This window comes from Trachurus trachurus, assembly GCF_905171665.1.
Source record: "Trachurus trachurus genome assembly, chromosome: 4".
NCBI lineage: Eukaryota > Metazoa > Chordata > Actinopteri > Carangiformes > Carangidae > Trachurus > Trachurus trachurus.
The window spans coordinates 12558920-12703098 of NC_139898.1; the positions used below are offsets into that span (position 1 = coordinate 12558920).

Sequence of the window (144179 nt, forward strand, 5' to 3'; positions counted from 1 at the left end):
CAGAACTCAAACTTCAGTCAAACAACTAAACCACTGAACAGAAGTTTATCTCTCTGCAAGTAACACACAACTGAGTGTGACATTTTATATAGCTAATAGAAGGGACCTGGAAAAAAAATGTAAACCAACTCTTAAATGCACAATTATAATGGCTTTCATGTAACAATAATTGCTTTTGCTCTCAGTTGTCGATAGGAAAGGAAACATAGTGGCTGAAACATTTTGTCTTACCTGTATTTTCAGTGAATTTCTTGAAGTGAAAGCTATTCTTGCTGATGGTGATAACATACAAACAGAAATAGTAGTGCCCCTAGGTGGCAGAGTACACCAACATCCAGTTGTCTTCACAGGAATTAGATCAGGTACATTTGTGTAATGTTGTGGAAAAAACATAGACTGTTAAACAAACAAAGCTCTACATCCTCATCTCTAATATAAAATGAAGTGTTTGTGGAGGTGTACAGAAGAGTCATTAAGTCAGAACAAACTGGTGGGAGAAACTGACACAGACCTTTAAAGAAGAATGTGAGCTATTGTTCATTGACACGACCCACTTACATGTATGAGCTTCATTCCTTGGCAGCTGCACGTCCTCCCTGAGATACCATGAGACATATTGTCTCTGTGCCTTCTATGTGTGTGTTTTACTGCAGGTTTGTGTGTTAATATTGATATTTTTATGATAGCAAGTGTTTCCCCCACTGCTCTAAATCCATATCATTATTCTACATAGCTACTGTTGGTGTCATTTACAGACTCTTTCATATCAAACATGATATGTGTTTGAGCTGTAAATTGTTGCTATGAGCTCACTCAGCTACTACAGTTTTTAAAAAATATATATATTATGTCACTTTAGACACTGAGCCTCACCCACTATCATATAGAAAAGGTGCTGATATTTGTGATTTCACCGAGCAGCCAAGTGTTTCCTCGCTGTGATGCTTGCTCTAGATTCTACATCAAGGGATCCTTCTGCCACTAAGGAGTAGCTATGCGTGAACTTGCGAGTGTGTGTTTGTGTGAATTTGAAGGGAGGGAGGATGGAGGATGCACCCCGTATGACTGAACGGCTATGATTGCGACAGCCTGAGCCAATCAGCCGCCGAGCACCATGCCTCCTGGTTCTTAATTGGCTGGCTTTCCCGGTGAGCGCAGCTGATCCACACAGCCAGCTGGGTTTTATCAGAGAATGAGCCGGGGCCACGGTGGGAGAGAAGAGACAGAGAGACAGAGATACCGAGGCAAGATTCAGCGTAGAGTGTGTGTAGCAGTCAGTAATTATCCTCCAGTGTCTGAGCCAATCAAAAGCCACAGACCATTTAGATTCCCAGTGTGCTCTCAGGAAAAGCAGTAGGCAGTGTGTTTATTGAATCAGAGAGAGAGGGAGAGAGACAGAGAGAGAGAAAGAGAGAGAGAAGGAACGGAGGTGTTCTCCCCGGAACGAGACAGTTCCTCTTTTCTCACAGTCGCCAAAAACGTGCTTGGTAAAAATAAACAGATGGACAAGATGAACCACAGCTCAGCTGAGGCAGAGGCTGAAACCATAGAACCACTGCGTTACCTCAGGTAGGCACCTGCTCATCTCTCTCACAGACCCTCACTTACTATTCTATTCTGTTGCTTTTCTGCTCTGCCATTCTGTTTGTTTTCCATCCAAACACTTCACAGGACTGTTTTAAACCTATGCACAGTGTGAAAAAAAAAGAAATGAATAGTAACGGGTAGAATTAGAGAGGAGAGACAGCATCTGGATCTCCCTGTAGGACCCAAGAGAAGTCTTCAGACGGGGAGGCTGTTTGAATCAGGGCAAGCTTTTAAAAGATAATGAGATGGGAGGGAATAATAAGAGATCAATTATTTATGTCACCAATACTGGTGATGAGGATGAAGCTAATGATAACGATGCCTGCAGAAATATCTTCATCCCAAGGAACTCTTACTCCGCTCTGGCAACCTTGAATTTCCTTCATTGCTCTCCTTCCACTCTGCTGAAGCCTCAAATTGAATTACATTTATGAGCTATTATTCAATTAGGAGGCTCATGTTTAATTTGGCATCGCATATTAGCAAGCAAGCCAAGCATCTGATCATTCAGTATATTTGTGGACTAGATGAATGAGGATTTTGTTATTCATTTGAAGTTTAGTGTGTGTTTTCTGCCAGTTTTATTTATCAGATAGACAGGATGAAAGGGACTTTTGAACATAAAAAACAAACAGATAATGCTTTAATCTAATATTCTGTATGTGTTTACTGAAACGCAGGTGTAGGGCTGTTCGTTTTCCAACCTTTGGTACAGACACATAAAGCCACAAACTGCACAAGCACATATTGATTACTCTGTTGGGTTCCACTTTAGCTTCCAAGTGGCTGTCTGTATAGGCCATCTGGGGTGCACGCTAGCTAAACAGCCTTTAGTCATCGCCACAATCATTTAGATGCAAAAAATTCATCTCAAATAAGCTGACATGTTGGCGTGACAAACAAGGGAGGCTGTTGAGACTAAAAAGACAAAAACAAGGCCTAATAATAGAAAACAGATCATTAGGTTTTAACAGCTTTAAATAGGTTGTCGATTTAAGGCTGGTGGGTCTCAGTTTTTACCACAGAATTACATTTAGATTTGTGTGTGTGGTGAAGTAATGACCGTTACTGTTATGGCTGACAAAAATATGAAAATGTGCAGTAAATTACAAACAAATAAGAATTTGCATAATTGCTAGAAGCTAAATGTAAATTTGGGCACCAAGGTTAAAGGGCTACTGCAATGGTTTTACACAAAGTCTGTTTATAAGTTTGATAAATTGCCTCAAGTGATGTTAACTGAGTCAGAAGCAAAAAAAAACTATATATACGTGGGTGCGGAGTTAGACAGAAGAGAGGTTGCAAAAATCTTCATCTTTAGGCAACTAACATAACACAACTCAATCTGAATAAAACTGCTGGCACTGTCAGTAATGTAGGCACCAGGCACCAGAGAGGGAAGAAGTGGAATAGAAAAGATGATATCTCTGGCTGTGCTTTGTTAACCTAACACAAAATAAAAAAAGAAAGAAAGAAAACTGTCCATCTTGGGCCCAAGAATGTGTAATGTGCAGTTCCCATATAGGCAATATAAATGGTATGATAAGCTATGTAAAGGCACACATGCATACACACCCAAACCCCTTTAAAAAGGCAGAGTTTGGTTATTCTGTAGAGTGAAGACAAGATTAGAGTGCGAATGGATGAATGCTTTCAGTCTTTGTCTCTGGTTAATCTCCTGTAAATCAAGTGTGTTGTCTCTCAGGAGGAAACATTACTCTTCTCTTTCTTCCTTCAACAGATTTCAAATAGGATGATGCGTTTAATATAACCAAGACAGGGGCTTTCCTATTCTGTTGATTTAAATATGAATCTCTCAGCGAGCTCCGGATTGATTTTGCAGAATGTGTGGACATGCGATGCCTAAAGACACCTATATATGGAGTACAGTGTCTCTCTAATATGCCTAATGTAAGCCTTAGAGTCACTGTCATCGGTTTTACTACTTTAAACTCCCACGACAAGTATGCGTCACGTTCTCTTTGCTATGGCCATGTCAATCAGTGCATATTAAATCCATTCAATAATGCATGTAATTTCACAGTTTGCGCTGTCTGCATTTACATTCTTCTCCATGTGTGTTGCAATCAGATGAGGCAGGCAGATTTAACCATCACCCAAGAGGTTTCATCCCAGTCCGAGGACTCTCAGATCTGTGCAGCTTCATTGGGGCTGGCTGACAGTCAGTTGAGGCAGTCAATTAAAGGCCCCATATGATACTGCAGGGCTAACTGATTATCACCAGTGTCTATGTATGTGCTTGTGCACATGTGTGTGTGCATGTCAACATATTTTTTTATAATAGTATGTATGAATTTGTGTTGCGATCCTGTGATAATTTATTCTAAAATGATATATGTATCCATGGATGTTGCATATAGCTGACAAGCAGCTGGTATAGCAACCTGTTTAAGCAAAAGCTTGTTGCTGGGTTTGTGAACCAAAAAAAAATTAAGGATCTAATTGCTGTCTGGAACGACAAGATCTATGATTTATGTGGAAAAACAGGAGATAATATTAGCCCTGAGAAACTCTGGTGATAAAGCCGCTCCATCATCTGATATAATTATATAGAAAATCATAAGTAATGTATTTGCCAGCGGCGAGCAGAGACCTATTAAGTTATGCATGAAAATTTAAATACATGATGATCCTGCTGTTTTAGTGCGATAATGGTTGCGACTGTAGAAAGATCTAAATTCATTCAGAGCACGACATATCTTGTGCTCTGCTGTTTTTTTCCCTTAAACTTAAAACACATTATATACACACATGATGAAACATGATGTGAAAAAACGAGCTGAATTCTAAACCCGTACACACTGAAAGAAAGTAGTAGTCCTACATTAAAGTAAAGGTATTGCAGACTCCGGCAGTGGTTCTCATGAATGTTGAGATCTGGACCTGCGTGATTTATTCAGACAAATTAAGTGGCTCTACCTCTGTTTCCAAAAAGTCGATGCTCCTCAACATCGCACCACTGCAAGCTGATCGATTGTATCTGTTCTTTACCGTCAAATACCAGCAAATGATGTCCTAGCAGCAGGGGAGACCTGAAAATATCTGAGTACAAAAGCCTGAATATTTTCCAAACCACTCTCAATTTAGAGATTGTTGTGAGCATTTTTCCCCCATTCAGTAGTGACTCAACAAACATCTACCAGCACAATGTGCCACATTTGTTTAATACAAAGCACTGCACTGTGTATTTCTCTGATGCTCTTTTTGAATGTAATGAGACACTTTTCTCCCTCTGGATCTTTATTTTTTTCTCTTCCTACTCCTCTCTTCATTCTGTCAGTGATGAATGTTCTGGTTCCCCGGTCAACATTTCCCCTTTTGCTCACATCACCTTGGTTTCTGGGACACATACATATTAGGCTGGTCTGAGATATTTTCATCTATCTTTCCATTTGCCGGTCTGCCTGACTGTCTGTCAGGTCTGCTGCTAGTATGTCAAGCTGTCTGACTTCACCTGTTTTGACTTTTTTGTCTTTTTTTTTTAAACCTCAGAAACAATGCATATTGGGCTTATTGTTATTCCTTTGGCTTGCCTCCCTGCTTGAAATCTCTGCCACCAATTCCCATGTTGGCAGTTTCATTTGCCTGTGTGGCAGCTCCAGCATTTATTTATAGGCCAAATGTAATGATCAGGGCAGAAAGGTGGAGATGCAGGAAGGAAGAAGGGAGGATTGAGATAAACTGCTACTGGTGCAGTATTTGGCCATAATTTTTCCACCTCCATTAAAGTCAGATTAACCATAAGAGTTCTCCATTACCATGCTTGAGAGAGGAACATGTTGGGGAGACCGGGGTCTAGGGGAAGCAGGATGAGGACTGACGTCTGGTTTAAAGTGAATTATAGGATCTACAATAGCTCTGCTATTTGCTAATCTTTGCCTCAGAAGTAGCATTGAATGGCAGTAAAGTGTGAGGTAACATAATCAGAGATATAACTAGACAGCTCTAAGTGCTTTCACACAAAGTTATTAAGTTACTTTGAGAACTTGGCTGGAGGTAAGATTAGTTTGATTATGGTATTTTCAAAGTGTCTGATAGGGTAAGCGCTCCCAGTGACTGTGCTCACATGCTGGTAGGTAGGGCAAAAAAAGTTTGACGGAGGCATGCTGTCAGTTCAAACTAGATCAAATAGAATGAAATGGAATAGAAATGGATAACCAATCATTGATTGGATGTGATATCTCTCATCACATCTGATCTCAGAACAGCAAAGACCTGTTGCCTGTTTGGCTATATCATGTAATTCACTGCCCACATGCTAGCTTGATGTATTGCTGCTGCATCTTTTGTTTCTGTTGATTCTGGTGTGACCATAGACGTATACTTTAGCTGTCCGTGACTCAGCCTCTACCACTCTGAGATCAGCTGTGTGTGGGAAATTAACTTGTCACCAAATCGCAGTAGCAAGTAAACAAGCAAATTACAATAATTCATCATCTGTGCAGGATCTGCCATAGGTTCGAGACAGGGTATTAGGTAGCTTGTTAGTTGGCTGTGCAGTGTGATGTCGGCTTTATATGCTCTGTTATAGATAAATGCTAAATAGATGCTACTACAACTTACTTTACGTTCCCCTGTGCTTCCTAACTATAGTTCAGATGATATGTTAGGAAAGGGTACTGGCTTCTTGGCTTGTCTATCTGTAAAAGACTCTTCCCACCCCTGATGTTTGATTGATTATTTCTATTATTAACATTAAGTAGCACCAAGGCCTAGCCACTACAGCCATATTGCTACCATTGCTATTAAATAACACACATTTCAGTCTGCACCAAAGTAGGCTACTGGCTGATGGACCAACACCTACAGGGATGACTGCTTGGTTTTACATTCTTTACCACAGGAGCAATGTGGCAGGATGCACAGAAACCTAGTGGGAAATAGTCATTTGAGTGAAAACGCAAGAACCCTTTTCATCTTGATGAATGCACAATATCCCTTTTTTGGATTGACAGCTCTTATTTTCTTTGGTTTGGCCACCTCAAAGCACAAAGCCCCGATGATTCAGGTTTAAATTAGTCTCCAGGCAGCAACCTTTGTTACAGAACACAAGAGAGCCATTTGAGGAAGGCTGAGCCAAGACTATGTCCCCCTCATTATGTTGATAGTGAATCATTTTAGTCATTTCAATATAGGGAGTATATGCTCAGTGCCTCAGTTTGATTATAGAACACACATGGTGACTGACAGATTTGGAGAAAAAACAAACTTTTTAATCTTGCTTGTTTTTGAGAAGAGATCAGAGAGGAGTGAAAAGGTCAAACACTTAGTGCAGATTGAAACAACACAGTGAGTTTGGTTGGTTTATCATCACTTTGGGTTGGCCCTGACAAGCTATATAAAACAAGTTGTCCCTCAAGTAGCAGTACTCCCACATGGATTGTGTTGGTATGTGTGTCATATTAGCAAACATTAGAGACAGAGTGAGCGAGATAGCCACAAAGAGAGAGAGAGCACCTCCGATTCCTTCTTTGCCGAGGCCATTTGTGCTTTAAATTGGCAACATGTAATAGGGTCAGAATGTGTCAATTATTTAAGTGCTTTCATGTCACCTGTACGGCCTTTAGTGTGTGTGTGTGTGTGTGTGTGTGTGTGTGTGTGTGTGTGTGTGTGTGTGTGTGTGTGTGTGTGTGTGTGTGTGTGTGTGTGTGTGTGTGTGTGTGTGTGTGTGTGTGTGTGTGTGTGTGTGTGTGTGTGTGTGTGTGTGTGTGTGTGTGTGTGTGTGTGTGTGTGTGTGTGTGTGTGTGTGTGTGTGTGTGTGTGTGTGTGTGTGTGTGTGTGTGTGTGTGTGTGTGTCACAGTGGGGGGGATGTGCTTAAAGGGACATGGCACACTTTGATGTGTGTGTTTCTCCTCCAGAGTTCCAACAACTGTTGGGTTTATATTGGCCTAAATAATGATGACAGAACCCAAGCACAGACCGTGCAAATTAGTGGTTATAGTTTCTCTCGCTCTCACACTCCTTTCCCTCCTTATCCCTCTTCTTCATGATCTTTCTCCCACAGTTGGTGCCTCTCAATCCTCCTTACCTCCCCCCACCTGGACAAACAAAAATTGAGGAATGCTCTGCAACATTTATTGATGTGTTTTTACTGAAACAGAGATCACGTAATTCTTCTTTTACTATCATGATTCAGCACATTCAGCAGGCTAATTGAAATGAAGGCCTGAAGAAGCCACATCATAACCACAACAATTTATGTCAAAATGCAGAAAAAACTGAATGTGCAGTATATGCTAATGAACACTTGTGAAAGCTTAGTGTATGGGCATCTACCTCTTTGGTGGCAGTGCAACAAGTGCCTCCAGGCCACTGCTAAATTCTAATAATAGCCTACTCACACTGACAAACAGAGATGCTAATGCAAATATGACTGGTGCTGCCTGAAAGGGATGAAAACATACACTGCCCATCCCAAAAAAAGTCACCACCTGGATTTAAAGGGCCCTTATTATGCAAAATCCCCTTTCTACTGATTTTGTAGCAGCTGCGGTCCTATGTGTTCCGGTGGCCTTTTTATGACGCCTGGAGGTGAAAAAAGTCTGTTCACTCCCTTAAAGCAGAAGTAAGCGATCCGGTCGTTTTGGCTAACTTCCTGTCAGCAGATGGAGTTAGCAGTCCCCGCCCTCGTCCCTACGTCACCACATTCACACACATGAGGACCGCCCCTTTATGCTGTTCTCTCTCCTCATTGGATAAAGGTTGTAGGATACAACGAAAGTTTTCTCCTCGGCTTACAGCAGAGCAGAGTGACTGACAGACCCGTGTTTCGGACCAAACACTCTATGAAAGTGATTGCTGTCGGAAGATATAACTATTTAAGACTTATATTAACACAAACATTCCGCTTAATTCTGCTTTAATTGATTGCTACTCTTTTTTGAGATTGTGCCTCCAAATGGGCGAATTGGAAGTGCTGGGAAACTTGACGTTACGAAGCACCAAACTCAAGTGACTATACTCCCCCTGGGCCAGTCTGGAAAAACGTGAGCCTTGGGGCGGTGTTAAAGGGATAGTTCACTCAAAATTGAAATTGCACTCATTATCTACTCACCCTCATGTCGACTAAGGGCTGGGAGAAGTTTCAGAGTCCTCCGTGGCTTCTCTGAGTTACAGGGGGTCTTGGCGTAGCATCTTATTTCCTTAGATAGTTTTAAAAACTTATCGAATGTTTTTCAACCTGTATGTAATTGTGAATCATGACCTTGTATACTGTATAATTGTGTTTTGTAATCAGGGCGTCATTGAAAAAGAGAGCTCACTCTCAATTGACCTTCCCTGAATAAATAAAGGAGAAATGTAGCAGTGCATGTCCATATAACGGTTGCAAATGGATACCACTTTTCTTCGTAACAAAAAGACACACCAAAAAACATCCAAATACCTCCATGTGGCTCGTATGTAATGTCCGTCTTGTATTGAAGCCCCGAAATGCGAAATTGTCCCGAAAAAAATTAAATAAGTCTATATTTCAAGCATGTTTGCAGCGGGAGCTCCTCTTCCTGATCCATCCATCCAACATTTGGATGTTTTTTGGTGTGTCTTTTTGTTACGAAGAAAAGTGGTATCCATTTGCAACCGTCATATGGACATGCAGTGCTGCACGGAGCCCTGCTGTAACTCAGAGAAGCCACGGAGGACTCTGAAACTTCTCCCAGCCCTTAGTCGACATGAGGGTGAGTAGATAATGAGTGAAATTTCAATTTTGAGTGAACTATCCCTTTAACACCGCCCCAAGGAAACAACTTATTTAACCCTAACTGATGCAGTCTCATTTCTTAAATGTCAGAAGACACATTCTGTGGTCGTGGAAAAAATGTTAATCTGTTTCAGAAGGGTCATATTATTGGCATGCATCAAGCAAAACACCTAAGGAGATTGCTGAGACTGCTACAATTGGGTTAAGAACTGTCCATTGCATTATTAAAAACTGGAAGAATAGTGGGGAACCATCATCTTCCAGGAAGAAATATGGTCCAATGTGACCACAGAGTTCATATCTTAACTCCATTCAGAATCTTTGAAAAATGAATGCAATTGGACGGAAATAATGTTGTGACATTGCAGAAGCTTATCGAAACGATGCCATAACATGTAATCAAAGCTAAAGGCAGTTCAATGAAATATTAGAGTGTGTGACTTTTTTTTGTATTTTTTGTATTTGCCAGTGTAAAAATCTACAGTAAGACTATAATATGAACAAACTGGCTATTTTTTTTTATAGCTAATGTTAGCATTAAAGCAGAAGTAAGTGATCCGGTCGTTTTGGCTAACTTCGTTAGTTAGCAGCCCCCGCCCTCGACATGGATCTATTGGTCCTCGTCCCTACGTCACCACATTCACGCGCATCCCTTGGCTGCACACACAGCCCTTCATGCTGTTCTCTCTCCTCATTGGATAAAGCTTGTAGGATACAAGGAAGTATACAAGAAGTTTTCTCCTCGGCTTACAGCAGAGCAGAGTGACTGACAGACCCGTGTTTCGGACCAAACACTTTATGTAAGTGATTGCCGTCAGAAGATATAACTATTTATGACTTATATTAACACAAATATTCCGCTTACTTCTGCTTTAATTGATTGCTACTCTTTTTTGAGATTGTGCCTCCAAACGGGCGAATTGGAAGTGCTGTGAAACTTGACGTTACGAAGCACCAAACTCAAGTGACTCCACCTCCCGGTACTTCCTTATACTCCCCCTGGGCCAGTCTGGAAAAACGTGAGCCTTGGGGCGGTGTTAAAGGGATAGTTCACTCAAAATTGAAATTGCACTCATTATCTACTCACCCTCACTCTTTTGCTTTAACTGTTTACCTACCAAGAAAAAAAAATGGAACAGTTGTCAGAGGGCCTGTCGTAACCTCTTGTCTTGTAAATACAAGTATGGCTGAAGCTCCTGTCAAGAACTTATGTCCTCAGGCAGATAAAACTTACAAGAGCCCTTTTTATGTGTTTCACCATGAGCTGATCAGCTGGCAAACCTACTGTTTACTCTAGCATAAAATGTACTCTGGTGTGTTTATTAAGCACTAAATTATATATATATATATATATATATATATATATATATATATATATATATATATATATATATATATATATATATATATATATATATATATATATATATATATATATATATATATATTATTAATATATTATTATTATTAAGCACTAAATTATGTTATTATGCATTACATTTGTAATGTACATTGTACATTATGCAAAAAGACAATGTTAACAGTGAGACGAGCACAGTTTTAGTCTCAAAATTCAGCATTCTAGCTATGTGGTGCAGGGATTAGATTTAGCAGAGTTAGCTGACTGGTCCTTTGTACTCAGATGTGGCAGGTGATTTGACCTCTACTTTCAGATCACTTTTCCTATTCAAAGGTATAAAAGTAGTCAAAATTTGCAGTCATAACAAAGGCTTTCATTTTGCTCAGTGAGACAGAACATGGCGCTATTATTAGAGACACCCCATTATTTCATTTGGCAGTCCAAACTGTGCTTCAATTAACATCAGTTAATTAAACTATTCTGCTGCTTTAATCTTTTGACATTTCAGTAATTTAGCTTTTTTCACCCAACTTTCACCTGAAAAGACAAGGAACATTAAAAGTAGGCCTATTTTCTAATTCCATTTCTAATGTTCTTAATGTTGTTCGCTGTGAAGACATTAGCAATAAAAAATTACGTACAATGGAGATCTTGGTCATAACTATGAAAATTAGATCTATATTAAAAGACACAAGTTTTTTCTTGAGCAGCCCTCTGGATGTCTGATGTTGATTTAGACTATTTAAGTTCTGTCTGTCTGTTAAGTCCATCATCAGTTACACAATTTTATAGTTTTTATTTTTTATTTTAGACGGATAGATTCAGGCTACCCAGAAAGGTGTGTGTGTGTGTGTGTGTATTTGTATAGGCTAATGTGTGGAGACAGGATGCATTGCCATGATATGTGAGTTCTTTTTGTCAGATATTTTGTTTACCATTCTTCAGTCAGAAAGCACAAACTAAAGAGAGAGCAAATGAAAGAAAGACGGATTGTATGAGTTTGTATCACAATGTGTCTATAGGCTAGTTGCTGGAGTTGACGTTTGTGGTAGGTTGTAGAGGGTTAAAAAAAGAAGGTGTTCTCTGCAGCTCTGTTAAAAATAATAGAGATTGGACCAGAATGCCTGAGCTCCGCTGTTATTTCTCCAAACTCTCTGAATGTTCAGGCCTCCTCACAGTTTAAACTACGGGCTCCTGTCCAGGCTGAATGTGTGAATAGTAGTAGAGGATTGCTGTAATTAGAACAAACATACAGTACGTGGTTATTGGGCACTCAAGAGAAAATAATCCTTGTTGTTACACCACTGAAAAAGTCATTAGTTTCCTATATCCAGCATGAGCTCCAGTCTTGTTTTACATTATTGATTTCAAGTGTGGGTTGATGTGAGGAATTGATTATTATAATTGCCTACTTGCTTTGTTCTCAAACCCTGGCTGAGCTATATGGACATGTGCACATTTATTTTTGACTGGCATTAGCACTCAGGGACGATCAATCAAATTTTGTTTGGAGCATGCTGGACAGAATAGTCAATTGCAAAGATTTATGTGACATAAACCTTCATTTATTTGGAGATTCCTGCAGTACCCATCAATAGAAAGTGGCACAGGAAAGCAATTTAAGTCATCTGATATTTCCTCAGTGATGATGTCCTCACATTGAATCATTGAAATAGGCCATTAGAGAATCGCTATATCTTTAGTTATGCCACCAGTCCATCACCACACACTGTCATGAGTCATGACTGGTTCTTTCACATTTCCTCCAGTCCATTTTACCTGTCAGCCGTTAACTCACCTGCCATCCCAGTGTCTGTCATTTCCAGTCACACCAGCTATTTCTCCCAGTGTACCCCTCTCATTCCAGTCACCTGATCCCCACATCAACCCCTGCACCTGCTACTTGGTCCCCAATTACCCCTCTAGTTTATATACAGTAAATGCCAGGCTGCAGACTCTCAATCGGCCACTAATCTGCAAAGCAAGGATTTAATGACCATCACTATGGCACCTTTTGACAACTGTGCTATTCTCTTTGTTTGTAAGGAAAGTAAATAGTGACAAAGCATGTTAAGTAAAGTAACAAAGAATCTGATGACTTTTGACATAAAAAAACAAATGACTTGTAGCAAACCAATGTTTAAAAATGTGGTAAATCCAAGTTGATAGGGTCATTTCACAAACATCTGAAGGCAAGAGTAAAACTATTTAAGAGGTACAGCAGGGTTTTTATGGAAACTAAAAAAAAAAAAAATCTAAATGTGAGGTGAAGAATTCTCTCAAGATGCAAGACCATATTTTTTAATTAAGATGTAGGAAAGAAACTTAATACTGTTGGTCTGGAGCCTCCCTAGACTATGGGCTCGCCAGGGTTCTTGCTTGGCTTGTCCAGTGTGTCCCATGACCAAGTTAAAGTGGTCCATGGAGACTGTCTAGTTGTCCAGGCTGTGGAATGCAAGTGCACTTTCCTGTTTTCCACCTACTGTCTTGACTCTTCTCTGCCTGGCTGGACTATTTTGTTGTGAGCTACTGAATCTTTAAGGTCCAAATCTTGTTTTACTGCATCATAGAGCACCTGACGTACTGGATGTACATATCAGATGTGGTAAAATTAAAATGTCATTGTGGCAAAAAACGCTTAGGTTTTTCTAGGACATACAAGCATGGCCCTGGGATCTCCTCTCTGTCCTCACCTCACCTCTCTGGACCGCATCTCAAGACTCCTGAACTATGTCAAGTCTTCTCTCACATGAGTAGCAACTTCAGATAATTATAAAAATCAGCCCTCAGTATCTCCAGTGGAGTCTGATTACCATTCATCAAGAAGATTCTTCAGTTGTTCATATGTTTTCAGGACTCAAGTAATGTGATGCAATCCACTGTATAGCAAGATACATCATTTTTCCTCAAAGGGCAGATACTGTATCTACTCTCGACTTTTAATTTCTTTTCCCTGCAGCGCCTTTTCTTCTGGACCTTGTGAGCGACTTGCTGACGGGGGTCAAAGCTGTTCTGGGGAATGTGACCAAAAAGAAAAGTGCTCTCATGGTGACAGAATGGGAGCAATGCCCACTAAAAACTGGCCTTTTGTCATCGCCACTGGAAAAATCAATGTGGGGAGACAGAGAAAAATATGCAGAAAGATATGCAGAAAGACTAACAGAGAGAAAGAGGAAAAGAGGGCAGAGGAGAGGAGGAATAAAGATGGAGGGGAAAGAAAAAAAAATAGTGGGCGAAGACCTGTAAATCTCATAATAAGATCAAAAAGTGGGTGGTGTCTCTCCTGCAAGCTATTACCACTTGTCACTCACAGTACCTTTGAGCCAGTTACCATAGAAACCAACCCAGCTACATCCCAGGGTGAGATGCTTACTGTGACATGCAAAGGTGATCTTTTTGTTGAGGACATTTGCAGGGCTCAAGTTAAATCTGAAGGCACCCTCAGTACTCTTTCTGCTTGGCATTTCCATTTGCTTGTGATTTGAAAATGAAATTGAATTGGCAGAGACGGAGTGAGGGAACCGCACAAGAAACTGACGGTGAAAGCACAGGCTGGACTTGTTACGTGAATACTGAATCGATTATGTAGTTTTTTTTAATCCCTGTAAATACATTTCTGTCCTTGTGACTTGAAGAAAGGAACAGTCTGTGTTTGTCCTCAGGTAATATTTGTCCTCAAGTATAGTGTCTGCAACTGTGTGAGCCTTTGTGTGTGTGTTTGTGTTTGTGAGCATTTCGTTGTCTTGCCTGTGTGTGATTGCTTGCAGCCAGGAAGGCTCTCCCACTTTTCAGTAATTGGGTTCACTGTCTCGCTCTGCTGAGTCCTGATGGTGGCTGTGTTTTGCTTCCCAATGGAGGAACACCGTCGCTGCATTCTGATTATGTAAATGCCTTGTCTTTATTGCTCTGGATATAGCTGTTGCTGTTTACCATCTCCTGTCTGTTCCCTGACGGATTATATAATTAGAAATTAAAGTTGGCTTTTGAAAGTCGAGGTAATAGTCCAATGGAAAAGAATAATAATTTAATTAGCTTCATGCTAGTTTTATGGGTGTGTAACAATTTCTTTATGCAAAATTGATGCTTTCAGTTTGTCAAGGCTGATGCTGATTATCTTTTAGAAGAGTTGTTAAGCACCCAATAACCTAATAATTTTGTTTAGTAGGTGTATACAAGCATTTTGTTTTCATTCTAGGCCTAAGCTCAGATATGTTTCTGTCCTTGTCCAGCAGTAATGAGACAGTCGGGGAAATTCATGCCTCTCAGATACGATGGACAGTTGCTACGATCAGACTCCCTGGTGGCGTGTGAGCCAGCAGGTTAATTGTGATGTTGCAAGTGGCATGCAGTGCAAAAGGCGGCAACCTGGAGAGCCAGGCAGAGGAATCAAGAGACAATCAACTAAATGTTTACTCAGAAAGCGCAGATCAAGACCCTGGAGAGAAGAGGAGTGGAGGGAGAGAAAATGAGAAAAGCACAGGCACTCGATGGACAGGGGCTGTTGTTAGCCTTTTATTTATTTATATATTTATTTTGCGATATAGTAGGCTACTTCTGTATATTGCTATTTATGAGCTCACATCGATCTGTGTCTACTTTGTCTTGCTCCCAGAGCTAAAAATCTAATTTCTGTGCGTGCATTATCTGATAATTGTTGTAATCATAACAAGTCAGTGAGAGGGGAAAGCACATCAGTTTCTCTGGTTTCTTTGATTTCTGTCAGCTCACTGTAATTACCACCGCCAAGGATGTCTTCAGCCGTGCCTGCTTGTGGGTTTGTTTGCTTTTTTGTTGGCAGGATTTTACAGACAAAAAAAGAAAAAGCCAATTTGCACCGAACCTGGTGGAGGGTTTGGGCAAAGTGCCAGAGAAAAGCCCATTAAATTCTGGAAAGGATCTGGTTCGTTTGCTATGAACCTGATTTATTTTTATGTCTGAAGTGAAGTCTGGTTTGTGTTGTTTGTCTTATAAGGTCTGTGCTCTCCTACCCTAGTAGTTAGTAAATAATAATAATAATGATAATACATTTTATTTGGAGGCGCCTTTCAGGTCACCCAAGGTCACCTTACAAAAAGAAATAAAAGCATAAAAGATCATAACATCGTTAAAAACAAAACAAGGCCATAGGTTTGCCATAGAGACAAATGGAGTGGATTGCAATAAAATTGTCAAGACAGCATTTGTCAATATAAATGCTTGTTATGCAAAACAACCAATATACAGTTATTCTTAGACCTAGAACTATGCGGAGGAGAATGTGTCAGACAAAGAAAAAAGAACTATGGTTCCGTCCTTTGTCCATATTATTTCTATGAGCAGGAAGTGCAGAGAGACAACAAATTTTCCACTTGGCTGTATTCAAGTTGAGGCTGTGTGTTGCGATCATACTCTGGCAGCAGTATAGCACATCTTTGTGGTGCAGGATTTGGAGGATTGTGCTTGTAGAGCTGCTGTTCTGTCATTACTGCTGTCATTTCGCATGTGAACAACCTAGTGCAACACTGAATCCAGGAGAAACTGTAACTGTGGAAGTTGCTGGGTGCTGGGAAAACTTCTGTCATCTTTCTGCTGATCTGGATTACCTGAACTGAGCACCGATGTGGTGATAGATCAAAACATCTCTGAAATGACCATAATGTCAAACTTTGAAAAAGGAGCTTCAGGTTCAGCTACTGAGTGTATCTCCTTTGTTGTTCTCTCACTTTAGTCCTACTCAGGAACAGGGGATCAGAACAAATTCGGCAGAAACGGCAACAATCCACCACATGAAGGATGCTGTGATGTTTCTGTACTCCTCCTGTAATCCACCCATCCTCCTACTGTAGCTATAACTCAAATCTAGAGTTGAGATTTTCGTATAACTTCACTGTTAGGGAACATTACAACCATAATAAAACATAGTGAGATATTAAGTCTGTCATAAAGAGAAAATAAGGCAGAATTAAACAAGTATATTTTAGCATCAATAGTAATTACAGCTGAATGCATGGAGGAATGGATACATGTGTGTGGCACAGTGATACAGTGGTTTGCACTGTTCTGGGTTCAAACCCCGCCCTGGGCCATTCCTGTATGGAGACTGCATGTTCTCTCCTGCATGGGTTCCCTCCAGGGTCGTTGGCCTCCTCCCACAGTCCAGAGATGTGCTCATTAGGCCAGTTGGCGAAGTACGCATGTGTGGTTGTTTGTCTGTATATGTCGGTCCTGTCAGAGACTGGCGACCTGTCCAAGGCGTACCCCGCCCTCACACAGTGTCAGCTGGGATTGACTCCATCACCCTGAGACCCTATAAGCATAAACAGTTTGGCTGATTATAACACAGTTAGAAAAGAGGTCAGTTTGAAGTGATAACTGTTAAATAAAGTTCTTCTGCCGATTTAATTACCCTCCACAGCTCACTCAAGGTCAAGGTAATGAGATTAGGCAGCGCTGAGGAGATTTAATAATGACCATCCATTTAGTTATGCAGAGGAATATTTTAAAATCTTGGGTCTTTGGTCAGTAACTTTTGACTGTGCATAATTACCTTGGCTTGAGATAAAGGTGTTGTTTATGTGGCTGGGATAGCCTGTCTTGCTTCTTTAAATTACCAAGTCCATGCCAGTTAAAGCAGTGGTTGTATTAATGAGTGGTGGATTTCCTTATCTGTGCAATTTGCAAGTGTTTTTTTTTTAATGATGTGAGTGAAAGCCTGTTAGTAAAATCAACTGACCAATCATCGATCTAATATCTGTTGGTTAGTTACACTGACACAAACCAATGGAAAAAAAACTGAGCTAATGAAGGTGTTTGTGTAGGCAGCAGTGTCAGAAGCAGGCTTTGCGTGACAGTTCCTCCCCCACATCACACCTCTGCAGCGTGCGGAAGAGACATCTGTACCTCCTTCTCCCCCTGCTGTTGCTGCACTTTCACCTCCTAATCATCTTAGAGGGAGGTGAGGAAGATTGACTAAACACACACACACACACACACACACACACACACACACACACACACACACACACACACACACACACACACACACACACACACACACACACACACACACACACACACACACACACACACACACACACACACAGAAATACTCCGATTTTCGTACAATACACCCTGCTAGGCTCCCCAGGCTGCACAGCTTGTGTGACATTCTGTTCCTATAATGTATGGGAAATGCCACATGTGCATACATTACAGCTAAGCCTGTCAGTGCAAAAGCCGTTGGTAGCCTGAGGTCACAGCTGCACATGGACCTTTAACAGACAAACTTTGTCTGTCACCAAATGATGACACCAAGGGCTGCTCTGGAGCTGGGAGAAACTTTGGGCAGCAGCTGCAGTTTAATATGCATTTCTGAAGTAGCAAGATGGTTACGTGAGTTTGTGTCCGTATAACGCAAAGCCACAGGTGCTGGCTAATTGCCTTTATGAAACACCATTCCACTGAGAAACCAGTTTCATCTTTGTGCGACTGACTCACATCACTGGATCCTCTGAAGCTGCAGTCAGTCTCTGTGTTGTTCAGGTCTGTTGTCACTGAGTTGTTCTGCGCTCATTAGAGATGTGAAAGCACAATTAGCAGCAGCCATATTATTTATTCACTTTGTTGTAGTTGTGTGCTTTCAGAACAACGTCTTTACCTACAGTAAACGTATTGAAACATTATGCTAATGCAATCCAGATGTTCTGTATTGAGGCGTCTGTTCCCCGGCAACTGTAACAAGACCTATCCCTTAATCCATAGTGACTGGGGTGTAATGGTACGCACAAATCACAGTATAGTACGTGTCTTGGTTTGGAGGTCACGGTTCGGTACAGGTTCGGTACAACAGGAAAAAAGCAACAAAATGTCCCAAAAAGAAAAAAACAGTCACCAGGTCCTGTTGTAAGATGTAATTTTGTGGTGTGTAGCCTTCTTTCAGCTCCCATCCCGGTGGTGTCAAATGGACTTGGGAACAAGTAAAAAACAAATACAGTATAAAACCAAACAGTGACAAATACAAATACCATTACATCCCTATTGACCCAGAGTTTGTGGCTTCTCTCCAATTGGCTATTTTATTTTTGGCCAAGTGGCCAATCATGGCCTTCGACTTTTTCTTAACAAGAGCTATGAAGTATAAAGTGGTCTTTTGTTTGATGAGATTCTCCAATTGGTTTCAAGGTTGCAGCCATCAACGTCTCTGTGTTTATTCTGTTGAGAGTATTTCCCTTCAGTTGCACACATTTCAAAACACTCACTGTAGGTACAGAGTCTAATATTAAACAGAGAATAAATTCTAAAGAAATTATTTATTTTACTTTTACTGAGGTAACTGCTTTCACTCCTCAGTGTTAGCTACTCATCGTTGATTTCATTCAATGTGACTCTGAGGAATACTCTCCTCATCAACACTGCCATCAGCTGTGGTCTCTTTACATCTCTCAGATATTTCTCCTTGCCACCTGCTCCCCAAGCATGGTACACACACACACACACACACACACACACACACACACACACACACACACACACACACACACACACATACATACGTGGCAGCATAGCCGTGAAAGGTCGGCCGAATGCCAGTTTCGATGTGATGGCTTTCTGGTCCCTCTCATGGTTCCCCCTGCTGCTGTGCTCATCAATTATGCACAGCCTGTACATTGTGTGTGTGTGTGTGTGTGTGTGCAGGTGCACTTGTGTTTGGCTAAAGTGGTGTCAGACACAAAACCCTGCTTGGTGTAATGGTTTCTGGCCAAACATAATGTCGAGACAGTGGCAGTGTGTGTTTGAGGCTGCTCTGCTCATTAAAGTGCACTCAACTGTTTATGTGCAGTGTGTGCTCTGTACCTAACTGCCTTTCAGCTGACCCAACCTGCCTTCGCCTTATGAAACGTTTCCATAGTTTTCCCAGTGAAAGAGAAAATACCCAGGAGAGATGGACGCATTCATATACACGGTGAGCTTGCGCACATGCACGCTCACAGGGTGATTAGGCAAGAAGAGTATGAAGAATTTATGTAAAGGGAATTCAAAGAAAGTGGAGATTTTTCAACAGCAGCAGAGGCCTCATTTTCTTTTTTGTCCCCGTCCTGGCTCTGTCTGGGGATTCTCTCATCTTGCCTTTTATTGGTGACAAAATAGAGGCATAAAAAAAAAAGAATGCGAGCAGCAGGGTGAAATCATTCTTTTGTACCCACAGAAATAAGTCCCTGGCCTGGCTTCAGAGTCTGCAATGGGGACACTTGCTAAAAAAAAGTGAACATCATTATGCTGCAAGTTTTTATTTTCAGTGTCACCCATGCTGCCCCCATGTGTACTGAAGCATTCATCTTCCTCACTGCTCACCCCACTTTTTGAGATGTTTGAAAACAGATGCGCTTTGTGCAAGTCAGGAGTAAAGAGGGCCCTCATTTCAGCACATGCACAGTATGTATTATCATCATGAATTATTTTGAGGTATGTTTCGGGTGTTTGTATTTTTTAGTTTGTCTGTGATCACTGACATAACTGAGAATAACAAAAGACTTGCAGACCTCTGTGAGTCCTCATTTAACAGCTGGCCCTGCCCCGTTGTTGGGAGGACCAACATGCAGAGGGGAAGAGATCAAAAGGTTGCACCATACATGCCCTGCAGGCTCATAACACCTCCACCTCTGCTTTTTGTTTTTGCCATGGTTCAAAACAACATGGCATGTACAGAGGGTGAAAACACCTCATTTGGAAAGCACAGTTGTCTACAGCAAATTCAACCTCTGTTTAAAAAAGTCAACAATTATCTTGTTGCAAGTGAACCTTCTGCAGAAACTGGCCCAGTAAAGGTCACACTAATGATCTCCTACGTGCTGCCGGTTCGAATAGCCGCACTGCTCACACAAATGGTTTATTTCAGATACTTCTAACAGACTTCCTGACTCTAAGGGCTCTTTCTTAAATCCAGTGCCACACAAGTGTCTCTGCTAGTTTCAGGCTGATGCAGTTGTCATTTTCTCCTCCAGCACCCAAGTTGTTTGAATTCCCTCTGCGCCCACGGGTCTGTCGGTCTTAAAATGAGTTGTTGTCAGGCACATTGTTGGTGCATTGCTGTCTTGAGGCAGTGGAAAGTGATTGCTTGATTGACCAGCAAAAGCCTGATCTTAAGTCAGTGGTGCATTTCAGTGAATTTCCCTGTGCTCTTAAGGTGCATTATTAAGTGTAATAATGATATGTACCAACATACAGAGCGCACACACGCCTCCTGTTACACACAAGCAGAGTGAGTTTACACTGCACTCAGATGTTGATCAGTCAGGTGGAGCAAGTACAGCCTCGGAGGATCAGAGCTTCTCTGTCACATGCATGTTGTACAGCGTCATCACATAGAATATTTGGTAACACTTTACTTGAAGGTCTCATCAGTCATAAGAGTGACATGTCATAAACATTATGTCAATGTCATAACGTTGTTATTAAGTGTCATTCAGTTAACCCTAAACCCTAACCCTACAAACCCGGGTGTTATGACATTGACATAATGTTTATGACATGTTCATGACAGTGTCATGTCACTCTTATGATGAGACCTTCAAGTAAGTGTTACCGAATATTTATTTATGTTACTTCAGTGTTGAGCTACAGCGTGTTGATTCACTCAGCTCGTCTTTGCCCCTCAGACTTTGAAAGCTGCTGCTGCTTGTGTCAGTACTGCTCTCATTGATCAGTCACAATATCCGATCAACTGACCACAAATAGAATCATAAATCCTGCACCATTATAAAGGCAATACACCAAGGTGAAATTGGTTCTGGCTTGTAAAAGGAAAGGGAGATGACTTAGTGGATGTTACGCCCCAAAAACACCCTCCCATTAATGATCAAAAGATTGAGTAGGCTTTAAGTCTTTTTCTACTTTGTTGCCAAAGGGAAGTGCTGTTTTCTGGATAAACTGCTGAAAATATTCTACATAGCGCAAACATTTAAATGGAGATTGGATTCTTCCAGTGTGTCTAAAACACATTTTCTGGTGGCCCCGTGCACAGCAACACAAAGAAGCTAGTAGTGAATATAACCACAAGTTGGTATCTTCAAGAAGTGATAAGAGGTCTGGTGAGCTGAGCTCACATCTGTCTGACTCCATGCCTCAATATGTTTTTTATTCATCCCCAAATAATGCTCCCTCAGGAGCCACAAAAGGCATTCTACATGGAGTTCCCATTTAACTCATTTGCATACAGATTTGAACTTCATCAGATACTGATTGTTGCACTGCATCACCCCTAGCTCCCTCATGTGCAGTCAATGATAAGAATTAATCAGAAAAAAATAATACAAAACCCTCTCATATGCAATACTGATAAAATTGCAATTGCTTCCACCACAAGGAAAAACAATATTAAAAATAAATGTCCCTCTCTTGAGAAGCCAAGTTTTAAGCCTGACCAGCAGAATATGAAACGTTAGAATTTAATCATTTTAGCAACATGGTACATTTAGTTTTTTTAAATAGCATTACTAAACATTGTACTTCTTTTGATGTTAATTAATTCAATTATGTATTCAGCTGTATGGGCAGGATTATGTAGCCCAATAAATTACTGACATGCATATTTGACAGTTATCTCCATATCTCTATATTTGTAGCAGTGTGCACAGATGTGTACATATGTGTAATGGTATTTTGCTGGTGTTTTTTGGTCCCTCTCTTTTATATCATTTCCTCCTCCACATTTATCCTCCTGTTATATTTCACCCTGACTCTGTTCGACTGTGTCCTGTAGCTAACCAGCCGTGACATCAAGGGCCAAATGGCTGTAAAAGCTTCAGACACAGGACTCCTGGGATTATAGACCAGCCTGAGAATCAGTAAACAAAATAGCCATTCACTTCCAGTTGATTTCAGTGGTTCTTTCAATTCTCAGTTAACATTAGCCATGTAATGATAGATTAGTGACACTGATTAGACACTGCTTCAAGCATTAAAACATTGTGCTCTTAGTTTGTAGCCTAGAAGAAAAGTATTCATTTAGCCACATCCATTAGAGTGGGCTGTAGGAGGACTGTCCTCTTCATGGCAGGGTTTTATTAGTCTGACTTGTTCCTTTGTTTCTCAATCTTGTTGGTGGCAGCGGTTCTAATTACACTGTGTCACTTTCTCCTCCTGCGTTCCCCTTCTCTGCTGCCACTCCACCTTCCTCATCTATCCTTCACTTATTTTCACGTTCATGTTGCCATAATAGTTTAGACCTTTCTTGTGAAGCTGCTTTTCTCATTTTTCACTTTTATTGCAATCTCATAGAACAATAAAGGAGATGTTTTTTCTCACAATATCAGCCAATGCTGTGCTTCAAACACACACTGTTCCACTGTTATCATGAATGCCTCAAGCAATTATTACATTATGAAAGGGCCATTCTCTGCTAGCAGTGCCTTCAGGTTGATTGTTAACAGGAAGTACTCATGATGAGTGCTGCATGTTTGAAGGCTGATGCTTCCACGCCACACACAGCTATGCAACTGTGGCTGGTACAACAACCATCACTTTGTGTGTTTGCTATTTTAATGTTTGTTAGCATTTGTGCAAGTTTATGGTACTGCATTCTTGCCTCCTAAAACTAGTGTTTGGTTGATTTGGGAATGTTACATGTTTCTTTTTCGCAGACTAGATATTTATAGCCTACATTTGTTTAAAATGAAACAAGCATACACAGAAAATGTAGGCCTATGTTTTAAATAGAGACAGTGCAGAATGTGTAGAGAAAAAGAGAAGCATACAGGGGTTACTTTTCTACAAGCTGCAACAAACGCAATTGGCAATTCTTGTGGGTGGGAAGCCACAGAGCGATTGCATCCCTGCCACTGTGTTATAGTATGAAGAACATTTACTGTGGAGCTTATCGCTATGAAAAGGAGGAAATGGTCTATTTCCCAGTTTAACAGTTAGCAGTGGAAATGGGATTTTGAAAACGCATCAATGCCAGTGTATCAATAGCTTTTCAGTTGTCATGACAAAGCTGCAGGTCACATGTGATGACAGTCTGTAAAGCAGAGAGAACAAAAGAGTTGGGAAAAATGTATCAGCTGTTTCACATCACAGGTAGCCTAATCATTTGATCTAGCCTACTGTTAATATAAACATGTTGATTACAGCAGCAACCGATAAGCATTGACAATCCAAACCACATCCAGTGGTGGTCTGGGCATATGACCACATTACTGTGGTAAATGCAACTCCTGATCTGACTTTGGTCTATTTTGGGTCAGCTATGGATGTAGCCTATTAATACCCATTGATATAAATGGGTGTTAAACTGTTTTCTTTTGAAATGGACTGTGGTCATATTATTCTGGTAACTTTGTTGCTATGGCACCAGTGAGCTAGATTACAGAGAGAAATGAGGTCACCTTTTTTCTTGCATAAACCAAACCATCATCATCTGATTTCACAAAAACTTTATGAAATGAATGCTCATTTCTACGTTGAGCATTTCTAGATTTTGATTTTATGTGTGAGTGCAGTCAGTCTCGGCTCTCGGGTATTCTCTCGATATATGTGGGTGTACAGTAGCCTGAATCAAGGATGTACGGTTGAGCCGAATCTCTCTCCAAAGGCAAGCTGCTCCTAAAGCACAGGGCCACTGATCCATTGTTGTTGTTAAACTTCAGGTCACTTAGTAACACAGATAGGTCATTGTCTGCTGTGTCCTCGCCAGCGGCCTTTGAAATTGTGTTAGCCAGTGAGCTCTGCCTTCAGAACCTGGAGGACAAGACCCTATACGACAGTGGAAAGGAATTGAATGTGACAACACACGCTTCATAATTTGTGATGCTGATGGCCCCTGGCCCCGTACAGAGGCAACCGGGTTTAAAGCCGAGTTGGAGGTTATACACGGATATTCTGGATCGTAGGTGAAAGGATTTAGGACTGTTGAGGGGGCACAGGATGATGTAACGTGTGGGCATGTGGGTGTTCCTGCTCTCGTGTTTGTCTTGTGCACTCGGTGTCTATTTGTGCTTCAGTGCGTCTATGTATATGTGGGTGCTCCCCTATCTAGTTAACAGTCCTCCTTTTGCAATCACATGTCATCTAAAATGAGGGATAAGTAGACCTGGGCTCATTGATAGACAATTTTGGCATCAACAGAAGAACACACACACACACAGGAAATATAACAGTGAAATGAGCTTGTCAACACCTGTAGCTTTGGATAAGGATGATCCATGGTCATTTTTTATCTGTCTACAGGTACATGGCCGCTTGAGGACAAAATGAATTATGAGGGCAAAACACAGGAGCCACTGATTGAGATTATTTAAAGAATGCCTGTCTCGTTGTTCCGGATATGAGGAACATGAGCAGACAGCTAAACTGATTAAGCTTGATCTGAAAGAATGATGCTGGTGCAGACAGTGGTATGGATGTGACTGTGTCTCTCTCTGCCTCTCATGCACACACTACATACAGTATAGCCAGTCCTAAATATTGCCTAAGGAGACTTGAAACAAAGTGAATCATGTCATCCTGATTTAATAAGAATTGAGCAGCATGAAGCGGCTCATACTGGGCCATTAGAATGGGACCATATGGAGGCGCCGGGCCAGGTCCTATCTGCCAGCTGAGGCTGTTTATGAGACACTCCCACTGCTGTGGCACCTGATCTCCTGCCCATCTTCAAATTATGCAAACTGTAATGTTTATCTTTCCGCTTCCAGCGATCTAAAAATGTGCTTTCGAATGCAGTCAGACGCCTTGAACACCTCGTAATGACTCATACTCATTTGTGTTGTTGGCTCGTTATGATGTGATCATACAAATTATTCCAAGATTGTAGTAACTTCAAATAGAAAATGTTGACACTTCTCATGTACAGTAGCGAGGTGCCTCAAGAAAACCTCAAAAACAAACAACAACAACAACTACAAAAAAACATCTCCCAAACTATACAATGTTCAGACTGGGACAGTCTGGGCAGATTCACATGCATAACCACCCACACACTCATGAATTCAGACATAATGTCTGTAGGGCTATGCTTTTTCAATCGAGACATGCTTATGTAACAACCTGCGTCTTGTTTGTGTTGTTGTTTGCGGTACTGCATTGTTATTCCTTTGAAGGGAAAACCAGCGCTTGCCTTCATGCAAGAGTTTCTTTTCAGAAAATCTTCCTGTGATGTGTCACTCACTGCGGGTATTCCCATTGATGCCTTAAAAAAAGAAAGAAAAAAAAACCCATTTTCTTTTCCATTCTTTTTTTTTTTTTTTTTTTTTTTTTTTACCAAGCTGCTCTCTAAACTATAAGCAATTTGGTTCTGAACCTTCCATCATTTTCCTGCTGTCCCCCACCCCCACTTGACTTTTCGCCGCCTTTATATCATCTCTTAGCTGGATGCTGCAGGACCTCCTGGGGGCGCCCTCCATGAGACTTGACTGACGATGAAAGGTGTCCTGAGATGACACATGTTAAATTAGATACACACACACACCTCAAAAACCCACTGATAATCTGGTTTTAATAGCAGGGGATCTATCCTTCAGCATCATGGTACACGCTATAGTGCTTAGCAGAACATGAGAATGACTGTCCATCAGCATGATGCCAAAATTATGACCAAAGCCTTTCAGTTGGAACAAGGCTGAGTGTCTATAATTAGATTATCTCCAGGGTAGTGATGAAAGTGAAGCTTAAAATGAGTAATGATAAATCCACAGGATCAACCTTTATCTTATATAGCGATATATAGGTGTATTTACCTCCTGCAGTTTTCCTTTAAAGTCATTCCTCAGGTCAACAACCTGTGTATTAAAAAGAAAAGAAAATACAGCAGATTTAATCAACCAGGGTGAGTCATCTCTCATGCTCCCTCTCCCTCTGCTCCTTCTCCCTCTGCTCTCTTTCTCTCTCTCTCCCTCTTGCTCTCTGTTTTCTCACTGTCATTTGTCCATCTGCCGTCACTCTGGTTCAGTGAAGTGTGAACCTTCATCAGCAGGGCGGCAGATAGAGAGACAAAGGGTGGCAAAATAGGAGGACAAGAGAGCAACACAGGAAAACAGAGAAAGAAAATGGAAAAGGGCAAAATGGGGTGAGTGATGAGGTGAGATGAGGTGAGCTGGGGATCAAAGCACAGAGCAGTGGAGGTGGGTGACTAAAAAAGAAAGTGGGGAATATTGCAGTGTCCTTTGATACACTTTTGTACATGGGAGTATGATGCACATCCAGGTCAAATCACTCGGTCAAGGTGTTTCAGAAGCAGCGCGGTGTGGAAGCTTCTTATGATATGTATCAAGGTTATATGAATGATTCAGCTATTTGGACATATTTGTTTTTAAATTCTCTTCATCCATTTTAACACTGTTCACATATACCGCAATTGTTTAGTTACACAAGTAGCTCACAGATAATTGTAGGGCAGAAAACCCAGAAAAACAATTGAAAAAGACAGCCCCCCCCCTATACAATTTATCCACCCACACAGTCCAGCCCACCCTTCATGCAGCCTCACAGTGTAACTTGAGTTATTAATACCTCAACAGCCACAGTCTGTCTTTCACATACATTCACAATCAGCAGCTGTCTTAATAGCAGCTGTTGCCTCTCCCTCAGAGCCTTTGGACACAATAAAGCCTAAGCTACTGTATATTAATAAAACAGACTGAGAATTACCATCATTAAATCACACGGCTAGAAAAATAAACTTCCATTGATGTGTTGATAGATGGATGAGTCAATTTAACCACACAGTGGTTGGCCATCCAGTGACATCTAATAATAAATTGGTCTACAGCAGGACACTAAAAATGCATGTGCATAATTATTACACAAGTGCCTGTAGAGTTTTGGTCACATACTGTAGGAGGCAAATTGGACTTGTAATCTTTGCCACTCTGTACAAGTTGATTAAAAAAATATCCATTAAACATTTCATCTAGTTGATGATGGTACAAAGTTGAAGAAATATTCTACCATTGTCAGTCCATTTATTTCATGTAGTGTACCTACCAAAAACATTTCTTCTGCTAGCACAAAGCCACGCAGTGTCAATAAATGTCATTAGTCCATTTTTAACATTCATTGTTCCCAGAAAGTCAGTGATTGCCTGAATTTTCATCTAGGATGTCAAAAATTCAACACTTACTTTCAAAACCACGCCTTTATGACTAAATGAATCCATAATTTTAACAGACCCAGCAGACTCAGCTGTAGGCTACTTTGTGTTTATTGCTAATTAACATTAACGCTTGCTGGCTAAACTAAGCTGAACACAGTATAAACATGATATATGCTCACAGCAGAATGTTGTTATGGCTAATGGGACAGTGTTAGCATGCCGACGGTAGCATTTGGCCAAACCCACAACCCCACAGTGCAGCTAGCGTGTCCCTATACAGAGGCCTCATTCACTAATGTAAGGTCAGTGATGTAGGCCTACTTCAGTTTGAATGGCATTGTGCAATCGAAAATATATGTTAAACATTTAAAAAATATATTTTTGTCTATATTCATGACATTGTCATTATCATTGAAAAATTATAGAGCACTGCATTAATGACGTTGGAGATAAACCTATCAACTTGTTACTTACAGCAATAAACAAAACCTTTCACTGTCTGTATTTAGTCTGACTCGCCACCCTTTTCTATTAACTGTGATAACTGCTACAAAATGCTAATTTACGTGGAAATGTCACAGTTTCCTACCTGTTATTTAATGTGGTACTTTATTTGCTTTTAAAAGGACTGAAGTATGATCAACAACATTAGAATATGAAACTGAGCAGGAGGTGCAGAAATAATAGGAGAGAGGACAGAGAGGTCTCTGTATTCTTTATGTCATCTCTACAACAGGGGTATGACTAATATAAAAATTATCTGCTTCTTAAGAGATTGGAACAATTCCCATCATGCATGTGACCTTTTACTAGTGGGTACATTTTAGTAGGTTACACAACAGTAAATCTGGAACCAGAAGCAACAGGGCTGTACTAGCATGTTTGTTCTTCTAGCATGTTCTGTTTAAAGCCTTGAGAAAGTGTTGCTGAGGTAATATTGCATTTAAATTTGGTTCACAGTAAAAATAGATGTGAAACATTTGTGAAACCAACTGGAGGAAAAATCTGGAGTCACTAACATCTCTACAAATTCTCTCTAGCTGTGTAGATCCTTCTTCTGTAGCCTACAAAGTTTTATGACAAACCATTGTTGTTGCAATGTTTAAGTCTTGGCCTAAACAGCAATGAGGTTTCCTATCAGGGTGTGGCAATGTTCGTGTGGCAAAAGCTGGAAAAGATCCATATTAGCAAAGCTAAGGTTTTGTTTATGTTCTCAATTTGTTATGTCAAGAGTCTTTGATGTGTTTGTGGAAACAAAACAGACATTATCCATCTTAGTTTGCTTCATGACGCAGAGCGCCCCTCGGCAAGTATTAAATGGGAGATTGTTGACTACTTTCTTTCACCATTGGTTATTTTAGTCATGCTCCTTATCTCACAAGCAGATCACGATGGAAAGGTGGAAATTAGGCAAACTGAGAGGGAGGGGGTGGTGAATGTGTCTATTTCAGTCTTTCAGTGTTAGAAAACTAGGGTTTTTATGTCTCATGATACATGGATGCTTCACAGCAGCAGAATAGTAACTATTATCCATGAGCATTTAATTGGACGGCATTACATGATAAATATAGTGTGCTTATGTTGTGCGTTTCCTCGAGCTGCTTTCATTATATCTGTGGCAGGGCTGATGCTTTAGTGTGCTTTATAGGTCACAACATTTTGTGTACGTACAAAATGCATGGCTGAACTCTACACGTACTATGTTATTTTTAACAACACATAATGCATGTATAGTGCAGAAACAATGGTGAGAGCTGGAACTGGTGATGAAGGATTAGTCTGTTTGTGATCTCCACATGTTTTTTTTTCATAATTAAAATTTCAATATGTCTAAACATCTTCATTATTATTATTTACTGCTGCAGTGTTGCAATATCCCCTAAGGGACCATTAAAGTTTCATTTTGCCTTATCTCATGTGTAAGGTAAACAGACTCATTAAGCACAGTGGGATCACAGTTGAGCAGCGCTACAATGAAGGTGACACATCGCAGAAGCACATCACACCCAGCATTGGGAAATCATCTCTACCTCCTCAGGGAGGTGGCTTGCTGCTACATTACTGTGGCTACAGATGCAACAGAAGCTACTCCTCATAAAACCCCTTTTTTCTCTGCTGCTGCACACACATGCTCACGCCTACACATGTTTTTTTCTTTGTAAATCAGGGACTGGGTTATATCTGCATACCTGCTTTCCACTATAGTCAATTTGATGTTGAATCTTTCAGCAGGTTCCTTGCACATTTAAATGCAAACATATCTGGTTGCACTGGGGTTTCCAGTATCCCTCAGGTAAATAAATGCTTGAATAAAAATTCTACAATGAACATGATCAGAGATGGTAATTAATTGGAAAGACATGCAGTATGTGGCATAAAACCACCATCTGTCTTTAGTCTGTCCAAAACACTGCTGCTCTCTTGTGGCAGAGCCTCTTGGCTAAACCTAGCAGCTGTTGAGCTGCACACCCACAACACTTTGCTACTTGTTAGTAATGTTAACTGTTACTGTGATGGCTCTCCACATCAAAGACAACAACACAGAGATCTGGGATTTTGTATTCAAATTGGGTTCCCCCTCTCAAATGAAAGATCCAGAATCTCCTCAGCTCAGTGAAAAGTGGAAGAAGCTGTGATGCAGAGAAACACAGAGCGAACCCTGTGGACTGAGGTGAACTTTCCAAAGATCAACTTGTCACAGTGACTCAGGAAACATCCCTGAGGTGAGCTGTGGGGGACAGCTGATGTTGCTCCACTGGCACAGGTAAATGCCAGAAGCCCCAGTTGGAAACATGGGATTTCTGACACACACACACACACACACACACACACACACACACACACACACACACACACACACACACACACACACACACACACACACATACACACACACACACACACACACACACACACACACACACACACACACACACACACACACACACACACACACACACACACACACACACACACACACACACACCTTAATGTCTTAAAAGAACACCAGCAAGCTTTTCACACTGATGCTTCAAAGAAGGTGACAAATGACATTGAATATCTATAGGTAAATACACAGATTACATTATACACACGCACGCACGCACGCACGCACGCACGCACGCACACAAATAAATTATTCACACACAAAAGGATGCAGAGAAGTTCAGATACTGTCCTTCACTGTAATTGATGACCATAAACAGCAGTAATAGTGGTACTTTGTGTTTTCCATCCAGGAAAATGGACGAAACTGTTGTGAGGCAGCACTATAATACAGTGTAATTACTGCCTAAAAGACTATAAACTCTTCTGCTGCAGTAACAATGATGATTGAGATTTTAAATATGCTAAAAACGCAGGTCTCTGTAGAGTTTTGCAAACCCAATTTACCAGAAATCTGTTGTGCACTTCATCTTTAGATCTTATCTGAGTGTTCATCTGTGTTTACATCTAAATGTTTTGTAGGCTAATCGTACGTGGTGGTGAATTATACAGTCCTCATTGTGTTACATTTGCTTCTTCCTTATGTGGATTTTATATGTTGACATATGATGGGATGAGAAGTGGCCTAAATTATGCAACACACTCACACACATGGAGGCCTTGATCTCAGAGTGGAACCACCCTGCTGAGTCACTGTTGATTAGAGCCACAATATTGATCCTTCTCTCATCTGCTGTTATTGGTCTCCAATAGTCCGATAAGTGATTTGAAGGTAAGACAGTAGTGCGCAGACACAAATATATTCTCACTTGAAAGAATCTTAAGTAGTAATACTGTACAGCGACCGCGTTATTCCCTCTCCTGTGGTGTTTTCTCTGGGGGGCTTTGAAACACAATGATTTGAAAAGACGACATCCAGTATTGTTTACAGTAAAGTGAAAGCGACTCTCTGGTCCTCTGGGCATTGAGCTGCAGTACTGAGCAGGTCCACCAGGTGTCTGTAGAGTAATAGGGATGTTATGGAACCAGATCTGAAATGAAGGCAGATTGATTTCCTCTGGCCTGTTACTGCTTTTCATACTCTGAATAATAGCTGACAGCAGTGTGGCTATATGGCCATGTCACCTGTCCACTGCTGTGCTGTCCTATTTGTCACGCTCACAATCACACGTACACACACACACACACACACACACACACACACACACACACACACACGCTTAAAGTGACAACAGCAGGCTTGAATACAGTGACATTAGTCATGCTGTCACTACACTGCCGACAACAGCCAGAGGAAGCACAATCAGTGAAGACCAAACATGTGTAAACATTAGATTACTGATATAATTCTACAGAAAACATGTGAACGTCATGTGTACATGTGCTGTAAAGGCTATAGTCCAGTTGTTCACGCAGTTGCTCTGTCTTGAGTTTCATGATCACACTTCCCAGAAGCTGTTAAGGTATGAGAAGACCTTGACTTTAATGAGTAACTCTTAAAAACCATCTGGCCACACTTGTTGATTTAACAGATACGTGACAACTACTTATGCGTGTTTGCATAAGCAGACAGATGTAGCCGTGTTCTGACAGTATACAACTGTGCATAAATCTGAATGTCCTCTTGTAAAATGCCTGCTGCAGTTTTGGCCTGAGCACCAATGTGGAGCCCAAAGAAAGTGATTTTGACTGTGCACTCTTCATTTCAAAATGATTTCCCTTTCAAGCGAATGGGGAGGTGTTCACATAGGTTTGAACCCCCACTGTATGTAAGAAATGGTAATAAACTTAAATACACAATGTAAAAATAATCATAATTGTATGACTGTTTGTGGGCATCAATTTGCATCCAGGCAGAAATAACACTTTGATTTACACTTCAGGGACTTTGAATTGGGTTCATTATTGGTGCTCTAGAATATGAATAATGTGCAAAGTCTTTGTGTGCAGGCTTGTAGTATTTAGACCAGTGACAACATGTTTAACACTGTCTACATTTCTCCCAGAGCAGCTCCACCTATAGTTAAGCTGCTGATGTTTTTATGGATGATAATGATTAACAAACACGATACCTCTCTTACTAACCATTTGTTGTTCTGTGTCTGACAGTAAAGGGGAGGCGGCAGCTATTGAGACAGAGCTACTGAGGGACTACAGGTTTGGACAACAGCAGCTGATAGAGATCTGGGGACAAGCATGCGCCCTCGCAATCACCAAGGTCTGTATAACCTCTCTCCTCTAGACCTCCTTTGTTGTCTGTCTGTCTGTCTGTCTGTCTTTATTTTCTCTTGGCTCCATATCCCTACTGTGCTGTAAGCATGAAGCAGAACACAGTGTGAGGTTTACTTTTTCACTCTCTCAAGTCATTCATAATCCCCCCTCACATCCCATCCACATGTGTGTGGTGGAATCCAGTTCTGTACTATCACTAGGCCTATATATCAAGGTTGAGGTAAATTACGTAATTCCAGAATCTTTAGTCGTTTTGTTTTATTGCTAAATGAGCCCCTGTCTGAATGTGCTTTTACGCTTCCAAATCTCTTTTCTTTGGGCCATTAAACCAGCGGCACCAGGCACTGAGCAGTGGTTTGCTATTTACTGTGGCGTGTGTGTGTGTGTGTGTGCCTTTGTATGCTTTTTAGTGTGTGCTATGTTGTGCTCTTGCTGTACAATAACACCACACCAGCAATTCCAATTTATCTTTCATATATTTCCTCATATGTTTTCCATGAGTTAATCAGTTTAATCGTAAACTGCTGTGTCTTTTGTTTTGCCAATGAAACACCACCACAAGTTCAACAGCATAAACATTTGGTAATTGTTTGAAAATGTCACACAGCTTTTTTAAATTGGTCTTTTCACCCAATCAATCAATCTGTTTGTTTGAGAGAGGTCACAGTTTTTCTGGATAAACAAAATGTTATTGAAAAAAATTAGCAAATCAAATAAAGTTATGCAAATTTTTCCGATGATGCTTCTTTTTATTCTGCATAAAACCAACCAATACAACTCCACTGTTATAAGCTTAAGTCAAATAAAATCAAACTGTGCCTTCAATCAACCCACTTTTGTGTAAATCTGTTTAGGTAATAGCCCACATTTTAAAAAAAGGTTTAAAAAGAAAGAAAGACTTTACCAGCAGCCACTGCACGGTCTGTGTCTGAGACTGTTCGATTTTAAAAGAGGCCAATAAGTCACAGCTGCTGCTACTTACACTTTCCTAATTTGCATTAACTCCCATACAAAATGCCTGATTATTATGTAGAGGAAATGTTCTAACTTTCTGTGACATTAACTTCCAAACAGAGAGTAACTCACCTCGGGGCAGAACACCTGAGCTCACTCTGTGCTCAGCTGTCCTTAACCACACCGGACCAGAACCACAGCTCCTCCTCTCTGGCGTGGTAGCAGTTTCATTCTGCTGTGATATGAAGTGTGTGTGTGTGTGTGTGTGTGTGTGTGTGTGTGTGTGTGTGTGTGTGTGTGTGTGTGTGTGTGTGTGTGTGTGTGTGTGTGTGTGTGTGTGTGTGTGTGTGTGTGTGTGTGTGTGTGTGTGTGTGTGTGTGTGTGTGTGCGCATGTGGAGGGCTGACAGAAACACATGTGGTTCCCTTTGACCAGACCACTGGTTTGGTTTAGTGCCACACTGGTTTCCTTAGTGTGCTCCTCAACAGGCTGTAATGAATAAGAGTCTGAGCTACAAGACACATGAAACCTTGTGTTGCTGTCAAGAAGAGGGATGAGGAGAATAAGAGGGAACGAGACACGGACGTGGAGAGACACACAGGAGCAGAAACACAAATGTGTTACAAAACCCATTGATAAAAGTGGTAAAGGCAATTTAATGATGGTTTTAAGGCTTCAGGGAAATGGCACGTTCTTTGGTCAACAAATCTAGTTGATTTTTTGCACAATAACAATGATGTTGTCTTTATATCTTCATTAATTGATATTTAACTTTACAATTCACCAAAATGATGTGAAGGTGACAAAACCCACAGTGAATTGTTACCTAACTCTGCTGTTCTTCTCAGCTTAAAGGGATATTTTAAAGTCTTTCAGCTCTTTGTTTTGGTTTCCTGATACACAACTTTGTTGTTTTGTTTCAGTCTCTCATCAACTCCATTTCAGATGTAGTGATTTTGTAGCTAATTAGAGGCAGTTATTCCAGATCTTTCTCCCAGAGATCGGAGAAGACCAAACTGGAGCTAAAAATAGAGGAAGACAATCCTTTGCTAAGATGTGTGTCAAATATATTTTTTTACAAGGTTTTATTTAGATCCTTTCAACCATCAGGCTTTTTTTTTTTAATTCTTCTGCAAATGGTAGATGAGCTGACAGACAAATTAATTTCCCTTTGGGGATTAATTAAAGCAGAAGTAAGCGATCCGGTCGTATTGGCTAATGCTGCGTTCCAGGCAGGCTTTTGAAACCGTAAATTACGGCTTCAAGTCACGACTTACGACTTTGTAACGTTCCAGGCAACCCACAACTCGCGTTTCTCCAACCTGTTGCCTGTGAAAGTGCACTATAACGGCCACTCGTAACTTCCGACCCGTGAACTCGTACCAGATCGAACTGGTACGACTTCACAGGCCGGAAAAACACGAGTTACGGGCTGCCTTGAACGCACCATAACTTCTTGTCAGCCGATGGAGTTAGCAGCCCCCGCCCTCGTCATGGATCTATTGGTCCTCGTCCCTACGTCACCATATTCAGGCGCATCTCTTGGCTGCACACACAGCCCTCCATGCCGTTCTCTCTCCTCATTGGATAAAACTTGTAGGATACAAGAAAAGTTTTCTCCTCGGCTTACAGCCGAGCAGAGTGACTGACAGACCCGTGTTTCAGACCAAACACTCTATGTAAGTGATTGCCGTTGGAAGATATAACTATTTAAGACTTATATTAACACAAAAATACCGCTTACTTCTGCTTTAAGTAATTCATGCTCTATATGAAATATGAATTGTCTTTACATCTTGTTGTACCATGGCAAAAACAAAAAACTAAGAAAAAACTTTGCTATTATGCTACAGTATGAGCTGATTTATAATCTTAACTGATTTGGTTTTATCGCAGTTCTTCTGAACAGTCGTACATTTTCAGTTTCATAAATGTTGACCCTAAGAAAGCAATGTTCGTGGGGGGGTGACAGACAGTCACAACAGCAACATTTTAAATGGAAAACAAGGAACATGCAAAAAAATAGAAATAAAACTTGAGACAGGCAGAGCGGCAGCATCACCCAGAAGTAGACTGTGTTCTCCCCTCACAGTGTGTGATTAAACCCACCACATCCACTTCCCCTCTATTATCATCAGCCACCGCTGGCCCCGTGCCTGGCCCTCTACCACCAGCGTAGCCTTACAAGACAAACATGGCCTGGACGGCTGGGACCACTGCTGCCCACAGCCGCCAGCAGTGCGCTACCGCTTACATGACATCACTGCTATTTAAGGGAAATTACAGTAGAAGGGGATGCAGACAGTCTGATTTCACCGATTTCACTGCAGGCCCATTGCTGCCTTCCACATACATCACACAAATAAGCATGTGTTCAGTCACACATACACACACACACACACACACACACACACAGTCTGGTCCCGGTGGCAGTGGCTGCTGGAACAGTAGACGAATTACTTACAGAAAACCTAAAACCAGGGATGTGCGGGTGTGTGTGTGTGTGTGTGTGTGTGCCTTTGTGTGTGTTTGTGTGTTTCTATATCAGTCTGAGACTTTTCATCACCTGAGAGGAGACAGGAGATGTTTTTATTACCACACAGCAATAAATTTAAGCCTATAGTTTACAGGAGCCCCTGGACTTCAGTTTGGTCTTCTCCTACAGTCTCAAGACAGTATTTTTCTGTGTATGTGAGTGTATTTGTGTTTTTAGGACCATGATCATGTTTTCTCAGGCTCAGTGTGTGTTTCAGATTGATTGGAGCTGAAGGCACATGTGTCTTTAACATTTATTTCAAAGGGGTATTCCCATAGAGACCTTATTATAATCAAGACAGATTTTTTTTTTTTTTTTTAGATGTGTGTGTGTTAGAGAGATTGTGTGTGAGGGGGGGTCCAAGCAATGTTTTGCTCTAGACCACTCTCACCTCCAACCTTTCCTGCTAATTGAAGCCCCTCCTATATGTTCCTCCTAATGTGAAAATACTGATTAAAAAAAAAAAAACAGTGTGTACAGCCTCCTCTACAATACAGGGTTAAGTGAGAACTAAGAACTCATGGAAAAAGATGTTTTATTTTCAAGACTTTATCTGTTCTCTTTGGGGCTTAAATGTCATACATCCTGTCAGGTGAACTACAGAGCACTAAGAGAAAATGCCTAAAGCTGTACAGGATAGCAGATGAAAGGAAACAACGAGATCACAGACCTGCTCAACAGCTGCAACAAACCATCTGTCTGCACTTGTTGAAGTCTCGCGCACATCAAAAACATCATAAATATCTCAAACACTGGAAAACATTTGAACAACTTTATTAGTTTATAGAGTTTTATTTACAAGCTTATAGAAGCTATCATCACTATTGGCTGTAAGTCCACAGGGCTTTAGTTTGTTTTGGCAATGATGTCTGTCTTTTTTCCTTTAAGTGTGAAACACATTTAAAAGCACGAAGAATTAGGTCATACTTATGAGTTGTTTTTAATATGGTGATTAAAATAGTCATGAAATTCAGTGTTTGCTTGAAGCTTGCCGCAGCAGTCCTTATTGTTTCCATTAAAAAAACAAAAAGAGGAGCACATACAACATCACAGCCAACAAAGACAGGGAGCCATTAGAAATGGTCCCTGCCTCCTCTTTTGCTAATTGCCAACGCCCACTCTCCTATCAGTACCAAAGCCCACTATCAGAAAAACATATATGGTGAGGTGTTAGAGTGTATTAAGCTCTTGTGGCAAGTGAGATGAAACAAATGCTTCAAAACATATCAGAGCTGTGCCTGAATTGATCCAGCTTGCTCCCTTTATAGCTGCTCACCTTCGACAGTGTGTGGCTCTAATGGTTTCTCCAGCAGCGTAAAATGGCTCCAGCACTGATATCACTGATCCTCCTCACTCCTCCTCACTGGCCCTCGGCACTTAGAGACCAGGTCATCGAACCTCCTCATGTGAACCTGCGTATGCTGAAAAAAACACACAAAGATACAAGGCAGACCTGGAGTTCATTCTGAGTCACGTTTCTGTCCATCAGATGGGTTTAAGTCCAACATTCGCTAGCTGCATTTCGATTTCCACCAACTCTTGAGGAAAACAACTTTTATTTGACTCTTTAACTTTTCCTATCTGACAGAGGACATGGTGGATTTTGGAGGCCTTTTTGCTGAAAATTGCTTCCTGCTGCACATGGAACAACGGTTGATCAGAGCAGATGCAGAGTTGGGGGCTTGAAAACCAAAACAATCCAAAATACATCAAACCGTTCTCCGTAGCTTTCTTAGCGACTGCAGAGTCAGATGATAATTTTCAGTAGGAACATGTGATGGTGCCGCTACCACCTCGCTGCTTCTTTTGTCCCTTGATGATTTAATTTAGTCGAGTGACGTCTGCTGAAAGTATATGGGTGAGTTCACAGCAGGGGGCAGCACTATCAAATACGGTTAGTCTTTAATAGATGTTGCAATAATGACAGTTGGCATTTCCCTCTTGGGAGCAGGTCAGCACAGAAAGCCTGACATTATAGCTGACCACACATATATTGAATACACATGTGTTCACAGAGAGTATCACTGTAAATGAACTCAGTGAGATGTATCATTAAGTGTCATTAAGATCAGGTTACATAGTGTGAAACCTACTCATTAGATATGAAAATAAAAGACACTGCCGTCCACTCATAGTTTTTATCTTCTGTCTCTCTTTTACTCTCAATCACTTCTCGCCCCTCTTTCCTAATATTACGGTCAGCTCTGTGGCCCTCAGCAGCCATAACGCTCTCTCCTCCATCTCACTGAGTCTTTGTGATGATTTCTCATCTGAGCTGTTATGATGTAGATAACAGCTTCTGTCTCTTCTTCTGGATTCATTGCTCTAGTTAATGCGCTCTGAGTCTTGTTATATCCAATTATCCAAAGTAGGAAATGGCCTATTTCTCTATATCAACTTTCTCTTGTCATGAATACATTGGTGGAAGTGGAAGTTAATGGGTTTTATGCACGGTGGAAATATTTTGGCCTATTTCAGGCTCATCGAGGATCAGCCACAGCAGATGAAGCGGCACCTGAAGTTTTAATTTATATTATGTAACATGTTATTTTACAGCCTGCAAATTATAGTGTAAGTATTTTGTAATTATGGCACACTTAATATAAAATAATAGTATACAATTATGGAAGGGGAAGCAACCTGTAAATTACTAGTTTTTGATGTACAGCACACTTACAAAATAGTGATGTTATGAGAAAAACACAAAAAGTATTCCCAAGTAATACTGGAGCTTTTAAACTCAATATACTTAGGAAAACAAAGCAAAAGTTGCTCCTATTAGACTGGGTAAGTGATGTGTGCATTATGTATTGATTCAAACGCACCATGTTTCAATCTTTTTTTCAATCTGAGCTATTTCTTTACATCTGCTAAATTACAAAAAAGTGACTTAAATATTCATTCAATCTCACAATAGATTAGACCTCGTGATTTGTGCTATTAATACATTATCCTGTAATTTATTTTATATGTGCCCCATAATTACAAATTGCCCACAGTGTAATTTGTTTGCAGTAATCTGAAGTGTTACTGTGAACTGCAGTTCCAGATTATTTATGACAGTGATAAAACCAGGCTAATTTGTCTTGCGGCCTGTGTGTCTGACACCCATTTATTTTCATAAGTCTGTGTGAACTGTCTCCCTCAGTACAAGTTCTAGTTTAGGAAATTATGCAGTGACCTTTGTGGTGATGAAGAATCCCTCTTGTTTAATGCAATAATGCTGCCTCTTAGTTGAATTAACAAAAGTCCCCGAAAGCATCAGCTGACAATTTGTAATGCGGCAATGAGTTTTGTGCTTTAAGGAAAATTGTGTAAAATGAAGCCAGACACCTTTGGGACCCTCAGCAATAATCATGGCTGGGTGCACACGCATGCACGGACGGACCAACACATGCATGCACGCACGCACACACATTACACTTCTCTTCTGTTTGGGTGTTGAAGATGGAAGATTAGCTACTCTGGTTGACAGCTCCACAGGCGTATACCTGTCTCGTTTAAAAAGGTGCAGGTTGATTTACAAGGCAATGTGTGGCTAGTAAACCAAGCAGATGCCAGCAGCAACACTGCAGCCAGGCCCGTGACGGAAAGTGTGTTATATATACGGAAGCATCCCATGGTGAGGACAGTGGTATTTTTTCCACTGCTGCCAGGGTTATTTTAATGAGATTGGACCTTTTCTCATAAACGGAAGAGACAATGGAGCCGGTACCATTTCCACCCTTGTCTGGCATGCCTGGCATGCTGCAGTCAGGCTCTCTGAATATGATGGAGAGGCCGGGGCACAGATCGGATGTCCTGCCCTGAATAGGAACCCTGATGTCCAAGGGATAATAGTGAATAGTGATGACTATTGAACTTCCTCTTGTTATTGTCTCGCCATTGTTCTCTCTCTTCAACCCTTTCTATTTTCTCCTTTGTACATCTCTATTATCCCTATCCCTTACATGTTTCCATTCACTCAATCGTCAGCTCATTTCTCACCCTATCTGCCTCTCTCTTTGTCTGTCCACCAGGCCTATCCTCTGAGCACCCTAGCGAAGAAGCAGCCAACAGTGCTGGTGATCTGTGGTCCGGATCAAAATGGCTCCATTGGCCTTGTGTGTGCCCGACACCTGCGCATGTTTGTAAGTAAATTACAAGAACAAAGTGCATCAGTGTTGCCAATAATAAAATGCATGAAAGTTACTCCACAGCACAGTAAGTCCCTACTGTATTCAAGACAACAATGATCCATTGTAAGCAGTCTGGTGCTGACATGATATCACAATTGAGGAAACAATCTTTGCTTAGGTCAGCACTAACAGGGGATCCCCTATACAGGCCTTCTGCGCTTTAAAGAATTTCATTTTAGCTGCTGTAAGTGGTTTAGAGCAGTTATCCTATTACCCTCTCTGCAAGGGCACTCAGACAGCCATGATATCATGCTATTGTTACTCTCATTAAAACTGGCTGTGTCTTACGCTCGGCAGCCACGATATGATGTCATGACCATGATGTCTGCCTCTCAGGCCACATACTGACCAACAATTCAAGACAAATAGATTTTAGTTTTACAGGCAGAACTTATCCTCTCCAAACACATGGCAGCTCATCTTTTTAACAGAGCAGTTTATTTAGTGTATGGTGTTATCATCTATGACAGCCCCAGTCTATAGCTTTATTGGAAGGGAAGTAATGAGTATGTGTTTTTTAGGACTCTTTGGTTTAGAGAAGAATCTGCTTTACCATATGTGTCTGACATGAGAGATTTACAGGAGGGCATTGGTAGTTCTGATTAAAACCATGTTGGGCAGGATGATGGTTTTCTGTAGAGTCTATCTATCCCCTCTGGCCTCTCTCTCTGTCTTTTTTTATTCTCAAGGCCAAGTACGTGGTCAGAGGTCAGCTCTGAGCGAGATATATTTTATCCTGGCATTCCAGAAATGAATAAGGAGCTTCTCTAAAGGTTGACCTGAAAAAACAAAAAAGAACAGTTGGACATTGATTCCCCTTTTCTTTTTTTATGTCTCTTTTATATGTTTTGTCTGGTATTTTATCTCTTTTGCTTTGTTTATAATGGTTTTACCTTCTGCCTCTGTCATTTCTTGTGTATTTCTGAAATGTACTATAAATAAAATTTTATTATCATGAAGTGGCTGAACACTACGCTGGGCCGATTGGGACCACACTTGTCTGAGTTTGCTCTAACTGAGAAACCTGAGTACTTACTTTGGACCATGGCTCGAGTGTAAGAGTGTATGTTTTTCATAGTGCGATGTGATCCCTGTCAGCAAGGAGACATGCACAGACTCAAACATTAACACACACACACACACGTGCACGCGCTTGCACACACGCACACACACACAGCCTTGAGCCCCTGATGTAGAGCTGTGAATGTGATTAGACAGAGCATTGAAATGAATGATCAGCTGCAGGCGAACAGGTCAACTTGCTTCTCACGTCACTCCAAGATGTCAGTGTTCCAGTGTTCACAAAACCAGGTTGTGTTTGAGTCTGTTGTGCATCTTTGATTAGTTCCACCGTTAGGCACGGAAAAACATAATGCTGCATACCAGAGGACACAGACATTCTTTAATCAAAGCTGATGTTGGATGAGTATTAAAAAAACAAGCCCACTGCGCATTAGTTCCAGTGTATCGTTCACATGATTGTAAAACATGCGGACATGATGTTGTGTTTGGCTCAGTACATGTGCTCCCTAGACAGTCACTGCACGGAAACTTCATATTTGTGATGCTAATGACGTTATAACTGGCATGAACCAACTGGCACCATTATTTACTATTCACTTTCACAGCTTTGTCACTGCATATGATTACAATCTCTCTTAAATACATAGATTTTAATGCATGTAAAAATGAACATTTTGACATCTTGACATTAGTCCTCCATTATGTCTTGTTGCCACTTTGGCTTTTTCATCAGTAAGGCTAAAGACTTCCTCTTCACTCCTAATGGGCCATGTATAAAAACACACAAAAACAAACTACAAGCCAAGGTGAGGAGGTGTAACCCTGTTAGACGTGAGCATGAACTGGAAAAAGCCTTGTCTGTACCTTCTGCCTGTTTATGTCTCATGGCTCATTTCTGTTCATGCTCTGTGACACTGACAGCCATTGTGAGTCCTAATTTCTCACTCTTCAATGGTGTAACAGCTCACGAGGTCAAGGACAAACACAGAGACACACACATACATACACACATGCACAGTAGATTGGGTTTGGCCCTCTGCTCTGTGGAGTTCATGATGGAAATGACGTCAGGTGATCGGTGGCTGTGGCGTTTTGAGTCATCCAGGATCCCCAAGGAGGCAGCTCTCTGTCTGACCTGACAGTTCACTTCCTTTGTAGGTCGGCTCTCAGCTCATCCACATCTGAAGGAACAGTCTCTATTTATTTATTTATTTCTGTACGTGATGTCTGTGAAAATGTCATTTGGCTTAAGCATCTACACTTTCATGTGTATTCACTGGCCAGATGTCTATAATCCATATTGAATCTGACGTTACTGCTTATGACATATTATCTCATGGGGTATTGAGCATTACAGAGAGAGTTTTCATTTTATTTGCTCTGGTTTTGAGATTTCAGTGTCCTCCTTATCTCAGCAAAGGTTGGATGAAACTCACAGAGCAGAAGTAAGTACAAGATAGTAAAAATACTCCATTACAGGTGAAAGTGAACTAAACTGAAATGTAATTAACACAGGGAGAGAATTATTATCGGCAGTGTGAGTTATATATTATTGCTATTTTAGATTGTTAAAACTGATGCAGGGATACACAACAGGCATTTTATTGTCATTTGGGGGATTTTAACTACTGTTATTGGTAATGTAATCTAATTAAATGCAAATGTAGCCTATTTTTTATTATTATTATTATTATGTGAAATTATCATGTGTGTCTCTGTAAAATATTTCATAGATTTAGCTGAGCACAATTTCAATAGAGGCACATTGATGATTTTCTAAAACGCTGTGACTGTGTAAAGTTCACAGATGCTTCCTGTTGAGCATCACGGGCCTTTCAGACTTCAGGAGTCTGGATTTCTACTTTTCTCAGATTCCACTTTCATTCAGGAAACTGACTGCAGAAAACTGCAGCTCCTGGTCACTGGATGACAGTATTTTCACTTGTTGTGAACTGCAGGACAAATGTGCATAGATGCATCATCCTGACTCAGTCCGGAAGTAACGCTCAAATCACTGACCTTCTCTCCTCCCTTGTGTCCCCCTCCTCTTATTCTCTGTTGCCTCATCTCATGTAGGAATATGAGCCGACCATCTACCACCCTAAACGCTCCTCTCACAGTCTACACCAGGATTTCACAGTTCAGTGTGAGAAGATGGACATCCCTTTTCTCTCCTATCTCCCCACAGAGGTCAGCAGCATTTTAACACGTGACACATGGACCCCACTAGTGTCTTATAACAATCTTAAAAAGTACAAATATGTGCTTTTGGTAATTTCTTATAGTGTGTGTTGTTTTGATGCTACTGTGTGTTCATTTGTGTCCATGTCCATACTATTACATTTAAACATTAACATACCTACATGAGCAATCATGCACACTGAGATTGTTTAAGCCGGTGGACTATTACACAACTGTAGAGTTTTCAAATGAAGACAGAGCCAGCAGCATTTCCAGAGGTTTCTAGTGCTTAAAAACACAGTAGGGAGGTGAAAATTGAGCAAAAGAAATGTGTTTTATACACACATACAGGGGAGCGTGTAGCAATAATGTCTTCAGTTTGTGGCCCCTGAAAATGAAGAAATGCATAGTTGACATTTGAGCTGTGCCTACAAATCTTGTTTGATTAGAGTATAGGCCTATGGAGGCCTGCAGAGTGTTTTACAAGACAAAAAGGACTGAAAGGCTGATCCTCTCTTCTTTCTTTCTGTTGGTCTTAAAACAATACTCACACACATATATGTACAACGACTGTTATTGGTCACTGTAAAGGCTCCTACTCTCCATCCTGGTTGTAAAAACAGATCAAATCCTAATGTATTACCAATAAAAGAAATGAGACAAAAACCCAATGCACAACCCTTTTCTCTGCAAAATTTGTCCTTTTACACGTCTTTGTGTAACTGACCCTCCATTGCGCCCCCGTAAGGAGAACACATAGAGGGGAAACCATGCACAGAACCGCAAATTTAGAAGACACATACTTGGCTTGGCTAAATGAGAGGACTGGAGCTTGGTCACAATGCAGTTTTGGACAGAATTTTGCTGTTCTGAGGATTCTGATCCCACGATGATCACTATACTGTGCATATGAGTATTGTTTAAGCTGCTTAAGATGTTTAATAATAGAGACAGATATACAAAGTATTTAAACTTTTCCTTCCTCTTGTGACCCCTCATATATATGTCTTGTCACTAGGGAGGGATTGCCATTACCAAGATTGAGGACCACTCATTTAACATTTATGAAATTTGATATGTGTTGTGTTCAGGTGCAGCTCATAAACGACGCCTACAACCTAGTGATTGATGCCATGATGGGTCCAGAGGCAGACTGTGCCAACATTAAGGAGCCCTACTCTGGTATTCTTGTTACCCTGAAGCAAGTTAAGACCCCTATTGCCAGTGTGGATGTGCCCTCAGGTAAGTGTTCATATACAAAGGGTAGATATAAGACTGCAGGCTCAGAAATACAACTTGATGAATGAGCCTCCAGGCAGCTCCTGAAGAGCTTTGGCTCCCAGGTAAAAAATTTCCAAGTTTGGAGGCACATGTAGAAGATAAATCTCATGCTACAGTCAGCTCAGTGTGAGCTCATCATACTCCAAATACACTGCCTGCTGAGTGTGAGCACAGCAGGCTGAAAATTATCACACTGCTCTTCCTGTTTCCCTCAGGTTGGGATGTAGAAGAACCAAGTCAGGATGGGATAAAGCCAGATGTTCTCATCTCACTTACAGCACCAAAGAAGTGCGCCATGAGTTTCTCAGGGAAGCATTTCTTGGCTGGACGCTTCCTGCCCTATGACATTCAGAAAAAATACGAGCTTAACCTCCCAGACTATCCTGGCACAGACTGTCTCATAGAATTGTAACACAGGGGAAACACGAGAGCCAAAGTGGCTGCTGCTCATTTCGGAAAAAACAAAACATACAGTTAATCAATTCTATTGTATTTTATAGATTGTTGATGTGATTTAATGTTACCATCTCAGTTGTGTAGAACAGGCAACACTTTTGCCAAACGTGTTGTCGAACTACAGTAGAAAGATAATCTTTAGAAAATGTGGTTTGAGTCATGTCTCTTTAGGGAATGGTATGAGAAGTTTTTTTTTTTTTTTTGGTCAGTCTACTTGTAAAAGTGAAGTATTACACTGTTCTGATTATTTTGCAAATTACATGATTTTTTCTTTCTTTCCACAGTTTGAAAATAATTTTCTATAATGCCAACCACTGGAATTTCATTTTCAACATTTTTTAAAATCCTCATGTTTTGATGCTTTTATGTTTCTTTGTTTAACTTTTTACTGAAGTATGCTACTGGGATGAGTTTTTGTGTTGTTATTATTATGATTATGATTATGATTATTGCATTTTTTTTGTTAAAGAAAGTCTTAACAGTTCTTGTTGTCCAACAATAAAAGTTCAATTTAAATAATGGAGTTTTGTTTTCTTTCATGTACTGTAAGCAGCAATGATCAATATGCTAGGATGATAACAACGTATACCAGAATGTTTAACCATCAATGATATGATACTTATGTTATCATCTTATGTTTTATGTTATGTTGTGTTCTGTTCATATGCACTTATTCAACAGACGCACACAACAGAGACAACACAACTGTAGGTTAAACTATTAGCAACATTCAACATAGCCACTAGGAAGTTAAGGTGTATAATACACTACACCACTCATCTTCTGCTGTCATGGTGAATCTACTACTGGAACATCATTGTATTCCAGGAAATAGTTACCAGCCCTTTCAGTGATGTACATGTAGAGTACATCTCTTGAATGCTTCAGCTGATACATTTATCCATCACAAGGAACACGTACAATTTGCATTTGTAGAAGAGCCCATAGGAACACTTGTTCTCTCTAATAAGACCTGTGAATGGCCAAAGTCTTCACACACAGTCTGAAAACAGAAAACAAGAGGAGGTGCAGACATCTAGTTTACAATATACTGAAAGGTGATTATGGAACATTGGTGACAAAATGTTACCGCGTACATCAGCGTCAATAAACTCAGACACAGTATGACAAATAATACTATTCCTTTGAATGATTTAATGATCTTCAAAACTGGAGTAGTGAAATGGTTGTGAAGCCACATCTTGCTCAAGGACTCCACACTAGTCCAGAACACAGCCTGTTCTGTTAATGATGGTCACTAATTGCAGGCCACCAAACTGTGTTACGGTATATGCACATCACATGCAATCAGTGTTGCACTTTTTAGATGAGCACACACTGTTGTTTCTGTTTATTGGTTCCCAACTGGAGTTGATTTGGTAATGAAAGCAATAAACAGATGTGATCAGACTATAATCAGCTGTAGAGACGGGGGCCTCTCATTATTGAGTTAAGCGCTGCAGGCTCCAATGAGAATGACTAAGTGAGACTGCTGTGCTGTTTATGAATGAGGTAATGTGTATTTATATGATGCACGGGAGCTTCTTCTGAATACTAATGCATTAATGCCCTGTGTGTCTGCACACGTGTGAGTGGGTGTAGTAAAGTCAGTGAAAAGGAATGTCAATCCTTTTGGCCTGTGTTGTTAAATCTTTAAGAAGAGAACTGACGAGAGCTGTAGAAATATGTCTGTGTGCTTAGTGGTCCTGTCTTTCATGCCTGTCCAGTCCCTGTCAGGAAACAACGACTTGTCACCACTCTGTCAGTTGTGCTTCTCATGAGAGCGGTTAGGTAATGAGCTTTGGAGTCACTGGTGGCCTGTAGAATTGAACAATCATGACTGACAGCAGCAGTTGTTGTAATATCCAGTGAGAGGTCCAGTCTTACCTGAGGAAGAATGTGGTCAAAAGAATTAGTGGAGGCAGCAGTGAGGCAGGGTTAATCCATTGTACAATACACAAAAGCTCAAATTTCAACAGTTTACAGGTTGTTTTTTAGTGTAACTTAAATTATTAATACTAAGTAAGCTAGTAATAACTTAGGTTATTTACTCTCCATGTTTCTATATGGTCCTCATTGGACCCAGTTTATTTGGGCGTTTGAGATATGATCAGTTGGTCTTTATTAGCAAATTTAATTAAATGATACATACACTGCTAATTGAGATCAGTGCAGATCTTAACAACCCCCCCATTATCCCCCAAAATAATTGAATGATTATGTAACATCTTAAGTGGTTTGTATAGTGAAGAAACTGTGATTGACCTTTATGACTGAGGGGGAAGAACAAACTCTCTTCACCTAGGCCTACACCAATATGATGACTACACTATGTTCTAAATATTACCGAAGTAAAAATACAGGTCTATTATTGGGCCTTCTCCTGCTTGTGTCCCAGGGTGGTGGATCGAATACAGAGGTCCCATCTCCTTTCTGTTTAGTGTGAATTGATGGCACTAAACTGGACTTTACCAGGGAGCTGTCTGATTGATTCTGGCCTGGCCATCTGAAAGCTCTTGGAGATCCTCGTGTAGCTGACTATGCCTCCTCCTCCTCTTGTCCTTCAGCCATTTCCTTGCATGCTTAGAGGGATTCTTGAAGAAATTAAATCCTGTCATCTTCTTGCCCTGATTTGCGACCTGGCTGTAGGTTTCACTTGTCTTGCTGTTGGCCTCCCTTTCCATATTTCCCTCTTGGATTCTTCCAGGCGGACGTGTAGCCCTCTGAAAGTGGTCACCTTCCGCCCACGCCAGTACCTCCTAAGGGTCTTAGATTCATTGTCTGCGTCTGTTCGACTCCTTACGGAAAAATCTATTTGTATTGGCCCCTCTTTCAGCCCACCTCTCGGAAAGCCATTCGGTTGTTTTTCTTTCGTCGTCTTTGTAGCCAGGCTGAGGAAGTTCCTTCACAGAACTTGTGGGTCAGGTAACCAGCTTCTCACATCTAATGCAGACTTTCTTGCAGTCATCATTTCTTTCCTGACTATCCTCCAGGACGCAAACCGATCTTTTACAACATTTGGTAAACCAGAACATTTTTCACACAGGTTGATGGACAACTGGTGGGGCATTGCTGTCTCGGACTGCAGTGCAGTGAGGCCTCCGCTCAGGGGAAGCCAGAATGTCTTCTGGTAATGGGCCTTAGGGGGTCATCAGCTGGGAATCACCAGTCATTGATGTTTCAGCCAGCTTTTTTTTTTCTTTTTAAAGCTTTCCGATGTCCTCCACCTGTGACACCCATATTAAAGTTCAGATGAGAGGTTGAGGATCTGATGAGGCTCCAGCACCCCACTGCTACAAGGTACTTTACAGCCCCCCAGTGAGACTTTGCAAACTGGACCAACTGCTTAGTGGCAGCAGAGGGATAAAATTAATATTTCAGTGCAGTGGCTATAAAACTTAAGGTCACTCATAAGTCACAAGTTAAAGCAAAAGGATGTAACACAAGCCAAAAAAGGTTAAGAACACTGGTGTAATCTTAAATAGTATGTTGGATTACGTAAATATAGGCCTCTTGTTTTATAATATGGAAAATCTTCAGCTGTCAGATAAATGTAAATATGATAAAATGGATATATTCAAGTAAAGTACCTCAAGATAGCAGTTGTCCTGTAGGCTGAATGTGTTCTGTTACAAATGTTTTTTAAGGAGGTGCATTTATTTTGAAAAAAGGTTTTGTTTTTGTTTTCAATCTAGAGGGATTTGTAAAAGAGTTGAATGTACATACTGTTTTTAATTTCCAAAGAAATTGTAAGTGTCTTTACGAAATAGCAACAAGTACAACGAGTACTTTGCACTTCATAAGCATGTCTCATGTCTGCGTTCAGAGGAGTTTTTCCTGAATGGCATGCCATATGACGCCACTTCCACTCTTTGGCAGTGCATCGGCCCGCAATCAGTGACTGTTAAAAGTTACAAAACTGAACCAGAAGTCAAACCAGAGGGAGAAGAGCATCTGGAACTGTCCTGTGTCTGCTGGAGAGACAGATAGAGAATCAGAGAGTGGGAGAAAGACGGAAGATGATTAGAAATGTCTTTCTTCATTTAGCACCGAAACAAAGCCTGGAGTTCCTATTGTGAATGACAAGAAGCTCTTATTTCAAACTACTTCCCTATATGTTGAACAGTAAAAAAGAACAGCAGACGAAACATGAAAATAAAAATAAAAGTACTGCTTAATAAAAAAAAGAAAGTGCAGCTATTATGAACTCACACTGAAGCAGAGACAGGTTTAATGATCAACACACACACCTGCTCTGTGGATATAAGGTAACTACACTGTAAAATAAGATTACAAAGCAAAGAAATATGAAAATATAATTGCAAATGAGACTGAACTCATGAGACCTTGGTTGGAAATGGAAGAAAACTCAGTTGTTTTGACAGCACCCATACACACACTCTCCCTCCCTCTGTGTGCGTCTCTCCCTCTCTGCCCCCACCATACCCTCACCTTTTTTTGGAAGATGAAATGGGGGACCCAGATGTTAAATTTCACTGGCCAATGGTGAGCAGAGAGGGGCTGGATTGGTGTGTTCTCCCGATGCCCCTTCTTTTAAAAACGCCTGAGCTCCTTTCTCCAACTCAGCAACTCAACTCACATGAGGAAGAGCAGTGGCTCTGCTCTGCTCAACCAGCAGCATCACTCATACCTGGTTACACTCCGCCGTATGTTAAAGCTAAAGAGTTTCATTTTCTTTCTTTTTGTCATAGGTTTTTATGTCAGTGCTGTAGAGAGACAAAAGTCATCTTTAACTGAAAGTGTGGCACCATGTTGGGATTGAATAAGGTGGCACTCCTGCTGTCTTTCCTGGCTTCAGTGGCTCTGGGCCAAGGTAAGTGAAGACCGGTCGTTTCTATTTTGATATGTCGAAGCCACAATCAAAGGACATTGCTGAAAAAGATGTTGAAGAGAGTTGGACAATTTTTTGTCTCTCTCGTCATTTTTTGGTAATCACATTCGGGAACAGAGGGTCAGTGTATGACTACTCACACATGTGCACTCCAAGTGACATAACTGTGGAGTTTTCAGAGTTGACAGCATTTCCGTGAGGATGTCAGGGATAGCAGGACTGGTGGAGAACTCTGGAGAAATGTCTGGTGGTGAGCTCATATGATAAAGAAGTGTGTATGGCTCTCTCTCTCTCTGTTTCCGACCACCTCAGTAGCTGCTTATCTCTGATGTTAAGTCACCAGCAGATTTCACCACCAGGCTAATCAACAACATGTGATGATAGAAGGGGAGGTTTACATGTGGAGGAGGAGGAGGAGGGGGTCATATACAGTGAAAACTCTCCCTGTGCTGTAGTTTAATCAAAAGACAGGACAGAAAAAGTGCTGTTGATAAAAAGGTTTGGCATAATGACAAGATTCAGAATGGCCGATGCCATTATCAGCAAACAGGCCTCCTATTGCAGCTTCAATGCAGCTGAAGTGCTTCTGACAAAGAGACAACTCTTACATTTTTCCGTCATAGCTTCTCTGTTTAATTTCCGGTTCTTACTGTGGTGGACAGTCGGCTACATACAGACTTTTTCTTCAGGGTGGCAACACCTTCTTCCCAAATTTCTCCCTTATCATCCTCTAAAAGCTCTTCCTGAATGACACCAGTAGCAAAACTTTTTTCAATACTGTCACATTCTGTCTGCTTTAGAGTTGCACCCCATTAAACTTTTTTTTCTTTGAGCTAGCAGTTCATAAAAGCAAACGAGTGTTAATACACTTTAATAGTCTCCATATCTTGTTGGACTCTGAGGCCTCAGAGTCTTAAATGTCCAGCCAGGGCTTTGCACCATTTACTAATGACTGTATCATAAGATTAGATGAGCCTTTCATGAGGAAAGAAGGTAAATGTATAAACGATGATTCAGATTGACTCTTACTAAAAGAGAACATTGGTACAGCCACAAGTGAGTGGATAGTTAAATTGAATGTTTTTCTGCCTCGCTTCTCCATATCTTGCAGTAAATTGGTGAATTTCATCCTCATTTCACCCCCAAACACAGTGCCAGTAATCTAAACTCAGTCACCTTGGAAACATGAAGCAAAAAAATCACAAACCAAGTGACCCACTTCCCCACCTGCTCGGTTAATGCTGGAATAAATGAGAAAATGGAATAAAATGAGAGATATAATAGCACAGGTAAAATGACTTTACCGTCTTATTTTCCCTCTCTCGCATTGGCCAACTTGTCTTTCATTTTTCCTTTTAATGGCCACTCAGCACCTCTCACTCCACCACTGTTATGAGTGTACTGTAGGTATCATTCTGTCCATTTGTCTCCCTGGGTTCGCCTTTTGTTTCTAATCTTGATCTCTCTCACGTATTTCTCCATAAATTCTTTACCTCTGTCTCTCCATTACTCCATCACTCCCTCCTTTGCCTTTCTCCACCTATTTCTCTCTGCCACACTCCATCAAATGCTCTCTCTTTGCCTTGTCTTTGTCACTCTATCCACACACCTTACAGCCTACTGATTTATGAGCTGTTTTCCTATTTGAAGGCGGCAGCTGTTGCTAAATGCCCACTGTAAGTCAGAAGGGAACACTTTGGCATTATCACCTCTTTGCATAAGTTTAGCTCAGTGGCCTTTAAAGTTACTGTAATAAGACCTGTTCAACCCAACGCTAAACTTCCATTCTTCTTTTGTTGCACAAGCTTCAGGCAAAGCTAGGTGGTGTATGTGAGCAGCTGGAGGACCACTGTGAGGGAGACAGAGGGGCTAGTTCTCCAGATGCTGACCACAGTCTGCTCCAAACACAGAGCTGTCTGGCCAACTGTCTTTAATGATTGAGACAGAGGATTACAATGGATCAAAGGAAAAGGCATAAATCCCCATTAATGACAACCACCAAGCCTTTCTTTTCTTTTCTCCGTGTTTCTGTGTTCATGCCTATGTGGATGTGTAAAGATATTATTTATTAATCAGCTGCTTTCAATTGAGCTATTTCCAGCTCCTGGCTCTGTACTTGTGCGCAGGTGCAGCATTGCAATGCGGAAATTTAACACTGTCCAACAGTATTATGGTATATCACACAGAAACACAAAGCCTCTGTTATACCTTTGTAAATCCCTAAATCATGTGGTTGATTTGCATCATTCGTTAATGTCAGGGACAACATTGCCGATTTTAATGAGGTGCAGATGTTTTCAGAGTCAGACTTGGATTTTTTGGGAATAAGGAGCGTAAAGACAGAGATGGACGCAGAGAGAAAGAGCAGACTTCTCTGAAACCACAAACACCTCAGCTGAGAAGCCAGCCAAACACATAAACAGCTTCCATATGACATAGCAAACGGATCATCACATACACAGGCCCACACACACAAATACACTCACACACCTGACATGCTCTTGAATAGATGCATTGATAAATATTGTACAACCTTGTTCTCTTAATGGTTTGAATTTTGGCCAGTTGGTTACATAACATGGGGACGGGGGAGGTTGGTGTTTTCACGCCTTCTCTTTCTTGTACAGATCTGGAATATTATAAACAGGATCCAGACCCTCTATTTAAACCCTGTCTCCCTGCCAATTTACATCTGGCACAACCATACCTCAAGATGACTGAAGCCATTCTGGGTGCAGCTTCATAAAGTTCTGCTTTTTCCTCCCTTTTCCTCTCTTTGGCAGCCTTTTATTAGATTCTGGCAAGGGCAGAAAACTCCCACTCAGACAGTGAAGGCGGGAGAGGCTGTCCTTTGCAAAGGCACTGTTGATTATTAATAGAAAGTTTGCCTTTGTGTATCCTGGCTAAAAGTACAGCGGCTATATTTCTGGAAAAAAAAAACCCTGCCGTGACGTAAATGGTTAAGTCCAAAGGTAGTCCTCTCAAATAAGAATCCCAGTTGTCACAACAAGCTTGGGCGGATAAAAATGACAATGACTGCGCTAGGGGATTGAAAATAATCCTGTGTTTCAGGCATGTAACTGACATAGACTGGAATTCAGGTGCTTTCCATGTGGCCATATGTGGAACTAATGCTAACCAGCCCACAGACGCACATCTTGCCTATTATACTTGTACTATTATAATGTATCTTGTTACCTGGTTGTCCATGGTTTATGAGACACGATGTTGCTGCCTCTGGTTTATAATAACAATCACATGTTCATGACTTCATGTCAAAGGTGAGACTGAAACAACTGAAACAACATACTGTATGGTTATATTTGAGTCACCTTGGTGCCTTACAGCAACTGGATTCTGATGGAAGAAAGTCAAATCCACATAAGGATTAAGGTTGATGGTTGTGTTGACAAAATATTGGACATAAACATGCAAGGGTATAGGCTAATACTTGCTTTCCATTTCCATTTCAAAAACTAACAAGCAATTTTAGCAATGATGATGAACATCCCCTAACCGGCACAGGAAACAAATCCACCATGATTTGTCTAAAAAATTGACCACTTTTATGATGTGTATGTGGTTAAAGTTTGGCTAAATTTAGGCAGAAAATTGGTTTGGTTTTGGGAGGTGTCATGGTTTGAGTAAATACTTTGATGAGGTTATGACATGTTCTGTTTTACACTAAATGAACTCTGCTACGATGATTATGAATATTTCATTTTAATGTGGGTGCCTATTTAAAAACTGGCTAACAGAGCTGGAGGCATGTCGTCTTTTAGGCTACTTCCTTACAGAGAGCTGGATCAGGCCTCATGCTCTGCCCGCCACTGCTGATACAGTAGCTGTTGGCATCAATGACTCAGGAGTTTGTTGAGGAGTGAGGAGTTTGTTGTACAACAGAGATGGAGACAAGGAGAAGTGGTTGCTACATTTTTTGTAGCTTGTTAGCTAGTACTGTAGCTAACTCTTGCTCTCTGTATTGAAAGGGTTCAGTGATAGTGAAAGAACAGTGCGTATCAAGATGGTTAATGTTAGAAGGAACATTAAAGATATGTGCCTCAGTCTGACCGAGACTTCAGTCAGAGGAGGAGTCTGCTGTAGTCTAGCCAGTTCATGCATTTACTGTAGCATTTATTTGTTTGAATTGTGTTAATTGCAGCCAGCAGTGTTTTTGTAAATGCAAACTCTCGCTCTTAGTAGCCTACTTCTTTTAGTTTCAGAAGTTGATGAGATTAAAAATTATTTGTATGATATATTGCATTGCGTCAGATCAGGAAACAATTCCGTGCATTGTTCTGGGGGGTGTGGATAATTTATGGATTTTGTTTGGAGCATTTATGTCTATTACAATAGGTGTAAAATGCCAAAATAAACCAAACAAGGAGCACAAGAACAAGGATTAACAAGACATATTGCACCAGTGGGGCACTTTTGGGTACATTTTCTAACACTGAACAGGAAATCTTAAATTCTTACCTTACTCCCTCTTGAAAAACTTTCTCAACAAGGTTAATTCACTCACATACCAGCCGCATGAAGCAGTGCCCCAATAAAACTTCCCGGCTTTTAAAATTCATAAAGTGTTAACATGCCACTCAGAAGCATAATAAGCTCTGTGAGTTGTGCCACAGGAGCTCAGCCAGTTCATACCTGCTGCAACCAAGGTTATAACCCCAACATTCGCCCTCTGCTGTTGCTAATCTGGATTTCCTCCTTTCTACTTTTTAAAACCATTAGTCACCCCATAAAAGTTTGCTATTTCGTTTTCATTATCAAACATCTTGAAATGATAATTATAAGCCAAATTGTTGAATTCTCTTTGTTTTGGTGTGAGTGAGGAAGAAATGTTATGTAACAGAAGCAGAAAAAGTGCTTTGTGATTACCCAGAAAAAACATGGCTGCACTTCATAGTACAGAATTTGATTAATTTGCCACAAGTTTGGAACTCAGTGCTAATAAAGTGAGACAAAAAGCTTACTTGTGTCCCATTTGCTGTGCACTTTCTTAAAGAAAAGTTCTTGCTTTGCACTGACTAATCCAGACTGCAAACTTCTGTTAACAAAATTGCTGAATCAGTGTCATATTAACAGAAAGAATTTGCCCAGTAGTGGAAACAGCTCTCTTTAAATTGCATTAAAAATGTAATCAGCACAGAGAATTCAGGAGACAAAAAAAGAGTGGTGGAAAATCCATTTGATTTGATTCACTAAACAAAACCTGCAGGCAGAGCCACATCTGCCCAGCAGATCATGCTGAAAGCCTTGGCTTCTGTTTATCTAGCTAGTTGGTTCATTATTAGAAAGACCAAGTCGGTATGGAGATCTACTAATGGTTCTTAAAGCCAGGAGCACTAAAAAAAACCAACCACAATGAAAGTCATCTCACTGTCTACATTGTACCCAATACCTTTTTGGACAGAGGATCTTTGTTGCCTTAAGCCACTATGATACTGTTACTAAAACTATCTAATGTTAATAGTTGAAAAGAAATGTGCTGGCATGACAATAAAGGCTTTAAGTCAGCCGTAAAACCAGCAGGGACTGGGATCGATACTGGACTCTGTGTTGGGAGTCTCTGCTCATAAACTCAGCAGTATCTCTCTCAAAGCGCTAAGTGCTTGCACATATTACAAAAGTCTGCGTGTGCACACACACACACACACACACACACACACACACACACACACACACACACACACACACACACACACACACACACACACACACACACAGACGCAGTGGCTTCATAAGCTCTTTTTTGTTTCTATCATGGGCCATGACTTTTATATTTTCCTCACACAGTCCAAGTCAAAGTCAGATGAAATGTTAAGTAAAAATGTGTCATTTTTGAAAACATAAAAAATTACCACCACAGGAAAATATATCAATACACTTCAAAGCTCGAGGGAGAACACGTCATGGTGCATGTTTAATAAATCAAAGGACCAAATTTACAGTGAATGTCAGACTAAATATTGTTCTCTTTCTAAGAAGGCAACATTGGCTTACAACTTAAAGACACAGTTGTGTGCATGTGTGTGTGTGCGTGTGAGCAGCTCATGCATGAAAAATGACTCAGTCATACAGGCATGCAGTGTGTGTGCGCACCGTATGTGTGTACATCATAATTACATAATTGAAATGAAAAGGAAATTGACAAAAATAAATTGCTGCATAGAAGAGTTTGTGTGTATGTTCGTGGGGACCAAAAAAAATTACTTGTGACAGATTTGTGAGGATCTAAATGATTTGGTTTTATGGGTAGAGTTAGAATTGAATCTGTGTGTGTGTGTGTGTGTGTGTGTGTGTGTGTGTGTGCATGCGTGCGCACAAACTCTATGAGGGGTGATGCAGCATGTTAAAGTGAACTTTTCTGGTTGGCTGCTGCGTAACAGATGACTCCACATGCACTGATTTGTCTCAGCTGGCGCTTGATTAGCATCCTCAACGTCAGCTGCTTGTTGATGGATCAAGAGAAGAAGGGGGGAGACAACAAGCTGAGGGATGAAAAGACATCTGACAAATAGCATGGGGGAGATGATGGATGGAGAGGATGTTCCTAAGTTTTAATGAAGAGGGGGTGGGTGCTGCTGAAGCCCGGGGAGCAGCAGTGAGAAAAATCTACAGGAGCAGAAAGAGGAGGATGAGTGAGAGGAGAGACACAGGGAGGGGGAGGAAAGAGAAAATTAAATAAACCATGTGCTATTGCTTTTCATAAACCCAGAGGTCTAGTAATTGTTTCAGCACAAAAAAGGGACTGTCAGTCACTCTGTGTGTGCACATGTTTGAATGGTGAACAAATAGTAATCATGCACGCACTTTAATTCATAACACTCGGTAAAACGAAATCCCTTTTAATCAGACATGTGTGATTTAATATAAGTGCTATGTGTACCTAATAGACGTCCAGCTAAGTGTGTACTGTATTTTGCTTGACTAATCGTACTGACTTAGACTAACCAAACTGAGTTAGCTTCTAACTAAACTGTATTTGTGTGATATCATAATGTTTTTCTTCCTGTTTGTAGGATCTTTGAGGGCCAGGAGTCAGTCAGACAGGGGCAGAAGAGCGGCCCTCAACACATTCACCGACTCAGGAGGTAATGTGTCAGATCTTTTAAGTTTGTTCAAAAGAACTGTTCAGTGCAGTTTTGTCTTTTAAATATTTCTAACTGATCTTCAGGTTGAGCCTAACTAATCATTGAGTGAACAGTGCATGTTGATTCTCACAGTGTACAGTGAGAGTTTCGACAATTTTTTTTTTCACAATATCTTTATTTAGGTTTTAAGCAACAAAAAGAAATACAGTTTATGACATTCCTGCAACATGTCGTCTCTACAATTCTATTCATTTATTTACGTGATAATTCAATTGTAGTAAAAGCTTAGAGTCGTTATCGTATATATCTATGTTATGGCTGTTCATGGCTGTTCTTGGATTCTGAACATATCAGTTGCTAAAATTCAAATGTTTTATTGTCATTCATACATATTTTGTTGAAACATATATTTTGCTCTGACACTTTCTTATTCTACCATTATTCTCTCACCTATATCTTGTTCAATTGGTACTTGTTTCTCAAAGCTACTTTGGTGTGTTGTTTTGTACTTCTGCTGCAGCAAAGTCATTTCCCCTCAGGAGCAACAAAGTACTTCAGTATCTTGACTTGAATGCAGCCAATTCCTCCTGTGAACAAAATGACTTGAATCACTCACACAGTGAGTGAGCCCAACTGAACTGAGAAATGAAGAGATCATTTCAGGAAGTGATTCAGTTCAGTTTGTTCATCCAAAACATTTGCTCATTTAAATGAATTGTGCTGTGAACGACATTACACTGATATTTACAGCTGATTCAGAGGTGTGGCAGCGGCAGAGATGTGAGCCAAACAGGGTCATTGTAGTCTGTCCTGCTGGGTAGGACCACTTTTCAACAGAGTCGACACTTACAGCAGCAGCAGTAGCTGTGATATACAAATATGGATGCAGTTAGGGCACTTTAAAACCCGTAGGGTCTGATTACCCCAATTGTACTACTTATATTCATAGCTCATTCATAGCTCAATAAAATCCTTGTAGCTTAAATTTAAGGAGGTAACATTTTCTGTATCATGACAAATGATAGTGCAGACACAGAAACATCTTTGAACTGTTACATGCCATGATACAGCAGTCACAGACAAAAAAATCGAAAATAGAATTAACTGTCTTGTCATGAAAGCTGAAAAGGTTTTGATGAATGAACCATTTTTAATTGGAGGAGAAAAGCCCCAGGATTAGTTTGTGTCTAGAATGCTGTCTGTATCACATGTCCCCGCCATCACCTCCTTTATTCATGAAACGGCATGAATGAAAAACACCCCCTCTATGTTGCAAATACATGCCTTTTTATTTTCAATTGCTCATATTTCTCCGGAGGAAATACTCTGGTTTCAGAACATGCAGCAGACTAAAAAACTAGACGATATGCCTCATCAGTCAAGCCAGGAGGTTTGGAAAGAACCTGGACACTGCAAAGCTCCCTTGGGTGTATGAAGTCACAGTCAAATGGCAGTAGCAGACCTCCTCTTAAAATTTGTAACCCATCCGCGCTGTTTTCCTCCTGATCGTTTTTTATTGGTTCTGACCCATGTCTCCCCTCCATGTAAGACCAGCTCCAAAATCCCTCCATTATCCCTGGATCCTGTGTTGAATTGTTTTCTTTCATTCTGGCTTTTCTTTTAACATTTCCATCCTTCTCTACCCTCCATTTGTCTCCAGGCCTGACAGAGTGGACGTCTTGGTTCAACATTGACCATCCTGGGGGGAATGGAGACTATGAGCGCCTGGAGGCAATCCGTTTCTATTACAGGGAGAGAGTTTGCACGCGACCCACGGCGATGGAGGCTCGCACTACAGATTGGGTGGCAGCGGCGGACACCGGGGAAGTCGTCCACTCCAGTCTGGAGAAGGGCTTCTGGTGCATCAACAAGGAACAGCCCCACGGCCGCATCTGCTCCAACTACCATGTCCGCTTTCAGTGTCCCCCAGGTAGCTGTGATGAGAGCAGCTCAGGGCTGTACAAGCTGTCACTCCACAGATATGAACATGCAGGCAAACACATGCATCAATACACAATTTCAAAAGCACTGGCTACAAGGACTCAACAGTGATAACCCCTCTTAGCTGTTTACTGTCTGTCATGTTGAATAACTTGTTTGTTTGTCTCCTGTTTACCATGTTATTCTCTGTTTTTCCATTTATGTCACCAGTGCAGAGCTACTGGTCTGATTGGAGTGAGTGGGGTCCTTGTTCAACGATGGCTTGTGATGATGTGGGCATCCAGGTCCGCCAGAGGAAATGTATCAGTATGCAACCTATGCCTCTCCTGTTAGTGCCAGCGTGCCAAGGTCACCATACAGAGAGGAGGGAATGCGCCACGCCTCCATGTACAGGTGAGCATATTTACCGGCAGCTAATTTATGACACTATTTGAAGTCTGTAATGTTCATTCTCCTTCAAAACCTCACTAGTCACTGACTGAGAAGGTTTTAGCAGCGGAGCTCTATGACTGAGAGCACCATCTGTAACCAATACTCATCCATAACTTATTAATTAAAAGCTTTTCTGTTGTAAGAAACAGCAGAAACAAGTCACAAATAATTAGCGTCAGAGCAACTGACCATATAACTGGAACTTGTATAGACCTAGATTGGCATTAACCTGAAAGTAACAAGCTGAACCAGCACAAGACTAAGTTAACAGAATCAGCACTGAAGCTAATGTCCACTTACTGAACAAGTGATCCATAATTACCAGCTCTAAAGTTGAGTTCCTCTAAGGTCATTTACAGTACAGGTAACTGCTCTGCACTGGAATACAGTATGACCTCTGACCTCTCTTGTAAAAGACATGCTTATATATCACATTAAACAGGAATAGATTTTGGAGGCAGCACCCTCCAGAGCAAAACTTCTTCTACTACGGTAGAAACAACCTTTTCCATCATTAGTTTAAGTGATCTTGATTAAGACACTTGTAATCAACAGTCTTTTGAATGCAGCTATTTAATCAGCTTTCTTATGTGTGATTGGACCATTTAATAACTTGTTTATGGTGAGCCCACTGGAGACTTAATGACACTTATTAAACCTCTCTATGTAAAATTTGAATGATGTAATTCAATTTCAAAACAAAGTTTTCAGAACTATTAATATGAAATACGTGTGTAATTTCAAACTTGCATTACTCCTGTGTGATCAGCCAAGTGGAGTCCGTGGGGTCGCTGGGGGACGTGTTCAGTGACCTGTGGTGGAGGACGCAGGATTAGGAGGAGGACCTGTGTGAGGACATCAGTGGCAGTGCAGTGTAACGGACGCCCTGTTGAAATACAGAAATGTGGGAAGAGTCCATGCCCATGTATGTCGAAGTCAAGTGTATAATGCAAATGTTTTTCATTATACCAGTGTCTTTATCATGCTGTGCTCACAACCCTGTGCTTTTTTCTCAACAGCAAAATGTCAGCAAGTGTGCACCGACGGTCATCCCAGTGAGGACTGCAGCCGCTGTGTGTGTGATGGCCATGTGCTGTATGGCGAAGTTCACAGTCTGACTGGTGTCCCTGTGGCAGGAGCGTGGGTGGCACTAGCCAGTCAGCCCAAGGTCATCCGTGCCCGTACAGATCTCAAAGGTCAGTTCAGGCTTCCAGGAGTCTGCTCAACCAGCTCGACCTTGATCACCATTAGGAAGGACAAGTTTGCCCCGATCACTGTCTCCACCCTCAGTAATACCACGGGGGTGTCCTGGGCACGGGCCTTCCTCAAATCAGCCGGTGAGTGCCAATAAGTAAATATACAGTTATTAAATATGGTTGAATTTTTCGTAGAGGAGCTATTATTATAAGAAATCAAATCCAGATTCTCATTATTATCATTTAACAGAGCCAATAAACCATATTCTCAGGCGGTAGAAAATGGGACATTGTCAAAACCACAATGTAAACAGTCTGGCTCTATTGTAAGACAGTCTGGAGCACTGACCTATTTGGTTGCATGGAAACGAAATAAAAATAGACCTGTGCTGCTTTTGAAATCATTTTTCATAAGAACAGGATCCAATGTGAGAGTGAAGTGTAATGTTTTACAACGTCTCTATACTACAGAGTGAAGTCCTGAGGGTTTGCTCATTTCTGCTTTCCACAGAAAAGCCATACATTGTGAAGCACCCAGAGGACAAAGTGCGTTATGAGGGAGGACGGGCAATGTTTTGCTGTAAGGCAACGGGATCACCAGTACCTGACAAGTACTACTGGTGAGATGAATACCAGGATTTGCACATTATGAATCACAGTACAAAATGCAGAAATGGCTTACTGCAAGAGGTTATTTTCCCATATGGTGGATATCTATATTGGTGAGGCTTGAGATTTGTTTTATTATGAAGGCAGCCTCTTGAAAAAAATAGCTGTCCATTTAGGTCTGAGCTCTGTTCGCCAGGAAGTTACTAACTCATATCAGCTATTGAAGTTTAACAAAGTTTTTTTCACTGGAAAAAAAGCAGCTTTATGTGGGAGGAAATTACTTTTATAAGAAAAGTGAGGGTGAACTAAAACAGCAAAATTGTCAGCTGTAAAATCAAAGCAATATTTTGAAAGATGCTATATTTACATTATAATTGTATGGTATAATTTAATTATATTGTATAATTTTAATTGTATAAAATTTTGATTAATCTCAATGGATCATCTTCATGGATAAATAAAATAAAGCTAAGGGGGTGATAATTCTCTTTGGATTTAGTGCTACAAGCAAGTATTTTCATATTACATAGAGTCAATTTATATGCAGTAGTCTTAAAAACACTGATTAGTCTATTACAATAAATCACATTAAAAAGAAGTCTTTTGTTGTATTCTTTTAACTTCTAGATTTTTGTCAATATTTTTCAAGGTACCACAATGGGACTTTACTGGACAGGAAGGTGTACAAGTATGAAGAGGATCTTATACTGCGGGACCTGAAGATGGAGCAATCAGGACAGTATTACTGCAAAACCAGCAGCCCAGCAGGCAGCATCAAGTCCTCTCCAGCCTCACTTACTGTGATTGGTATGTTTAATCTCACACTTCTTACTGAGAAAGTACAGTATGTGAACACAAGTGTGGCCTCCATCATCACATGGTTTAAGATGCAATTTGCAGGAAAGGACTATTCTGCTGTTTTGAGGGTAGCAATGTGATCACACAAAAATTTCTCAGAGTCAAAAAGATGAAAAAGCTCACCCTCTATTAAATGCCATGGCAATGTTATAAAAACAGTAATTCATCATCTTCTGCCTAAGAGAGAATAATCTGAAATGATGATAACAAGCAGCGCACAGGGATTACAGCCGAGGATGGCTGCTACCCATGTGCATTTGGCAATGACGTATTTAGTTATACACAGATTCAAGTAAAACCACTGACAAAAAGCAAACAACCTCAACTAATTTCACTGTAACAGCTGCCTGAAATTCAATACACACTTTAAGAGAAATGCCAGTGCTGAGCTCCAACTAAGTCATCCACAAACCATGTCCATGCATTAAGAGGATTCAAACAAAACCACAGTGTCCTATAATTGAGGGAGACAGCAAGTTAACACACTGTTAACTGTCATTGAAAAAAAAACATAAATTGGAAAATAAAAGTATCAGGGTTTACACAATCTGGCTGCACTTGGAAGAATATTTATTTTTATTATGTTTAGATTGGTAGAAGCCGAGGCTTTCTAAACAGGCATTCTTTATAGTGTGAGATACCTCTGAAATCATAAAACCTTTAAACCCAATTTCTCCAGGACATCCATCCAGTGTTGAGGTGTAATCCAAGATTGTTCGTTTCCATTTCCATGTGGAAGAGTTAGGCATTGCTTTATACATACCTCCAGGTGCTTGTTAGCAAGGAGACTGATTAACAAACAGGGTTTTCATGGACAAGCGCTAAAGCAATCTATCCCAGGCCGCAGACAAATTCCTGCACTCTGTCAAGTCATGGAAGGAGACACTGTTTGTGTGCAGGACAACACCTGTGTCTCAGAGCAGGATTACAAACATGCCTTACTGTCTCAACCTGATACTCTCTCTTTTTCACATTTTACATTAAGCAGGAGTTTAATGTGATTTCCCATAAAATGTGTTAACCACAGTTCATTTAGGTGAATACAAGTCATAATTTATTATTGAAGGAAACTCACAGTTTTTGGTAAAGCCATCAGGAGTACAGGAGTACAGTAATGATATTTCATAGGCATCACACTGCTCCATCTGTCTGCAATTATCGACTTACTTAGGAGATGGCAAGCTTAACAAGGATAGTTGAATATAAGCTCAACCATGATATCATGCACATGAATTATTCTGCCAATGTCTGGGTGAACAATCACTCTTTCTTTCCAGCTCCCATCTGGATGGTTGGTAAATAAATGTTCTTTTCAACTTCATGTCTAATTACCCTTTCATGCACATTTCGCCGTCCAACTTGGCCACTCTTTGGTATTTTCAGATTGTGCAGACACTGTGCGTGTGTGTACAAGTACATCATATGTGTGTGTCCATGTATGAAAAATTAAAGGCAGAAAAACATTCTTCTAAATGCTCCAATTTATTTGGCATTCACCTCTATTCCACTCATGCATTGTTAAACAATTATTGAGTACCAGACAATTCAAATTTTTTATAGATTTGGCATGCAGGAGTATCTTAAAGGGACAACGAGGAGTTTTGGAAAAGCAAAGCGTTTTCACACTACATTTATGAGCCTCCGCGCCCACCGTACATTTCTTTGACCGGGCGCAAGAAGGACTCATGTTTTCATTCATCAATAATTAAAGTCAGAGGTTCAAAGAGGTTCACATACCACCGTAGTTCCGACCATAAACGGCGATGCGGCTGCGTTATTCTCATGATTCGCAACGAAGGAAACGCTGGTCGGCTCGACCAGCATTTCCGCCACCACTAATAATAACAAAATAACGATAGAGACAGAACGATATATTTATCGAAAATGGGCCCATTAACAAGTGTGGGTAGCGGAGATTCATCCACATTAACGTGAGACTTTTTTTATAACCGAATAGAAACTCCTCGTTGTCCCTTTAACTATGCGTTCATCATAGCGATTCTGCTTCATTGCTAAACCCAAGCATGTGTATTACTGACAGAAAAAATTATCATTCAATTCACAGCAAAAGGAACACCAGCATGCAGTTCAGCACCTGAGATGCACCTCATCAGACTGCCCATAGACTGTGTTCAACCCGGGACCAACTCCAAGTTATACAATGCTGGACGCTGCCTTCACAACAAATGTGCGGGCTCCCTAGACTTTGATACGCGCTGCAGAGATGGAACCGGATTCTGCTGCGGGGTTCAAAATATGGAAAGTCGAATCATTGACTGTGGTAGCTACAGCCTCCCTATTCGGGCTGTGACACAGTGCAGCTGTCAGAAGTGTTTGCAGCCAACTGTGCTTGTTCGTGGCAGAGTGGTCACGGCTGACAATGATGAGCCTCTACGTTTTGGGCATATCTATATTGGTAAAGAAAGGGTTGGCACAACTGGTTACCAAGGAGGCTTCACATTACAAATTACTCCTGATACACAGAGATTAGTCGTAAATTTTGTTGACCCTAATCAGAGGTTTCTTGACACTCCTAAGGTGTTCATATTTGACAAGAAAGGTGGATCCATCTACCATGATGTGAAGGTGATGAGAAAGCAGACACCAATTGATATTGATGCAGGAGAAACCAACTATATTGATCTTGGAGAAATTAAAGATGAGGACCCCATAGGACAGCTGATTATTCCTCCCAATTCCTTCCATAAGGAAAATGGAGAAATCTATGAGGGGACTGTAAAAGCCAGCGTCACATTCATTGACCCTAGAAACATCACCACGGCTGCTGCGGCACCAGGTGATCTCAATTTTGTGGATGATGAAGGTGACATGCTCCCTTTGAGGACCTATGGCATGTTTTCTGTAGACTTCAGAGATGAGGCCAACAAGGAAGTACTTGGAGCTGGAGCAGTACAAGTCCTTCTTGACACTCAGCATGTCAAAATGCAAGAGCATATTCCCAAAATGAAACTCTGGTCTTTAAACCCAGACACAGGAGTCTGGGAGGAGGAGAGTCACTTTTCATACACCTCAACAACTACTGGAGGTCACGGTAGGAGCAAGCGAGAGGAACGCACATTCCTCATAGGTAACATGGAGATCCGAGAACGTAGGCTCTTCAACTTGGATGTTCCTGAAAACAGACGCTGCTATGTCAAAGTTCGGGCCTACATGAGTGATAAGTTCCTTCCCAACGAACAGCTGGAAGGTGTTGTGATCAGCTTGATAAACCTGGAGCCCAAGCCTGGATTTTCGTCTAATCCAAGGGCATGGGGCCGATTCGACAGTGTCATAACTGGGTCCAATGGGGCCTGTTTACCAGCTTTCTGTGACACGCAGAGGCCCGATGCTTACACGGCTTATGTGACTGCCATGATGGGCGGGGAAGAACTCGAAGCGGCTCCTTCTTCCCCAAAGATGAATCCAAACATCATTGGGGTGTCTCAGCCATATCTGGATAAAATAGACTACCAACGTTCAGACCATGATGATCCAGATTTGAAGAAAACAGCTTTCAGAATCAACTTGGCAAAGCCAAACCAGAACAATCTCGATGAGACCAATGGGCCAATATATCCATATCAGAATTTAATAGCTTGTGAAAATGCCCCAGTTGATGCAAATCATTTCAGATTCTTCAGAGTCGAAAAGGACAAGTACGAATACAATGTAGTTCCCTTTGAGGAAAATGATTTAACAACGTGGACAGGAGACTACCTGTCCTGGTGGCCTAATCCCCAGGAGTTCAGAGCATGTTTCATCAAGGTTAAGATCCATGGATCTAAGGAGGTGATGGTCAGGTCGAGGAATCTGGGAGGAACACACCCAGAAACAAAAGATAAACTTTATGGCATTAGAGACATTCGCAGTACCCGGGACATGCGAGAGGCCAACACCTCAGCAGCTTGTGTGGAGTTCAAATGCAGTGGCATGTTGTTTGATCAAGCTGAGGTAGATAGATCCCTCATATCAGTTCTTCCACAGGGAAACTGTCGTAAGATTGGCACCAACAGCCTCCTACAAGAGTATCTCGTCAAACATCCACCAGTTGCTCAAAACAACGAGTCCCATGCATTCAGTATGCTAGCTCCTGTCGATCCTTTGGGACACAACTATGGCATCTACACAGTTACGGACCAGAATCCCAGGGTGGCTAAGGAGATCGCCATTGGGCGTTGCTTTGATGGTACCTCAGATGGTTTCTCTAGGGAGATGAAGTCAGATTTTGGCGTGGCATTGACCTTTAGCTGTCCAGAGAGGAAAATTAACAGGGAAAGTCTCTTCCAGCGTCTGCAGACAAATCCAGGTCAGACACTGTCTCAGATGGCAAGGGACATGAGGGAGTTGGATGGTGTACAAGTGCGGAGATCTTCCACCCAGGTGGTGGCCTATCCTTCAGAGCAGCAGGGCAGGACCCAGAGCCGCAGAGTTACCTCTACAACAAGGAGGAGAATGTCCATGCGGACACAGCAGAGACAATAGAGGTGACAGGAGGTAGGTTGAGATAAGGTAATTTCATGCATATTTACATCAACAGTAATATCAGAATGATTTATTTGTTCTTTCCTTTTCATTAATAGGTATTCATTTGAGACTGATATGACAGCATCAAGTCCAAGTCGAGGAAGTAAAAGTTGTCTGTCTGTTGTTGAGTATGATCTCCCTCTTGACTCTGAAAATCACAAACCTGAAACAGCAATTCAGCAAAACCATTGTGTGCTTGAATATATTCATTGGTCTTTTACTTGAAGAAATTGGTACATGCCTCATTAGTCTACTTGTTACTGGCATTTAGTTAATTGGTTTTGGTCTAATTTTAGGGATGAATAGACTCAATTGACAGTTGAGAATGTAAGTTTTATACTTTTATAAATCTAATTTGTGGCATTCCATTCGTGGCATTGTGGGTGTTTTTGCTGAAGCCTCTAAATATTTGGGTTGAAACCAAACCTTCAAAAACTGTTAACTCTTAAGCCAGGCCCCAAACACTTCATAATTGGTCATTGCTTTCCATTGAAGTCATACTAGATCAGAATACAGAAAACATGAGGTACTGCTGTCTGCAGCAGATACTGAGTCCTATTTGTACAAACCCTCCCCAATGAGGCATGTTCGAAAGAGACAGTGGGGTGAGGCATGCCACCCGGGGAACAGTCATGATTCTCATTCGCATGCCACATTGCCAACTGTGATCCAAATGTCCTTCCACACCTACTTAGAATGGGTAAGACCAAGCTTTTTGCCAAGATAAACACAGATCTCACTGGTAGCAGTATAAAATCTGGATAATTAATTGCAAGGTATTACATAATATTCTTTTGCCCTCAGCTCATTTCAAATTACGGTAGCACATCACCATACAAAATTTGACTCAAAGTGATACAGTATGTACTTTACTCAAACGGTTACAGTGGCTCATTCAGGGTCTAATTATGCTTTATTTTGGTTGTTGGGTAATGTGTTTGCAAACTGTCCCTACATCATGATGTGCAATAACTATATTATAATTTAACTTGAGAATTATTAAAAGCTTGTCACAAACTAATACAGTGCATAGAAAATGCTGCTGTTAAATTAAACAACAACTCCTCTAGTAGGTAGTGTGGTTGAGGTGTTTGTAGGAGATCTTGCACAGGACTCATTCTGAGTGATTTTCAGCAAGTTATTTAACTGCCATTTAATCATTCTTTAACTTTCTGAGCTGCATAGAATCTATTAACCTTTTCATGCTTTGCTGCATGACTCAGTTGATTTTACAATTTGTACACCACAGTAATCTTTTCAACTTCACAGAGCAATCTTGTTAGTGGGAGTTAAAACTCTCAAAGGAGGTTTTCCCTCATTAACAACACCTAAGGATTCTTCCACATAGAGCGACGATTAAGAAATGCCACATTACTGGACACTGGCCATGTTTCCGTTAATCATGTTGCTTTGACAGTATGAGTAACTGTAGCAGTAAATGTTAACTACACATTTTAGAAGATATTGAAACCGATATTAGACCCACATGAAAGAATAACTGGGTTTATGAAATGAAGAAACTTCAATCTGTGATAAAAGCTCCAAACTTGTTTATCTGCAAAATAGGCTCTTCCAGACCCATGGGAGAAGCTCTTCAAGCTGAACTAATCCAAAAGCAAATACGGGGGGACCATGGTCCGTGGAGAATTAGGAAAGGCTGACAAGTAAATATAAGACGGCTGGTAATAAGAAAATACATTACAAATCCTCTTGAGAACTATTAAAACTGTTTACCCCTGACTTTCCCAAACAGTGAAACAAGTTAATTTAAAGTAATCAAATAATCAACAATACACTGGGCCCAAGAGAACCACGGTCAAACATATTTACTGTCCAAATGGCAGTCAGCCCATATTACAGTTAATTCTTTCAGTTCAATCCATTTAAGCCTGATTGCATTTATATTCCCAACTGTTAATTCATGCGCTAGAATATGTGCCAGTGGGAAGTTGTGTAGATTTTTCACTTTACACTTGAACTAGTGCCTGCTTTAAAGAGCAATCTCTTATCTTTACATTGTGTACTATGGACTTCAGAAAACAGAAAAAAATATAGTGACAGGTTGTGATACCTTCATTTTTTTTTTATCACTGATGTCTCTAATCATAAACCTGTTGGCCATGCACAGACTGAACAGTTCAGACCTCCAGATGAAAACAAACATCACCCTGCAGCGGACACAGCATCCACCCTGTAAAAAGGATGATGATTGAATCCAGGTGTGGAAAGAGATAAGTCCTATAAAAATGCAATGGTGTGCGAGGTCAGCTCAGGAGGCCCAACAGCTGTAGAGCAACTGGAGGAAATGTTAGACCAAAGACATGAGGAGAAAGAGGAGTGAGATTATGTAGTGATGGATTTAATCATTTCGGGGCACTGTTTGGTAAAAGGAAGGGAAAATATTAGTGGCTTTTGGCTTCACAGTCCATCACTTACAAAATCTCGGGCTGCAAAAGTGGTTGCACATGGAAGAATGCAGGTTTTCAGGGGAGAGCGCTTTGACAGGAGAATTGGCTTTTTCAGGAGAAGAAGTTATCAGGGGAGTTTGAAGGACAAGGCAACGATAATAGGCTGAGTAAACCATTATGTAAGGTTTTGCATGGGAAAGTAAGCTGGGCTATCCAAACAGCTTCTTTGTCTTCTGGGGAACTTCAAAGAAGATTAAGGAACCTCTGCAATGTTTGGTTTAATGTCTTAAGAAAAAGTTTCCAAAGTCTTGAGAATCGGATAAAGAGAGTTTCATCCTGAATCCAGCAGATAAAACACCAAAGCAGAGATTCATTTTTAATGGAAAGAAAATATGAATCTCATTGAGCTTCTGTGGGAATAGTAACAATCATAACAACTGTTTCATTTTACAAGGAGACACTCTATGTTAATATCACAAACACGGCTTGATGGAGCTTGTGCTTTTGTTTTATTCCTTTCAAGGCACAGTTCATCATATTAGGGAGTATGCTTATTTGCTTACTTGGCAGGACTTACATGAGATTAGCAATAACCACCCTCATATTTGTAGTATCCATATTATTGAATATGAAACTACAATCAACAGTCGGTTAGCTTGGCTTGGCATACAGACTGGAAACAAGCACTGCCGGCTGTGGCTTCATATTTACTGTGCCGACATGAGAGTACCATCGATCTTCTCACCTAATTCTCTGTCAGAAAGTGAACAAGCAGCTGTTCTTAGGTCTTGCATGACAATTGGCATTTTCAAGGGAAAATCATGCTTTTGTTAAGATCCAAATTTGAAAAACAAATCTGAAGTTGATTTCTTTTCAAACACTTTGCCTGATTTTGCCTCTCTGTAACAGAGTTTTGGTGAATGCTTGTAATGCTAATGCGCTATTTAACTTCTGGGCAGAAAAGCACAAAACTCTCAATCCAGAAGAGACCACAAACAATTGAACAGTAACTCGAGCATGAACTGATTCATACGTTTTCTCCTCTGCACGGTCCAGCTGGTCTCAGGGAGATCATAATTTATTCACGAGGTCATCATTGAACTTTTTCACCACTTTCTGGAGTGAAAGAAGAGAGTTGTATATTTGCCACTGCGCTCCAGTAAAATAATTTTAAATACAAACCCTAGATAGTCTTCTCTAAATACTTTACTATTGCATGGTGATGCCGATCTCTTTGTTTCTTCCTGAATTACATTTTGATGTGTAAATTGTGTATTTTATGAAGTCTACTATGATTGTACAAGCAAGAAACTGTAAATAAATGATTTTGTGTAAGATTTTGATTCATAGTTCTTTCTGAGTTATGACTCACAGATATCACTCACACATTGAAGCATAATCAAAGTTTAACAGTTCAACATCTGTGGAAGATAATACAAATAAGTGTTGGTTTATTTTATAATAAATGCATGACAAGGATCATAACAGAACCATTTAATTATTTAAATTAAATTATACAGATTGAATCCCAATGAGCACAGTCTACAACAAATAAAACAACTTACAATTGATAGAAGAAACAACATTTTCAGATTTTAAATAGATCTAATACACAGTTCAAACACAAAACAGAGAAGGAACTGATTTAATAGCTTAACATGTGAAAGAAAAAACATACAGGAGAGGAGACATAGCGAAAGTCTGACATGGTCTGACAGATTGTATCGGTGTCTTGGGCCACTTTCAGGATGTTATGTCAAGATGTAAATATACAGATAACTATTTGCCTCTGCAGAACCCTGAACAATATTTACTTGAACTGTCCTACCAACAAAAAAATAGCTGCACCTCCATTGTGCATGCCCATTAGCCTCGGTGATGAGTTACGATGCACAGTGTGACCTCTGCAGCACATAACAGACATTTTTAGGCAGAAGAATTATTATTGTAATGAAGTTGCACAACAGGGAACACATCAGGGAAGAAAGAAAACAAGTGCGTTGAGCCACAATGTCACAGTCACAGACGCCTTCCTGACTCTGTTTTGTATGTCTGCCAGAAAACGGAGCTGACAGAAAATATAGTGAGTGACTGCTCTCACCACTAAGGAATTAAGAAAACACGCTTGCATCAGTGGATACACACATAAAGCTAGAAAAACACATTTTTCTTGAGTCAATGGTGCATTTCAGGTTGTGAACCTTCCTCTGGCGCCTCACTAACCATGTCTTTTATATCCCATTGCGTCAGTCACAGACAAACCTGTCTGTGCACAGGCCAGGAATTGAGAGAAATGCTGATGGAGACATCTTAGCACCAGGACCAGTCATAATTGCAGTGCCCCTCATGTGTGTTCTACTTGCTGGAACTGTATTTGGGTTAAAAATCAATCCATGAACTCAGATCCTGTATGGGAGTTTCTTTTGTGTGACATCACTGGAATAAGTGTCTAAATCTATCCAAAGGCCACAACTCAGCAAGTGCGACTTCCATGAGACTAAATGTGATGCTTGTTGAGGACAGGGAAAACCACCATCAATGAACTTGAGACACCTAACTTCATTATTTCATGGTTACATACACAGTCATCCCCTGGAAATAGTAGGAGCTTTAAAAGAAAAGTAGTATGTATTACTTTATTACTTCATTCCAATACAGTGGTTCTAAGTTTTGGAACTCCACGTTACGCCGCATCCTAAGGTGATAATTGGCATCTGCACATCTTGTTAAGACATCAAGAAGTTTTTATTGGCTTCTCCTTCTATCCATACTTTCCATTTCAGCAGTATTCAAAAATCACTAAATCAGCATTGGACATTGCATATTTGTAACGATCCCTTATGACCACTAATGAATTTGACTGCAGGACAGGTGAAGTCATCATATAGGAGCAAGTATGGATTTTGAAATAGATGGACAAATATAAAGGTATTATTTCAGGTTGTGGTAGTAATTGTCTTTAGGAGTTTTTGAAATGTAGCCTAATACATTTTAAACAGACAAATCACTTTTACGGATAATCAAATATGCTGGTTAGTTCTAACATCTGCTGAGAAAAGTAAAATATAGTGTATCTGTTTTGCATATTTGCCACTTGTTGGTGTGTTATCAAGGTCTGCAGTGAACTCACAGCTCTGTCTGCTCACTGTCTGTAATGAGTTTACCTGGAGAGCCAGCAAGAAAAAATCTGAGACTATTTAATGATGTCATGTCCTCTTCAGTCAGACAGTTCTCTTGATATAGTCCTGAGTCCTACAGCTCTGAGAAAATGAGATAAGGCTTAGGAATGTTTCAGATGGCCTGGGCCTTGTGGAACAACTCTTAAAACATAGTCTGAGTGAGCTCGCTACAGGCAGGAGTCTCCATGATCAGCCAGTCTGAGGTCTTACCAAGGGCTGAAGGAAGCAGCTAGGCGAAGGTTGTTCAGCGTTTCTGATCTGCAGGGAAAGGCAGTAAGGAGAGACGACTGCTGTGTTTCACATACACGTTGCCGTCCTCCAGTTTGACTTCATACACTTGTTGCTGAAACATAAAAAAAACAAAAGACTTAAGAGCTGGAGGAGCTGAAGAGACACACCACTGTGGGAAGGGCAAGAACTAAGCGCAGTAAAAAAAGATTAACATGAGAAAGGCAGTAAATCCTCTGAAAACTGATGCCAAAGACAAAACTGTTTATAAAAATTATGAATTGTTTGAAATGCTTATAGATTCACATCCAAACAGCAGAACAGGGGAAGAAAACATGTCTGATAGAACAAAAGGAGAAAACATGAGCCTGATTTCAATCAGTAGAATATCCCACATCTAATACATGTGAATGATTTGAGTGCATTACAGTGTGATTGTTCGTATCAACTCCCAGCTGCAGCCAGCAATTGAGGCTTAATTGTATACCCCCTGGGTTTACAATTAAGTTTTCATAGGATGTAAATACACATTACAGTGCTTATTGTAATCAATATAATGCCAGGTGGCTCCAAAATTATCCTTGTAGCAGAATAGGAGAACAGAAAAGAAAAGTACTGATGTTTCTGCTACTATGTTAAAATGTGTCTTATACATGTGTTTATACAGAGCATAACAGGGCAATTAAATATTTTGGTGGAAAATAAATAGTACAGTGTAATGAAACAAAAGGGACATAGAGTATTTCATAACTGACCTGTAATGAGGTCCCTGACTTTCCAGTCCTGAGGTCAAAGTCATAGTCATGCCAGGGACAGAAGACCTGCAGGACTCCATCAGCCTCCTCAATGTCCCCCTCACAGAGTGGACCGCCTGGGGGAGACAGGAAATCACAGTTTATTCTCAAAATGAATGACTACTGCTGTCTTCCTTTTGGGAAAATGTGATTGCAGGCTTGCATGACATGGTGTTTTTCTCCTCGTTTTGCGGAAGATCATCACTCAGACTCTCACATGTTGATGATATTACATATGCGTTTACAGTACACTCGTTTGTCTATTGTGTTTAATAGCCTAAGCTGCTTGCACGCACACTTTTATTTTCCATATTTACAATAGGGGATGGACTGTAATTAAACTAAAGGGTTAATCTTGGAGTGTCGATAGGTTGTGGCTTTACCGGAGTGTGAACAGCGGGCATCCATGGCAAAGAACTCCCCCTTCACATAGAAGAGGCAGACATCCGAGTCGTAGCCGAGGGAGGAGTACATCAGGCGGCAGCGCTTCTTGGAAAGCTCCGAGGCCGGGCCTATGAGTCTCCATGAAACGCCTCCCGTGTTTCCCTCCTCATCCCCGGAGCCAGAAGCCATAAAGAACGGCGAAATGAACTGCTTTTCTAATTTGCGCTACTACAAGGCGTTTTTTTCCGCCGTGGCAAACGCATTTGGCAGATCGCTCGGTGCAAATTTTCCATATTAACCACTAGCCCTGGTACCACCACCACAGCCGGACTGGACTGACTCCATCCAAGATGCAGGCTGTTTAGAAAGCCAGAGAGCCGGGACATCGTCACACACGGGCAGCGCAGTGCACGAGTAATCCACCGTTGCTCCACTTATCAGCCACTATATCGACACAAATAAATGTTTGTCAGGCATTATAGCACGGATATTGCGCACAGATCAACAGACACAGAAAATGATAATAAATATTGGTCATTTGCACGTAGGCTAATACTGAGCTGCACTGATAACAATCCCAGAGCTCTGCAGGCTGCAGTTTGTAAACAGCGACCCACATGGCTGTTGCCCATCGTCATGACTGCTTCATAATAAATGGACCCAAAAGACCCCCCTTATTCTTTAATTGGGGTCAATCTTTGCAAATATAGCCTTCTTATTCACAAAGCTATTTTTGGTGGCCCACAGACTTTATTGAGAACACTTATACATGCAGAGTATTGAGTTCTCAAGGCATGTGGTAAATGTGGAACATTGCTTTTAATGTACTGTGCAAATAGTTCAAAACCATTTTTCAATTATCAGTTATAAAGCCTGTTATTGTTCTTTCACTGTAGACTCCATGCTGCTCTGTGCTCCAGACAGGTATTTGGATGGCTTCATCAGGCTGACTTCTTTCCACAGTGCAGTTTCTTAACATTGTTACAAATTGTTTGTGAACTTTGTATCTCTGCCAGTGTTTTAGATGCAGAGGCAGGAAGACAGCTGTGTGATGTTGTCTCTCAGTGCAGATTAAATTATCTTTTTAGTCAGCACCACAGTAGCTACCACCTTATCATAGAGTAGAGACAACATTTCGTGTGAGAGATGTATCTTTAAAAAACATGATCTCCAGCTCTGAGAACTTTTCTATGTGTGTTAATGTCAGCCATCTGTCAATGATCAAAGATTAATAACTCATAATTATCACCAGTGCATTAAAATGGACCCTTCCAGTAGCAGTGACGTTGTGTGGCACCTGAAAATGTGTCCATTTGGCAAATAGCAAAAAGCATACACATATGATGACCTGTATTTCTTCAACTTTTATTCACTTTGTCTCCATCACTTTATTGTGCCAGTAATAATGCTGCTGGCAATTTAGTCCGTAAGTAATGCAAGTTGCTGTCTAGACTGGAGTGATGCATAACAGAGGCCACTTGTTCTGATTCCTGACTTTGAGAAACTGACTCATGTAAGGCTGCAGCACGAGTGCAGATGTGAGCAGTAATGCCGTGAAAACGTGTCATGGGCAGGAAGAAAGACTGCTACTGCGTCTTGTCAGAAGTTGGATCTCAGTAAATGTAAATGTGAAGGCAAATCACTGAAGAACAGGGGAAGCCAGTGTAAAGAAACCTGAGCTACAATAAGTGACAGAATTCTCAAATATGTTGTGTGCTAAACTGAATGCTTAAACAGACTGACAGGAAGGTTTATCATCATTGTAACTCATTCTGTGCAAGTTTCCACCTACACCCTTTAAAAACCTACTATATAGATGCAGGTGTGAAGACTGATGAAGCATGTCCACCAACGACTTAAATACATAACAATAGGCGGGAATGGTATCAACATGTTAGGTCCTTGTACTTTGCATAATAACAGTTTTGTTCTTGCAGAGATTCCCCAAATGTAGACATCACAAACTTGCTCTGCCTTGTCCATTCCTCTGTATACGCACGCACGCACGCATAGCAATACTAGTGTGTTTCAGGCAGTCTAGTAATATTCAAACATGATCATTTAACAGAATTCATTCATTACAGCATTTCTGGAAATACCCAGAATGAAAGCCCAAACAACCAGCAGTGAAGCACAGCTGGGAATATTTTGGCATGCTGATTATCACACAGGTAGGCTTGAGCAGTGCAGCCTCCATTCACACAGCAGGGTTATATTGGAAAAACCCCAAAGGTGTTTATTTTCAACAGTGCTGCCAAGTATTACTTTATTACAGGGTGGGGTCCTAAGGTTATGAAATAGATCGTTGAGAGGTTCAGCCAAAAAACTGTACTGCAAAGTGGACAGTCTACAGGTTTGAGGTGGCAGAGACAAACTGACAGTCATCACCAGCAGCTCTGCTTTGGCACCTGCAAAGGTGAGAAAACTTGCTGGGCACATACGTGGATCTCACAAAATGAGCTCCAGGTGATTTGAACTATTAGAGAAAAAGAAATAATTAGAGAAATCAAAATGATGTATTGTGGAAAATCTGAATCATCAGGCTGGGATGGGATTAATAAACAAAGCTGCAGACAGTGAAGAAGCAGGCCAAAGTAATCACAGGAGTATTGCACTATCCATAAATTTCTATGTTTTCCTGATGCCGTACTCTGACCACTGAACAGTGTAACTATTTGCATGGGGCAAAATTTTGGTGTAGCAAAAGTCTGGCTCAAATAAAGAGATATTAGACTGAGAGAGGAGCCCAAGCTCATCCATCATTAGCCTCGTCTTGTCCACAAACCAGCAACCACCCTCAAAAGTCTCTTCACTCATCGGCCAAGGATTGATGGAAGACCAGCTCTCCAGCCAGTGTGGTTTTCATTAGCTCAGCAAATGCTACGGCCAAACTCAAACACCACTACCTGCTTGCTTTGCTCCATGTTCTAACAGATCATTTCATTCACGTGCCTCTTGATTCATTAACCGATATGAAGACAGGGTGATTTAAAGCTCCCACAAAGAGCTCATGGAGAACAAGGATTACACTATTGCTTGCTGCCCTCTATGACTGTGGAACATGAATAGCCATAATGTCGTTGTGTCACCTCAAATGCAAATCCAGACTCAACTTTGATGTTCAGTGAACAGGAAACTGAAGCCACAACTGGCTCCTCAGCCTAGTCCCAATGTCTGCCTCCACAGACTCACAGACCTGCATTCCCCATAAGCCCCAAGGTTCAGTGGTGTCCGACTGTGAAAACGATAAGTGGTTGAGAACGCTTTCATAAACTTTTTGAGCTCTTTATGCACACTTTATGTAAGTCTGCAATGCTGCTGACTTTGCATTAGGGAAGAACCCACAATCCATGGCCCCTCATGTTAAAAAAATGAAATGACGAGTAGTCTGAAATGATCAAAAGCAAGTTTACATATAGCAGTCTCATCTTACTTCACATGTTACTACTATTACTAATTAATATAGGCTGTTATTATACGCAGAAAGTGGGAAACATAGCCTAAAATCAATTGTCCATTCTCTGGACTTGCAGACAGAGCCCCCACAGACATCACTCAAACATACCGTGATGTGATCTCCATCATTGTGTCAAGCCTGTGATGGCTCGAGATTACAAATGGATGAGGTGCACTATGAGACGAGATGTGAGACCTCACTCATTCTCGTCATGATGAATCAAAATTTCCAGATCCTGGTGCCCATTTCATGGTATTTATCTCAATGGTTCCTAAAGGTGTTGACATTTGCCATTTTTGCAGCATACTGTATGCACAAGGTCTGCTGCTTTACTTAACACTGCTTATATTATATTCAAACCAGACATATGTCTCTGGGCTGCATGTGAGTGATTCCTCGAAGTAGCAGTTCCTTGTGTACTTTTTATTCTATTTTTCAGAAGTGTGCACGTCAGTGCCCTTCCCTACATAGGGAGGTGACAAGTGTTTCTTTTTTAAAGGTTACTCACATTCACAGAGGGGATTCTTAAAGGCAAATTCAAGTTAATCAGGCAATGTATATGTTATACTTACAATTTAAAATCTCAGCATAACATCAAAACTAGTAAAAGAAAATTATGTTCAATAATAATTATGGCAGTTATTATGATTCTTGCCTTTCATATCATTAAATCCATATTCCCATGGGTAAAGGTTCAGGTTAGAGGCCCTTTAATGGGTTGCTTGAAATGCTTGGATTAAGTCAAGCACTCACTTTAAAATACATTTTAAAGAACATGCAGAAGTCTGGCACAGGTTCCTGTCCCATGAAGTATTTTGAGCCCTCCCACGCTGAAAGATTTATCCTGATCTATCACTCACACACACACACACACACACACACACACACACACACACACACACACACACACACACACACACACACACACACACACACAGTCAACACAGAGGCTTACGTCCAGGAGGTGAATACAAAAAAAAAGAGAGATATAGTGAGAGACTGCTCTCAGAGAATAACTGGAACTCTTTTTGGAAGGATACCACTCAAATCCAAGTATTTGTGCAGTGGGATATAACAGTTGTCAAGAAGGAAATCCTTTGGGATGGAGGTAACTCCACAATCCCCTCTCTCCCGATCTCATAAAGGTTTGATGATGTTTAAATCTGCTTACTGGGGAAGGATCTTGTTCTTAATAGTGTTCATGAGACCTCTCTGTGATTTGTTTAGCTGTGTTTATGGGTGCATCAGGATGTTGGAAAACATGGACACGGTTGGGGAACAGTGTTTGCACTACCTGGACCTGTAAAACAGTCTCATTCGTTGACTGTTATGTGACCATGCAGAGCAATAATCAGATCTAATGACACAAGATGTTTGCTCACACTTTTACACTTACACATCCACAGTATTACATTGCTGGCAGCAGTCCATGCAAAGTGAAGGCATCTTTTGGCACTTTCCAGACGCAAAGAACAAAAACAACAAAACAAAAGAACTTGTTGTTGATTTTAGGAGAAATCGTGAGGAACTAAAACCAAGTATCATTCAAGGCAACAACGTTGAGATTGTTGACACTTACAAGTATTTAGGAACAGTGTTTGACTCTAAACTGAAGTTTGATGCAAACACAGAGAATATTATGAAGAAGGGCCAACAGAGGATCCACTTGCTAAGAAGGCTAAACTCTTTTAATGTTTGTAAAGAGACCATGTGTGTGTTTTATCAGTCCTTTATTGAGAGCATTTTAACATTTTCTTTTATTTGTTGGTTTGGTGGCCTCTCTATCAAGGACAAGAACTGCCTGTACAATATTGTGAAGGTGTGCTCCAAGATTATTGGCATCCGCCAGAGAGACCTGAGTTCCCTGTGGGAGAGGCAGGTGATCAAAAGAGCGCGGGGAATAATTTCCCAGCCCGACCATGTTTTGTCTTCTGACTTTGTTTTAATGCCATCTGGCCGTCGTTTTGTTGCACCTCTTGTCAAGACAAACCGTCGGGCAAAATCCTTTCTTCCCTCTGCCATCAGGTTGTTAAACCTGGAGGGCATGTGACAGCACTTTATATTGTTGTATTTACTGTTGCTATTTATTTATGGTGCAATGTATGTATTATTTTTTATCTTTATTATTACCAACGTGCGGTGAGAGTCTGTGCCACATACTGTTTACCTGATATGAACTTGTTTTTGTCTCCCTTCTCTTTCTTTTATTTGTCTTTTAATGAAACTGAGTCTGCTAAACCGAATTGCCCCTTGGGGATAAATAAAGTTGTCTGAATCTGAATCTGAATCTGAAAGCGTGCCTGAGTGGAGGAAAAAGGGTGAAAGGCAAGATGACTCATCGGACCAAACTGACGTCTGAATTATGGAAACTTACAGAAAACAGGACAATGAGCAGACCTCTCACTGCTAACTGGCAATCAGGTGAGCATGACACCTCTGAAGGCTGATTTATGAATGTGATTTACCCTCTTCAAGGTCAGTCATTTTTCACGTGTTGCTATGGTTAGTTTCTCTACCTCAATCACTCCATTTACTTGTGTGAATGAAAATTCAAACAAAAGAATAGGCTACAACAAAGTTTGAAGTATTGATTAATGGTCCTGCTGATTCTCTTGAGATTGGACTTTGTGATCACATTAGGGTGATCGATGGCGTTGAAAAGTAAGTGAATGCTGACACTTGCTAATCTTTTCTCTATCAAAGTCTACTTCCTCAACATATCAACATTTCTCTGCAAACTCTGGCATTCTTAATGCTACTTAATATAAAGGGATACCCCAACATTTTTTTTCGTGTCTTGCCTCACTCCCGAGTCCATGACTTGATAGACACCTTCCTTTTGACTGTGCGTGTAGTAACAAGGGAGATAGAGCCCGTATCGCCCGTAATTAGCTTAGCTCAAATGCTGGAAGGGTATCGGTAGTGTTAGCCTGCCTCCTACCCGAGCCGAAATCAGCAGTCAGAAGCTGATTTCATTTTAGCTCTAAACTCTGTAAATATATCACTTTATCGACATTTCAAACATTTTAGGCGAGAAAGTAGCCATTTAGATCAGCAGTGTGTCGTTAATTTGTCTAAATACCAGCTGTTTACAATTTTGTTTGGACGAATTTGGCGCTATACTCAAGCTGGCCGTTGTGACCAACGCACTTCCGGTTACTTTCACAAAATAAAACACCCATTTCCCTTTACATACAGAAAACCATGACAATAGAATTTGTGCTTCTTTGAAATGGGAAGCTAACCTACCCTCGATGTAGCTAGCTTGAACCAAAATAAACCGTCTTTGCTTGAACCCTCCGTTCTGACCGATCTTGTCCCGCTACCGGCATTTGACCGCTCAAGATGCCTTACCGGAGAGTTTTGTCAGCTCTGAGACGAAGATCGGCCCGCCGGTTTCCGTTTAGAGTTGCTGAAGGGTTTCTCTGATGACTTTAGGTGGAGGCAGGCTAACGCTAGGTTACCTATACACTTCCAGTGTTTGAGCTAAGCTAATTACGGGCGATACGGGCTCTCCCTCGTTACTGCACGCACAGTCGAAAGGATGGTGTCTATCTGCTTGTCATGGACTCGGGAGTGAGGAAGATACGAAGAAAATATTTGGCGTATCCCTTTAACAATGTAATTTCTCGTGGATAAAGGTTTGTGTTGGAATCCTGGAGACGCACCTTGCTGAGATATGTGTGATGTGAAGTGATTCTGTATGGCATAATTTCTTTAGTGTTTAGTGTTAAGAAAGGCTGACAAAAGGGGGGACAAAGAGAGACTTGAACCAATTTTCCAAATGGCATCGCTGAGTGAAATGCATCTTAGCTGACCTGCATACATCTTAAACTTTATTATGTTTTTCTGTGACCAGTTTGTAGAGGAAAGGCATCATTTAATTGCACCCATGAGAAAGCAAGGGCATGACATCGAGTCGCTGAGTCACTCTCTGTAAAGTTTACCCCCCTCTCTCCACCTCCACGGCATACATGTCTGCAGGAGAGATCAGGCTATGCTACATTCCTTCCTTCATGTCCTCAGTCCTGATTATATCCAGACACAATACGTCTTGTTCCTCAAGGTTCCCAGCTTAGCAGACAGACTGTTGGGGAGTTAGGATCTGAAAAGCAAAGAGGCAAGAGTTCACCATCTGAAAATGCAGATGTGTATCATGACGTGCCTATGGTGATGGTTTTACGGTGTACCATATGGTGGATTGTGTTGATAATATATGCAGTATTGTGTTGACTGGAAGAAATAGCATAAGGTAGCCTATATGATGTTGATTAGGCACTGTGTAGTTTTCAAGAATCCTGGGACTCAGTTCATGTTATTCAGCAAAATAATCATAATAAACCATACAACATGACACTTGATAGTTTTAAGTACAGCTTGGATATTGCGGTTATACAGTACATCCTACATTGTTGCCATTCCAGGCTACAAAATATTTGACATTACACAAATACAAAGTAAACACTACAGTGTTGGCATAGGTGTGTATCACTTTGTGTTGATATTACTGTAAATAAAGGGTCTACATCCATGCTACATCTATGCTGTGGTGCTGCAATTTTGTACAGAGGTAATTGGGTATTGGGTCCAAACCTACACCAGGAGCAAAGTGATGCAATATGATAGTGTCCTCACTAATTTCAAATTGACATTTTTACATACAACAGCCACTTTACAAATAAACCTGGCCCTCTGTGTGCCCATGGCTGTGTTGGTTTTAAAATGAGGAGCAATCAAATTCACTGTTGGCACACTATCACAGGGCACTGCAAAGTGTTTGCGCTGAAAAACCTGGTCTGAAGTCAAAGGTGCACATCATCATTCAGGTCACAGGTGGAACATTGAATCGTACCCAAAAGCTCAGAGTAAATAAATGAAAAAAAAAAAAAAAAAAAAAAAAAGTGCAACCCTCTGCAGAAGAGTTCCTTTTTACTGGTAAATCTGTCATAATGTTTCCCATTCATCCACCTAGTTTGTCAATGGTTTCATTATAAACTGAAAATGTATTTACACATCTCATAATAAAACTTTAAGATGTCAAACATTGTGATTTTCTGTGCAGCACTGTGATTCGCTCAGCCCTTCTTAGCCCTGCAGGACGCACAGAGCTGCTGCATGAGTGTGCTGGGACTGAGCTCACAGGTCAGTTACAATATGTAATCAACTCATGAAATTTTACTCTGCGGGAAACACTGACTGCACCATTATAATTGCAGTCCGCCAAGGTGCAAGCACACCAGACTTGAGGGAATGGGAGATGGCATTGTGATTGTGGTTTGTTAGAGTACACACAAAACACTTCCACTGTTACTCAAGAGAATTTTTAAGTTTAACCCTTTTGAAAATATCAAAGCGTTTTATGGACATGTAAATGCATCTGTGCCATGCTTGAACTGTTAACATAGCACTCTTTGGTTGTCTAAAGCATACCAAACATTAATTAATCTGAACTGGGCAAGGTCAAACTTTGACCAACCTAAAAGTTAATTTGATCACAGAAGTAATTAGCACTCACTTGCACTGTGGATATTTGCATCTAATTATGGTGGTGGTTCTTGGTGTTGGGTGATTACAGTGAGAGAATGTCATTGAAAGAGGGTAAGCAATATTAGCTAAGCTAAGCTAAGCTAAGCTTCAGCCTACACCTTTTCGGTCTTAATGTCCGTTTTGTTTTGTTTTTTTGTTTGTTTTTTTGTTGCCTTTAAAGACCTTGCCTAGCTGATGTATTTATGTGTGATCTAATGTTTCATGTAAAATGAGGTGACATGTCAAGACCGAAATAAACTAACTAACATAAACTAACTAAATTTGTATATTCACATAATTTACTTAATTCTGTCAGTTTATACACATGCATGTGTCGCAAAATGAAATGCCCATGAGGACTTAATAAAACTGAATAAAAAACAGAAAACTCTACAGTAGATTAAAAAAAGAAATCATTTTATTAAATTATAAGAAACTAATGAATCATACATACATTCTATTTCATTCATAAAGTAAAAAAAAAACACAGGACAGGAAGTTCACAGATCTACATAAATCTAGATCTAGATAAAAAAGAAAAAAGGCAGTTTTCCAACCACAGACCTACAACCCCCAGAAGTATGAACACTCATACAAAGACAAGACTATACAAAGTCACCTTCCTCCCAGAGATGGCAGTTTGCAAAAGAAGCAGAATTGACATCGTCACCAAATGCATGATGCATTCAGATTAAAAACACATTTCGAGCGGAGTTTAGTCAAGAAAAAAACTGGCAACTGTTATAAGAAAGAAGGTAAAATAGACAGAAACTGTTTTTGGAACACTGCATTTGAAAGTGGCCCATGGAGACATTAAGTCTGTTCCCATCTGTTGCTATCAACACCACTGACTGACTGCTGCTGCAGATTCCATCTCCGACTCAAACTAAGTCTTATTTTTCCTCTTATGGATACTTCAAGCCTCACTGATCTGCATGCGACCCATAACAGCCCTCTTAGAGAGAGACACACTGTACTCCCTGGCCCTCAGAAACAGACATAGGACGTTTTATGAAAGAATATTACAGTCTGGAGCACGATGGATCAGGGCCTGGATAATGGAGGCCAATGGCTTTCTCACTAAGTAAACAAAAATTTAATTCATCTGTGCCTGTCCTGTGTTATATTAGAAACAGAGAACAGTGCAAATGATGATGCCTCCCAGGTTGTTAGCTCGAGAGACATACATCTCCCAAGTTAGTTTGTTCAAGAGATCAACAGTTAAGAAATTCTGCCCTAATACTCTTGCATCAATAGATCTAACATGTTCCTCAGTTTCCATCAGAGAGGATGGGCTAATTGCCAGCCCAGTGGAAATGTAGAAAAGTCACTAAAACGACACAAAACTTGTCTGTCGATCTTATATTTAAGATGAATGTAAGGATTTGAGGAAAAAAAGCTCAGCTCAAAGGCCATTTGGCAGTCCATGAAGGCAAAGATGAAATCTGCATTGGCCTACAGCTTCAAACCACATCACAACACTTAGGTTAACAGTCTATACAGCCATGCTGCTTCATGTGGGTATGGAAGTACACAGGACTTACGGTGCAGGGAGTGGGGAATGATTCGTAGAGGGGAACCCATCCATCTGGGAAAATGAACATTCAGAAACAAAGGCCCTGTGGAGTGAAATTCAACATGTTAGCTGCTTTTGCTGCATCTTCAGGGAAACTCATATAATGTTCACATGAAATGCTGCTTTTGTGCCAAATGTGAATCCAGCCACATTCAGATTTTAGGATTTTCTAAAGGATTGTCGTTCATAATTGAAACAATACAACAAACAAACAATACAATACAAATAGATTGAGTGTCATCAAGTTAGATGTCTGATCACTGGTTCAAAAACAGCGAAGAGAAGCAGCTCAGTTGCTGATATATCAGATATCTGCATTGACATTAACCTGTGACTGATTTCACCATCTAATCACAGTCAACTGTATTATAAAACAGTGAAAAGTAAAATGTGCTAGCTAGATTAATGTGTTGAAAATAGCAACATAGTTTTGTTATAGCATTGTACAACATCTGCAGCTCCGTACTAAACCAGTGAACCATGTTTTAAAACGTTGAGCATCACAAACTGCTTCTGCAAGGCATGTTTTGCAAAATGTACAAATCACTTATCACCCACATCTTAGAATTGATGTGTGAAACGGCAGAGTTCAGATATGCATCTCAACTCATTACCGCGTTTCAGTGAGACAGTGGTCTGCACCAGATAGATTAGTGATACGTATGATAAACCTTCATTCTATCCGTTGAACCAGTTTTCAAAGGGAATTCAAGAGTAGAGCAGAAAGTGTGATCTTGGAGAGGTCAAAAATAAAATGCACTTCTATTGTCCATTAAACCACAAATTTATATGCATTTTTTAAATGAATTTTTTGCAGACTCTCCTTAGTTTTTTCCCCTGTTCTCTGATAAATGTAGACTTCAGTGCTTGTGTTTCACCTCCTCATTTTGTGTAGGATGCTCACCTACAGCGTATGAGTGCTCTTGATATTTGAAGTGGTAAAAGAACTTCTCCCATCGATATCTCCAAGTTATGGTTATATATCTGTATGACAGCAGGACTGTCGTTGCCTGGCTATGACAATGAGTCACATGCATGGTATATGTTTTTTTTTTTTTGTATGAGATAAAATTTCCTACTACATATTTATACTGTACTTGTAAAGCTTTTACATGTTTTAAACATGGCTGTAACCATGTCTCAGTGCAACACTGATTCCCTGCTCCTTTCAATATATTGTGTGTAAAACCTCAAATGCCAGACAATACTGTATGAGTATCAAACAACTTTAATAACAATGGCTGGTCCCTATGATGCATCTCAACAGTAAACAAACCTAATTTAAATCATAATGCACTGCTATGTTAACACACTACGACCATAGTTGATATTAATGAGGGGTCTATTCTAAGTGGTTTGTTATTCGTTGCACAGAACAGCTGGAGAAACTGTGAGGATTTACTGTTTTATTACAGCACTTCATTCTACATCTGGAGCTTCATAATCTGCCCCACACTTCAGACACCTCTTGTTTTCCACATGTTCCTACATTTCACTTCAAATCTAGCAACTATAATAAGTTGCACTTGCTAAAAACTAGGTCAGGGTAGGAGCTACCTGGCTGGAATAACCTATTGCCCAGGGAATCCTCCATGTCTTTCTGACTTTCCTTTGAGTGCAAGCTATGAGCATTAAAGTCACAGTGGAACAATTAATGAGGTGCTGAATGTCTTTCCAGTCTGATATCTGAAGGGCCAAAGGTCCAGTGATTGCTCAGTTCAATACTTCCAAAAGTAACTGAAGGGAAAAACATCCATCCATTCTGGCCTCTGAACATGTATAATTGAATATATGGCCACAAAGATTGAAAGTGATAAAAGAGGTGGGGTATATTCAGCTTCTCAGCGACTCCAGAGGAAATGGTTATGATATCAATCAATACTTCCTGTAAACTACTAACGCATGAGCAATCCAAACTGACATCAGTTATTTGTGTACTGCTTTTGTTTGCTGCTAGAGTCACAGATCATGTCAAAGATATCGGCAGCTCTTGATCTGACACTCTTGACCTCGATATGCAACCTCATGCACACTCATCTTTTTACTCTCTTAGCTTTGACTTGTATCAAAGGTTTAGAAGGGTAAAAGGTGGATGAATGAAACAGAAGAACAAATGAAATAAACACTGAAATGACTTCAACAAATGTGGATAATATGAAATTTCCATTTGATCCAAGTTAGAAATGAATTCCTGTATGGGCTTGCTGAATCTGTACTTATTGTTTAAAGCTGCAGTTGTGCATATTTTTAAAGAGGTGAATTCATGCCGTCTCTTTCGCTCCAAATACCATCCCTCAGTCCTGACTGCTTACTCTTCTTTTCCACAAAGGATACTGCATCTGCAGCTAAAACACTGCTGCAAAGTTAACTTCTTCAGTCAACACTTTGAACAGTGGGTGCCGACACATAAGTGTCATGCAGTGATTAAAAGTTGTATGGTATTGCACTTGTTTGAGTGAGCTGTTAAGATATTCATTTTTCATTTTGACAAATTAAATTATCACTTTCTCAAATCAGTTCCAGAATGACAATTTCATTGATCATTCATGAATCTTACCTCACTGCTGCTGCATCTGACCCCAGGCGTAATCTGTTTTATTTCATAATTTGTTTTGCCAGATCATGAGCAGCCTGTAAAATGAAATCGTAGATACCTTGAAAGGAATATGATACTGGAACTGCTTCTGAAGGCCAGATGTTTTAGACATGAATCACTGTTGCAATTGCAAAACAAGTTGTTGTTCTTCCTTCAAGCATGTGAAACTAATGAAGTACAAGACGACACAGTGTTACTTTCCAGAGTTTATAGTTCTGTTATCCTGTGGCTCAGGCTTGGCTGCATCAAAGTAAAGGGCATGGGCACTGGGAACATACTATATTAACAGCATATCTCATCAGAAATGTCATGATGCCGTGTGCAATTTCTCTATACTGTACTTGTGTTAGTTGATTTAAAACTGCTCTCTGCTACCATGGTAGCCAGAGGTGCATACAAGATGGGGATTTCCTTTCTTGTTTCATGTTTTGCATCACACAATCAGCTGGATAATAATAATGATAATGAAAACTAGAATTCACATAAAGAAAATGTTGTTTCTATGAAAGTAGAATATCAGTTGTCACTATGTACTCAGTGAGATGTGATTAACCACAGACTGAATAATCTTGACACTCAGTTATTGCAGCAACAATATAGTCAAGTACTGGCCATTGCTTTGCATGAGGTTTTCAGACTTGAGATGGAAAATAAAAAACACGAGGCGGGAATTTTAATCCATTGGGATTACAAAAGATGACGTGATCGACAGGCACACAAGCATTATATGTGTAAATGTGAGAACAGACAAAACTTGTGAATAGTGGCAAAATCTCAGTTGTCCCGTTCCTTCATGTAATTGTCCACTAGTTGAAGGTTCTTCTCCACCATCATCCCCCTCCTGTTTATCCCCCTGTCTTTTTTCATTACCTTTTGAATAGCTGGTCTAAACGGGTTTGATTTACCAAGCCCCGTGGAGTCAGAGAGAGGGCAGTAAACAGCAGGTGTGACAGTGATAAATAACAGCCATTAGTGAGTGACTGAAATGTTGATGTCATGCTACTAAATTATTAGAAAAAAAGATCACCCAGGCTTTTGTGGAGAATAGAACAACAAATAATAAAAGTTATTCTGACAAGGGGCAAGAAAAAAAAATATTCACAGCGCAGCAGTTGAATAGCTTTGGCTTCAGCAGTAGTTAGGAGCCTGAAGGATCTGCAATGTACAGAGAGGCTCATTATAGTGTTATTGTTGTAACTTTGACCCCGAGTTGAATGAAGCAGAAACGTTTGAGCGCATATGTGGGAGCAAGGGTGGTCTCTGGGAGAAAATGACCCATGTTGCATTTTCAAGGTTCAAGGTTCAAGGTTCAGTTTATTTCATGCCCCAAAGGGCAATTTGTTCATTCATTATGAAAACAATACATGAAAGGAGACGAAGACCATGTCCTCACACTGACTTGTACAGTATATGCACAAATGAACACACACAAACACAGTGACCCCCACTCGGGCCCATCCCAGCCCCCACCCTCCTGTCTGATCACAGCTGTCGGGAATCATCAGATAAGAAGTACTCATCTGTTTTCTCCATTGAAAAAAAACAAAAAAAACTTTAATGACAAACACAGGCTGTCTGACTCTTCTTCCACCCCAAGGCAGGCTAGTCTAAAGATACACACTCTATTGTTTTCACTCTCATCCCCTTTATCCAACTCCTGTCTGTCCACTACATATCAAAATACCTGCCTTTTCTTAATAACTTGTATTTATATAGCGCCTTTCAAAATACCCAAGGCGCTCCCAAGTGACAGCCAAATACCAAGAATACCAGTGTCCCTTTCCATCTGGTGGGACCAATCTACTCAAGGTTTCCTGTATAAAAGTCAACCTTGGGGAGTTGGGCACTGAGAAGCTTGGCCCTGACACAAGTCTTTCTGCAGAGGGATTCCTGCTTTGCACAAAGAGCGGTAGTTGTCACTAATCAGAAATATCTTCATGAAAAGTCCCCACATTGCAGAATATGATGAAGATATGTTCTGCGGAGAGTGACAGTTCAAAAGCGTGCTGATTCATATCTCCACAACAGAAAAGAAAGAAACGACATCTAATGCGGTGGGAACTTCTAATCTCAAGTTTAACACACACTACACGAATTCATTCACACACATCAAATCAGAAGCAGCCATGTAAAAACAAATTCCAAATGACGTTTTGTGAATTTCACTTAAGCTCCCCAAAGCAGAGAAGGCAGGGAGATTTATGGCTTAGAGGATGAAGCTAAACATCAAAGACGGTACCTGTCACCCTGTTCCTCTGCACACCAATCCTTCTTAGAGTATCAACTTTTCCAATTCTACGTTTCTCCTTCACTGATATATATTGGGAAAAAGTAGAAAACTAGAAAAAAAATAGAAAGAATGAAAAAAATCTGATCCCTGCTTAACATAAAAATAGAAATGGATGTTATGATAAATATGGTGAATATCATGACCCAATATGACACTGTCAGACCAAACAAGTCCTAACTTCCACATCTGGCACTTTGATTATTTCCCTGAGCTATATGCTAAAGGAAATGTCTAAATATCAGTTTACCATTCCTATTAATTACATTTGACCTTCAATTTGCCCTCCATGAGAAGGGCTGATGTATTAGTCTCATGTTGCCTGCTTACAGACCTCTTTGCACCACTGTGAAAACCTATACAGCACCATTTCAAAGGTCTGTTTTTGTTTCCACACTCTTTGACCGACACGTCTTTTTCTTTCAGAGGCGCTCTATGTGGTCAGAACACAGGATCAGAGACAGACAGACTAATGAGGAGACAAAGGTTTTCTGTATGTGCCGAATGCAGAGAGAATATTTCTGTGTATGTAGAGGGTCAGTTGTCACCCATCATTATATCTCTTGATACCCCGAGGGCGTGCATGGTTCAGACTCAAGAGATCTTTTTTTTAAATCTGTATATTTTGATAAGGAATACAAACTTAGTGCAACTTTTTACATTTTACAAATGTAGCAATTGACCATTTGCTGAATTCTTTTCATGAACAGTGATTACCCAATACCCAATAGCCTGGAAACTGAAACCAGGCATGGCTGGTCATGCTATGGGTTTATTTGCATGCCACAGCACTGTGCATGGGCCATTTTTTAAGACTCCCTCCGAATCCAGAAGTACATGATTTTGCTTGGTACTATTTGAGTATAATTATGTGTAACGACAATGACAGATCAAGTATTTGTCTTTATTTAAAATGAGTCAACTTGAAAACAGTGCTATCAAGCAAGCAGCTCATGGTGCTCTTATCAGCTCTGTAGCTAGTTAGATGCAGATGATAATCCTCTGAGAACTGTTTCAAAACAAGAGTTTTGAGAAGAAAATCTGCCACTGTTATCTATGTAAACTGCTCATGTGGCATGTGAAATGGAAAGTTTGATAGGCAAAACAACACAGGAACTGGGGGTAGGCTTAGCAATGGGTCGGGAAATCATACAGTACAATACAACATGAACTATGTTGAGCCTGTGACCTGACTACAATATACCAACTTCTTACGAGAGCATGCTATTTACTTTAGTCATCACAAACGGGTTCATAGCATTTCATCATTTTTGACAGGTCCTCTTCAAAGGCCTGATGAAGACTTGAGAGACATGAAAGCTTTTAGCTAGTGGTATTACCTTTCTTGCAAATGAGTGAGGTCTCACTATTTTGTCGGAAAAACTTCATTCTTCAACAAAATGAAAAAGTTGGGGTAGAAGAAAATTCCCATCCTCTTATTATGCTAGTTTAAATCTGATACATCTAAATATGAATCCCATGTCTATAGCAGAGAGTCACCATATGTTTTTTGGATTGAAATGGGCCAAGCAGAGCAGAAAAACACCCATAGAGCTGACATAATTTATGTCATCCAAGGCTCACTGAAATGATTTTTCTCTCCACTTTCTCCCTTTCTCCGTCCATGTTGCTTGATGTTGGCGAGAGAAATAGGTGGCTTTGCTTTGGTAATTACATATAGTCATTAACTGTCTGCCTGTTCATATTTTCATTGTTTAGGTCAATATTGTGACTGGGTGCTTACACCGCCACACTGGCCAGCTGTGGAACCTTATTGTATGACATGAAAACAAACAAAGGACACATTTGCAGTACTGGAACAAAGTACAAGTACAAATGTTGCTTGAGAATTTCAACATACTTCAGAGAAAGTTCTCAAACAAGCTGAAGGAAGATAAATCAACACATGCTCATTTAGGTCTGAATCATAAGATTTAATCTCCTGAAGCTTTGGTGAATGCGGTAGGACTAACTGTTAGATCACAAGCCAAAGTTTGCATCACAAGTCTTTTCAGAGAAATGTCTGTGTGACTGTGATGGGAAAATGAACTTTAAAAAAAATTCATTTTCTTTATCAAATGTGATGTGCAGACTGTGCACGTAAGATAGTGATAGTAAGAGCGTTTTTAAAAAATAAACCACTTTTTTTTGCTGTTTTTAACAATATGTTCAAATGATATATAAATATTTGTAGCAAACTGACAGGAATACTATCAGTCTCACATCTCGTAAGGTGTGCAATTTAAGGCTTTGTAATGAACTACTAAAATTTGTCAGTCTGATGAAAGCTGCTCCACATGAAATACATTTACAGACAGTATTTCGAGCTCTTGGCAAAATAAAAAACGAGCGCTATAGATTCTACATCTTCCTCCAGTTTGTTGGATGTTTTCATTATGCAGTGTCTGTGAAGGTTCACTTGAAAAGCACAGCACATCTAACTGTAAATGGGTATAACCAAATCATCAAAAATCATTTTTATTGTAATCACAGGTGCAGCTGAGAAATGTCTGATCACCTCTTGCAGAATCACTTCAGGCATCAACAGCCAGCTCAGTATGTCTATGTAGTATAACCAATATAGCTGTGAAAATACTATATAGAAAATCTTAAGAGGACGTTCTCTATTACTGTAATACTGCAGACAGAGGTGGGTCTTAAGGCTTCAGTATCGAGAGAATACTTTATTAATGTGATAAATGTATTAGCTGGCAATTATTTGAGTTAGTAAATGCAAGACATAAATTTGGACCACAAACAGCTCTGTGTTGAACAACTCAAGTAATTGTGCAATAGTGAAAGAGATAAATGAGCACTATAGGTCATCCATCAACAGACTTCATATTAAGCAACTGAAAAGCAATGGTGTCAATGAAGTGATAAAATGTGGTTTTGAGGATTTTGACACCTACATATAACCACCTTGTGAGCTCAGTGATACTTGCTGAGCATCTGAGCAAAACTAAGAATGAGTCTGTGGTGGAATCCAGACTTCAGAACGTAGGGCCACAAAACACTCAGAAAGTATGAGTACATGCTTACTGGAAAAATATGCATACACCTCTGCATGAACACTGCAAACACCGTATAGTTCTCCAACATTATTTGAAATATGACATATTTTATTAAAAAAAACTTAATTTTCCTGTTACTTCAACCCTTTACGTGTACCTCATTTTATTATAGTAAGTGAGTAGCCAGGTTAATGATCATTGTGGATGGGACCACCTATATTTGTGTTATGTACCGTGCATATTTATTGTGTATGTACTGTATATTTGTGTAATTTGTGAATCAAGCTGTAACGGCATGCAAAATAAAAGAGGAAAGTGAGAAGTGAGAGTCTTTCGCAGTTAGACCCCATTATGATGTCACAATATGAAAAAGTGGGTGAGGATGGAATGTGCAAAGTGTGAGAAAGCCCCCCACGGTCTAGAAACAGTTGGTGGTCATGAAAATATAGAAGATAAGCTGGAGCTCTGGAAAAGAGACTGGTGGTGAAAAGGGTGGAGGTGGGTTTGGGAAAATATGCTGAAATGACAGCTGACAGCAGGAGAGGGGGAAACAAATTTGAAAGTGTACCAGAGAAGAAGAAAAAAGAAAAGAAAGTGTATCAGAGAGGGGAGGAAACCAAATGGTGAATGCACAGTCAATGTCATAAAACTCTTTTCTAATATGTTTCTATTATGTCCTGGTGGTATGTCTAATGGCTAAACAGGTTAGCCAGGAGCTCCCCATAGAAGAGACAGACTAACTACAGTATGTGAAGAACATGTTCTTCCAAGTTCTTTCCTGAATCTCCTGCTGTAATTTCCCATCACTGCCCTGGACTCCAGAGGCTCAGGTCTCAAAGAAACTGTTTGCTCATTCCTTTCTCACTGTCCCTCACCTCCTGTGTTGTGCAACATTAAAAACAATTACAATAGCGTTTGTGCCTAAAATGTAAGAGCGACATACTTGAGTCTAGACTGAGGAAGTGATGTAACAGACATATCTGAGCTCTGGTCAGAGAACTGCATACTTTTAGCATTGACTACTCTGAAAAACAGGTTATAGCCAGTGCTACTTTCATCTATTCAAACCTTGCAGAGCTGAAGTCACATGGTTAATTCACTATCATTGTACTTGGTGATTCTCCAGATTTTCTTTTTCATCATTCGTCAGTGGTTGCTAATATGATACAGCTGTCAGTACGGCACAGGTGTATTTTCCTTTACTCTTGCCAAACTGAAACAAATGCCTGCAGAACCCACATGCTTTAAATGGCATCATGACTCACATTTCTGCTACATACATATACGTTTCCCCCCCCCCCCCCAATAAAGACATTTTCATATTGGCTCCTTGCTTAAAAGGATATTATATAATTGTGGTTTATACAGTATGTTGACTGCATCCCCTGCTCCCTTCCTGATGACTTTTTCATTCCTTATAGCTATGGGATCACATTTCAGTGTTACACAAACCACACTTTCAAACATATCCTATTTCTATTTACTGTCTTATAACTTGATAACATTGTAATAATGTCACCTTTGGGGCCATGTGACATACACGGAGGCTTCTCTGAGAAAACCACAGTTTTGAACAATGAAATAACAATAAATAGCAAAGTTGTGAGTGTCACCACAGAGCACAGAGCTCACTACACTGGTCTGAATGATTCTCACTGCTACAATCGATCTAGGCCTGAACTGTGATGAGGAGCATGTCCAACAAAAGGTTTTAATTACCAAACAAAGGTCTTGGAACATGAAATATCAGGAAAAACTGTTACAAATGTATGTGTGTTATGCTCACACACACACACACACACACACACACACACACACACACACACACACACACACACACACACACACACACACACACACACACACACACACACACACACACACACACACACACACACACACACACACACACACACACATTTCTATCAGAGCTCTGATAATGTTGCATTACACTGTATTTTTGACCACATACACAAATTATAAAAAGTGAAAATCTAACCATTGTCATATTCTGCAGGTAACAGAGGCCCCTCCCTGTGAGTGTGGTTTGCAGTCGTTTGCATAAGTTACACAAGCACTTCCTTCTCCCCTGAGTACAAGAAAGCATTTAAAGACTGAACCTGTCAGTGATGAGTGCCACTGTTCTTCAGTTGCTCAGCTGAACTGTGATCTTGCCATGTTTTTTCAGTGGAAACTGCTCATATTGATACTTGCATTGTACCTTGAGGATCAAGGTAAGAACCGTTTTCACATGTACGATTTGATCAAGGTTGTTGTAGAGCACACATTGCAGTACATGAGTAACTAAATTTGACAATGTGAGATATGATGATGAATGATCATTTTAACGTATGAGTATTAATGGCATCAATAAAATCAATGTTTATCTATTTGTTTTTTTCCAGTGCATGGAGGAAGAATCTTTGGAGGCCATGAGGCTAAGCCACATAGCAGACCATACATGGTGCTTTTGGAGCAGCACCTGAAAGGTGGTGCAACTGGACACTGTGGTGGGTTCCTTCTGAATGAAGATTTTGTGATGACTGCAGCCCACTGCCAAGCTGAGTAAGTTTTACACACTTATTTTTAAATTTTAAATACTGGGAATTTGGACATTTCTTAAAGGGATAGTTCACCCAAAATTCAAATTTCACTCATTATCTACTTACCCTCATGTCGACTAAGGGCTGGGAGAAGTTTCAGAGTCCTCCGTGCCTTCTCTGAGTTACGGGGGGGCTTGGCGCAGCACTGCATGTCCATTATGACGGTTGCGAATGGGCCTCACTTTTTCTTCATCCAAAAAGACACACCAAAAAACCAATCCAAATACCTCCACACTGCTCGTCTGTAATGTCCCTCTTGTATTGAAGCCCCAAGATGAGAAATTGTTCCGAAAAAAATTAAATAAGTCTATATTTCAAGCTAGTCTGTAGCGGAAGCTCCCAGTGTCAGTTCACCGCTTTGCCTGTGTCTGTGCAAATCTCAATTTGCATTGACACCCAGTTCACGGCTCCACAAATCGTGCAAGATTCCGGCAGAGCAACACTGAGAGCTTCAGCTACAAACAAGCTTGAAATATAGACTTATTTAATTTTTTTTAAACAATTTCTCATGTCGGGGCTTCAATACAAGAGGGATATTACAGACGAGCTGTGTGGAGGTATTTGGATGTTTTTTGGTGTGTCTTTTTGGACAAAGAAAAGTGAGCCCCGTTCGCAACCGTCATATGGACATGCAGTGCTGCACGGAGCCCTGCTGTAACTCAGAGAAGGCACGGAGGACTCTGAAACTTCTCCCAGCCCTTAGTCGACATGAGGGTGAGTAGATAATGAGTGAAATTTGAATTTTGGGTGAACTATCCCTTTAAGCCACCAACAACTGTAGACTCATGTATTAAGATTGCAAATGCAGATATAGTTCTTTACAACATAACCATAAATTATGTAAATATTTGTATCTATTATGAATAGGCTATGTTGCTCTGACCGTGCAACTAATCAAGCCACCATATAACTTATTTTACCTTAAATTGAATCAGGTCCTACACTGTCTTCCTGGGACTTCATAACTACGATAATCGTAAAGATGCACAGACTCTATATGTGGAAGAGGCATTTCCACATAAAAACTACAATGGAAAAACTTTCAAAGATGACATAATGCTTCTCAAGGTAAGAAAATCCTAAAAGTTAAAAACAAAGTTTGCTTTCGTGTGTTTGTATGATGTCAAGTATCTTTCCATATTATGTTTCCAAATGCCCGAAACACATTAATGAAAATATTTTATGCATTTACTGTATATCACCGAACATTACTAGTGGTTAATAAATATGAATTGATATTATAACTTCATATTTCTATATTCATTGTCTTTATCTCTCCCTGTTCCTCAAGTTGAAGTCCAAGGCAAATTTCACCACGAATGTAAAATCCATTGCTATCGCAGACCAAGATAATGGCTCTCTGCCTAAATCATGTATAGTCTCAGGCTGGGGAACAACAAGTGGCAAACACAATGGCTATATGTCTATGGTTCTCATGGAAGTCAACGTAACACTTCTTGACGATGAGTATTGTACCAAAAAGGATATGTACTGCTCTGAGGGAGAGACTGGACCAGAGAAGGTACATACATGATGAAACATAACCTGTAGAAACACATTTCCAATGCTGATAATTGAATCACAATAATGATGGAAATACTGCAACTTGTGTATTTATTTCCAGGGAGACTCTGGTGGTCCACTGGTCTGTGAGGATGGAAAGGCGTACGGGGTGGTGTCCATTAAAGAAAATCTAACAAATGGACAAGTTTTAAAACTCTATACCAAGATACCTGAGAACAAAAGCTGGATCAGTTTAGCAATGAAAACTGCAACAAAACGCCCTTAATGCATGCAACTATTGATTTACACAATCACAACATTTGAATGTAATCTGTATTTCCTATCACACTGCAGAACTAAAGTGCTAATTATTGAAATGCTAATGATGCCACTGACCTCAAGTCTGTACCTGCTTGCTTTATGCAGATTTAAAATGCTTCCAAATCTTTATTTTGAAAGTTGAGTTAACAAAACAAAAATATATGAACATATATGATACACAGGTATATGCATTTCTCTGTTTGAACAAAAATTAAAGCAACAAAAAAGACAACACTGCCTCCCTGTGAACAAAGTGTATTGATGCAAGTTGTTTAATTGACCCTGCTATTGCATTTTAGCAACACCTGAAAGAACAGCTCCGGGTGAATACTACTAGCGCCTACTAACAGTTTCTTATAGTGCAAGAACAATTTTATCCTCGTTAAAACTGTAACTGTCATTTATACTCATACATTTTATATGACCACAGAGGTTATTTATGTTAAATGTTTTTGATATTACAGTGAAGTCTCAAATATCACATCTGGGAAAATTTCAGTTATACCTGGCCGTACTTAATCACAATCAATCCCTTTTTTTCATTCAAAATGTACCTAAAAGTGAGATTTTTTAAATAATTATGTTTAACAATGGATATGCTTGTTTTATCAAAATATACCTTTATTATACATTAACCAAAAAAAAGACAAATATTATCCAAACAATCAGATCAGCATTTGACACAAAAATATGATAATGTAATGATGAAGCCATTACTTTAAAAAAAATACTGACGATTCATGTCTCCAGATGATTCAAACTACGGCGCAATAGAAAAATAAAACAGAATGTGTGTTATTTGCTTGTGAAAAAACACAGTTTAATGCATTTTTATTAAGTTAACTCGTCTTTCTTCAATAATTTGCTTTTTTGTACAGAGCCTGCATAGCACTAGCAATGAGGCAGGTTTGGAGACATGAAAGGTGTTAATCCTAAAGATTCCTTCCAACGGCAAACATTTTCTACATACATGGTAATTAAACAAGTGTAAAAGTGTAGCTACGTAGTATTTTAGCATGGGGTTAGAATATTATACTATCTCAAGGATGTAGTATATTGTCATGTTGTGGCCCCTCCTCATGAATGTGGTTCAAACCCTCATTTGCACATTCAACTTCCAACAACACTTCTCTCTCGAATGTAGGCTGTATTTTAAGAACTTGTCAGCGATGTGTATACCACTGTTCTTCAGCAGCTTAGCTGGATTGATCTCACCATGTTTTGCCACTACAGACTGGTCATGCTGATCCTTGCACTGACTCTTGATCGTCAAGGTGAGTTTAGATTGAACACACACACACACACACACACACACGCACGCACGCACGCACGCACGCACGCACGCACGCACGCACACACACACACACACACACACACACACACACAAACACACACACACACAGTCAGTTACATGCAAGACTGTTCTTCTTAGTCATACTGATGCTCAAGATATGTGCAGTTATATACAGTAGGTAATAAACTGGATCTAACAAGACAATAATGACAAATTAATTTTAGTGTAGAAAAATGTGTGTGCACTTTTGTTTTAGAAATTCTTATTTATTTAATCAGTAACAAGAGGAATCTATGGAGGCCGTGAGGCTGTGCCACATAGCAGACCATACATGGTGCTTTTGGAGATGCACAAGAAGGATGGTACAACTGGATTCTGTAGTGGATTCCTTCTGAGTGAGGATCTTGTGATGACTGCAGCCCACTGCCAAGCTGAGTAAGTTGTATGTTACTTACAGTAATGCAATGGGAATTCTGGTTGATGAAATTTCTTACTCCACCAACAAACAAACAAATTTATTGAACTTTTTGAACTGTGTCATTTGTATTTCTTGTTGAATGAATGTTCTGAACAAGTAACTAATCTACTGCCATATAACTTTTACACCTATCAGAACCTACACCGTCTTTCTAGGACTTCACAACTACAATAAGCATCGTCATCATGAAACACAGATTATATATGTGGAAGCAGGATTTCCACATCAAAACTACGATCCAGAAAAAGGATTGAATGACGTAATGCTTCTTAAGGTAAGATTGTTTAAAAAAATTGTTTTTATTGTAAAATACAAATGCTCTCTCAAAAATAATTAAATACTGAACACATGTCACTCAGCAATAAGCGAGCAGGCGAATGTGAACACTGGAGAAATGTGAATTGATGTTTAAGTTTCATATCTTTATCTTTCTTAATCTCTCCCTGTCGGCCGGTTGAATGTATATGTTATGCATTTACTGCATATCACTGATCATTAGCTATTACAGTACTAGTGCTTAAATGCGCGATAAATATGAATTGATATTTTAGCTTCATATTTCTATATTTTTTGTCTTTATCTCTCCCTGTTCCTCAAGTTGAAGTCCAAGGCAAATTTCAACAAACATGTGAAATCCATTGCTATGGCAGACCAAGATAATGGCTCTCTGCCTAAATCATGTATAGTCTCAGGCTGGGGAAGAAGCAACAAACACAGTTCCTATATGTCTACGATTCTCATGGAAGTCAACGTAACACTTATTGACAATGAGTCTTGTACCAAAATGCATCTGTACTGCTCTGAGGGAGAGACTGGACCAAGGAGCGTATGTATATTTATGAAACACAACATGAAGAAGTACATGAGTTGACACTAACAATCTGATAATTAAATCATAATTGTTGAAGTAATAATTTCAAACTTTGTATGTACTTACAGGGAGATGGTGGTAGTCCACTGGTCTGCGGAGATGGAAAGGTGTACGGAGTGGCGTCATTCCGGCTGCAAAAAGGATCAGATGGACTAACTTCTACCTATACTAACATAGCTCAGAACGGAGCCCAAATTGACTGGATTACAGAACCAACATCTTATGTTTGTGTTACTGGTGTTCAGTAATTTTAGAGGTGACAGTTTAAGTGCTAACATTAAAACTGATCTAATAACATTGTGAGTGGCACACTCCAGACTTAAAGCAGAAGTAAGCGGAATGTTTGTGTTAATATAAGTCTTAAATAGTTATATCTTCCGACAGCAATCATACTACATTTTCTCTCAATAATTATTCAGTTGTTTTGATCAGATCACAATTTAAACAGAATGATTCATGCTTTCTCTTGAAACAATAAACTGTTGCTTTCTCACAATGCCTCATTACACTTCTGTTTGAACATAATTTAACAAAAAAAGACAACACTGCCTCCCTGTGAGCAAAGTGATGAACAACAAGAGGTCCATTATTCACTTGCTGAAGTCAGAGTTACAGTAAAAATATTTTATAAACTGAAACCTAATCAGTTCTCTGACATTGAAACCCAAATTGACCATACTGTCTCCATTCAGTCAGCAAAACATGGACAGTATTTAGGTTTACATCAGAAGCATTAGGCTGAGTTTCATGTAATTCAATTTTCAACTCCAACATCTTTTTTTTAAAATCTAATCAAACGTGTATGAGCAGAAAGGAAATAGAAACAACTTTGAATAAAAATATATACACAATGTAAAAACTATGTGCAAATGAATAGGGGTAGTATTTACAAATGTGACTTGTTATGCTACTGTATGTGTCGAACACATAGAGTAATGGATTGGACTGTTACATAAATACATACATACAGTATTGCTGCAATGGTACAAGTACTCTGGTGGAACAAAACACTGTGGTGGATTCCTCCTGAGTGACGACTGCAGCCCACTGCATGCCAAACGTGACAACAACAAAAAAACCTTGTCCTTTTCAGTACATGCTCACATTTAAGAATCTTCTGAGCAAAATAGCTTCAACTTGGTATAAGAGTAGGGCGAGGGGTTAGAACCAAAAGGGCGTAAGTGCCATTTTGGGCGAAAATGAGTTCTATATATCAAAAGAAAGGTCTTGATGAGCCCTATCCAATGATGCCAAAATGACCCATCTGAGATCAAACTGTATTGAATAAAGCAACAAAACCATAAAGACCTAACTCAAAAATGTGAGTAATGTTTGGAGCCAGAAGGGCGTAAGTGCACTTACGCCCTTCTGGCACTGAAAAATACATCTAAATACATGTCGGACCCACATGTTTGTTCAGAGCCAGAAGGGCGTAAGTGTAGTTGTTGCCCTTAAACAGCATTGAAAATGGCTGAGAAAACTGCAGACATGGAATTGTCTGAGGCAGAAAAGATTTTGATGAATATTATGAAACAAACTGATGAATCCTATATTAAAGAAGTTAAAGATGAGGCAGAGTTGTTTTTGAATGTATGCCCTCACAAGAGTGATTACAATAAGACAGAATCATGCCTTGAGAGCCTTACTGGAGTCATCCCTATGTTCCCCGGCTCCTATGTACCTGTTATGTGTGTGACTGGGCAACATAGAACCCTTTCATAGAAAAAGGGTCCTATGTTCCCCGCTTTTCCCCAAAAAGACCAGGGCAACATGCCATTTTTTGTCCCATACCTGCAGTTGAGTTGTGACTTTGCAGATTTTTGCCTATTTTTGAGTGAGAAGTTGAGTTGTGACTTTGAGTGAGAAGTGTAATTGTCCCATTGGTTGGGTTTAGGCAATAAAGACAGGAGTTGGTTAAGTTTAGTACAGTAAAAAGACCAGGTAGAGGCTAGACAGGCCAGATAGATAGATAGAGTCCAGATAAGTAGAGAGAGTCCATCAATCAGCAACAGCGGGGAACATAGGACCCTTTTAAAATAATTAATGAATGAGTTACATGACAATTAATTACTTATTCGAGTGTTAATTATTCAATCAGTTCAATACATTGTTCAGCAGATACGCCCAATATGTCCTAGAAGACTTGGAAATGTTTGGTGCCAAAAAGGCGTATGTGACGTTTTTGACATATTTTTTTTATTTTAAAATGTTTAAGAACATGTTCATTGTGTTAATATGTCATAAGTTTATTACATAAATACTCATTCATATAAGCATGTCTGTGGTTGCAATGTTGTGGTTTAAGGTTAATGAATACAGTTGATTGAAGTCTGGTCAAAATTTTGTTTTGCCTCTCCTGTAAAGTTTGTCAAATGTCACTTACGCCCTTTTGGTTCTAAGCCCTCGAGGGATTATTCCAGGTTGGCGTAATCTGTGGAGAATTCACCGTGTCACTGTGTGTTTCCTTTGTTTTTACATTGTTTGACCAAATCAAGTCTTTTCCAGTGTTAGTCTTTCAAGTGTTTTGGATCTGGACCAGCAAAGGTCCAGTGGTTGTCTGAGTCAACACTTCCATCAGAAACCCAAGAGGATGTCCAAAGAAAGTATAGGTTAAATTTCTGCTGCTACACAGCTAAAGCAGATAATGTGGTTTTATGAGTTAAACCTGACACAAGTTGAGTCATGTGTGAACAAACAGGGGTAAAAGGCCATTCCCTCAGATTGCCTTTAAAACAAACCATTTTATGAGGACAAAGTAACACAAATAATCACATGTATGTTTCAGCACTGTTGGACTGTGCTTCACTTAAAGATGTCAGTCAGAACATGTAGGACGCTCAGCTCTTCTTTAATTATAGAACGAACACCACAGCAGTTGTCCAACCATGTATTGCTCTTAAAGAAAGACAAGAAAGTCCAATATAAGAAATCAGATGACCAAATATACTCAAATCAACCTATTACATGAAATTAAATTGAAAGCTACCATTATCTGTCAACATTACTCAAATGCACGTTTCTAATGACATCCTTCTCGTTCCTTTAGTTCTTCAAATTTAACATTTCACCCTGTGCACAAGTCAAATGACCATCTCCATCACTGTCTCTCTTCCCATCACACACGTTTTGGTTCAGAAACCTTTTCCTCTCTAAGCCTGGTATATCCACATTATTATACTGTGGTGGCCATAATGTTTCACTGACATTTCCACCTCCATGAGTCTTACTCCCAGGATTTCTCACTACCACAACTCCTGACATATTTAGTTTGAATTCAGCTCTACTCTCTTTGCATCCCTCATTTCAATCATCCCATCCACTTTCAAGCTACAACTATTATTTTGCATTCAATATACCAACCCTAGTTACACCCTCTGCTTTAACTGCCATTTAATGAGATTAAGATAACACTTCAAATGAGTCTTCTTTGTGGGTGAAGGACATTCAGTTATGTTATATAAACACATATCATGGAAACTAAGTGTAAGCATAACCTCAAAGAAGTTGAGATAAAAAAAAATTGTGATAGACTGACACAGGAAACGGTTCATGATATAATCTACACATGAGATAAACAGTGCGAGAGCAGTTCTGACTGATGTGAACAACACCCAGTATACTGCGATCAAAACCTGCTTTACCAAATACATTTGACCTAATTCCATAAATGACGCGAACCAGACTTTCAATAAATTATAACAATAATGGATATCTTGAGGCTTAAGGAACCATCATAAATACATTATCAAATCAATAAAATAAGATTGTTGGGCTAGACTGGACCCTAGGCTAGGGGTATGAGGAGTTATGAAAAATAAACTGTGTACAGAGAAACTGAAGAGTTTGAAGAGCCCAAAAAAACACCAAAACCACCATCAAATTAGTTTGAGTCATTAATAATATTATAATACTAATTGATTATATAATATCATAATATAATCAAGAGCAATACCTTTGATTAGATTTTCACTTATAATACTATAATACAAAAATACTGGTCTTTATTTGTTGTATCTCTATGTCTTGCAGAAATCATCAGCTAGATGAAAATCGACTTTTTGAGTGAACGATGTAGCTCCTTATATTATTGATATAAATATCTATAAAGACAGTTGAACCCGGCGTTTTCAACCAACTCTGACTGTTCTCATCAGGTTCTGCCAATGAGAACTCTGTATGCCAGCAGCCAGGATGACTATCAGGGTTCAGACTGAGTGTCGAAAATTAAAAGTTGGGCTGTCTTGGTCCTCTGAACCTAACCCCATGTCAAATGGGATTGCCTGCAGCCCCCTGTCACCCTGCACAGACAAATGATATAGATACAGTAATAGCTGGATGGATGGACAATATGAGAATCCCCCCCAAAAATGACAACACTGCCTCCTTGTGAACAAATGGTACTGGTGCAAAAAGGGGCATTTACTGTAATACATTTTGGCATTGAGTAATGTCATTTTGTTTTATTAGCATTTCAAAAGGGTAGATTATATATTATTGATCTCTTTGTGCATGACCTCGTTAACCCCTCTCACAAAAGCCTCATTTACCTCCTCATTTCAAACATGATTCATAATTGATTTCTCCTCAGTTTGCACACCGTCACCGGCAAGTTTTTCAGCTCAGATAATGTGGGTTTTAATGAAGAAAGTGAAGAGCATAGGGTCAATTCTGCTCTCAGAGCCATTGAAAAAAAATCTCAAAAAATGAGCAATAATCAAGAGGTTATGTACTGGTGTGTCACAACTCAGGCAGAGGAACAGGATTGTCCTATCTCTTCTTCCTGTTAATTAGATAAACAGTGCAGAAGCAGTTCAGATTGATATGAACAAGCAATATCCTCCTCAGTAAAATGTCTATTCATTAACTATTTTAGTGAAATCTTAACCATCAGAACCCCCACAAACATCTTTAGCTTATAAACATCCTGTTTTTCTGTTATCGTATATGTTGATGGATCTGTGAAACCTCACTGCATCTCTGTCCCTTTATGGTGGGAAAATGCTGTCTTGCTGTCAGCCATGTCAACTGTTTCATGCAAACTGAACTTTTTAAAAATGCTCATCAGATCACAATTCTCCTGTTCTGCTGGTCCTGTTCATAAACTATCATTGAGATCGTCAAAAGCATCTGCTTCATGCAGTGTGCATGAGATAATGCGTTACACACAAACGCAGCTGAGTGGCCAGCTTGTCATGTCTCCCTTAGCAAGTTGTACATAATGCAAGCAAGAACACTGCAACATATTTGGGTCCCAAACAAATGGTGTGTGGTAGCTCTTACAGATGAAGTAACAACAGAACTGACTGTAAAAATCCTACCTCAACAGGCTGACTCAAACTTACTGATCTTACGCAGAGAATCACACACACCTTGACTACTGGACAGGAAGAACACAAAATTAAAAACTAAAGTCTTGGGTGTTATGTTGCATGGTAAGCTGTAAATATGTACAGTAAGCAGAATGATAATAATAATAATAATAATAATAATAATAATAATAATAATAATAATAATAATAATAATAATAATAATAATAATAATAATAATAATAATAATAATAATAAAAAAAAACAGGCTATGTTACAGTTCTCAGGTGGATCAGGGTAACTTAAAGGTACCATCCCAAACGGCTCCTTTTTGGCAAAATGTTGGCGAAATTAAAAAAATCTGAGTATAAATATTAGACAGTAATCGATAACACAAGTGATTTCTCATATCAATGACAAAATGTGATCATCTGTGTAAGGAGCAGGGGCTGGATGGCCCATCTGTCAGTCAAACTGCCAAATCATGCAGTGCCATCTTGATGACCTACCAGGGACCTTTAGGCACAGCTACGATCATAGACTGTATGGGCTACGATGAAGGATGTTTCAGCCTTTATTTCTCCATAACAACAGACTAACTCTATATTATCCTGTTTATTACACGGCTTATGAGTGAAATAATTAATTTCATACATAATGTTGATCAAAATACAACTTTCAGGGGCGCCGAGTGGCGCAGTGGGTCAAGCAGGCGCTCCATGTGTTGAGGCTATTCCTCGTGCAGGCGGCCCCGGTTGGAATCCCGCATCGGACGGCCCTTTCCTGCGTGTCATTCCCCCTCTCTCTGCCTTCCCATTTCCTGTCTCTCTCGACTGTACTATCAAATAAAGGCATGAAAAAGCCCAAAAAATATACTTTAAAAAAATTACGACTTTTGTCGTTTGTTAAAATGGCATCATTTAGCGAATCTGCAAGTCTGGTCACTTCTTCGCTGTTTTGCTCATCCTCCTCGGTTGTGTGCAATGTGCATTTGTTTTCAATGAAGCCTTTGATACTCAATCAGTGGATCGATGGATTATCATATACATATTACAATGTGTGATTTGATTTTGTGTAGTCATATCTGTCATAAACATTAGATTACGGTTTATGGGACACATCTGTGTCGTGGACTCGCGGTGACAAGAGCTGTGACACTGGGTCCGAGGCTCTGATCATGCAGGTTTGGTTTCAGCAGCGGTGTGGAAGGCAGAGAGCCTCCACTCTCCCACAAGTCAGCTACTCAACACATGACAACCTGTATGGGAACTCTATATTCAGAAGACTGAGGAAACCTGGAAAAATCAAGGCGCTCAAACCACATGAAAATCAACTTAAAGCAGAAGTAAGCGATCCGGTCGTTTTGGCTAACTTCTTGTCAGCCGATGGAGTTAGCAGTCCCTGCCCTCGTCATGGTCATCATCTAATGGTCCTCGTCCCTACGTCACCACATTCATGCACATCCCTTGGCTGCACACACAGCCCTTCATGCCGTTCTCTCTCCTCATTCGATAAAGCTTGTAGGATACAAGGAAGTATACAAGAAGTTTTCTCCTCGGCTTACAGCAGAGCAGAGTGACTGACAGACCTGTGTTTCAGACCAAACACTCTATGTAAGTGATTGCTGTCGGAAGATATAACTATTTAAGACTTATATTAACACAAACATTCCGCTTACTTCTGCTTTAACTAATATCGTCTGGTGAATTAAGATGTGTCTCATACTATGGAGGTCATAGGGGCCCCTCCTGAACATGGTTCACAACCACATTATTTGCATATTCAAGCTACACAAGCACTTCCTTCTCTCTAACACCAAGGAAGCATTTAAAGACTGAACCTGTGAGTGATGAGTGCCACTGTTTCTCAGTAGCTGAGCTGGACTGATCTCACCATGTTTTTCCAATGTAAGCTGGTCATACTGACGCTTGCACTGACTCTTCATGGTCAAGGTAAGTGTAGGTATATTAATTATGCCAGAACATATATGTATGAGTATGTGTGTGTTATCTCTTATCTTGTTACATTTTGAAAAGGAAAACCAAAGATAAAGGATCTTAACAATTCATATCATAACTATTAAATTAGGTGGCATATTGGCACTGTCACTTTATAATAAAAAAAAATTCTGGTTTCAAATTCTGGGCCTGAGCCTTTCTATGTGGAGATGGCACATTCTTCCTGTGCCTGGTTCCTCCCACAGCCCAAAGGCATGCTCAATAGGTTGTGGTTTGTCAGCTGAGATTGATTGATTGAGATTAACCCTCCCTGGCAAAGGGGCACAGCTAATGGATGGATGAGAAATTCTTTAGTTACCAAAGATATGCATAGTGTATGTATGTTGTTTCCAGTTGAGGGCACCAAAAGCAGACAATTACTTCACTTCATAGCCTGTGCATACAGCTGATAATTACAAACATTATGAAAGTAAGATTATGATAGCTCCCATTTCTATCAGGAGAATAAACCTCTCTAAACTTGTTTTAACACAAAGTGTTATCTCAGTGTATGCAGGAGAAATCTATGGAGGCCATGAGGCTGTGCCACATAGCAGGCCGTACATGGTGCTTGTGGAGCAAAGCATGACGGATGGTAAAACAAAACACTGTGGTGGATTCCTTCTGAATAAGGATTTTGTGATGACTGCAGCCCACTGCAAAGCTGAGTTAGTTGTCTATATTTGTAATATATTTTTTGTGAATACAATGCTATTACTAATCTTACTCCCGTATAACCTTTTTTAACTTTACATTTCAGGTCTTACAGAGTCTTTCTAGGACTTCACGACGCCAGTAATCTTAAAAAAGCGCAGACTAGAGATGTGAAAGAAAAATTTCCACATGAAGACTACGATGGAAACGTCATAAATGACATAATGCTTCTTAAGGTAAGGGGATCTTGAAAGCAAATGCTGACTTTAGTCTCTTTTTGTTATTTTTGCATTCATATTACTGAACAATAACTAAGCTAATAAATGCCAGAAAAATGTGAATTGATACTGCAGCTCCATATTTGTGTTTTTGTCCGAAGTTGAGCACCGAGGCAAATTTCAGCAAACATGTGAGACCAATTGCTCTGGCAGACCAAGATGATGGTTCTCTGCCTAAATCATGCATGGTCTCCGGCTGGGGAAGAAGCAGCAAAAACAGTAACTACATGTCTTCAAAGCTCATGGAAGTCAACGTGACACTCACTGACAATTCGCTTTGTGCCAGTAATAAGCTGTACTGCTCTGAGGGAGAGACTGGACCGGGGATGGTATGTACATTTACAATATGCAAAAAAAAAAAAAAACACCTTGGTAAAGATCACACCAGACTCTGTATGTACTTCCAGGGGGACTCTGGTGGTCCACTTGTCTGTGAAGATGGAGAGGCGTATGGAATGGTGGCTATTTCATTCCAACAAGAAAAACAATTCCATGGCTATACTAAAATTCCTGAGTATAGGGAGTGGATCAACACTACCATGGGAGATGCATAATATTTGAGATCTTAAACAAGCCCCTTATTAGGTATGGCTTGAAATCAGAAATATACAATTGTAGACCCAATGCTGCATATTAAATTACTTCCGCTATCAAATACAACATGACATACACTGTTGCCCATAAAAAGGTCAGTGTATAATATATTTTGGTCATTAGAAATTGGATTTTCTGTTGATGAATGGGAAATAAAAATCAAAAACGTATTGGTTTATTTGATTTGATATAAAAATAAAATTTAAACACAGCATTCAGTGTCAACTACATTTTAAAAACAGTTTAATATTCATGTTGTATTTCATGTAACAGAAATAAAACCACAAAAAAAAAAACAATAGTTTTTTTTTTTTTCATATTCTGACACTGGACGTTGTCATTTGCAAGGCAAGACTGTGGGCTGGACTGGTCTCTAGGAGAGACGTCTTCACACGCACACATGCACACTCAACACGATCTAGACTAGAAGAAGGGAAAAGGGGAGATATAGCAGGTTCATACTTTTCTTATGACTTTTGCCACCTTTGACTAGATGTATGGTGGGGACTCAAGCTTATGCCATTTTCAGCTCAAAAATCTCCTCAAACTTGTTGCAGAAAATCCTCTTCTGCCCCACTTTACGTGTGATATGCGCAAAGATTTCTGTACTGTAGATGTCAGTTTATCATGACTGAAATTAAATCTGAGTAGGGCTCCAAAGACATTTTGGCCTATAGAACCATACGCACACAGGTACTGTAGTGCTCATTGGCACTCTTGCCTTGAAAATAACAACATCCAGTGTCAGAATATGAAAAAAAAAAAAAAAAAAAGGGTCTTTGGTCTATCTATTTGTTTCTGTTGCCTGGTGATTTTATTTTTTATATGAAATAGAACATGAAAATCAAACTGTTTTTAAAATGTAGTTAAAGGTAGGGTTGGAGATCTTATTCTGGAGCATTTTTTACAAATTTTTTTGAAATCCTCTTCCCACTCTGATTGCAACCAATTAATTAAAGCAGAAGTAAGTGATATATTTGTGTTAATATAAGTCTTAAATAGTTATATCTTCCGACAGCAATCACTTACATAGAGTGTTTGGTCTGAATCACGGGTCTGTCAGTCCCTCTGCTCTGCTCTGAGCCGAGGAGAAAACATTTATCGTATCCTACAGTTTTTATCCAATGAGGAGAGAGAACGGCATGCAGGGCTGTGTGTGCAGCCAAGGGACGCCGTGAATGTGGCGACGTAGGGACGAGGACTGTTATGGTGCATTCAAGGAAACTCGGTTTTTTCCGACCTGTGAAGTCGTACCAGTTCGATCTGGTACAAAAAGACGTACTGGTACGATTTCACGGGTCGGAAGTTACGAGTGGCCGTTATAGTGACTTTCACCGGTAAAACAGGTCGGAAAAACACGAGTGGGTTGTCTGGAACGCTATAAAGTCGTAAGTTGTGACTTGAAGCTGTAATTTATGATTTCAAAAGCCTGCCTGGAACGCAGCATTAGCGAAAACGACCGGATCACTCACTTCTGCTTTAAATGCTTTTTCACAAAAATGAAACAAGTCAGTCACCTGTGGGAGGGACAATCCTGTAAAAACAGCATCCAATCATTGGGAAAGTTAAAGTCAATTGGATCGTGATGTGCCAATCAAGCTGCTGTCTCTCTCTCTCTCTCCCTCCCTCCCTCCTCTGTGCGTACCGTACCGCTCTTCATTCACTAATCACCTGCATGATCAGAGTCTTCAACGAGTTGAGACCGCGGCAAAGACAACAATAGTAACCCAATATACCACGCTGAAGTCTCGTAGGTGGCAATGTACCTCTAAGCTTGATGCTGGATGGTTTATTATGATTTTAAGTGTTTTCTGTCACGTGAATAAGCCTTGAGAAAAAGCTAGAGCACAGTCAGCATTGCTACGCAGTGACATGCAACAGTATCTCAGATTGAGATTACATTGGTACCCTCACGGCTTCACCTTGATGTGAACCCAACACTGGACAAGCCTTACTGTACGTGTTCCTGAGCTCTAGAGGCGTGACTTCAGAGAGAAGTCTGAGGAAAGGGGCCTGGACTTTTCACTTCAAAATGTGGCCTGCTAGAACCGTTTTTCCAGGATCTCCAACCCTACCTTAAATTGCTCTTTGACACTCAGAAAGAAGAATGCTTTGTGTTTCAATTTTATTTTTTGTATTTGAAAATGAGAATTAAATAAACAAATGGGTTTTTTTTTGGTTTTTTTTATTCCCATTCAGAAAACCCAATGACCAAAAGATACACTGACCTGAACCCATAAAGTTGGAATAATTTTGTTTTCAGACACATTCCTCTTTTTATTCCTGCTCATACACATCAGTAATCACCTTTAACCAGGTGCAATGATTACATACTCACATTGTCATGTCATGAGAAAAGGTAAAAAAAAAGAAAAAGAAAAGAAAAAGAAAAGATTCCAACTTTATGGTCAACAGTATATATTACATTGCTGCTTTGAACAGCTTTCTTGAGAACATATTCTGCTGCTTTGTTTTGTACCTTCTTATGAACAATAAACTGCTCTCTCCTCTATACATTTCCAGTTTGAATATGAATTAAAGCTTTCCCATACAAAATATTTAATGTGTTCTACATGTTTTTTTTTGGTTTGTTTTTGCAAATATAATAACAGGACAAACAAGAATACATATATAAATACAATAATATAATAATAAATACTATACTATAATAAAAGATTGGAGCATCAGAATCAGTGTTTCATTAAATCAACGCAGGCCTAAAATCATTCTTAGAAAATATATGATATAAAAAAGGGTAGTCCTCAAAAAATGACAGACAGACCATTGGTTCATATTCTGCTGTTTACAGCAATGGCAGAGGATGTGGTTATTGATATAGATCTGGGTTTCTTGTGAAAAGGAAACCAATCAGACCTAATCTGCATTAGAGTAGATGATAAAAATGGGTTAAAAGGTATTGGGTTGCTTTAAAACAGTAAGGGTGTAACACCATTAACAGCACAATCATGATACAGCACAAACAGCATGAGAAGCCAGTTCACTGGCCAAGTTTTCACATATCAGCATATCTAACTGGTATTGCAACCAGGAAGTACTCACAAAATTGCATGACACAAAAATAATTAATGTAATTAGCTTCATCTGTCTCACAGGTTACAGCACTCGGCTAGTTGAATGCAATGAGTGAAATTAATTTAACAAATTCTTTGATGTAACTGTTGTAAAATAAAGATCCTAGCCAGCAGCTAAATTTCATGCACATCAGTTTTCTCACATCATCAATTTGCTAATCAAACGTCTACCAGGGAAGAAATGACTAAACGTTTACAACTGACATCAGATCTCTTCACCCAAATGATCCCATTTCATCAAATTAGTACTCAAGAGCTTCTTGTTTCTTCAGACATTCATTGGTTTCCTACAACCTGTTGCAATGTGCAAGTCAAATCATTCCACCCACTCCTGACTCTGACATATTCAATCTCAGCTCAGTGATAGAGATGAGCTTGACTCACTCCAATTGTCACAAAACTCACATCTTTCTCTTTTTCTTTAACGCACAAGACAAACGAGTCCTGACAAACCTGCAACACTCCAAACCAGGACCTTTTTTTGTCACACAATCAGGGAGTCATGCCAAGCTTTTAGTTTCATCATGTTCACTCGCTAAAATATCCCTACAACTTTTCTAACATGAAATCACAAAGCTTCACAAAGATGTATGTGGGTTAAGCCTGCGAATATTCCCATTTGTCCAGGTCAGAGTTATCTCAAGGAAATTTAAATCAAACGCAACTGGACTTGGTTATTTGTCATGCTGTTCCTAGACAAATAACCAAGTCCAGTTGCGTTTGATTTAAATTTCCTTGAGATACGTGGGTTAATTTTTATATTAAATGATGTTGTGCTTGTTAGTGAAAGAATTGACGTGCATAGAGTCTATCCACTATCACTACAACTGAAAAAACTCTCGGAGCCTGAAAGATTGCATATGGTGATTAACTCCTGTTTCTCAACTCAGAAGGAAATGGTTTGTGATAGTATCTATGCTGTTCTTCCTGTTAATTAGCGATGAGATACAGGATGTTTGTACTCATGTTGTCAGTTGTAGCCTAATCAGTGTCGCTACTGACTTCTGACTACTTTTTTGTTTCTCTGACAAAGTGCATGATGATTGTAAAAAGCAGTTTTCTACAGTAGAATCACATTGTCATACAATGTCATAAACTTTGTTAAGTGGGTCTCATGCTGAGATCAAAATAGCACACAATTATATGGGGTACCTGCAGCTCTGTAGAACTGTTTCTGACTAATTCATTTCATCTGAGTCTTTCATAAAAACAAGACTGAACATTTAGTGAAATGTGGGTTTTTGAAATAAAATAAAAATTATATTCAACACCATTCAGATTACTTAAGTATTTATTTGGTAGCTTGGGGGAGACCACCCATTATGGATGTACTGCAGTGATATACTGATATTTGCATAGGGGATATGCAAGCTACAAAATCATTTCCTCATCTCTCTACTACAAGGAAGTGTTTAAAAACTGAACTCATCATTGATGAGCACTGCTGTTCTTCAGTAGCTCAGCTGGATCGATCTCACCATGTTTTTCCACTGTAAACTGGTCTTACTGATGCTTGCACTAACTCTCTGTGGTCAAGGTAAGTCTCATGTTAATGTAGCATTTGGGAATGCTGTAGCATACATTCTAAAATCACAGTACATGGGTAGCTAAATTCCAGTCCCACACATACATATAAATATGTATGTATATATACTTCAAACAGCAGGACAAACCTCTGTAAACTTGTTTCAACATGTTATCTCCAGTTTATGCAGGAGAAATCTATGGAGGCAATGAGGCTGTGCCACATAGCAGGCCGTACATGGTGCTTCTGAAGCAGCACATGAAGAATGGTGCAATAAAACACTGTGGTGGTTTCCTTCTGAATGAAGATTTTGTGATGACTGCAGCCCACTGCCAAGCCGAGTTAGTTTTTACCTCATGTTGATGTAGCTGCAGGTTCAAATGATGAAACTTTTGAATCTAAATTCTTTACATAAATTGTCTTTGTCTTTTTTACAATACAGTGTTCTGACCAGAAAAATATGTTTGTGCCTTCAGGTAACTCTTTATATCTCGTTTTTTTTTCCCCAGCACCTACACAGTCTTACTGGGACTTCATGATATCCGTGGCACTGAAGAAATACAGCGTGTATTTGTCGAAAGAAAATTTTCACATGAAGACTATGATGCAAAGGAACTAAGAAACGACATAATGCTACTTAAGGTAATATAAAATGGAATTGTATTTTAAACCTTTGGATTTAGTAGTGGATATTTGGTTTAATCAATTTTTTTAATGTCTTCTCATGATGTTTGTAAAACGTGGTGTATCAAATCAAAACTGTCCCATGTAAATGTTTATAATTTCTGAATTTTCTCTCATTGTTCTTCAAGTTGAAGTCCAAGGCGCATTTCAACAAAAAGGTGAGACCCATTGCTCTGGCAGACAAAGACAATGACTCTCTTCCAACATCATGCATAGTCTCCGGATGGGGAAGAAGCGACAGAGATAATAAGTACATGACTCCCACTCTCATGGAAGTCAACGTAACACTCACACATAAGAAGTGGTGTGTCGCTGAAAAGTTGTACTGCTCTGAGGGGGAGAGTGGACCAGCTGAGGTATGTGTATGAATTAAATTAAACATTCGGAAACAAACTTTTGATTTACTGAAAATTAAATCAGAGTTGTTGAGGTAATTATTTCAAACTGGTTATGTCCTTCCAGGGAGACTCTGGTGGTCCATTGGTCTGTGAAGGACAGGCGTACGGGGTGGTGTCTGCCGCAGCTGAAGTCGATGGATCTCAGATGTACTGTTTCACTAAGATACCTTTGTATAAAACCTGGATTGATGGGATCATTGGGCGTCATGGAAAGGGCTCTAAAGTGTCAAATCACAGCATTTGAATGTGCAGTTTTTCAGGTTACTTTTTCAGAGCTAATAATTGAGGTGCTACAGTACTATTACCTGCTAAATGCCTTATACAGAATTAATGGAAAATATGCTTTGATATCATACAAGACAAATTTTGGACTGTTAAGTTGAGTCAGACAAAAGGGTACGCTGGCAAAGTGGGTACAATTTCTATCAATAGACTTTAGGTTGAAGAAAATTTGAAATTCAGTCGAAGCAAACTGGGTTTAGAAACACCAATCATGAAAGACAAATTAAAAAGATTTTAAACAATTATTTGTAACTCGATCGATACAAAGTGTTGTGTGCCCTTTTTCTTTTTCTTTTTTTTATTGCCCATTTTCACAAGTGAGCAGCTACAGAATGCATGATAATAACCAATGTGTTCAGCAAATGTTGCTATTGCTAGCGGGCTACTTTTAGCATTGCCATGGACCATATTATGAGCTTATGGTTGTGGCTGCATTGATTTTTGTTGGTTCTCATCTGTGCAGGTAGTTTTATTCAGTTAAACTTCTTGTTGTGTGGTTAGTAGCTGCTTTTAATGGGCCTTGTTTTAGCTGAGTACACCCAGAGGATGTTGTGGCTAAATGGAGACTGGATGTGCAGTTGTGCCATCTAGTGGTTCCAATGATCAGCTACAGAACCTCTCAGTCTGAAACAGATTAAATTGTTATTGTTTTCTAATGTGGCCTATGCATGCCCTTGAACATTATTATGTTAATACATTAGTGCTTTGAGAATCTTCTTTACTCCTGATCAAATGAGAACACACAACCATCTAAAATTGCTCTGTACCATATCTTGGAACAATAAAAACTTCTCTGAACACGTTCTCTTTCTGCCTTTTTGTATGTCTGTTTGAACATGAATCTAAATTAAGTGTATTGAGGCAACAATGTGAGGTTCACTGCACACTTAAATACTTGTGTTGAGAGATGTGACAAAATAAGCCCATAGTTACTCATTAGTGATGAGTGTTAAAATTGATTGCACTGTAAAGACAGTAGCCTACAGTATAGTCTTTTAAAAGTGCTGCAACTCCAATGTTGTCAGAATAACAGAAGTTCACCACTGCAACAACACTTAGGCACTTGCAGTTATAAGTAACCAGCATATTTCAAATAATGACAATAAGCAGCACTTTCCCCTACACATATGCTCACAAGTGAATGAAATTTTTGGGAATTTGGTGATTGTATCAGTTTGACAATTTTCTGACATGACAATAGATTTGTAAATGCACAGACAGGAAACACATTGTGTATCCATACACTTAGCCTACACATATTTATTTATTTATTTACTCATGAACTTAAAATCATTCTGTGACTGGAGAAGGTGACTCCTTTTAAGGTTGTATCCTACAATCAAACAGTTTGTTTCTGGTTTATTACGATGAATGCATTACTATTTGGCTGCTTGACCTTTTATGCAATGCATGGTTCTGAATGACCTATTTTTTAGGTATTGTCACTTTAAGAAACACATTACATTGGTTTTTGCGGCAGTCAGTTGCTTATTTCTCCACTTTATCTATTGCATCTTGCATTTTCTTTTGCACCCTCTGAACCACAGAGCCCTGTCATCTGTGAACAGAGTTTTTCCAACACTTGATTCTCCCAGACAAAATAATGTCACTGATCATAATGTTGAATAACAATGGACTGCAAACACTACGTTGTGGAGTTCTATTATAAGCGGTAGCCTACTCTGGACTTACTCTGCACTCTTTCATTTCTGTCAAATGAAAAAATCTCAAATCCAACTATATTCTGCACCATTAATTCCCAGTGATAACTGATGGTTGTCCTCCTTTCAAGAGCATGTCAGACATATGGCTTCTTCACATCAACGTAGACAGCTCTCAATATATCCCTCTCTGGGTGTCTATGCTTTGCTAATATCCAAGATGCCATATTCCAACACAAAATCCACTTTTAAAGAGTGATCAATATAATTTTGTTGTTGCACTATTATTTCTCATTTCCACACTGACAGAGGTTTACCACAATCCCAAATAATAACACTTCATCATGTTTGCTATAATTTTATAATGTAGAAGTTCCATTCTTAAATGGATATTCCAGTGTAAATTTAACCCATGGTCCAACGCACCGTGACACCGAGTTAGACCCCCCCCTCGAGATAGCAACTCTAGTTGTAGCAACGTTTAGCAAAGACCGCACCATAACAAACAGCGCAGTCTATTTCTCCACGCGCAAACCGCGTTCAAAAAGCCAAGCCACAAATAATGCTCGGAACAGCACCAAACATCATCAACAGTGGAGGGTCCCAGCACATAATACGAGGCATCAAACATCTGTTAGCTTAGCCTGGTTTCTATTGAAACGAGACCAAAACACAACTCACCCACTCTCCTCCAGTTATATAGAAATAAAATGTACTTACTTACTTACTTACTTACTTACTTACTTACGGTATACGTTATGCAGCAACTTTCCGCGTCCAGGCACTGACAAAAAATACGCCCGAGGCCGACTGGCAGCATTCAGTTTCAGCGGCCAATGGCAGGCACAGACCACAGCCTGACCACTTGATTCCCCCAGCACACCAGCAGCTCTCCCTCTTTCACTTTTCTCCTCCATTTCCTTCAGCTTGTCTTCAGTAAACTCAACCCAACAAAATGAAACCAGTCGCTGTTGTTCTCAAACTCCATAAATCCAGCCATGTTGTCCCTTCTGTGATGTCTGTTTCACTGTGGTGTTACAGACAGGCAGTCTCTTCCGGCAACAAACATCATCCTGATCTCGCGTGTGATATCACGTCTAATCTCGCGCTTCTTTACGTAATTTTCTCCTGCAAATATCAAAAGTTAGAAATGCCCAATTCCGTTCATTTCCCTGTGAACACTCGAGAATAGCTTTTATGAACTGATAGGCAAGATGCATAGGAACTTTGACTGCATTGCATGGAGTAATGATCACACATTTTCATGAGCTGCGGGTGGAGTCTATGTGCTGGGCCTGGGGGGTTCGAGTGGTCATGTGTGGTCACTGCCGGCCAATGGCCGCTGAGACCCTATGCTGGACGCGGAAAATTACTGCATAAGTATAACTAGGAGAGTGGGTGAGTTGTTTTCGTCTCTTTGCAATAAATAAATGTCACGGTGCGTTGGACCACCGGAATATCCCTTTAAACATAGGTCTAATGGATCTCCCAGTATCACTTTCTTCTCCCGTATTTTAGGATAATTTATTCAGATTTTTAGTTCTGATGTCAACTGCTCTCACAGGTTGCTGCACCTGTTTCAGTGACCCAATACACTGTTCATTGAACACCAAGCTTTACCTACGCATGACACTGACTAGCTCCTGCACTGACCATTACCCCACACACTCTGCCTACCTTAAAGTATGGCCAAACAGAAATGCATATAGTGAGTGATATTTGTCCTTATAAAGCTTTTTTCTAAGTACAGATGTCCAGACCTGACACTGGATGTAGCTACACATGAATGCTTAAAAGCAAAATGCAAAATGTTTCATAACAGCTGTGTTGTAATGCTGTTTAAGGCTGTGCTGACAGGTAATGTAAGCATGTTTCTGATTCTATTAAAGGTCATTTTAAATCTTGTACCACTCAGTGAAAATGAAAACTGTAAATTCCTGATCCTTCTTTAATCTGTATTGGGTAACTTAACTATTCAAAGGTGTGCTGAGCATTTATCACACTGATAGTTGTGGGTAAGAGCTTTTAGAGTAGTCAGAAACATTCATAACAGGGCATCACAAGGACTTTTCACATTTCAGCATACCGGTAGCTGCACATTAACAGTGGAAACATTACATGGCAGCCTACTTTAGTTACATCACTGCAGTACTCACCATAGTTGTTACAACATACCTAGTTTCTCCCACTCATGCAATGTAGGACACACAGGTAACACTGACAATTGAAAATAGTTTTATAGGAAGTATTGCTTAATTCTATGTTTTCCCTGTGCCCCCTTCCTCATGTGTATCCACCACAACTGCTGTATCCTCCTCTGCAGTATAGAAGGCTATATTTGGTCCAATTTATATCAAGAGTTAAATCTCAATCTCACTTTACAACACATGTTGCACCCTAAACATGTGGCTTTCTGAATTTTGATTGCTACAGTAAACAATAATTTCACACAGTTTTTCCATTTTATTTCTAAGTTTAATTATATTCCACCAGTCTGTGTTTTCTAGGGCGGCCTTACACTGCACGACTATTTGTTCACATCAAACTGCACAAGCTTCCCTATTCAGTCCTACGTCTCAGATCAGTCTCAGACCCCCACTAATTCCACGTCGTTCTGGGATTGCTCTCCACTACGATTACCCTTGCGATGCCGCTGAGATTTGTGCTGCTCTATAATTGCTCGATTGTAAACCTCAAATTGACATTGGTTCCAGATGTTGGTTCCTATAGCGGAGAATGACTGATGAACGGAAAGTCGCGCTTTTTGTTTGTGCTTTTCTGTGCGCTGAAAAGAAGAAAGCCGCCAAGCGCAGACTTGGAGATTGTGGGCCAGAAGTTGGTTCCAGAAGTGTGTGTGTGTGTGTGTGTGTGTGTGTGTGTGTGTGTGTGTGTGTGTGTGTGTCCGTGTGTCCGTGTCCAAATGTGCAGTGAAGAGATGGGATGTAATGTGATTTTGAACAGTGGGGGCAAAAACTTGTTGTATGTGCAGAATCGTGACGTAGGACCCCATACATTGTCCGTCACAACGAGACATTTTCTGGCATGTCAGAAATTTGTCGGGAGGTTGGCGACTCGTCTTTAGGACATCGGGACGTGACGCAGAGCCTCATGTATCCCGATAAATGCTCACGACCCCGCGATCCCTCTACGATTATGCAAATTATGCTGCGACTCTTCTGGGACGACAAAATCGTACAAGCCCACCTTAACAGATGTTGTGTCTTGTCTTAGCAGCAAAGGCACAGGTGGAAATAATAACGTTAACAACAGCTCTGCTCCATTTCATTATCAGTGTCCTTATATGCTGTGACACTCAGCCTACACGCACAGAACCTGGGCCTGGTGGGCCATGACAGTGGCTCACCTAAAACGGAAAACAGCCATCATTAATGTTATTTGTTCCACCTGTGTTCCTCCCAGTGTGACACCAAATGCTTAGGTAAAAAAAAAAGAAGTTTAATGTTACAAAGTTTAATTTGCCGGTTTTTGTTGTTTTTATGCAACGTTGTGCTGAACATCATTCCAGAGGAAACTATTGTGTGTGTTTTTTTTAAATTGCTTTCATTGAATATAACACTCATGGGGCCATTTTGTATAATGTGTGTTTTTTGTTCTGCTATAATTGTAATGTACTTTTTATTTAGTTTGTGTTTTTCCTCTTTTGACCCATGTCCATTTTTTCCTCAGTTACAGCAACTATAGTATACTGCAAATTCTTCACATTTCATTTATGTCTCAACATTTTTTTTTTTGCTTTAGATTACATTTTTGTGATATGTTTTTTGAAATTTGATAATGGTTTAAATATAAAAAATATTTCTATCTAAGTCTTATACCAAAAGTAAAAAAAAAAGTTCACCTGTGACTGAAGTGATTGTTTGAAGGTTGAAGTGACTGACTTGTGGCTTGCGTTGAACAAAGTGGCTTTTGCACAGGTGAGTCAGCGTTATGGAAAGTTCCTCAAGTGTTTTGAGAACTGCAGAGTTGTGAGAATGGCATGTTTCATGCGTGCCTTGAATCGAAATTAGTTTCTCTAGTCCACTAGGTGGCAGCACTGAACCTTGACAATTCTTTACTGGTGTACTTCTGTGTTTCATGCAATTTGCAGCATAGCTTGGGTCACATTAGAGTTTGACTGAGACAAACAAGAAGATACTTTACCTTGTTGCACAAATACATAGCACAGATTATAATATAATTCACATGCAAGAAGATTAGGCTACAAGTTAGAATGACAAACTGGTTGTGATCCTTGGCCTGAAAGTCTGAATGCAAGAAAGGTTAAAGCTAGAAAAAGAAGAAAGCAATATTAAGTAAAGCCAAAATGGGGATTTATTATTAACTACTAACTACTAATTACAACTTCAGGCCACTAGATACAACCCTATATACTTGCAGTAGGATGTTTTGAAACTGTGATTATATTCTATCTCTAACCAAATGTGCTTGCTGTAGGCAGTTATGATTAGAAAGTTACTACTGTGAAGTTAAAAATAGAAGTAGATACTGCTGCAGTAAGCACTTTAACTTCTGAACTACCCTTTTCTACCTCAGCACCTCCTACACAGAAGTGCACCTCATGGCTTCCTGTGCAACACCACAGTTTTCCATTGTGGCAAGCTTCACGAACAACTTTAGTCAGGTGAGAACCTGCAAAACAGACCTGCACTGATATTTGAAAAGAATGTTTACAGGAGACTGTGTTAATGTAAAGTTGGTTCCCTTTTAGTGCAGACGTTTTTCTTTTTTTGGTAATTTGTAATTAAAACAACTGTTTTGTATCTGTCAATGAACAAAAAAAAAAAAAAAAAATTGAGCAAAAGCAAAAAACAAATCAATCATTCTTACAGTATTACGCAATCAACCAATCACATATCACACAATAATAGTGCTGTGTGCTGCAATATTTATTCATTAAGCTTCACAGACAAAATGTGTTTTGTATTTTTGCATTGTCATTTATGTAATTTTAATTAATAGAAGAAATAGGACAGAAGACAGAAGGGGGCGCTCTAAGCAAACCTACAGTGGGCTTCCTCATGCAAGTTGGAGTCTGGACCAACACCTCGTCGAGGTTCATTGACTGCAGCCTACAAGTGCTGTGTCCTGCACTTGACTGTTGACTGTGATGTTGATTGCTATTCCGGAGCTGCAGCTTTGCAGAGGCTCAGTGTTCCGATACTTCACTGGTTGAAGGGGTCTTCTTTGTTTATCTCAGAAGATAATTCATTAATGATTGTTTATTTTACTGCCTGATACCAATCAATGCATATTTGAAAACAATACAGCAATTTATCATAGAGATAATAATGATATGCACGGCATATACATGTATGAGTGGCTAGGTTTTGTTTATTCTACCCAACACATGTGTTGCAAATATCACACAAAGTTACACATCTTCAGCTGAAATTTAATGATGCAAAAAGCTGCCTGTGTGCCTTTAAGAGACAAGATCACATTGTTATTCTGGGTTTGTCCACAAGCCGACTGTGGAGGTGGACAGATAGTGGTTCTGAGGGTGGTGTGTGGGGGAGAGAGAAGGTGTGGGAGGAGCATGTGTAGGAGTCTCCTAATACGAGTCTCCAGGGGCCAGTATGGATTTTTTTTAAAAGAGAGAGAGAGAGGGAGAGCGAGAGACACTGCGATGTGGATAAGATGTTCTTTAGATGCATCCCATGTTTTACAGCACGTCCAAGGAGCCAGAGATTGATCCTGCATTCCCCTCTTCTCCAGAATGGTGTTGCAGGCTGAACACTCAAGGCTAAGCTGCCCATTAACGAGCCAATAATTTGTGTCATTATGTGAAGACTGCAGCTGGTGCCACTGATGCACTGCTTCTCACATGTCAGAGCTGAAGACTGAAAGGAGTCTTAGCACTGCTCGTTATAAAGCCAGCCTCTCATCCCTTTGTCTTAGAAGCATGCATGGCAGACAAGGCTTGGCCTTGAGAGCTTATTTATTTCCTCCCCAGCTCGCTTTTTGAAACACAGCATGCTCAATATAAAATCGATGTATTAAGTGTTCTCAAGTATGCAGAGTGACGTGCTGCCATTCCCACTCTATGCCTTTGGCTGTGATTACAGCTAATTTGAATGATTGAAATGCTTCCATAGTGGAGCTGGAGTGAGTGAAGTGAAGGGCTCACACAGATGAAGGGGGAGGAGGCGAGAAAGGCTTGGCTCTACTCCAGGTGGAGGAGGTGAGTCATTCCCCACACAGATAGACAGTCTATCAGCGTGTGCATGTATGTGTGCATGTGTACGTTGCCCAAATTATTGCTGAGAGAACAGAATAATGCTGTGAGCAACCTGGTGATAAAGAATGAATGCCACTGTATACATTGTGCATCTCTGTGTGTTTGTCTTTGTGATTTAGTGTGCCGATTACACTGGGTATCTCCGGTTAATCTGTGTATTCTGCAGATGAATGGTGACTGTATCTATGGTCTTTAGGCCACCTGACTTCATTTCCCAAAGTGGGCGTAAGATTCACGTGGCTCAGCATCAAACAGCCTGAAGGTAAACAGGGTTGCATTGTAATAAAGGAATTATTTGACAGATAAAATGTATAACCGAGTTTACAAGAAAAATCTTACAGTGCTGTTAATTAAAAAAAAAAAAATATCTGGCAAAAATAACACGTGTACCACTACCTACTGTATGTGCACCCAAGTGTGCAAAATAAACTGTGTGCGTCTCACTAGTTAATTTGTGTTTGTTGCAGATGCAGAGCGACTGTATTTTTAGGCCACCTGACTCCGCTGTCAAAGGTGGGCGTCAAATTCATGTGGTCTCAGCAACAAACTAAATGAGGGCAGCAAAAGGTTTCGGTAGCAGGTCCTGTAATGCTCTCTTGATCTGAAAACCAAATAATTTATTTACTGTAACTGCCATGTGTGCATCATATTTTTTACTTCCATTGCATATCACCAGGAGTCTCTTGAGGTCAAGTTTTTTTTTTTTTTTTGAGAGTTGTGGACACAGTGGCAGATCAGTTAGATCTCGAGCATGCAATCACACAAACACCCACCCACGGTGCTTGTTTAGAGTTTCCTGTTGTTCCGTTTGCTCTTGAGACTCTTATCAGATATTACAGACACCGATCTTACCATATTCTCTCTCCTCACACTCTGGTCACCTCAGCATCCTGCTTCTCAACCTAACTGCAGTTTTTGACATCATCAACAACATCATTCTTCTCTCTTGCCTTAAATCCTCCATCAACATCACTGTTGATGGGTACAGTACAACAGTGTTTCAGCATCAACTCTGCCTCTTCCATAGCACCACTGTCCCAAGGTGTGGCTGATTGGTGTTTGTGTGTGCTGTTGTCTATTCATCTTATCTCCCCCATGGTAACATCTATCTATCTATCTATCTATCTATCTATCTATCTATCTATCTATCTATCTATCTATCTATCTATCTATCTATCTATCTATCTGTCTATCTATCTATCTATCTATCTATCTATCTATCTATCACCAACGCCATTGAGGAAGTGAAAATATAAACTGTTGTCATGGAGACCTGCTATGCCTTTCTTCCTCTGTCTTCATCATCCCCTCAACACACTCAAACTTGTAGACACACACACATGCACACACGCATTCACACAAAGCTATCTTGAATCTATTCTGTAAACACTCAAGAGACATGGGAGACTTCAAGAATCCAGACACGAAGAAGACGTCAAACTCTCAGATGGACACAGTGTGAACGCAAGGAAAGATATATGAGACACTATAAAATGTGCAAACCACTGCAGTTCAGCCTGTACAACCTGTCTGTACAGCTTGTTTTCGTCAATATCCAACCATGCACCCCATGAGAAGCAACTAGCTGTATTGAGCATATCTGCATAGGTTGTATATACTGATTTGTGCTACCAATTTGTACCCAAATCAGTGGTGCTATACCCTGTAGGCCAAGATGTACGACCACATTTAACCTTACACCAAACCAGGGATCCTTGATGAGAGGGAGAACAGAAGGGAAAGTTTTCACATGGAGGAGCAGCTGGTTGACTGCTGCTGCTGCTGCTATACTGCTGTTGTTGTTGTTGATTGTCATCCCTGTGGTGGCAACGTGATCTTGAGGAGGCCAGCTTTGCTTGCCATCTCCATACATACGCATTTAATGCACACTCACACCCACACACACATGCATTCTAACAGTAACGCAGCTTTGTGTGTCCCCAGCTGCTGCTAAGACTGACGCACTTCCACTATGCCCCCATGTGTGCATGTTCCTGGGGGAGGGCATATATCCCGCAGGTCTCCATTCATTCAAGGTGAGATTCAGATGACATGACAAGTTGCTACCATGACAACGGTTGTTTGGTTAAAGCCGTGTGGCATGAGCCTACATGTTGGCTGATAATGAAATTGCCGCTCCTTTCGTCTCCTCTCCCTCTCTCACTGTGGAAGAAAGACAGGTTACTTGTGTTTTGCACCCTCTCCCATCAAACTGTGCCTTTGTGTTTTCTTGTTGGTTTTCACAGGCCTATGTTGATTTGTAACGTAGACATTGAGGATCTGTAGATTCTGGTCAGGTGTCTGGCTATCCACAGTCAATATCTAATCAATTCACTTGATGTAATCGTTCAGGCGCTGATTGCTTCTCAAAGCTGCCTCACCTGAGATGCAGTTACTACCCTGCTATTTGGTAAATTTGGAGACGAGGTTCAGTGTGTTGTTGCATTCACAGTGTGTGGTGCAGTGTAATTTGAACATTTGCTTGCCACTGATTTATGAGCCTGTACTCTGTCCTGATGTGATACATTCAGTATGATTGGCATGTGGGGAGAGAAAATAAGTCAAAAGAAAAGAGAAGAACAAAGTGTTTGTCAAATTAATCTATCATCCCTCCAACAGCTAACGTATTTGATATGATAATTATGTTTATTTATTTTCAAGCTACTTGTTACACTAATTAGACTTTAACAAGCGTATTAGGCAGAGGTCTCCTTGGGAGAGACACTTGTTGTGTTTATGTGATTAGAATTCTTTACTGAATTTTCTTTTCTTGTTAAATTAAAAATACAATAATTGATTAATATACTGTATATATACATACTCTACACTGCCGGTCACAAAAATTGCTGAGACTACTAAAATTGGGTTCAGAACTGTCAAACGTATTATTAAACACTGGAAGGATAGTAGGGAACCATCATCTTCAAGGAAGAAATGTGGTCCAATGTGACCACAGAGTCCAGACCTTAACCCCATTGAGAATCTTTGAAAAATGAATGCAACTCTGGACGGAAATAAATGTTGTGACATTGCAGAAGCTTATCGAAACAATGCCACAGCAAATACATGCCGTAATCAAAGCTAAAGGCGGTCCAATGAAATATTAGAGTGTGTGACTTTTTTTGGGGATGGGCAGTGTATATTGGCATGTTTACTTATATGGTCATAATTAAATTAATAGACTTGACTCAAAGCAGGTGAAACCTCAGAGCCGTTTACTACAGGACTGAATCTAGAAAAAATCTATATTGTTATGTGGTGATAGAGTGTCTGTGTCCCTTCATCTGTAAATCACTGTGTCTCATAAAAGATATTTTCTCCCTTTCAATTCCAGTTCATTCACCCTGCTCAAAACATTGTATTCAAACAGACTGCCAGCGCCTGCAGATAAGAAGATACATTGCTGGTGACATTTAAAAAGAGTCACTACCCCCTCATCTGCTTGACCATTGTCAGCATCCTCCGTGGCCTATAATGAGACTGTGCACGCCCAGGCCATAATAAATAGCCTATGTCCTGGTTAAATGCAACACCTCTCTTTGGGTGCTATTTGGGCTGCATGATTCACTGTGATTCATGCCAGCGTGTGTGTTCTCTCTGTTCTCACAGATGAGCTGGATGACCGGGGGGAGGAGATAAGGACTGCAATGGGAACATGGATCATGGGTATGTGTGTAAGTGTGTGTGTGCTTGTGTGTGTAGGCTGTGCCACGTGTGAAAGTGGTAAATTGAACAAAGACAGAAAGAGATGGAAAGATTGAAAATGCACAGCTGAAGTGCCAAATTTGTCAGCCCACTTTCAGAAAAATCAGGCCTTCTTGAAGGAGGGGGCAAAAAAAAAAATAACGAACAGAAATGAATTATATTTTTCTTCACAGTGAACTGCAATGGTACATCTGTAATGAGTCTGGCTGCGAGTGAGTGTGTATTGTACACGTGCCTGTTTGTGTGCAGGGGCAGTTGCAGCTGCTTAAAAAAAATAGGCAACCTTGTTATCACGCGGCTGATATTCTCCCACTGTACATCACCTCCTCCATGGCAGCGATAGACATCATGATTGAGTGATGGGCATCTATTTAATTACACCCTGCTGTCTGCTGTCTATGTACGAGCCATGGGAGAAGCACTAGAAGAAGTAATGTTTTAAATGAGAGCCAGCATGAGGGCATACACTATACTGTACACTTTGTGTGTCTCTGCACAAGCTTGCTTGTTTAACTACTAATTATTTACACTGATATCACTTGGCATCTGCTGCCACGACTATACACATCATTGTTGTTTTATGCACGCATGTGTGTGTCCATGGTATGTCTGTGATTTCTTGTGCACAACGGCTCCCAGTGGCTATGTGGGTGTGTGGTGGGTAGCTCAGAGTTACATTAATAGCCAAAGGGCAGGCAGGCAGGGAGGGAGGACATAGACAGGAAGGGGAAATACAGTTTGCTGGTCGCCCACCACTTCCTGTGTGTCTCCTACACTCGCAGCCCACGGACCAGAGCTGCTTCTATAACCAGTTTGTTTGCTTGCAGCACAACAAAGATACGACAGTGGATAGGTAAACACGGTGACAAGAGGATAAGGAATGCCATAAACAAAACAGTCATGGGTTTGTCACTGCTGTGAGGTTATGCAAGTTGCTGGAAATTACTTGCCCACACCGCCCTACCCTTTCATTTTCTACTTGCCAAATGTGTGACATGAAGCAACCATGTACTACATCACAACAACAACAGCACATAACACACCTCTTGTTCAAAAAATAAGATGAAATTATGTCAATCTGATCCTGTCCCCATGCAATCAAAGTCCAATATAAATAATGATAGCATAAGCTATCAAGGCTTTGATCTACTTTTACTGTCAATCAGAGGCTCTAGTTAACAAAGTTGACACTCATCCACCCTTTAGATAACAGGAGGAACTGCAGTATTGAGACATATCCAGCAGAGGTCCTTCTCTCATTAAGTGTTGTGTCTCTGTAGCTCCTGCTGAAGTTGGGAACAGCAGTGAATAAGTGATGAAGGGGAAACATAACAATTCCAGTGTTTCAGCTATAACAACAAAGCAGGAAACAGATGCTTACAAAGTTTCATCAAACTCTCGCACATGTTGAGTGTCTAAGTTTCTAAAATATAATTATTTCGGAGATATTATTCTGGGCCCTTTCAACAGGCTCCACTCCACCTTCACTTAGACTGCTGACACTGTGTAGGAGCAAAGGGCTGCTGCTGCTGAGTTGTGGCTATGCAGGGAGAAAGATTGGATTGGCCGATAAGAAGCCCTGCATGGTTTGCACACATACTGTGCTCTGGTAAGAGGCAACCCCCCCCCCCCCCCCGCCCTTCTGGGATCCCACATCCCCATTGAACTTTCCACCCACTCACCGAGGAATGCGGAGAAAGGGAGGCGAAGGAGGGGGCTGTAAGAGGCAGAGATGGGGTATACAGAGGGAGGGGAGGGGTGGGGAGCCGAATGAAGACAGAACTAAAGAAGATGAGGAAACACTAGAATCACTACAACAGAATTTTAAATAGCCCGCATGAGTTTCCTCATCAGACTGTTTTCGGGATAATTCCACAGTGTGAAAGCGATGACAAGAATGCAAAGCCAAAAAAGCAGCACAGATGACACCTCCACATCATGCTGGAGGTGGAGGGTTTTCCACTCTGTCTTTAACTGAACAGGTGGGGTCTGACACTGAATCAAGAAAGGGCATGGGAACAAAACAAGGACAGAGACACAGGAGCACATGCACCCACATGTGCACACAAACTGCGCTGCCAATACGGATGACAATGCATCTAGTATATGAGTTTAATTATCTCAGTGTAAGTGTCACAGTAATTAGTACATTGTGATCCAAATGGTATTATGTGTGTGTTCCCTTGTGTAAAAACCTGTTTGTGCTACATGACATCACAAGCCTTGAGGTGTTTGTTTCATTCTTTTCTTTCTTTCTTTTTCTTTTTTTGTAACGCCCGCTCTTGTCAACAAGTTCCCTGTGTCTGTCTCTGTCCCTTCTCTCTTTCCACAGACTTTCTCAGAGGACCTTAGTACTGATGAAAGCAGGTGCCTTGGTACGCCTTTCATTGAATTAGGAATTCCACAGCGTAAAGTGGCAGCATTGTTGATGAAAGGTTAGCGCTGTTTCAAATTCTCCCCCTAAATGAAAAGGCCCTCTCTCCAGCGGTTGTACAGAAAGAGGGATGACATTTTGGTTTCATCAGCTGTATATCTAAAGTGTCTGCAGTAAAATGCCAAAACGATCAAAGCCAAATCGGGAGTATAATACACACAGAGAGCACCTAGGCACTCTTTGTGAGGTTATCTACCCACAAACCTTAGTCAGACCTCATAAAAAGTCATTACGCCCCTCAGCGATAATTTGGTGAATACCCCACATTTAATGATAAACATTTACACGGCAGTGGTGAAAGGAATTTATCAGGTCTTTACATTAGGGATTAGATTCGGTGGTTGAATTAGTGTCTGTTCAAGGGCAGAATGGAGGATTGGAAACTCAGTGGGTGGAACATGAACAGATTTCATAAGAGGAGGCAGGTGGTGGTGACACAAGACATTAAAGCTCTCTCTCTCTCTCTCTCTCTCTCTCTCTCTCTCTCTGTCTGTCACACTCTCCCAGTCTTGCTCTTTCCATCTTTTCTCCACCAAACACACGCATTTATGACATATTGCAGATGTGATTGGACATCACTTTGTGGCGGAAGGAAAATGCTGTGTTTGCAAAAAAAAAAAAAAAAAGTGCCACAAAAGGACAGGATGTGAGCGACTGGAGCCTTGACCATCGCTGTCATTTCCCTCTGTTCACGTCAGCTGTGTACCCATCACTCCTTTGTATTGTTCATTGTTATAAAGAGCAGACATGCTATCTGCTCACCTCGCTCCAACAAGGCCGTTGCTCTGTATCTTTCAGTGACTCACAGGGGCTCAATCGTTTCTTGTGTACACCTATTTTCACCCAGACCCACCACTCCCCCACCTGACCCCACAAAAGGGAGTCATCAGGCTGGAGGTTCAGTCATATATAAGGATTATCAAAGGAACATGATGTCGAAAGGTAAACTTCAACCCTGTGCCCGCCCAACAGGCAGACAGAGCTGGGAGGCAGCGCAAACAGAATGGATGTATTTGCTTTTCATGAGAAAATCAATGGGCCCAGACAGATGGCGGTTTGTTTCCTCACTATTTACTTCCCGGCTCCATGACAAATGTCCCCGCCGCCCCTCCTGGGCTGACGGTGCACAGGTAAGCAGAAAGCCATCCCTCCCCTTCCCACCCCAAATGGATGACAGATGTGCCAGCTACCGCCCTATTTCTTTCTTTCGTTCTCCCTCTAAACCCCAAACCATTCCTCTGCTGTTGACCTAACTACAGCAAACAGCCTTGAACTTGTTTCAGAGGGAAAGGGTTATTTTATTTTTTGATGATATAGTCCATCAGATAAACATCTTTATCTTCATCTTTATGAAGAAACATTGGCCACCTCACACTTAAAAAAGCCAATTGGAAATGTTCTGCTATCAGAAAACACAAGGCTTTTATTCATACAGTATGGCTGGGTGACTCATAATCTGGAACAGGAGACAGACAGTGTCTATGGTCCATTATCACCAAAGATAGATTGTGACAAATTTGTTGATGAGTACTCCATGCCAGCCATGCCTGAAGTGTCTGAACTCAGAGGGAAGGTTAACTGGACCAGGCTTGTGTGAGAGGCTGAGCTGCTAAACGGAGCGGACAGATGAAAGATGCATCGTGACTCTTTCCTGAACCGTATAGAGAAAATGTGTGACTCAGAAATATTACAACAATTTGACCATGTGTTCATGTAAGAGCGGTAACATGTCCTGTTTATTGGAAGCTAAAAAGTAGTATTTTTTTTTAGATCAGCACGCCCACAGCCATTTTCCCTGGACACAAATTTATACAAATTGCTTTTACTGGAATCTGCCCCAATTGAGACTATGTATGAATATTTTTCCTGATCTTAATCAGTAAAAACTCAAACTCTAGAGGCAGAAATGATCCTCACTGGAATCAGACCGAGGGCTGCACTGCTGAATCTGTGGATTTTAATAGAGCCTCGTGCGGAATCAGACTTTCCTTCTGCTGCTCTGAGAGATATTTTTAGTCAGACTGGGCCACTTCTGCTCAAGTACATCAAGACAGCACAGGAGGTAAATTTTCTCTGATTTCAATGTGTTTTTCTTTCTTTCTGTGATTTCTGATACCAGCGTGATTCACATTCACAGTTAGACTGCTGGTCACACAAAGCCACATCTTATAACAGGGGACGCTGCTTACCCTCTTATTCCTCCAATCTCATGCAAGAGAAGGAGGAGTGAGAAACACAGAGGGTAGTGGGTGGGGGTGAAAGTCAGCATTCCAGCTAGACCAGAGTGGGGCAGAGGTTGTGCGGAAAGACAGCATGGGTGGAGGTGTGGGTGTTGCGGTGGCGGTAGTGCAGGGGCGTAGCAGAGAAAAGAGCAAAGAGCAGTTCCTGATTCCACAGTCCTGAGCTCACCACCTTTGCGCCTGCCAGCCACTCCTTTTCTCCTTCACACCATCCTCTTCCCTCTCCTCCCACTCCTCCCTCCACTATGTCTCTCCATCTGAGGTGTTAACTCCTTGTTGGGCAGTTCCAGAGCCATTGGCATCGGTGACGGTTTTCGTGGAAGCCTGGGGAAGAGGCGGGCGTGCTGCTACGGATCCTTACTGGAAGTGAAGGCGTGTGTGCCAGTAAAGTCGAAATGATTCACTACACAAATGTTTTTATCCATTTGCAACACCTTATAATCCGCCTGGCAATTAACTGTGACCCGGCATGACGGACATGTCAGCATTCACACACACACACAGTCAGAAACACACACATGTGTACACACATTTACTGAAGAGGATCAATCAGTACGGGAAAGAGCAACACAAGATGAAACAGGGTAGACTAAGGAGGAGCTCCGGATTGGTCACGCCTGTGTTTAACCCATAAACACTGGGTTTAGTCAAGCTGCACTAAATCATGAATGTTGGCTATATGAGCATTATGAACAATAGCAGATTAGTGATAAAGCCAACCGGTAATGTGTCATCCCATTGAATATCTAAGACTTGTCCACAATAGAGCATTATTTCAGTGAATAATAAAACACATTAAGCCAGATTGACAGGTGAATACAAGGACAGTGCAGGACAGGAAATGGTGACACACTTACAGCACAGTATGTCATGGAGGAGAAATAACATCCTAATAGTGTTGTCACGATACCAACATTTTGGTACCGGTATCGGTACCAACATGTTTTTCGATACTTTTCGATACTTTTCGGTACTTTTCCAAATAAAAAGAGAACACAAAAAATGTCATTATTGGCTTCATTATTATTATTGCATTATTTGAGGTCTGAAAACACTGCATCTTTTTTGTTATTTTGACCAGTTGTAATATTTGGGAGAAATTGTTATCAGTAGTTTATAGAATGAAACACAAACGTTCATGTTACTCAAACACACACCTATTGTTTCCCCAGACCAAATTGATTCTGCCCCCCCCCCTCCTCCTCCTCCTCCTCTCTGCGTAGCGCTGCTTCGCTGTGTTCACTCACTCACAGAGAGAGAGAGAGAGAGAGAGAGAGAGAGACCATGCATGCCAGTGGTGGTGCGCGGTAGAAACGAAACGTATCCACCAGCAGTGTTTGCATTAATTAACGAGGCTGTGGCGGCCCGTCTCTCTCACGCGCGCGCTGGCGCACACACACAGATACACACACAAACACAGGCACATGGTCAGGTCGCGCTGTAACGGTAAGAAAAAAAGGCACCTTGCTTCGTTTGTGACTCGCTGCGGCTCAAATTACAATGCGGCGACTTCACGCGGCGACGTCACCGCTGCTGGCGGCGCAAAATGAAAGTACCGGTCCCATCTAAGCGCAGTATGGTACCGTTTTAAATGCCTCAGTACCCCGGTACCACTCTAGTACCGGTATACCGTACAACCCTACATCCTAATATGGATGGGCTTAGAAGAGGAGGTGGATGGGCTGGGAGCATCTTGCATAACGCAGCACCTGGGGTGGACTGGGTAGGGCTTGGTAAGTACATGCGATCAGTCTATGCTACAGTTGTGTTTTTTTTGCACGACACACAAGCATGCATTTGCGGTTGGATGAGCATGGCATTACACAATACGAGCAGTAGACGGTGACATTTGAATGTGCTGACTGTCCTTTGGTAGGCATTGCACAGGTGACGTGTACGCTTCGGAAAAAGATGACCTTATGATAGATCGACTGTTAATGCTCCCTCCTGTTCCCTCCCTCTTTACCTCTCCCTCATTCTCTAGGCCTGTTGCTGTCCTTTGTCTTGTTCTACCCCACCCCCTTGCCCACGCTACCTTGTTCTCTTGCTTACTCTGTTTAATAAAATAAACATAGCTCACATGGCCACATATTGTCCTCTGGCTGCCAGAGCTATAAAAAGATCCACTTGGCTGCATTTATTTATCAATGAATCTGGGCTGTGCCTCCCCTGCTCTCACTTTGCAGGATCAGGTGGTATATGATTAAGGGCGCTATTACAGTTTGGCAGCTCTTGACTTTACTCTGTAACCTCTGCTGGCATAATGTACTCTAATGCATTTGAATTCTATTTGAACTTCCAACTATCCTGTTGTCCCTTGAAAGCTGATGAAAAATGTCCACTACCACGTGCAAGTATAATTAGTGAAGGAAAAGTCAAGGGGTCCTCCTAGAACATAAAGACATAAAACATGGCACACTTATTTTGAAGAATTTCTTTCTATTTCTACGCTTGAGATTTATTTGAACATGTTGTTCACTCTTACTTTCATTTGTTTTCTCTGAAGGAAGAGAGAGGAGGGTTAATGAACCTGGTTATTATGCATCTCTGTGTGCTTCTGTGCTGTTGGGTTTGCTGTGCTGTGGTCCGCACACACAGAATAGAGGATGTCAATGTAAACACAGCCAGTCAGCGCAAAGGAATGTGTGAGGCACGCAAAAAACCCTGGGGACAAAGTCCAAAGGAGGATGGGAGGGGTAAAGAAAGGAAGGAAGGGGGGAGGAATATGGAACAGAAGAGAGTGGGCAAAAAAGTAGGTAAAGAAGAGCGGAATACATAAATATACGTATGATAATGTGAGAAGTTGAGAGAAAAAGTGGGACAGGAAAAAGATTTTAAAGGGAACAGAGGAGTGATGTGAAGAAGCTAAAGGAGAAAAAACAATGAAGATGGAGACAAGAGGTGGACCAGGGGATGACAAGAGATGCACCTTTAGGGTTAGAGAGACAAAGGATGAGTAGCAAAGTCAGAGAGAGAGTGATAGAGGCCGGAGGAGTGGGAGGAAGTTGAAGGAGGGAGTGAAACGAGAGGGTGTGTGTGTGTGTGGGGGGGGGTCTCACCCTGGAGACAGAGAGATGGAAAGAGGCACGAGGAGTAGTGGTGGTGAGATAGCAGAAAAAGTGGGTGAGTAGGAGAGAGGGTCAGTGAGGGGCAGAGGTGGGGGTAGATAATTCATTCAGAGTTAGGTGGCGTGAGGAAGGAAAAGCCATGAGCAACTTCAAAGGCCTTGGGAGGCCTTGACAGAGAGAAGGGTTAGAGTTCTGTAATCCAAAGAGAGGTTAGGGGCCTGCAGCTCTGGTTCCTGGTGCTGCTGAAACTAATTTAGCCAGCGGGCCCCAGAGGCCCCCAAGAGGGGCCAGGTCGTAACCAGAGGAGCTGTGAGTGACAAAGTGCAGGGGACTGTAGGCAGAGAAAAGCTTGGACGTACACACACTAGGACAGAACACCTTTACTGGCCCTCACTGGCCTGCAGTATATACACACATATCTTTCATATGACTCAACGCATGTTTTTATGAACAGTTGAAAAAACATGAATATAGATGTTGTCCCTCTCAGGGGATAGAGTCTGTTGTTAATATGAATTATGTATATTATCAGTCCACTAAAATGACTTTTTCATGTGCCAACTGCCAACATATGAATTACTATTAGATTTATGTTTCCAAGAAAGGAAGCGTCTGGGTGTGTCTTAGACTGTAATTGGCTACTGTACAGAAATCAAAATGATCAAAACAGATGCTTCTCCAGCCTAACTAAGTCTAATTGACATGAGGGCGAGAAGGGGGGGTGGGGCATGTCATGTGTCAGATCATCCAGTATTCACGTTTAGGGAAAAGTTGAGGTTTTATGTTCAAGCAATTATGTTTTACAATCACCCACACTGAATTCCTTCTTTGCTGACACATATGGAATTACTGTACTGGCTCCAGACCACACAAAATGACAGAAAACCGTAAAATACGGGTAGGCTTTGTGGAAAGAGACTCTCTTGTGATGAAGCTTCGGCGTCCAGTCCTAGCCTTTGAATGGACTGAATGTCAACTGCAGAGTCCAAGTGTAGTCAGATTGAATAAAAACATCAACAGCCACAGCCTACATATTAAAAGCATAAAAAGCTTTTGACATCTGGCAAGAAGTCTATGAGTCCTGAAATGTGTGTGGGTGTGCAGAATGAATACATACATGTATTCCTTTTATGCATTTAATGTGCGTGTTCTGTACACGCACACCTATGTGTGTACTGTGAGTGTGTGTATGACGGGAAGCCATGGTGAATGAGTCACCCTGCATTAATCATACAAAAATGCTTGGATCTCATTCACATCCTTGCCTGACCACCCATATGGAGCTGACCGTACACTGCTTGTATGTAAACAGGCTGGATGTTGGACATACTGTATTGAGATAATAAAACCAAGACAAAGGGGGATGTAATGAGTTGACTTACAGGCGTAGTCACAGGAAAAGCGGCTGCATGGTGTCTTAGAGAAAGGGGATTATTAACAAGGTAGGCAGCAAAGAGGCTGTGGGTGTCTGGAGTTTCGTAGAATAAAAACACAGGAAGCACAATTAAAGACTGCAGGTAAGTGCTTAGAGCTATGTGAGATCATAGGTTACTTTGTATGAGGAAGAGAATATTTGTGTGAGTTTCTGTGTGAAGACATGTGTGTGTCTGTGAGAGTGTGCATGTGTGGGCTGCCGGCCCCTCTGCTTTGTGTGGGCTTTGGGTGTTGGTTTGATTGCAGTGTCTTTGAGCCAGAACCTGGAGTACGTCTGCTCATCACAACTGAGAGCCAAAGCACAACAGATGTGTGTAGACAAAGAAAGTAGAAGTATAATATGATAGCATGTACTGTATGTGCATGTGTACTCACCTGTATACGCAACATTTTTTAGATGTTATGCCAAAAACCACAAACACAGCAAACAGCATTTAAGTTACAACAAACTCTTAATTGCCAGTTACAACATTTTACTTTAATTAATAGTGTAACATTTTTAATTAATTATGGCTTTTAGAATTAAAAACTAAAACAGATGCATACAAAATTTCTAATCTTTTTGTATGCAATGTTACATCCTCCCTATCCTCAGAATCTAACTTTGAAGTAAGTAATAAATAACTTGATAATGGGGCGGTGTGTGGCGCAGTGGTTAAGGCGGCTGCCCCATGTAGAGGCTACAGTCCTCAACGCAGGCGTCCCCGGTTCGAATCCCGCGTGGGGCAGACCTTTCCTGCATGTCATTCCCCCTCTCTCTGCCTCCCCCTTTCCTGTCTATCCCACTATGAGCTGTCAAATAAAGGCAAAAACGCCAAAAAAAAGGCTTAAATAACTTGATAATAAGACATTTTTAAACAGTACCAGTTTAGTACCAGTCATCAATCAGTGAATACATCTGAATCAAGTGTTAAGTTTTAACTTGCGGAGGAAAAAACAAAAATAAACATCCACGCACAGGATACACACACAAACAGAAAGAAAATGTGCTGTCAAAAAAACAAAACATAATGGAAGTGTCCATCTTGTCAATACCAATACAGTTGTACATGCCAATTAGAACTGGGACTATCCACTAGCAGACTGATAGCAAAGCACCCTGCTCTGGTCCCACTCACAGACCAGAGAAATGGGTCCAGTTACATACCCGCATAGCAGTTTTTGAATCATCATCATGTCCTACATCAGAGATGCATGCTGTTCAGATACATGACACATTTCATAATCAAATGATGACTGGTCGGAGGAGCCTTTGGAAGTGTTTACAATATCATCAAACTATGATAGTAAGATATGCTCTCACTAAAACATGGGACTGTAAAATATGGAATATGTCTATTGGTGTTATACAAATGTAAGTCATCAACATATAATAACGCAAAATTAAATCAGAATGCAGGAGCCAAATTTTTAAAACACAGGCCTGCATAAATGTTTCTCTCTATGCTTTTAGGATCTGTACAAATGATAATGTTATGTAACAGGAGTTTGGAATCAGAGGGACTAATTAATGTCAATGTTGAAAGGAAGACAATTATTCACAAAACCAGCTTAGTCTAAGTGTATTGGTGTGGGATGGACATTCTCTACACAGTTGGCAAATAATTTAGAAAGCCATTTATAATGCTTGTGGGTCAGTAAAATCAACTAGTCAGATGATCAGTAGATAATATAGCAGACAAGACAAGACAAGAGATTATTATACATGTATACATGTGGACTTAATTCATTTAAATTTGATATTAATCACACATCTAAATGTCTGCTTTTCACAAGCAGTGTTATTAAGATGCAATATGGCCTTTGTGATACTTTCTTGGGGGTGGACAAGCTGGTCCAAAATTGGATATGCCAACACTCAACAACAGTCCTTGTGGATTCAAGTACAAGCTAGTAGAATGATCTAAAATTGGCTGTAAATGCAATATGTTTAATATTTTCCACAGGGTCATGGTATAATCTTGTTTTGTAAAGTGCCAGTTTTAACCACAAATCTCTAACTTGCACACAACTGGGACGACTGGGAGTATTTCAGGAGCATGGAGCGATGAGGGGAAGATCTAAACCATTTCACAACATGTCTGATGTTTGCTACTCCTTCATCTTTCCTTCCGCCTTCTTCTTCGTTGGTTCATTAATGCACACGAAACTCGCAAAACATGCTCTCTGGCTGGCTGGATTTTCCATTCGGGCTGCCGTACAAACATGGCGGTGCAAGATGGCGACACTCTCTAAAGCAAGACCCTTGCTATATGTTTATATAAAAGAATAATTATAAGGCTACAAAAACAGACACATTTTATTTTATATAGCGATAATACACTTATACAAGTATATTCATGGGTATATTCAGATTTGGTCAATAAACCTTGCCAGTTATTACACACTGAACCTTTAATTATAGCCATGCTAAATAAAATAGCTTGTTTTGGTGTGAAAGTACACACAGTTGTCAAACCAAAACAATGAAAAGGACTTGAAACAATGAAGCCAAACCAATGTTCATATAACAGAGACAATAATCTCCTATAATGAGGTATCCCTCCCCTCCTGGGAACCATTTCATCAGTCACTGGTACATTTTTAAAATGAGGATACACCATTTGTTTAAAGCAAATCACATCTGTTAAATGTGAATGTGCTACATTATTATTGCTTGGTATTCTACCTGTCTAAGTGACGACTTAATGTACATTCTCACATGGGTTGCCTCAATTTAAACGCACCTTCAGAGAAACAATGTAATGAATTTCACAGAGGTATGATCCTTTGAAGGGAATCAATAGGGATATGTTGACCTCGTTTTAGTCATGCACACACAGCACAAAAGAGCGGCCCAGGGTGAAAGTAAGTGTTTACCTAGGGAAATAGAAATACTAAAAAAAATGATCACGGTGGTAGATAGGGCATAATGAGCATTCCCCTGGTGGAGATTGAGGTGGACATGATAGATCCCAAACTCATCCATTCTACCTTAATGGAGAGAAGATGGCCTCTCTTTGAAAAGTGCAGTGCTCACCCAGACACCCAAAGGTCGTGGATGACCTAGTTAGTAAGTCCCCATGGTGGGTTTTAGTAGTTCCTCTGACAGGCTCGCCTCACAAGTGAGCTCTGTTTTTAGCTACTTCACCTCCTATCTGACTCTCACACTGCTGTTCACTCTGCTCTGTATCTCTGGCCTCTACCTCCTACTCTCACATTATCAGCCCTGCTTCACTGTGCATCGACTGTGCAGGTGACAGGGGTTGCATGTGCAATGATCAGTCCGGTTCACCTTTCGGCTGTGGCTTTGTATCTGTGGGTGAGTGAGTGTGTGTGTGTGTGTGTGTGTGTGTAACTTAGCATTTATGTGTGGGCTTCTCATGCATACCAGGTTTCTGCTTAAAGTAAACATCATTCTAAGAATTGTCTGTTCAGGAAGAGCATTGAGGTCATGACATAGCAGGTGAGTGTGCGTGTGTGTGTCTATGCGTGTGTCATCAGTGAGATCATTGGATGACGGCTGTGGGGGCCTGAATGTCACCGCGGGGAGAACTGTCACAAAGAAGGAACACCATCTCTAGCAATAAAATGTGACAAGTTTGTAATTCATCTCTTCTCTCTGCTCTCGTTGTGTCGCTGCATGGTAATGAAGATGCACGCACTGCTCCCAAAGAAGTCATTGAATACTATGGGCCCACATCTTCACAGAAATACTGGGGCCATGACTCTTTCTTTCTTTCTTTCTTTCTTTCTTTCTTTCTTTCTTGCATCAAGAAGACAGAAAGCTTGTGCTCAGCACGTCTTTCTTGGCCTCCTATTGGTGCAATTAACTATAGTGGGGTTGCTAATTAAGGATGTTGAATGATTATGATGACCTATGTCTTTCTACTTCTTTTACTGGCTCACACAAACACATACATGCACCCACCTAAATGTATACATAGAGATGTTGCGGTCGAAAGTTATCTCAGATTTACATGGTTACCACCTGGTTGCCAAGGAGATCAGCAAACAGACATAATTACCAATAGTTTAAGCTATGCGTACTCTCACAGTAAAGATAAATGACTGGTATAAACATAATAACATTGTGCTCTATTTTAAGCCTTTTTGTTTTCATCACCTCCCTGCACCTAATGGTTCAAATGCATTTTACAGACCTGACTATTAATCACTGGCCGATAGTATCACCGAGAAATTGGTCATGGCTTCTATCCTGTAGGGTAGGACATTATTTATGCACAAACACAAAGTGTTACGATGAATATAGAGAGGGGTTATTTCAATAGTCTTAAACGAATGGGCGTTTTGGTATATCACAGCCACATGCAACACATTGTCTTCCATGAGAAATGCAGAGGTGAAAGTGTGAGTGGGCAGAGGCAGCTGTCAATTGTGGGATGTGATGAATGACAGATAAGGGGGGGGGGGGGTCATCCCAGAGCCTGTCGTGACTCCCACCCTGACCCATGCAATGACCAAGAGAGTGGGAGGAAGAGAGAGAAAGGAGGGCAGATAAACAGAGAGAGATGGCCCGATGTGGAGGAAGGAAAAAGGGTGCGATAAAAAGGGGGAAAGAAAAAAAAACGTGGGTTGACCTGTTTTAATTTCTCTCTGCAGCGAAATGAAGGACACGGCAGGAGAGGTAGGTGGGTGTCAGATTGGGAATGGAGCATCATCTATTTGTCATCTATCCTTCTCACTCTCATCCCGCTATCTTTTTTTCCCTCCATTTCCCTCTTTCGACGCCTCTGTCCTGCTGTTTCTGGCTTCTCGTGGGAGTGTAGCGAAGGCAAATAAACAGAGGAGATTGTTTATTTCTGCCAGTGGGGAATAACAGCACATTATTAACCTTGTATTACCTTGCCTTAGGTTACCTCAACCCACTAATTTATTACAGAGAATATAGTGTAATGATTTCTTCTACTCTGGATATGTCTCTGTCACAGTGGCTGTGTCAGAGGAGCAGAACCTCCTCCATCTCTCACAACATGCCAAACATACACCTGGAACGAATGTACACACATATTATGCGCGCACAAACTTTCAGGGTTGCGGATGCGTAGGCACGTTCAAACATACGTCAAAGAGTACTAATATACATAGTCACAAATACTTAGAGTGTAGGTGCACTCAGTTTGATGCACAGAAGAAGATGTGTATCCCTGCAGGCACGTGGAAACGACAGAAACACACTCTCTCACACACACACACACAGATTATTAGCTTCCAGTGCCAGATGTGCCACCCACACACAAACATGCCAGGCCTCACCGTTTGTCCTCTACAATCACAGGAAGCTAGTCCGTGCTGCTTCTTATCTCCCCCATAGAAGATGTGTTGCGCCAAATAAGGACAATCGGCAACAGAGAGCAAAATGAAAAAAAGTTCATCTGTCACTGTTTGCAACAACAAAGGCCTTTCTCCTTCATTGTTCTTTGTTTAAAGAAACGTTGTGAGAGTTATGAAGAGGGGAAGAGCTGCTGGTTCTTTTTGCTCTGTATTCTCAATTCAAATTGTCTTTAAAAGGACACTGGTCTGCGATTGGATGTTTACAGCAGAAATTAACCCTGGGCATTGTAGTCAATTTCTACCTTGAAGCTACACAGTCTTGTACCTTCATCTTTTTTTCTTTTCTTTTTCAAAGAACCACATATGGTCTGATACAGCTGTTTAACTTTTGTTCTGATGATTCATCCAGGAGAAGTTCATCTCAAATGCATAAGTGCTCAAACTGTGAGTCATTGCCTATAGGAAAAATTACTGGGATTTTAACCAGGGATGTCTGATATAATATTACCCCCTCCCACTTTCGCTAGTAGTAAGTAATAAAAAATCCTGGTGTCTTGTCAGCTTCTAATATGGAATGTGATATAATACAATAAAGTCAAACAATGTCCACAAAAGCCTTAACCACCTATACTACACTAACATGTATGCATGAAGACTGAAATGACCATGAGCTTTCTCTTTCTCTTAATTAATCTGACTTTGTTCTTTTGCTAACATACTGCTAAAGTCTCCACTTCTTGCCATGGGAACCAGGCACTTTGGTTGCAGTAATGGAGTGGAATTGACACTTCTGTAGCCCACGCTCTGTATATACAAAATGTCCATCAACCTGTCGTGCACTGCAGTTTGCATCTTCATATGGTTGTGTTCAATCTGTGCATCTCTCACAAGAAATACATACAGGCTATATATTATTTATGTAAGGAACATCTTAATAAACCATCCCTCTCCCTCTCCAATTTGTGTGTGATTTACAGTCTCTTCATCAGAGCCAAAAATGTCCAAACCAACTAACCTTGCGAGTCGAGTGCTTCTAAAAACATAAGTAAACTACTCTGCCCACACAGTCTTGCTACAAACTCCCAACTGAAAATTACTGTGGAGAAAAATCTGACAAGCCATCCATGTGACTACTGAGCTAAAATGAAGAGAGAGATGACAGATTTTGGTTTTATTTTTACATTTGTGTCTCTGTGGGTTAAGTGGGAGAAGCAGCAGATTACGACAGGTTGGTGTTTTGGAGATATAAAAAAAGACACCACCAAGAAGAGACACAGTGGTGTGTCTGACATTCTCAAAAGCAGACACACACACACACTAGCACGCAGACATACACATTCACGTGTGTGTGCACAGGGCAGGGTGTGTAGCTGCTCATCTCCAGACAGCTTCATACAGAGGTGATAATTAGCTCATGCTGTATGCTGGTTGACTCAACACATCAACCTCACAATGGACACACGACCAACAGCTTTGTTCCAAGGCATGAGCAGCCTGTTTGTCTCACAGCAAGGGCTTTTGTTAAGTGTGTGCGCTCAGATGGGTGTGTGCTTACATGTGCTTGTGCATGAGTGCCTGTTTTTTTTTTTTTTTCCTCCAGCCCCGCTGGGATTTGCACCTCACTCAGCGTGGTGTCTCCTCTCCTCTGACCCAGTCTGGAGGTGGCGAGGCTGAGGCTGTAGCGCTCCTGCCTCCAGGGGATTGACTGAGTAACAGCCCAGGATGGCAGGCACGAAGCTGATGTCCACCCTGCTAGAACGCAGACTGAGGCACACCAACAGAAGCTCCCCCACATGGGACGCAGACAAAGAGGCATACAGCCACATACGCTGATCCTCTCCACCCACTTTTCCTTTCCTCCATGCATGCATGAAGAGATGGGGAGTGAAAGAAAGACAAGAGAGAGGAGAAGCGGCATTGATTTTTGCTTTATCGTTTCAGAAAACCAGTTTTCTTTGAGAAATCTGACATTGAATTATTAATATCTTCATTCAATTTTGATGCCTTTCTCTTGTTGGAAAACTAGAAGTTCCTGAGTGAGGAGGCCCTGCATAACCTCCTGAACACATACTGGTGCTGCAGATACACCACCTCCACCATCCACACAAACACATGCATGTCTGTCTGTCTTTCACCTCCTGGCACTCTCTCCATCCTCTCTGGCCTGTGTGGGTGTGTGTGTGTGTGCTGGAGAAATAGGAGGGGAAGAGAGATAGAGAAGAAGAATTAGATCATGTAATGAGAGCTGCTGGCAGTGTGACTAAATTGGCTAACTATAGCTAACAACATTACACACTGTCCATCTGGGGCCTAGCCTGTCCTCCCTCTGCTCTCCTTTGTACACTAGTAAAACTCAGCCATGTAAAGGACTCCCTATGTCCCGGCCAAGGCCTTCCTCTCGAGAATAAAATGTAGAGCAAGCAGAAAATACCAGACAGTAAAGTAGAAGTTTTGTATGTTCAATGGAAATTTGGCAAGCCTGAACAGAAAAGGAATACTAAATGCTTCTGAGATTTGCAGGTTCAATGCCCCCGTCAATATCTCCACGGTAGCTAAAATGTCAAATTTTAATTTTAATGTTAATTGAACGATTCCAATCCAGCAATCCAATACTCATCTGGCAATTACCATCCATGTATAGATTAATATCTTCAGATTCTTCTCTGCATACATTTCCTTACTTCTGATCAGCGCTGGGAGAATCAGAGAACGCAGCCAGCACACTGTGCCGTATAAAGTCTGTTAAATCCTCTACCCTGTGCAGTGCCTCCCTGCTGTCTCTGTGTCCACAACTGGCAGCTCGCCTGGGTAGGAGGCCAGCGCCAGGCAATCTGTGCTCCAGCACCTATGCTGACCTGGCAGCTGCTGGACACCATGTGTGCCCAAGAATGTGGGCACTGGGCAGATGCTCTGAAGGAGGTAAGGATGGAGGGATTCTGCGGGAAAAGACAGACAGAAGAAGTCGAAGTTGAATCAGAAAATAGCAGTGGATTTCTGACTGGGCTGCAGCACTTGGACGTCAAGGTAGTGCTCACAGAAAAACTTGTTTAAAACTACTATCTCCATCACAAAGAATAGATGTGAAGGTTGAGTTCAGCTCTATAGTGAAGTTATTTTAGAGTGTGTATGGAGTGGTGAACGGCTGTAACGCTGTAAAAAATAAATTGTGGGAGGATGTTTTTCTGTTAGAGGGGTGATTTTAGAAGACCAAATGATAGATGTAGGTATGGGGGTTGGATAGCAGAGGTGAGTAGGTATGAGAGCAAAGAAGAAGAAGAAGAAAGAAAGTGAAAAGAAGAGAAAGAATGAAAGAGAGGGGATAATGGCCAAGGAGTAATAGCGTGAGGCTCCCAGGCAAAGATGAAATATTTGCAATTCCACTGGGTCCCTGGGCTGCAGGCTCTCACTCCATTTGTATGGAAATGAGTTTGTCTTTCTTTTTCTGAGTGTAGAGGAGACCAAAGGGAGGGAGAGAGGAACGGAGATGGAGGGAAGGTGGGCAATCTGACTGACTGTCAAGGATATTGTGATTCCTGCCAATGCCGTTGGAAGGCTGGGGCCCTGGTTGTTTCTCTGCGGCACATATGGATAAAATAAATCTATGTGTTTATGACAGACTGATCTATGCGCCTGTCTCACTGGGAGCCAGTTTGCTTGTTGTAAAGCCCTTTGTCTGTTATTGACATTTTTTCCTCACCATTCTTTCGCTCTCTCTCTCTCTCTCCCTCTCTTTTTCCTCTC

At 40.5% G+C, this 144179-nt stretch overlaps 5 protein-coding genes across 5 annotated transcripts; 4 read left to right on the top strand and 1 right to left on the bottom strand.

Moving 5' to 3' along the window:
• Positions 1 to 1501: 1501 nt before the first annotated feature.
• On the top strand, positions 1502 to 45475 carry yjefn3 (YjeF N-terminal domain containing 3; the record flags this gene model as incomplete). The annotated part of the gene is made up of 6 exons (XM_083970226.1): positions 1502 to 1569; positions 32789 to 32897; positions 40420 to 40530; positions 43678 to 43791; positions 44874 to 45024; positions 45279 to 45475. 6 exons carry the CDS (start codon positions 1502 to 1504, stop codon positions 45473 to 45475), a joined length of 750 nt encoding a protein of 249 aa, XP_083826352.1.
• A 4814-nt stretch (positions 45476 to 50289) lies between these two features.
• On the top strand, positions 50290 to 66992 carry cilp2 (cartilage intermediate layer protein 2; the record flags this gene model as incomplete). Its single annotated transcript, XM_083969794.1, has 9 exons — positions 50290 to 50353; positions 57403 to 57474; positions 59135 to 59404; positions 59626 to 59808; positions 60617 to 60772; positions 60867 to 61184; positions 61555 to 61663; positions 62302 to 62459; positions 64576 to 66992. The coding sequence occupies 9 exons, from the start codon at positions 50290 to 50292 to the stop codon at positions 66990 to 66992; spliced, it is 3747 nt and encodes a 1248-aa protein (XP_083825920.1).
• A 5604-nt stretch (positions 66993 to 72596) lies between these two features.
• Positions 72597 to 74345, bottom strand: LOC310984901 (Rieske domain-containing protein). Its single transcript, XM_083970274.1, has 3 exons — positions 74027 to 74345; positions 73605 to 73720; positions 72597 to 72964 (listed from the first exon to the last, which is right to left on the bottom strand). Exons 1-3 carry the CDS (start codon positions 74214 to 74216, stop codon positions 72866 to 72868), a joined length of 405 nt encoding a protein of 134 aa, XP_083826400.1. The 5' UTR covers positions 74217 to 74345; the 3' UTR covers positions 72597 to 72865.
• A 20256-nt stretch (positions 74346 to 94601) lies between these two features.
• Positions 94602 to 99926, top strand: LOC310985400 (granzyme B). Its single transcript, XM_083970976.1, has 5 exons — positions 94602 to 94717; positions 94889 to 95048; positions 96022 to 96154; positions 99281 to 99508; positions 99622 to 99926. The coding sequence occupies exons 1-5, from the start codon at positions 94660 to 94662 to the stop codon at positions 99799 to 99801; spliced, it is 759 nt and encodes a 252-aa protein (XP_083827102.1). The 5' UTR covers positions 94602 to 94659; the 3' UTR covers positions 99802 to 99926.
• Positions 99927 to 106736: 6810 nt separating this feature from the next.
• Positions 106737 to 114325, top strand: LOC310984772 (granzyme G-like; the record flags this gene model as incomplete). The annotated part of the gene is made up of 9 exons (XM_083970088.1): positions 106737 to 106811; positions 107365 to 107524; positions 107617 to 107746; positions 107890 to 108117; positions 108196 to 108336; positions 113181 to 113239; positions 113509 to 113641; positions 113812 to 114039; positions 114146 to 114325. The coding sequence occupies exons 1-9, from the start codon at positions 106754 to 106756 to the stop codon at positions 114323 to 114325; spliced, it is 1317 nt and encodes a 438-aa protein (XP_083826214.1). The 5' UTR covers positions 106737 to 106753.
• Between the last annotated feature and the right edge of the window lie 29854 nt (positions 114326 to 144179).

What these genes read in the sequence shown, in the direction of transcription:
- LOC310984901 (XM_083970274.1), bottom strand. Translation starts at nt 74,216, where the DNA reads ATGGCTTCTGGCTCCGGGGATGAGGAGGGAAACACGGGAGGCGTTTCA. An exon ending in TGCCCGCTGTTCACACTCCG is followed by an intron (nt 73,721 to 74,026) that starts GTAAAGCCACAA and finishes TGTCTCCCCCAG; the next exon opens with GCGGTCCACTCTGTGAGGGG. An exon ending in AGTCAGGGACCTCATTACAG is followed by an intron (nt 72,965 to 73,604) that starts GTCAGTTATGAA and finishes TTTATGTTTCAG; the next exon opens with CAACAAGTGTATGAAGTCAA.
- LOC310985400 (XM_083970976.1), top strand. Translation starts at nt 94,660, where the DNA reads ATGTTTTTTCAGTGGAAACTGCTCATATTGATACTTGCATTGTACCTT. An exon ending in ATTGTACCTTGAGGATCAAG is followed by an intron (nt 94,718 to 94,888) that starts GTAAGAACCGTT and finishes GTTTTTTTCCAG; the next exon opens with TGCATGGAGGAAGAATCTTT. An exon ending in GCAGCCCACTGCCAAGCTGA is followed by an intron (nt 95,049 to 96,021) that starts GTAAGTTTTACA and finishes AAATTGAATCAG; the next exon opens with GTCCTACACTGTCTTCCTGG.